The sequence below is a fragment of the Aplidium turbinatum genome, chromosome 2 (genome assembly GCF_918807975.1).
Source record: "Aplidium turbinatum chromosome 2, kaAplTurb1.1, whole genome shotgun sequence".
Lineage (NCBI taxonomy): Eukaryota > Metazoa > Chordata > Ascidiacea > Aplousobranchia > Polyclinidae > Aplidium > Aplidium turbinatum.
In genome coordinates, this window is record NC_137473.1 from 45,091,498 (window position 1) to 45,235,676 (window position 144,179).

General features: G+C 36.0%; 8 protein-coding genes across 9 annotated transcripts in view; 1 reads left to right on the forward strand and 7 right to left on the reverse strand.

Annotated features, from left to right (window-relative positions):
* Window positions 1-4,824: 4,824 nt before the first annotated feature.
* Window positions 4,825-73,614, reverse strand: LOC145764761 (uncharacterized). Of its 2 annotated transcripts, XR_014288520.1 has the most exons (13): window positions 73,479-73,614; window positions 73,180-73,208; window positions 70,534-70,654; window positions 68,338-68,501; window positions 66,797-66,894; window positions 65,915-66,089; window positions 63,989-64,178; window positions 62,981-63,101; window positions 59,454-59,547; window positions 58,794-58,964; window positions 57,907-57,997; window positions 54,923-57,436; window positions 4,825-4,834 (listed from the first exon to the last, which is right to left on the reverse strand). XR_014288520.1 is itself a non-coding variant. In XM_082576427.1 (12 exons), the coding sequence occupies exons 1-12, from the start codon at window positions 73,522-73,524 to the stop codon at window positions 57,348-57,350; spliced, it is 1,389 nt and encodes a 462-aa protein (XP_082432553.1). In that variant the 5' UTR covers window positions 73,525-73,614; the 3' UTR covers window positions 53,062-57,347. The 2 variants fall into 2 exon arrangements, 1 of the variants encoding a protein (XP_082432553.1); XM_082576427.1 differs by lacking the exon at window positions 4,825-4,834 and having other exon boundaries at window positions 53,062-57,436.
* LOC145765543 (uncharacterized) lies at window positions 22,320-24,005 on the forward strand. Its single transcript, XM_082577380.1, has 5 exons — window positions 22,320-22,436; window positions 22,552-22,838; window positions 23,005-23,159; window positions 23,356-23,519; window positions 23,694-24,005. Exons 1-5 carry the CDS (start codon window positions 22,386-22,388, stop codon window positions 23,835-23,837), a joined length of 801 nt encoding a protein of 266 aa, XP_082433506.1. The 5' UTR covers window positions 22,320-22,385; the 3' UTR covers window positions 23,838-24,005.
* LOC145765424 (uncharacterized) lies at window positions 26,910-28,645 on the reverse strand. The gene is made up of 5 exons (XM_082577246.1): window positions 28,538-28,645; window positions 28,138-28,424; window positions 27,821-27,975; window positions 27,482-27,645; window positions 26,910-27,235 (listed from the first exon to the last, which is right to left on the reverse strand). The coding sequence occupies exons 1-5, from the start codon at window positions 28,586-28,588 to the stop codon at window positions 27,092-27,094; spliced, it is 801 nt and encodes a 266-aa protein (XP_082433372.1). The 5' UTR covers window positions 28,589-28,645; the 3' UTR covers window positions 26,910-27,091.
* Window positions 73,615-90,453: 16,839 nt separating the features above from the next.
* LOC145764478 (mitochondrial protein C2orf69 homolog) lies at window positions 90,454-92,128 on the reverse strand. Its single transcript, XM_082576093.1, has one exon. The coding sequence runs from the start codon at window positions 92,122-92,124 to the stop codon at window positions 91,135-91,137; it is 990 nt and encodes a 329-aa protein (XP_082432219.1). The 5' UTR covers window positions 92,125-92,128; the 3' UTR covers window positions 90,454-91,134.
* Window positions 92,129-92,884: 756 nt separating this feature from the next.
* On the reverse strand, window positions 92,885-94,544 carry LOC145764476 (GPI alpha-1,2-mannosyltransferase 3-like). The gene has a single exon (XM_082576091.1). It carries the CDS (start codon window positions 94,486-94,488, stop codon window positions 92,887-92,889), a length of 1,602 nt encoding a protein of 533 aa, XP_082432217.1. The 5' UTR covers window positions 94,489-94,544; the 3' UTR covers window positions 92,885-92,886.
* A 24-nt stretch (window positions 94,545-94,568) lies between these two features.
* Window positions 94,569-98,639, reverse strand: LOC145764477 (glycerophosphodiester phosphodiesterase domain-containing protein 5-like). Its single transcript, XM_082576092.1, has one exon. The coding sequence runs from the start codon at window positions 98,507-98,509 to the stop codon at window positions 97,061-97,063; it is 1,449 nt and encodes a 482-aa protein (XP_082432218.1). The 5' UTR covers window positions 98,510-98,639; the 3' UTR covers window positions 94,569-97,060.
* An 8,861-nt stretch (window positions 98,640-107,500) lies between these two features.
* On the reverse strand, window positions 107,501-133,740 carry LOC145764754 (uromodulin-like). The gene is made up of 9 exons (XM_082576418.1): window positions 133,613-133,740; window positions 125,197-125,252; window positions 124,120-124,307; window positions 121,726-121,907; window positions 121,089-121,219; window positions 119,728-119,842; window positions 110,597-110,768; window positions 109,529-109,730; window positions 107,501-108,588 (listed from the first exon to the last, which is right to left on the reverse strand). The coding sequence occupies exons 2-9, from the start codon at window positions 125,249-125,251 to the stop codon at window positions 108,419-108,421; spliced, it is 1,215 nt and encodes a 404-aa protein (XP_082432544.1). The 5' UTR covers window position 125,252; window positions 133,613-133,740; the 3' UTR covers window positions 107,501-108,418.
* Window positions 133,741-143,274: 9,534 nt separating this feature from the next.
* Window positions 143,275-144,179, reverse strand: part of LOC145764510 (E3 ubiquitin-protein ligase ubr3-like) — a 24,545-nt gene continuing 23,640 nt past the window's right edge. The window contains exon 35 of the mRNA XM_082576127.1: window positions 143,275-144,179. This exon is cut by the window's right edge and continues 651 nt beyond it. The gene's annotated coding sequence lies outside the window, so the exon portion shown is untranslated.

Consider the following 144,179-nt stretch of genomic DNA (forward strand, 5'->3'; position numbering starts at 1 on the left):
CCCAAACATTTAAACAAAAGACCCAAAATTAAGAACAATAAGACATATATAATATATAGCACAATACCAGCACTTTACATAATACACAATGGAATAACACAGGGCAACATAAAAAAAAACTGTGTAGAGAAATAAGCGGATGATACGTTTCAGGAGTGATTATTGAAGAAATTCTTTAATAAACATGAGTACTAGATCATATTAAGCATAAAAAGGATAAGTTCATGAAATTTGACCTGAACTGACAAAAGTCATTTCCCTAAGAATGATGAGCTTTTTGTGGTTTGAAAAAGAATCAGCCAAAATACTTCTATTTGTTTTTATGATTTCTAGTTTTACTGTGTAGGCTACGTTAAATCTGATTTAGTTAAACTTTTCTGAGATAAGTTTAACGTTCAGGAAAGACAAGGAAGTCCCATCCCAGAGAGCTACTTTATCTGGTCCAGATCTGGTAAAGATCTGGTCAGATCCGTACCCAATCTGGTGAAGATCTGGACCAGATAATGTGGCTGTCTGGGATGCATCAGAAAAATTGCAGTCTATAAGATAAGAAACTGTGATTTAAATTAACCTATATAAAGAAACGAGCAAGTTCATTGCACTTTTGTAGTTTTTTTTTATGTGGAGTACACTGCAGCAAAAGATTCTGTAGAAGAAATTTAATAGTATTTTTACTAGGCTTAACAGGATAAAGAAATAGGGCTCAAGGCAAGCAAAAGAGATCAACGTAATTATCCGCCTATTGGTCTGCGTAATTGTAAGCTTACTCAGTACTCACCAATTAAATCTTCAAGTACTTTTAATTATGGTCTCTGGGAACGCAACCTCAATTTGAAAGACAATAGACCTTAAAAGTTTGATTTACAATTTTGTCATCAGAGTACTGAAAAAGCAAGATGGTCAAATTGCAATCCTTTTTCAACAGTGCGGTGGATAACTTTTGTTGCACTGCAGACCGGTTTGCAGTTGATGATATGTCGTGGACGGGTCATTGAAGTGCGCAGATTAATAACGCAAAAAAAATACAAGAACCCGACGTTAAACTGATGTTAATTTAATGATTGTGTTCAAAATATTCATAGATCATTATTTTTTGCTCTTTGTGATAACCAATCTTGCATTTAAATGTAAGTTCTATAAACAGCGAAATGTTTAAAAGAAACTTGGTTTCTGTGCGTTCCCCTACATGAGATCCAGAACATAGAGGTGCCACAGCTACAATATAGTTGCATATTATAAAGCTATTAAAATTTTAACTATACGGTTTGCAAAACCACTACAAGACAAAAATTAATTGAGAAAACGGTTTAAGGATTTGTCCAAGATGCGAGGTGAACATATTATACGCTTCTTCGGTTTTCTCAGTTTAACTCTTATCAGAATCTGTCATTTTACGAACTTTGGAAATCTTGACATTTGTGAGATCGATGTTTGTCACGTGTAAATAATATTTTTCCTATCAAAGCAGCAAAGCGAATAATTTGTACTTCACAGCCAACAGTTAAAATAACTATTTGTACAGTGATGGTACGTATGTTTCGTTTCGTAGATTATAACAATTTACATGTCAGTGTACGCATACTATGTATATGCATATAGTTCTTAAAGGTTCTACTTGGCTTTTTCTCAAAATCTTACATAAAATAAACAGAAATTGCTTTATAATAGGAATAATTTTGATAAATGGTTTTTAAAGAACGCTTTCTAACAAACCAAAGCGATAAATTTGGGAAACAACTCAAGGCTCATCACTATCCAAGAATAGTTTAGCTGCTTACGAAATGCTATCGATTAATATAAACTTTTTTGTTAAGCAAAGCTTTCTCCTCAGTTTAACGGAGTTGAGAGTGAGATGCCAGTTATAGTCCTTCCATCAAAATCCCATTAACATTTTACAAGAAATTTCAAGTACTTTAATTTTAGCTCAACTATACTCTGCAAAAACTTTGTCTATTGACAACAGAATGCAATAGGTTTAACCTTTGTTGAAGAGGTTTTCTGTTCTTGCATCTTTGAGCTCCAAATTTTATTGTTAAGATGTTTATGTTGTTAAATGCAGCATTACAAAATAAACAAAAAAATTCCATAAACATTAATTAGGGTGTAGTGACTCGCTCTTCTTGCCACTTACGTCAAACACAAATGATTAGCCTCTAATACACCAGAACCAAATGACGATAACTGCTTAATGACAGCCCGAAATCGTGAGGGCATCAGTTGTAAGCAATCATAGAGTGTTTAAACGTTTCATGGTGTAGCTGACACAAAGAAGCGTCGCTCACAATTGGTTTTGATTCGGTTTGATAAAAGGTTAAGATGCAATGCATTATAGATTTGCAAAGGTTCTTTGTTTAATGGTTACAAATTAAGATTGCAATTTCAAGATATTGTATAAACAATGGACGTTCGACAGATGCAAAATGAGTTATTTTTTCAAGTTTTACTAAAAAGAGCAACTTTAAGAAAGAACAACTCTATTTGTAGTAGCTCAGAGAAGAAAAAATGAAACTTAAGTTACAGCCAAGGTGGCATGGTAAAGCCGATGTGGCCATAGCCAAGGTTGAAGTTACGACAAAGGCAGATATGTTAACCACATTATCGGTTAGATATGACCTATAATGTTTCATAGTTAAAATTCCAGATAATTTGCCTACAAAATAAACTTTATTGGCGTTATTGCAGATGGGCTCACAAAGAAACTGCTGCAACAATTACCGCAAAAACAATCGGTTTAGAAAATAAATTTTTCTAAACCCTTATATGCAAGCTAACACACGGTGGTTGAGGGTTTCGATAAAGTAGACGGAAAGGGAAGGAAGTCTATCTTTATACCAAATAGTATCCCACCAAAGACACAGCTGCGTTTTCTTGAGCGTTATTGAACCGGTACCCCTTGGATCGTCCTGCCAGGGCTTTCACATATTTTTTTTCTAGTTTTGCTGTCTGGTTTATTTTACTGTATGTTTATTGTTGTTATACAGTAAAAACATTTCCAATAACCAAACATGTTTTTAACTACTACCAAAAACATAACCATTTAAACAAAGACTGGAATACTGAAAAACAGGTAGGGTATTGCAATACCACTCAACGCTATTAGTAGTTGCAATGCTAATGTCGAAGTCCAGAATAACCAACAGAAAAATTGAAACGCCTGTAAAACGTCTTTAATCTATTCGTCTTTAATCAATTATTTAGTTAGGCTTGTTACTGCATTAACTTGGACGAATTTCTCAAAGCCTTGATCTAAAACAAAAGATATCGTTTGGATGTAAGTTTTGCATCTACTGTTTAAAAAAAAATCGCAAACAAACAATCCTGAGAAACTAGATGGAAGTGCAGTTCTCTGCTAACTAAACGCATGATTGTCGACTACGACAAACAAAGGGCAGACAAAAGAGGCGTGCGATTAGTGCCAATTGTGAATTAAAGTTTGCGCCAGACTTATTGTCAATAAAATTACTTGATTCACAATTCAAGCATTGAAACTAAAGTTAATTCATTCTACCTGTAGGAATTTTAAGGAAAGACAGATCATTTTAACAGTAAAACTCATGTGAAAACTGTTGCGCTGCAAACGCTGGTACATTGTTTTCTTTTGCAGCTATAAATGTTAGAGACATAAAAAATTTGAAGTCAGTTTCTACAGTGCATACTGGCAAACGTTAATGCGAATCAAACTTTAAATGTTTTTTAAAAATTGGATCGTGAAGTGGATAAAAAGCATTAGCCATCACCTGCATCCTTACATTTACTAAAAAAGTAAAAGCATCGGCTTATCTACAACTGCTAGTTTATTTCTCTTCGTTTATACGTTTTTCGGTTTTTAAATTTTATCCAAGGCAGATTTGTATTTTACTTTGTAGCCCATAAATTAAATTAGACAACAAATCGAGGTGCCAAGGCTGTAGGAGTATGCAAAACTGCTAAAACTTCAGTAAAGGCTTTTGCAGTTTGATAACAACGAAGACATAGTTAGTCGATCAATGAACATTACAAGGAATGTGTTCTCAATTGTGGGAAATTTTTGAAGTGTTAGCATACTTCAAAACAGCAGATTAGTCGAAAATTTCAAGTCAGTTGATTTGGAAATACCTTACTGACTTACTGTATATATTGTTATTTGTAAATTTAAAAAATGGGTTTATCTTATCGAAAATACTCTGCAGTTATTGATTTCTTATTATATAAGTTTTTCCACTATGTTAGGTATATATTAGTAATTAACATCAATATTAAACATATAAACATGAAAAGTATGATTTTGTGTTTCGTTTTACAGAAAATACTCTACTGAGCGTACATTAATTCAGTAATTAATATTTAAGCTATTTTGTAAATATTGATGGGACGTCTGCTATTTGAAGCTTGCAAAAAAAGACCATGAGTTTCAATAAACTTGACCCAATGCCAGCGCATCCATATCGGGTAAGTTGTCAATACAAAAAATAAATTACTTAGTGATAAGACAAAATTGAATACACAAACGAACTTTAAAATAAAGAATAAATGGCCATGAATGAGCTAGCTTATATGCAGAACATTAAAGATTAATGATGATTGTTATTTTTGAAATTCTTTTAATCTTATGCAATATTTCCAACATCATCTTTCTTTGAACAAGGTCTTTTTTTGAGCAAGATTATTTTTCATCACTGTAAATAAATTTTTGATGTTATTGTAGGAGCGATCCCGCCGACCTCAGTCCATGATCGTACTTCCAAGCAACGGACAACGACAGACGAGCGATGACACGCCGGTTCAAGAAGCTCTAGGATTGTTTCCGGGACAACTTATCAACGGCAGCGCCACCATTTCTCATCAGGGCTTCCAACTGCTGCTTCGGGAAATGGAAACATATGATTCGAGAATAAACAAAAGAAAAAGCGGATTTTTCGGCAGTTCCACTTTTAGCCTATCTTCTAAAAGCCGAACTGCGGAAGGACCTAAAGAAGAAGACTCAGGAAAAACAGACACCGGCATGACAATGAAAAAGAAAAGAAAGTTAGAATTTCCATTCCACTCCAGGAGAAGTAGCAAAGTGAGTTCTTTAAAACTTTTGATAAATTTAAAGTTTTATAACATCACCAAGAACATTTCAAAGTTTTACAACATCACCAAGAACAATTCAAGAAAAAACCAATATACACACGACAACAATTATTTCACTGATTTAAAATCATTCTATCAGTTTTCAATGCTTCAAGAGAATTTTGAGTTCATAAAACTGTTGTCTATGTGTTTTAGGCAGTGGTGTTAATATACGAATCTTTCAACAGCATTTGAAAAACTCCACGTAAACAAATACACATTTTTTTGTTAAATTTTGGTTTTACTGTAGAATAAGGAATTATGGAATTACAAACACGAATAAGGAATTACAAACACCGCTCACCTCTACCCAGGATGTAATAAATTGGGTGGGCGTAGTTACTGAAGTAGGCTAAAGACGGCCGAGATAAAGGAACTGGCCACCCTACTCTCGTTAGAGCCTGGCTTAGTATAATGAGAACCTTATCTTCTCATCTCTCGATGCTTGGATTCAAGTATGGGACTCCGACTTACCTTTAAGGAATTACGTATTTTTTTATTTAATTAGTTTGCGCTTAACTGAACAAGTAGTATTTGCACTATGATTTTACAAATTCTACTTTTTCAGCTTATTGAAACCTAAATGGATTTGCAAATAAACAAAATGTACAGAAAACCTGTATTTGCTTAGGGTGCGGACATCAAAGCTACTGTGGAAGGTCAATTTAAGTAAACAGTTTGGTTTATTTCTCAAACGTACTTTTCAAATATTTTAAGTCATTTGCAAAATCTGAAACTTATACAGTTAAATTGTATGAACACTAAGACAATGCATCACCACTTATCTCTGCAACACTCACCAAAGTGTGTCTTTTATCGCAGAGTTCATCAGATTTTTATCGAACAAAAGAAAATGATGACAAAGTCGCAGATCAAAAAAGGAACAGCTTACAAATTTCAGTGGAAGCCATGCACATGGCAAAGCAGATGCCAAGGACAAAAATGGAATTGCAGGATTGGCCATGTAACCATTCGTACCCGTCTTCTAATGTAAGACAATCGCAATCACAATCCTGCGCAGATTTCTGTCAGAACAAATTTGAACCAGAACTTTCAGCACATACGAAAAGTTATCTTACTAGAAATTTTCAAACTGATCATTCCAATTCTAACAAGAAAATGAAACCTACTTCAATTCAACAAAATGAACAAGAAATGCTGGAGCCCATTTCAGAAACAAAGCAAGAAGTTGTTTCATTGAGAAGAAAGCCAAAATCGCCCTACAAAGTTGGATGGAGAAAATCCGCTCGATTTTCTTTAGTTGAAAACAACAACACTGTTCATGAAATGGAAAAATCTATATCCGATCGTAGATTAAGTTCAGAAACTGCGTCTTTATCTTCTTCATCAAATTCTTCATCCAATGAAGAAGAAAACAATTACGATGCTCCAATGAAACAGAAGCATGTAAAATTGCGAAACAAGAGTTCTATAAGGTAGGCATACCTGTGATGGAAAAATAGCTTTTCAACTCTTGGTGTTCAAGTCAAAGTTTAAAGTTCTATTTGAAAATATGTTTTTTTCTTTTCCAATAATTCTTATTCCGTAAAACATAAGCAGAAAAGTGTTGTAATAGCTATTTCTCTGATATTTTGCGCATCATTTTTATGCTAAGTAGATCGTATAAGCATGGCACCAGTTACTTTATTCTTAGTTATATTTATCTAAATACACTTGAAACAGTGAGCTTATTTGTAATCTGCAGGTTGCTGCAGCAGATGCGGTTTATTAACCAATCAGAAGGCAAGATTTAAATCAGCTGATTGCAGCCATTATTAAAAAAATTGTGATATTTTAGTTTTTTACTCAAAACGTTTTTCAATTTTCAGATCGTTGTTGAAATCTTGGGTTAATACAAAGTCGCAAGAAAAGCAAAAAGTCACCAACTGTGACCCAAGGTTAGCAAAGCGTTGTGACAAAGTGTTGTATGATAAACTGTTGATTAAAATTATCATCATTTACTACTATTACTTCAAACAAAGACGAATTTGAAAGCTTGTCAGCGCCATTTAATTATAGGCTTTCGTTCGTTGCTAAATAATTTTGTTTTACAGAAACGAAGAGCCAGCCATCCACTTAAGATTATCTTTGAAAGAGACACTTAGCTGTGAAGGTAAAGGAAGTTTACATTATAGGAATTTAAGAATTTATTCAAGTTAATTGTTCTGAAATTTGAAAATAATCTATAAAATATCAGATTGACTTTTATTATGGTTGAAAATGTTTGCGTTTCATCGTGATTACATTATTATCATGTTGAGATAAAAATTTATTTTAGAGAAAGTTATTTTTATCTTTCCAAGGAATACAACTTATGTATAATAATGTTATAACTGTATTGATTTCTATAACAAGGTAGTTTTGGTAGGAAATTCGACTAAAAATAAAAATTCACAGCTTTGTGTTCATAATTAACTTAACTTAGATATTCACAAAAGACTTTTGGTTCTGGTTACTTGACCGCCAAGGAGATTTTTTAATCGTTTTAATGACACTTTTAGATTGTGTCTTATTTCAACTTCACATGAAATCGTTTTTCATGGACTCGGGTAACTTATATTTAGGTGAAGCCAGAAAAAGATTTGCGGAATTTTTGAAGAAAGAATTTAGTTACGAAAATCTGGAATTTTGGATTGAAGTTGAAAAATATAAAGACCTGAAAGATTTCAAAAGCGCAGCTAGAAATATTTTCAACAATTTTATATCAAACTTTGCTCCTCGAGAGGTGAGAAACAATTTATTTTATGTGAGTTTTTGATCAATTTCTATAAAAAAAAGTACCATTTTTTAGCTAGATCGGACGGATTAACAATTAATTATTCTCAAACAATTCATTAGGAACGGTAGAATGCCCAAATAAACTTGGTATATTTTGTTTAATTTTTAACTCAAGCATCAGGCATCCCTGGTATAGCAAGGTTGCCTTACGCTTGTATCAAGAATCAAATGACTAGAGATTATTACACTTTACCCAATATTTTTAGTTGACTGGTAACCCAAGTGGACATTGTCAAATAATAACAATTCGTTATTTGACGTTTTGGCACACTTGACGTACAACTGGAAATTGATAAGTAAATAATTTGGTCATCGCAATAACTTGTGGGCCTTACACCGAAAAGACCCAAATTGCATTCCCACATTCATCGTTCGATTTTTCAAGAACGAGGTGTAAGATCTGTTCGAAATATAAATTTACGATTCTTTCTGCATTCTGAGAATCTTGAGCGTTTCGGTTTACTTTGAATGCACAACGAAACGAAATGGTTTGAAGTCCGAAGCGAAAGTCTTCATTGAGAAAATATTTCGAAACGTAACGAAACGAAAACAAGATAAAAAATTTAACGCCAAAGAAATTTTTAATTTTTCTCGAAAATATTTTGTTTCGAACCGTCCAAATATAATAGACCATGAGCACCCTGTGGTCTTTGCATGTACAGTAGAACTCGCGTAACCTATAGTGAGACCTGAAGGAACCTTCGAAAAGTGTTATTGTAGAAAAATGTCATTGTAATCGAATTCTACTGTACCAAATAATTGGTCAAAATTAATGATTTCTTTTGGGCGCAAATTATATTCAATTGGTTGAAAATTAACATTGTTTAAAATTTTAAACTGATCATTGGAAAAAAAGGCAATATACTTAATCTTGAATTGAGTCAACATGACGAATTACCATCCAAAGAGAAACTTAAAATTAACATTGCCATCTTAACCGCTAAATCCAATTGACTAAATAACTAATATACAAGAAATACATCATTCTCCTATCATGATGGACAGCAAGCAATCAATCAAAACGAAGTGGTTTCGCAAGTTTACACCTTATTAAAACAAAGAGGAGAAACGCAAGGTTGCAACCTCTTAATCATTTCCTGCCAAGAAGCTCTTAATAGTTTTGTCTGATGCTTTTGTCATCGACAAGCATATCAAAAATAGGTTGTACATAGAAATTCATCATTATAGTTTCGGGAGAGTGTTTGCTTTCTTGTACCAAAGACAGGCAAGACACAACAATACAACAGGGTTGAGCATTATAACAGTATATTTTATATAGGCTATTTACAAATAGTTTTAAACTTTTAATAGTCAAACGTTTTCGGCTTAACTTAAACCCTCGTCAGGAATCTGAATATATTTATAAAATGCAATAAATTTCAACTTCTTGAAGGTAACTAGCTAACTGACTATAAGCATCAAAAAACACGCAGCTATTAAAAGCAATAGTGTGGAAAACAGACCAGAACAATGAGCAATCTTGTGCAAAATCGTCATCTTCAATACATACTTTCAAATCAATATGGTGTTTTTATAATAGGTTAACGACTTGGGTCAACAAGAAAAAATTATGGTTGTTTCATTGTAACTGTTGGTATCCACTTGCTAACTGTCTTCATTAACGTTTTCAGATAAATATTGAAGCTCGGGTTAGAAAAGAAATTGCCTCCAAGGTCGAGGATCCCCATCCCTCTATCTTCGATGAAGCTCAAAAACATATATTTACCCTCATGGAAAACGACTCTTTCAGACGATTTTTAGATTGTCATAGCAAAACGAAACCTTAATTAAGCTTGATTCAAGTATTTGTTTACTGTATTTCGTTGACATGGGTATTCGAGACTCGGCAAGCAACCATAGCAGGTTGTAGGTTACAAGACAGTAGGAAATTTACACTTTTGGCCAACAGCAATCTGTTTACTATAATTGAATACCACACTCTAACAAAAACAATTTGACAACGTTTTTTACTGCTGTTTGGTTTTGTCGGCGTCCTCCATTTTAATAACTTTTTGGTACAAATCCAAAAAGAGGTTGATTTAAATAACCTGAAATATGAAACAATTTCTGTAAGTGGTATTGTGGCTGAAACAAAAGCAAAAATTCATTTTCAAACGTTTTCGTTTCACCAAATGTGCTGTGAAGCCATTTTAATCTACATTCTTTCGCAAGTGATTGGATTGATTAACTACCGAAATATTGTAACTTAATCTTTGAAATGTGTATCTTAAATTTTGATAAGTTTGACCCTTCACCAATGCACCCTGATCTTTTCGCAAGCCTTTAACCAGCAACGTACGGTGGATTACACCTGTTGATGGCTAAAAGTTTTGGTTTGTGGAGGAGTTGTCACCAACAAACTATGTGTGCTTGCCATGCCCGCAAATGAAGTGTTTACATGACTTGCGCAAATAAAATGTTTTCACAACGCCGCATGTGTTTGTTTATCATCATGTTGTAAGGCGTACTATTGCTTGGATTAATTTTTAATAAAGATCATCAGTCAGACATTTCTTCCCAGTGACGTTGACAGGGGTCCAGGGACACTTACGAACCAGGATTCAGGGTGATTTTATGGGCTCGTAACCTCTCTAAGGAGCCCGAAAACTTGAAGAGACCACATTTCTTTTAATGTATTGCGTTTTTCATAGACGTGTGTCGATTTGGGGCCCTGGGATGTTATTGGTAAACTGCTTAAATTATCTCCTCAACGGCTTCTCCTCTTTGTTAACTCCACAACGTACGTCTAGTGTCGTTGACGACTATATCACATTCATGTTAGGCCAGCCCCTTCTCAGAAAATGAGACGATTAGGCTACTATTTTAAAAATGTTATTGGACAACTTGCATGTTCTACTTTTAGGGAATAAAAATGGGTTGGCCTACTGATTGGTTGAGTATCTGCAGTTGTCGTTTACAATTGCATGACATTAAATGCTGAAATTTGAACAAATCAAATGAAATAAGTTAATTTGTTAGGTGTAAATATTATCTATGACAAAGTAGGTTACCATAAATGTATAGGTTTGATCATAAATTTTTAACATAAAAATGAAACTGCTTAAAAATTAAAAATGATTTTTTTCAATCAACTCCTCTGCAGATTTTATCTCAAGCATTGCTTGTCTTTTCCATGTCACGACTATTTATTGTTGTGTTGCAAACCATGTCTCAGACAAATAGAAAAACAATGCGGTCATTTCTAAACTGAGCAATAAGGATAATAAATTCAAAGTCCAAACAACAAGCTCATTCTTCGTCACTTGTTAGGGTCGGGTGCATGCTTGGTAGGATTGGAGTCATGAATTTTTGGTACATTTTAATTGAAAACTTTGTTTATCAATTCTCTATCTCTTGTGATGAGGCAATTAGCAAACAACAATTTTTAGATGAACCACATAGTAATCTCTTGTTATTTTTACAATGAATATTTGTTAACCTTTGTTGCTATACGTAGAGTGACATTTATAATGCTTTTATTCTTATTACTACTTACTTCTGGGCGCTTTGTCGTATTTTTAAAATTTACTAAATTTGATTTTAGTTTGTAATTTATTTCGAAAGTTCCACTTTTGACATGGTCGTGAGAAAAGGGGTAACCAAAAGTGCAATGTTAACAAGAGTTTCACAGGCAAGTGAATTGCAATATACGTTGTACCATGTAGACTACAGCACAACAGCAAGTCGAAAAGCAACCGCAAGAACTTTGATTAGCGGTTCCATCAAAACGTATCATTTTAATTGTCTTTACTAGTTCAAAACTAGCCACCTCACAAGCCAAACACCCCAAACTTTCCAAACTATCAGCTACGCCGGCAGTGCTGTGTTAGATGATTTATAGTCAGAAAAATATAAAGCATTTCTGAAAAGGAGCTTACCTGGCTGATACGCATCATTTACAGTAGTCTCCGCTTATTAAGCTCACGGTCAATAGGCCCACCCGCTTATTAAACCCAGTTTTGTTGGTCCGGAATTATTACTGAATGAATAGGAGTGGCAAAGAATCGTCCCCCGTTTAATCGGCCCACCAGCTTGATAAGCTCAGAATCGTCCTGACCAAAGGTGGGCTTAATAAGCAGAGGCCACTGTAATAGCTTTTTCACCACAAGTCACAGTCACACCTCGCAGGTCTAGGCCGTCAAAGGTCTCAGTTAATTTTGATTATTAAGCGAAGCTTTGTACAATGAGACAGAAAATTTATGGTCCGGTGAAAGCGTTTTGATTCTTGAACATCAAGTTTTGAATATTAAAGAAAGCAAAAAGTAGTCTACATGATGAAATGTGTCAAATCCGTATTTAACAATCACGTTTTTCAAGAGGCTTATGTTCGATTGCCCTTGGCAATATTAATTGTTCATACTTCAATAAAAAAATATCAGTATCATGTTGTGATGCATTTGGTTAGTGTTACTTACTGGTATCATAGAATCCGGATACCGTCATGATTAAAAATTATTCTTAAAACATTCCGGAATGAAATCGTGAGGGATTTTCTAGCACACAGTTAATTTCAAATACTGTGATTGCTCTTAGGTGGTCATTTGTTTCAGAACATACCAACTTTGTCATTGGAAGGGCTTCATTAATATATTTTGATAACAGAAAATCGCTTTTACGTTCTGTGAAGCCACAGATCCCTTGATATATTTTGTTATATTTGTTTATTTAGGCTTCCACAGTAAGGTGAATTTGTTTTCTCGTTAGATAAAATAGCCTACTTTTCAAAGAAATCTTTGTTAAATGTTATGAATACCCCACTACCCATTTAAAATAAAGCTTATTTCTAAAAATTTAAATTAAGTGGTTACAAACCGTTTTTCATAAAAACCTGCTTTGGCATTTCAGCATGCCATGCACAAAGACACTTTTGAAATACATTTTGCGTTTACACGAATTCTCGACCTCAGTGGATTTGTGACATTTGTGTGCGTGATATACTTGGTCAAAAATTGCATTTATACTTATTCCAAAGGCGCTGTCTAAGAATAGCTCATAACCATCTAGATCTAGACTGTAATTTAAGTTGTCTCCCAATTAACATTTTTCTTGTTTAGTTTGAGGCTAAGACAAATTGGTTTGCATTTTATGACAAATACTTCTGGTTCTGTCGTTAGTCGTCACTAAGCCTCCGCTTTCCTCTTGCTTTAAGCCCACTTGTTTTCGTACAAAAGAAAATCTGTTTTTTATCTTGGTTTTGCCTTTAAACTTTCTTTTTTTGGTGTGGAGAAATGCAGCTGCCTTGTTATTTGTTCAGAGCAATGACAATTAACTTTTGAAAACAAAAAACTATGTAATAAAAAATAAGACTTTTCATATTTATGCTACAGTCAGTCTGGCTTAAAATGAAAAGTTTTAAATTTTTGTTCTTTCAAAAAATAATTTGTCATGACTGCTATTGTTCAACAATTTAAATGATGAACACTATATACATGAGAAGAAACGCCTAAGTTTTAGAATTACGACCATTGAAAGTAGTTGTTTCATCTTAAGTGTTTGTCAAATAACCAATGGTGCATTTTAACATTATATCTAAATAAAGCTAGCCTGTTACCATAAGACAGATAGCTTACTCGATAACTTCAATGCTAGTACACTTAGCATATCCGTACAATCTATGAGTGCCAATCATGTCAATGCTATAGATTCTTTGTTAAATCATTAAGACGTTTTTTACTAACCCTTGGACATTTTTTCGTAATCTTTGGATCAACATTCAGACAACTTCGCCAAGAATCTTTGTCATTTATCTCAAGACCATATCTGTTTATCCAATAAGATTAAGTTAATATGCATGCAGCTTTCAAGAGAAATATTGAAAAGGAAAACTAATACTAAGTTTGCTAATGAATGAAATAACATGCGATTCTATCATAAACACAGAACAGTATATGCAAATTGTTCGTGTAAGGCTGTGATAACGAGAAGGGTTTGGGGGTTTGTTGAACATGGTTTTTAAACATATAATATCCTTCAAGAAGAACGAAACAAATTTGATACACTGAAAAAATAATGGAATTGGTCCTGCTTATGAAACTGGCGTTTATTGCCATAATCAAACTTTAACCAAACTTTGACAAAAGTTACAGATAAGAGATTTCTGTCTACGGAATAACTGAGGCAATCGCATATGATTTAACCTCATGCAAATTTTCCAAGAATCCAAACTATTTCTTCGAATCAACCAAAAATGTACTTAAACAGTATCAGTTAATGTGGCTCATTTCCTGAAACAATTAATATCGTATTAAAATTCTGGCAGAAGCGGAAAACATATCTAATTTTCTTTCATCTCAAATCGCGTTATATTGCACATAATTAAAGTAAACAGGTCTCTGTAATATCAACAAGACAATATTCAATTTTGTCACCTGCGCGTTAGGTTTAGTAATCCAGGGATGACTTCTTCGAAAAACATTCACGATGTACAAGATAGTTTATTTAAGAAGAGGAACCCTAAACAAATTCTGACATAGCGTGCGAGCCTTCGAGTTGAAAGCAGACTCAAAGAGAGATCTTCATAGATAAACAAAGTTGGCTTATCACTCGTTTTCGCCAAAGATGCCCAACATTCCATTGTGTATCACTGTTTATACTTTTATCATCTTTATTTTTCTTCATTATGCATTGTGACGTCAAAATTAATGGTTTCATCCAAACAAAGCTCTTCGATTTGTGGAGATACTACAAGATAAAAAAGCCAAACATGAGCTTTCAATATATAAGATAACAATGATTAAATCTTTTTAATCACATGTTCTTTACTAATGCTCTGCATGTAGTCGCTTCCCAGACTGTAAATCAACCGTTTTTTACATTGATTCAACGCCTGCAAACGTTTAATTTGCTGTCTGGGTTGATGTCGCATCTAAAAAAAAGCAATACATATGAATACATTTTGACCACACCAAAAATTATTGAAAGGAACTTTAACATTTATTTATGTACGCGTTGGCCACTGCTTCTGGCTGCATCTTATGTATTCTATTTCTTTGTGCAGTGGTGTACCAATTTTTGCTTTTGCCTGATTTCAGCTTGCGTTGGTTAGTTGTGAAACTACGTTTTTATTTTCAGCTTTTTACTTGTATAAGCAAACTTTCTTCACATGTGTATTATATTGTTATTATGTGTGTTTTAGTATTTTGCAAGGTGTTTTAGAAAAATGATGCCTATTGAAAAAGATTAAAACAAAAACTCAAATTGCATACAACCGCATTGTGTGCAAACAGTGTTTCAAATTACAACGCAAGTGTTGCAGTTTATTGGCTTGCAGGGTGTCGTGTCCTTTGACATTAATGTAGCCTACCAGGTGAAAAATTGTTTGTGATGTCACTAAACTTGATTCGTGTTTTTGTTTCTTGGAGTAGATTAGAGATCTCCAAATATCTTACTGTCATGGTTGACTGTTTTTTTGGGAGAATCTTTATCCTCAGACTGACAAAGCTTCTTTCAGAGCTTAATTATCGGCTGCATAGCCGAGTGGTGAGAGCTCTGGAACGGCAATCGAAGGGCGCCGGTTCGACACCGCTCCAGAGCATGCGGCTGTGTCTTTGGCAGGACACTTAAAGGCATGCCTGAAGGTGAATACGAAGATTGGCTTCCTTGCCTTTCCGTTCACTTAGTCTAAATCTTCAACCACAGGGTGTAAGCTTGGATATGACAAACAAAAGAGCTTAGTTTTAACAATTAACCGAATACTGTACGGTAGCTGTGAAAACGGATGTTCACTAGCAGTAACTTTGTCTAAATTAAAATGGTTGATTGTTGGCAAAGTTGTAGAACTTCAGCAAATTTGTAATCTAAAACAGAATGTATGTGAAAAATGCTGCTTCATTAGTCAATTAATGCGCCCCGTTGTTGCAGATACATAGGTTATCATGAAACAAGATACGCCATGTTAGTTCAAAGCAGCTTTATAATGCTACACGCACCTACAATTTTTGTATTTTTTAAAACCGATGTTTTATAAGTTATAACCACGAAACTGTATATTTATTTGATGTAGCCTATAAGTTAAATATCAAAACACTTTAGCTGAAAACAAGAACGTTTGTTTAAAAAGAAGAACATTTTATCTTTGAGATCCATCACTTTACCTGCTTGGTTTTGCGCATGATGTTTTGGTAAATTTTGATGTATATTTTCGTCCAATCACTTTCAATTGCATTTTATTTTATTTACTGGACAGTTTGGCGAGTTGAAAGAATCAGTACGTAGTTTGGTGACCTCTCCAAATATCAAGCCATTTTTTAGACCTCTAAGTCTTGTATTACGATCGTAGATCTTCTATCACAGATGGCTATCATAGCAATATGTACGTATGAGGAAAACATTTTTTAGCTTGGAACTTGATATTGAGCACTTAGTCAGAGAAAAGCAAGTTTTATCACTTCGCTGACGTTTTCAGCATTGTAATCATGACAGTGTGTGCAGCCTGATAACTGACTTTTCACATAAAATTGCTGCTAAGAAGGTATGTTATGATGGTATTAGTCTAAATGACATCAAACTGAGACATGAGAAAGCAATGTTGGATGAAAGTACTCTGACTTGGTTATTCACTGCTTGACATGAAATTTGAAAATTTCGTCGTATTCCAAAAAAGAAAATCCTGCTGTTTGAGAATATATGTAAAAGACAAATTTCCTTGATCTGAAGCAAATCCATTGTGTAGTTCGTGTGAAAAATTAATTGACGAAGAAATTTTAATACTTTAGCGTTTAGAAGAAGAGACAAATAAAAAATCGCAAAAGTCTTCTTTCATTGTGGAATTGGTTTTACGTCCGGTAACAGTTTCTTTAGTCTCGTTATATATTTAAATGCTTTGTTGCTATAGTGCTGTTTGTGCTCCAAAGTAAACCTCATGCAAGTGTGCGTCAAGACGAATAAGTTCTTTTTTGTTGGTAATTTCCGTGGTTCTACTCGGTGGCTTCTTCACTTTCGTGCAAACTTGTTGCCTTGAAGGTATGATAGGTAAGTGAGGCTTAGCCTATAATTGGTCGCCAACCATGCAACTACATGACAAGTCAAATCTGCCTCACACGCTACCCTCAAGTTTGTGCAAACTCAAATAGGGAAGCAAATAAACATATCGCATTGTTTTAAATATTTCTAACGGACAGTGAATTTGGTTTTGGTAAAAGGATTAGTTGGAAAGTGATGACAAAATAATTATTATTTTACCTCAAGGCAAAAGATTTTCGATCAACAGAAACGAACGTAATGGCTAAAAATCAAGCTATTCCTTGACCTGAGTTCTGTATTGAATATCACAAGGACTTTTTGAGGGTATCATTGATGTTCGACTCATTCAAAGACACTTCTTACTAACTGTTGATTAATAATAACAAGGCAAATAAATTAAATCAAACAATACAACAGAACAGCACAAAACACGATTTATAAGTTATTTGCTACGTGCTAAAAGTAACTTAGTTAAAAATTTCGAAATTATCTTGTCATTTTTTTCAAAGAAAATGCCTAAATACAAAAACCAATGAAAAAACAAAACAAAAAAGTTTTAAAATCAAGTAATTTTCACTTTGTGTGGAGCTAGAGGTTCGTAATATTCTTTATTTTCACTTGTATTTTATTCATATCAACAGTTTGTGTCCTTTGTGAAGCCATCTTTGTATCATGGGCCAATCCAACAGACGTTTGCAGATTTACAGCAACCTTTTTTTAGTCTCTTATCATAGTTTACTGTCAACAAAATCACGACAGAGCAGCAGGACGAAATATTCAATTCTTTTTGTAATTTCGTTAAGAAAGCAATAATTGTAAATGTAAGCATTAACCGGTTTAACTTTTCTTATATTCACCAGCTATCTTAAATGTTTCTGCAAGCTACAGTATTGATTAGGTGTACCCACCGTGACACTGCAAATCCAAAGATAGAAAAAAATTGTAGCTGAAGAAAAGTTTTAAAGTCAGAACCATCGCGTGTGATGGTTTTGCGTATGACGACAATGTTTAGATAAGAAGACCCTTGGGTGTATAGACAAGGCTTTGCGTAAATTTTTCCTGACAGGATTAAGAATCTGTAGCGTGCGAAGACATGACGGTGTCTAACTGGAAAGGTTACATACCAAAACAGGATTTATATAATTTTGCTTTTAAGAAAAATAGTCGCAAAGTAGCTGTTGGAGTAAACTTCATCAAGATCTCAAACATGAAGTCACCACAAAAACATCAATTAGAAACGTCACATCACAAAAAGTAGGCTCTGGTTGTTTTAGAAATCGAGAAAATTAGAAATTATTTTGATACTATCCAGTTAAGTTAGAAGGTTAGCGATAAACAAGTTTGAAAAATTCTGGCTGGTCAGTTTTTAAGCGACCAAACTGACCAGGCAATGAAACTGAGGAAAAAATCAATTTTTTTGTTCCACATTTTGTGATGCAGGTGTAAAATTATAACATCACTTCCACGACTACCATCATCACTATCTCCACCATCGTCAGGTTCGTCTTCTGTTAGAGACAATAAAGCGCTAAACTTGTCATTTCTGAGAGTTTTTCGAATGGAATTTTGTGATGAAGTCATGTCCAATTTTTTAATTTTGTTAGAGCCAAGTCCCACGCCATGCAGTCTGGAAAAGTATGATCTTCAGAAATATCGTTATTGTTGTTAATGGAATTGGAAACAATTGAAAGTATGTGCTTCAACGTTTAATGTGAATATTACTGTAATATAAATGAATTTGAGATAATAACACAGTTTTGTGTTAATTAAAGCATTAAATGAAATATGATTCGTACCTATTATACTTTTTACCACCTACAATGCAGACCTCATACCTCCAGCAATCTATGGCCACACGTTCACAACTATTTTTGTTAAAATTGTCGAAATAATTTAATGTGTTTCTTTGAAGCCACATCTGAGATTACTTCATTTCCTAAGCAGTCATTATCTTTTGCAGCTATTAATTTTTGTTTTCAGAAACGATGAAATAAACTTCCTTTATAAGGAAAAGAAAGACGTGTTTCTTACCATTGGCTGGTGGCATTGGTAGTTACATCTTTTGACTGGCTTGTCAATCCAGTTTGATAAGCTTTGGTAGTAGCATTATAGGCTATACCACTGGGTGTCCGACGTTTTTTTCGTAAACAGTTTTTCGTAAAACAATTGTTCGTAAGCAATTGTTCGTAAAATCAATTCTTCGTAAAGCAATTCTTCGGGCATGCAATTGACCGTAATACTAATTGTTCGTAAACAAATGTTCATAAAAGTTAGGCTACAGCTTTAAAAAAACAAAAAAAAACAGTCACAACTGTTTACGAACAATCAATTAGGGTAGCCTAAATGCTAGAGATGTGCTAATTGTGCTTAAAGACGTGCTGTACCTGTTGAGTGTAGACGAGCAGACAGAGTGTAGAGTCCCTGATTCAGAATGGCATTACAGTTTGTGAGCAGCGAAAAAGGAAAGCCAAAACTTTTGTATAGTGGCCAGCTTTATTACAAAGATTATAGTGCACTTAACGCACAAGGGCAAGAAACTACTTATTCTTATTGGAAATGTGAGCATTTTAATAAGAAATGTCCTGCACGAGTAACAACTGCTATGGCAGCCATTGTACAATCCAGGGGTGAGCACAATCATACTGGAGATGCTGGTCATGTCGAAGCAGCAAAGGTTATGGAAAATATTCGTTGTGCAGCAAAAGACAGTCGTGATGCCTCAAGTTATCTCGTCTCAGCAAAAACTATTGGACTCAGTCAAGCCACGGCAGCAAAACTGCCAAGTGTGCAGAGCATGAAAAGGGCAGTCACCCAAGTGCGATTGAAGGAAAATGCAGGCCCGGCAATCCCACATTCTCTCCGTGACATTGTGCTTCTAGTAGAGTACAAGCAAACGTTTGCTGGTGTAACATTCTTGGCCTATGATTCTGGGCCTGGAGATAATCGTATGATCCTTTTTGCCACTGAAAGAAATCTGCAGCTCCTTGCCCGTTCAAAGCACTGGTATGCTGACGGCACCTTCAAGACAGTGCCTTCACTGTTTGAACAGCTTTACACAATACACGGACTAAAGGAAAACACTTCAGTGCCTCTGATGTATGCCCTGCTGGGGGACAAAAGGAGAGGGACATACATTCATCTGCTGCAAAAGATCAAGGAGTTGTTACCTGCTGTTGCTGTTCCAGAGACAATCATGACTGATTTTGAGATGGACATGGTTAATGCAGTAAGCAGAGAGTACCCACTTTCAACTCACCGTGGCTGTTTCTTCCATTTGTGCCAGTGCATTTGGAGAAAGACGCAACCAAGTGGCCTGAAGGAGCAGTACGAGACAAGTGTAGAGTTTGCTCTGAGGCTGCGCATGTTGTCGTTTCTGGCCTTTGTGCCTATTGATGAAGTCAGCCGGGCCTTGGACATTCTCGTTGATGGGAATGTATTACCAGATGTTGCTCAGCCAGTAATTGACTACTTTGAAGACACTTGGGTTGGGCGCCCAGATCGTCGTCAAGGGCGCCATCCTCCAATGTTTGCAATTCAAAGGTGGAACTGCTATGATATGGCGTCCTCAGTGGCCTTCCCAAAACTAATAATAGCATTGAAGGATGGCACAGAGGGTTCATGTTCCAGGTATCTGCAAATCATCCAGATATCTGGAAGTTCATATCTGCAATCAAGCGAGAGCAAAACCTAAATGAGGTTCGCATTGAACAGTATGTCAGTGGCCAGGCAGGACCCCCTCCAAAGAAGAAGTACAAGGACAGTGCAGAAAGACTAACTAGAGTCGTCCGAACTTGGCGTCAAGACTTTCAAGATGATGAAATTTGTGATTACTTGCGTGGAATCGCACACAATACTTCATACTAAACTTGGCTCGTGGACAATTTGTATGAAGTTACTCAAAGTAGTATTGGTAGTGTAAGCAAAGAATTGCTAAACACAGACAATTGTTGTATTCCAATAAATAACAAAAAATGCACTTTTTCATTGTGCTTATTTCTTTGTGTCGTCGTAACTTGGTTATTCAGGAAAATTTGCATTACGCACCTTCATCGGAAATTGCAAGACAAACCTTGCTGTTGCGAAAAATTGTTCACAAACAATTCACTTATCACCTGCTTACGAACAATTCACCTATACGAAGAATTGATGTATACGAAGAATTGCTTTACGAAGAATTGCTTTACGAAGAATTGATTTTACGAACAATTGTTTACGAACAACTGCTTTACGAACAACTGTTTACGAACAATTCACCTGTAACCATACCACTGTACGACTAAAAACAGTTAGGCCAATTCGAAATGAAACATCAAAGGCTTTATTGAATCAAACCTAAAACATTTTCTACAACGTAATTTATTACGATTTGAATGTTGTGCTTTGTTTGCTACAAACATATAATTTTACTCCTGCTCATGAACTTTTTCAAATTTACAAAGTTCCTTTGCTTTACTGTATTTCGTGGAGTTGTTTTCATCAGCAGGAGCAAATGAGTTGTTGTTGACTTGTATTGTCTTTTGTTGCTTCTTCTCTGTTATTTGATTTGCTAAAATGTGATAAAAAATGAACTTCTTAAATCAAAATGCATTTAACAATATCCAGTTTTTTCTACAAGTTAGTAATAATATTTCGGTAACTTACTTATAACAATGCTTTTCTCTTTCTATTTAGGCTAATTATTATTATAATGTGAGAGAAGCAAATTTGCTGTAGCCTATCTGCGGTATAAAAATGGTCTACAACAAAGTAATTGGAATTGCGAAGAAGCAGTTCGGACATTTTCTGTTTGGCTTATCGTTTACTTAAAACTTAAAAAGGTTACCTATAATTTTGACTTTTATATTTTTTGAGATCTTATTCTATCCAATAATTTCTTGTCGATTATCTTACTATTATTATCTATCACTTTTGACACTATGGTATTAAACTTGCAATCTGTGCAAGTTATATTGTTGAACCAATACTTTTTTCGTAGAACAGCACAGCCTTACGACACAACCGAACGCTACGTTCCAGTGCAACCTACTTTCACAACATGCCAAAGGAACAAAATGTGTCCACCAGACGACGACAAACATTCACTTTGGCAGCTGAACACAAAAGTGTCACTGCACACTCGCGACAATTATGTGGCATCAAAAACATTCTAATTCCTTTCTACTGTAAAACGTGAAAGATTTTTATGCCAAAAAAGGGGTTGGGTGAAGTTAATAACCAGGGTTTATCGGTGTTCAACCTGAAATTTGTCACCTATCCAATCATTCACGATACCGTAGCGTGCGATCGAATAGTTTAACTTTTATCTGAAAAAAAAGAGAGCAGAAAAAATATTCAAATATGAAAGATTGGCTACCAATATAAATGCCACGAATTGGTAAGAAGTTATCACTTCACTGAGCGGTAGCTTAAAGTAAGCAGCTTACTGAAGGTACAAGCTTAAAATCAGCTAACTTGTGTACGAAACATTCTAACCGTGATTTTTATTTTTCAGTACAAACACGTGTAACTTAATACATTATATTATATAACTTTCTGACTTCAACTGAATCAGCATCATGATCGGATACGAACAAAACTGGATTAATTGCAATGGATTATACCAAACGGTAAGTTTTGCCATTTGCTAATGAATAGCAACTTCATCAAATTTGAATCAAAGTGTTGTAGATATGTAGGCGATGGTTGAATATCAAGTTAATTATTTTTATCTTTATTTTACAGCAAAAACTTCGACAATGCTCATTGAGCGCAATTCAAGCCAACAAACTTGCAATAGAAGACATCAAAGTTGCTTGTGATGAAACTCAACAAATGAAAGATGCCACGTCTGGATACAACATGGCGTTGTCAAGTCAAAGTCTTGAAACGTTGCTTGCTGATATGAAATGTGCTGCTGAACACATAAAAGCACAAAAGAACAAAGAGTTTCCTTCATCTCAAGAATCAGTTAAAGAAACACCGAAGTCTAAGAACTCCAAACCAAAGTCATCAAAGCGAGCACAACTTTTGTAAGTTTATAATAACTGTAATTTTTATTATATGATAATTTTAAATAAAAGCTAGATTTAAGCAAAAATATTAAAACCAAGTAAATAATATATTTCATCAATACAAAAAATAAAAATAGAATTACAGTACTGTATAAGATGTTGAGAATTTTTTTTTAATTTTCAGTTTCAACTTCATTGCCTGGTTGAAAAAATCTGCAAAGAAATACAAATTGTTGAAAGCACGACGAGGATCCATTGAAGTGTCGTTTGTGGATGCACAGTCTCTCACTGTTGAAGAACCTCGATGTGAAAGTTTGAAAGAAGTCCTGAACAACGAAGGTAAACAAACAGTTTTAAAGTCAATCTTTTCTAATGCTATGTGTCATTTATATATTTTTTGTCATTTCACCGACCTACCATGATGATCCATTGAAATTATTTGTTGAAAAAAGAATTACACTTTATTTTATGTAATTGCCATGATAAATTTTTGTAACTTTGCATAAAATCTAACTAGCATTTTATTTTATTTCAGAATGCACACAGTCTTTTCGAAAATTCTTATCCAAAGAACTGAGTGAAGAAAACTTGGACTTTTACCTTGCTGTGGAAGATTACAAAAAGCAGACCGTTGAAGAACAAGAAAGCAACGCTGAGAAATTATTCGACAAGTTCATTGCTTCCTGTTCCCCGAACGAGGTGGGTAGATTTTATGCTTAAATTAGATTCGTTTCTGTTTGTTTGCACAAGCTTTGTAGCTTATTGCTCTCAACAAAACTTGTAGGTTTTTCAATCGAGCTAGTATTTCATAAATATTTACAAAAAAATAAAATATTTTAAGAAAATTTTGACTTATTTTCATTTTCATTTCAGATCAATGTTGATTTTCAAGTTCGAAAACAAACAAAAGAAAATCTTCAATCTCCTGACGACACCACCTTCGACTTAGCTCAACGACAAATATACCGCTTGATGGAAACCGACTCTTTCCGAAGATTTTCCGAACAATTCCAATGAACAAATATTTGTTCCACATAAAGTTTTTAACGACAGAAGATATTTTTCCTTCGGAGGAAGTTGACTTCACATAATTCCAATTACAATTTTGCCAACGCACGTGCAAATGCTTGATATCTATGCAAATATTTACTTGTTATTTTATCGTATTTGTCATTAATAAACTGTGACTGCTAAGCAACGCTGTAATTTGTAGACAGTCAGACAAAACTAAATGATTTTGCTGATGATTACTGTGAATCATCTAACTTAAATCAATAAGAAATTTCTCCTACTTCGCGTGGAAAACAGAGTTATTCAAAACAAATACACTTAGCATAATAATGTTTTTCAATGCGATACGAAATTTCCCTTCGATAAGACATTCTAAGCCAGGTCTTAGTTTCATTTCAAAATCGAAGCGATCCAGTTAAACTGTGAGCTACAAACACTAAGAACTTAGAAAGCTTCGTAAAAATGAAAGTGTGTTAGATTAAGTCATGTTTTTTAAACATGTAAGGGATTTTCATCATACTGTTTAGCAAGATTTCAAAACTGAGTACTTTAACAACGCAAATAATAATCGTTCTTAACTGAGTTTGACGAATTCCAAATCTTTTTTTAAGACAACCTCTGTAATTTGAAAACTTCTTGAGATTGTAACATGTTTCTGACATCATTTGGATGAGCATACAACAAGCACATGAATTAAATGTTAAACGAATGCATTTAGAAATAAAATATTTTTTTAAATAACATAAACAAATAAACTTTTGACATACAAACGAAGTGACCTATCCACTAGATTATTTATTATAAGAAATGACAAAAAGTCATCACTTCATCAGCCTATATGTGAAATTAATCGATTAATCTACTAGTAAACAGAGAAAAGTAATGAACCACTTTAAATGTCAGCATGTTTTTTTTTTTTAATTGAGAGTAATAAACTAGCTCTTTTTATCTTTACAGTTTTTTGTGGATAAATCACATAAAATTAAGGATTCTTTATGCGGTATGCTCGGTGTCTCCTCGCAATGGAGATATTTAAGTCAAGTCAGTCTTGCCAAAACGCTTGTTTAAACTGTACTGCTTTTCTTGCCTTGCGAGAACATCCAATAATTAATAACATTTAGTTTATCCACTCAGCAAAGTCGTACTAAAGCTGAGTCAGGAAGAGCGTTGAAAAATAGTCTAAATATTGCTATTCAGATAAGCAATTTTTGAATCTTTTTAAGAATTGAGCATGGCACAAAAACAAAAAGAAACACACAGTTTAGAACACATGCTATCAACAGTAGCTTAAATAAATGCAAGCTATTCAAGTCTATGGTAGGCTATATCTTTCCATTCCTATGAAAAGGCAATAATTGAAAGGCAATAGCCTCTAGTATATGAAAAAAAAAACATGTTTTACTGGTTGAGTTTTGTTTATACCCTTTAAGCTGACAATAACAAATTATTTTTCATACGCATTTGAAAAGTATCTTGTTCAACCTTTGTCTATCTCTAAGACTCAGTTGATGCAAATAATGTTGGCCTACGTGACATTCGAGTTCGGCAAATATTCGTTTGATATTCTATAATTTATAGAATGACATTTAAAATTATCTAAAGTTATCGAAGCCCAGACTTTTGTTTAAGATACGATGTGACAGGTTGCTCCGCTGATGTCTTTCAAGTAGACATGGCAATCAACCCTTGATGTATTTCTGTGATGATTGCGTCAGTCTGCAGCCTACTTTTTCGATTGGAAGCATAATCTTAGTTTATTCAAAATTGCCAAAACTGCAATAGATATTTATGCCCAACTATCAAAATTACTCATCTTTACGTCGGTTTTTACGTCTATAGGTTTTGAATCCATGTAAAAAGTATCAATTACACTAGTTGGTTGGATAGTAAACTGTTTACGAGCAGAAAAGTCTCCTGAACTGACATTTTGCTAAAGGTCGATGGTATCAAACTGACATGAATGAATACTTGCGTCACAAAGACAATACAGGTTGGAGAAAATGGTATCGCAAATAGCAATGCTTGGGAAAATTAACCCACAAATAGAGCAAACTCTACAGTTGATTTTACTTTGAAAACCGTTTTGGGGTAATTAAATCAGATTTTCTCTATCGCATCAAGTTTTCTTGCAATTTTGGAATTTATTTTTCCGTAAGCTTTTTCATTCAAATGATGTCATCAAGTTTATTTGACTTAACCTTTGCAACATTCAAATCACCAGTAGGCTACAATTTGAAAGACGAAATGGACAATGTAAAATTTGAGGTCCGAACAATAAAATAGTGTGGTGGGTCTAAGGAGCTTGCCTTCCCAGAAACCTTTGACAAATTTGACCTTGTTTTTGGGGCATTTTTTTCTGCATTTTGAAGCCCTTATAATGACTTTTGAGTAAAACTCGCAATTTGTATTTGACCAAATTTATTAAAACTGGTCCTGTAGAAATTTAAGAAAGGCTATAAGCCTAGTAGTGTAAGTTTTGGTTCAAAATTGCAATTAGGTTTTCAATATATTTTTTTTCACAACTATAGACGGATTGAGCGAGCGAGAACAGCGAACCAGAAAATTATGCAAAAAAGACAAAAAAAATTTTTTTTTTTGGATTTTGGAGGCGGAGGTATGTAACAAACTGCCCCCTAGATCCGCCACTGCTGACACCATAACTTGCCTTGGCAGACTTGATAACTTAAAAAAAATGACTTCTAGACTTGCTCTTCTTTTAATCACGAACTATCTGCTTCAGACGAACGACGAAATAGATATTGAAAGAATAACTTTGGTGAATTTTAAGGTTTCGGGGTTTTTAAAATGGCTTAAAAATACTTATAAGTTTTCATTTCGACATAACGTTTTTGTGTTGGTTTCAAATGTTTAATTTCATCTTGGTTAAACTTCAAAAAAAAATTTATTTTTCAAAACTACTATGATAAAGCAAAGTTTTATTTCGATCTGGAAAGTTTTTTTTTTTTTAAGAAATCTAAACCTTAATAGGAGTGTATATTTATCAAACTAAACTGGTTCTGCTACGAATGTTTAGAGAAAATTTTCTTGAATTCTTTTTTCTTGCTGAAAACCACAGTGTCGCTTGGAAGTCACAGTTTATTAATGACAAATACAGTACAATAACAAGTAAACGTTTGCATAGATGACGAAGCATTTGCACGTGCGTTGGCAAAATTGTGTTTGGAATTATGTGAAGTCAAGTTCTTCAAAAGGAAAGATTCCTTCTGTCGTTGAAAACTTTATCCGGAACAAATATTTGTTTATCGGAATTGTTCGGAAAATCTTCGGAAAGAGTCGGTTTCCATCAAGCGGTATATTTGTCGTTGAGCTAAGTCGAAGGTGGTGTCGTCAGGAGATTGAAGATTTTCTTTTGTTTGTTTTCGAACTTGACAATCAACATTGATCTGAAAACGAAAATTAGACTTGTTAAAAAATTTGTAGAAGTGGTTCAGTTTTTATTTCTATCAGCATTTGTTTAAATTGTGTTTTATTAATGTAAATAAAACTAAACCGTAAGCAAATCTTATTGTTGAACTTCCAACATTTTTTAAAGAAAGTTAAAACGATTATTTTTTTATATATAACTTAATATTGTATGCATATCTAAAGCAAATGAACTAAATAATAATTAAAAAATCTTGTTTACATACCTCGTTTGGAGAACAAGATGCAATGAATTCTTCAAATAATTTTATAGCGTTGCTTTTTTGTTCTTCGACGGTCTGTTTTTTGTATTCTTCCACGGCAATGTAAAAGTCCAAGTTTTCTTCACTCAGTTCTTTGGATAAGAATTTTCTGAAGGCTTGTGTGCATTCTGAAATAAAATAAAACAATTATTATAATGAAATGCTACATATTTGTTTCATCAAATTTGTTAAAAAAACAATTTTTTTTGCACAATAATTATAAAAATTAAAGTTTAATGTTATTGAAACAGTGACAATGATACATAACGTTACAAAAGATTGAGTTTAAAACTGTTTATTTACCTTTGTTGTTCAGGACTTCTTTCAAACTTTCACATCGAGGTTCTTCTACAGCGAGAGACTGTGCATCCACAAACGAAACTTCAATGGATCCTCGTCGTGCTTTCAACAATTTGTATTTCTTTGCAGCTTTTTTCAACCAGGCAATGAAGTTGAACCTGAAAATTAAAAAAAAATTCTCAATATCTTATACATTAATTCGATTGTTATTTTTTGTATTGATGAAATTTGTTAATTGTTTTGTTTTATTATTTTTGCACAAACTTGAACCTTATAGGTAATTTATTATAAAATAAAAATTACAAATATTATAAACTTACAAAAGTTGTGCTCGCTTTGATGACGTTGGTTTGGAGTTCTTAGACTTCGGTGTTTCTTTAACTGATTCTTGAGATGAAGGAAACTCTTTGTTCTTTTGAGCTTGAATATGTTCAGCAGCGCATTTCATATCAGCAAGCAATGCTTCAAGGCTTTGACTTGACAACGCCATGTTGTATCCAGAAGTGGCATCTTTCATTTGTTGAGTTTCATCACAAGCAACTTTGATGTCTTCTATTGCAAGTTTGTTGGCTTGAATTGCGCTCAATGAGCATTGTCGAAGTTTTTGCTGTAAAATAAAGATAAATAATTAACTTGATATTCAACCATCGCCTACATATCTACAACACTTTGGTTCAAATTTGATGAAGTTGCTATTCATTAGCAAATGGCAAAACTTACCGTTTGGTATAATCCATTGCGATTAATCCAGTTTTGTTCGTATCCAATCATGGTTGTTGGTTTGGAAGATTAATCAAAAACGTGACAACAAATCTTACTTATTGATATCTGAAAATAAAAAACAAGGTTAGGTAAAGGTACTTGTTCAATATTTAATCTTGATTGAAATTTTTATAGCTTGAAGAGCTATTCTGAGACGTTTACAGCGGCTTGCGCTTTGACTAACTGAACCACTGCTCAAAACGCTCGTTTATATAGTCGCAATTTGTCCAAAGTCTGGTAAATCTTTCTCTAACAAGATCTAATCATATGCCATCGCACGCAATATGAGCTGATGCGTTAGAATGGCGATGAAGTTCTGAAGTTCTGAAAGTTGCAAGTCTTGCGATAGTAGGCTATACTTTAAAGTTGTACATTGTTTGACACACCGTACAGCCATATTCGGCATCTAACCTTTGAGGGAAATGTAATTGAAGGAAAGGTTATGCAATGCTGACGATTTTTGTTAGATTTTTTTTTGTTTGTCCTCATAAATTTACATTGAAAAGACATGATGAAATATAATGTATTTGTTTTATTTATTCACAATCTTTTGTAAACGAGCTCGTATTTCAAGTAATGAGAAACAGTTTCAAATTGAATATTTTTTGCAAAGCTAACCAATAAAGACAAATAGACCTATTTTCAATAGCTAGGGCTATTACGTGCACACAGAAAAATGACAATACAGTTTGTAAATATTTGAAATTGTTTTCGTAAATTAAAAGATGTTTAAGTATTGAAAATTCCCCTTAAAAATTTTATGTTCAAACTGTATCCGCACCGCACAAATTGCATTTTAATTAATGTCAATCGAAAGATGGAGGGGAAGTTTTATCGCAAAAAGGCAGTTAATACACAACAAGGAACATTATCTTTTCCGTTGGAAGGATACCTGTTTTTATACAGTTTTTAATTTTGAAAAAAACATGATAACGTGAACAGACACTTTCTTCAAAAGTAGCTTGATCATGTCATCAGAACATGGTTTTTGCTTGCAAAATATGTGCTGTGTTGCTTTTAACATGAAGGCACAGTGTCATAAACTATGTAGGAAACAGGAAGATTTTAGAGCATTATGCTTGCATGGAAAAGATATCTGTTGCGATAAGCGTCGTAAACGAGTTCCTTGATATAAAAAAACAGGTCATTTTAAATAAAAATAACTGCAGTATAATCTTTTAAACTTTTTGTGTGGCGATGCGATGCATTTGATGAAAAAATTACTAGTTTGCAGTTTGCAACTAACTCACAAATCTTACAAGAATGTTGCATTATTCATTGCTAACAAAACCAAAAAATGAGGAAAAGAAATTGATTATTTAGTAAACTTTTCAAAAAGTATGATGCTTACCAAATAACGTAAAATTTGTAGTTGCATTTCAATATTGATGATGTAAACAGTAGCGTTTGGAAGCGCTTACTGAGTAATGAGTATCGTTTCCTTCAGGCTTCAATCCAGCCTAGTCGAGTCTCCAGAGTGGATTTTCCATTTCCACAATGGTTGTCTTATGCCTTTTCTTATTGAAATCCTAACACTCTCGTATGTTCACTTATGCACCTATTTGTCTTCTTCTCGGTCTTTCTTACTTTTCTTTTCCAAATATTAGTTGTTGAATGAGCATGCTCACATAATCTTTTGCAGGCTTCTCCAGCTCATCTTACTCTTCCCCGTTTTTTATCTTACCTTTCTAGATCATTTCGATAAAAAAAAACGCATTTTAATTTCAGCTTTATGTTTGCTCATGTTTTTGGGTTAAAGTGGTTATGTCAGTATTGTTGCGCAAAAGAGAAAAAAAAATCTCAGTATTACTGAACATTGCATGTTTGACTATTGTGGTATGAATGTTGCAAACAACACTGAGATGTCACGTTTTTCAACTCCACTTTCACCTTAACATTTGTAGACAAAGTAATTCTTCTTCTTCTTCTTCTTCTTCTTTTTTTTTTTCTTATATCCATTACTTCCAGTTTTTCCAGTCATTTTACTTAAAGTTAATGTGGATATTTTCAGCAAGAACTCATCTTTTATACATTTCAGATTTCATCAGCATTTTCTTTTTTTCAAGCTATCTTCTTTAACCTTATCCACTCCTGGTACGATAGCCATTGTCAATTTGTTACAGTCTCCATTCATGACGCTGCGATGAAGAGGATACCAGAACTTAAATTTAATTTTTCTCCGTCATCATAAGTTTGCTTGGTATTAGATATTACGTAACCATCATGGCTTTTGGGGCTCATGTTGCCGACCTCCTCGTGGTGAGTCCTAGTAATTCAAATTTATGAAGCGAATTGCAACAATCAGAGACCGCAGCTCACAGGGTACCCGGGGTGGTAAAAGGGTAAACCCTCGGCCCCGGTGTCCAACGAGAGAAAGAACACACAATCCATTGGCTGCTGCGCCTGAATGTAACAACGTGATCTGCAGCGGCCTCAAACGCAAGAAGAAGATCATGACTTGCGCCGACAACCCTCATCGTTTACTTGTGCTCGAGACCGAGATCTCGTCTCTTTGTCAATGCTAACTATCATGATAACATTTCCTAACTGAACCTACAGTAAGCTTGTATGGTGATTTATTGACAAATGCTTATGTTTTGTGTTTTTGACTTTGGTATTGGTATTCAAAGCCAGCTAGTTTCGAAAGCTATTTTTGATTTTTAACAGTAGAAACACGTTTACCTAAAGACCAGGGCTACTCAACTGGCGGACCGCGGTCCGAATCTGGACTTTCTGGGTGTTGATGGTGGACCTTGAGCTTTTGGAAGAATAACCTCACTGCCATGTTTCAGGGATTTTTTAAACAGTTTTCTACAAGGAGGAAGCAATTTTTACTGTGATTATCCTAGTTGCTGGGGGGCTTCGACTCCCAGATTCTCCAACACTTTCTCAGAAATCCCATTCGAGTTACATTTTACCTAAAAAAGTGGTTTGGTACAGATGGTTTAACTTTCGTGGTTGCGTGTGAAATAACTTATTTACCGGACCGCTAAAAATATCCAACTTGTCAAACTGGACCTTTGTTAAGTTTAGCTGAGTAACCCTGACCTAAACAAATTATTTAAAAAATTTTTACTGAGAAAACGGTTTTCAAGAAAATGGTTTGGGCTATTTGTCATAAAGCTTTCATTTAAAACATCAAATAAGGAACGGTGTAAATATATGTTCCATATCAATCTTCGAATTACTGTTAATCGTATTGTATCATCAATTGGAGTATGGCCAAGTATCCATGGTTTTCCGTATAGTATCTGACGTTGTAACTTCGCTTTTACCTGTAGTGCAAATATTTATTTTTGCAAGTTAGCATATCTTTTATAAACATCTTTAAACTATCCAAAAACAATAATCTAAGTAGGTTAGTTAAAAACACACACATCTTTTGTTTTTGAAACCTAGAAAAAGTGCAAGGGGGAATAAATAGGGAACTTTGCACAAGAAAATGGCAACAAACTAAGAGCAATGTTTTCGAATTCCTCGAAAAGAATGTTAGTTTGTTGTAACTCAAAATATCTTTGTCAACATCAGAAGGATGTTTAGATCAAGTGCTTCATCGGCACCTCTACCACTAGGCTTCTCTTCGCACGCCACATTTCCCTAATCTCTGAAAAGCAAAGTTTACGCAAAGAGTTATCTAAGCACCTAAGGGTCTTCTTATCTCAACATTGTCGTCACATTAGAACTATCACACGCGATGGCACGAAGCTGCAACGCTCTTTGTGGAGATAATCAATTTAAATATCTTGAAATTGATTAAAGGATTTATGGAAGGTTTGTGCATTCTGAAATTTCATCGAAAACTATTTTTATTTGTGTCTTTGATTAAATATCGATCTGGGATTATAATTTAAAAGCTCACTGCGGGCCTTCAAGTCAATAGGCTATCACTTAGCAATTTTAGATCTAGCCTGCAGTTATATAAAACAGTCGTGCCTGTTGTGAAGAGGTTAAAGGTTGAAGGCATCGACATCTCTTTGACGAAACGATCTTTCGACTCATCTTTCACAACCAACAATGACAGAAATTTCATGCTTTATCTAACGATGTGGCCGAGAACACGATATAACCGATCAATTGTTTTACATTTTAAATACATGCTTGTCATGTTGTGATATTGTTTTCTTGCAAAATTGCTTTGTTTTACTTACATAACTTGTTTTTAGGCAGAAAAGATGATTTTCTCATGAAATTGTTCTAAAAAAAACATCAACATCAGTGATGATTCTGACTCAGTAGTAATTTTCGTCTTGTAGCGATGAAAGCCCTTATTAAAATCCTAAACCAACATATTTCCAATCTTCTTGCGTGACTTGAAGTGTTTTTATTAAGTTTTACTATGGTTAGATTTTTGTTCGTTTGAAAATGTTTCGTGAGAAGCGATGTTGGTTAGTCATCTAGTTGAGAAAGCTTATGTTTGTAAATAAGCAAATTATTTCTATCCTTGAAAAAAAGTGTGTACCAATTTTTTTGTAGTATTTTTCCACAGGCGCTAAAACTTGCTCAAAAGCAAACAGCGGTGAATGCGATATATCGACTTGACGATTGCGTTAGTTATCACATGTCTGTGTGTTCTGTGGCTTTCACAGTAAAAATGTTTTAAATTTACCTTTGTATATTATTATCATGGAACGTTACATACAAAATCTCGTTTCTTGTCTATTATTATCTACATGATGAAACGGAATAAGAGACTGACTTTAAGGGACCTTATGGCAACCTAAGGATAGGTGGCCTTAGGGACCTCTAAAACGTAATGGGATTTAAATTTTTTATTGTTCATGTAAATTTATATAATTAAAAAATTTGAAACAAAAACAGGTTTCACCCAAGTGTTCTTTAACACCGACGTCACAAAACAAGATAAAACATCGCAAGGAATAAGGATTATAAGAACAAAAACAATTCTTTAAGTCACCATGGAATGTTTGGCATCTTTGAAAATGTGTGTGATGAATCAACTTGTTTATCTTTGCAGATCTTTCTTCAAGTCGACTTTCAACTCAGCAACTCGCACGCCATATCCCAGGGTTTGTTTATAGTTCCCTCCTTAAATAAACTGTCTTCACCAATTTCAATGTTGTTTAAAGAAATGCGTTGATAACTACGTAACAGATGACATGCGAGTTGTCAAATCTAGATAGCCTACTACTGCGTTGTTGACGTTATAATTATTATCTGTTTCTTCACCTATTGTACGCAACAAATCATAATTAACATATAAAAGGAAATCTATCCATTATTGCCATTCAGCCTGTGTTGATATTTTTTCATTAATAACAGTATAAAAATTATCAAGTTGCAATGTTTTTCTTTTTATAAAGACTCAATTATTTCGTTTTCGAGATGGGTTACTTGCACCTTCACCTTGGTCATCTATGCATGTTAGACCGTATCGTTTCTTGATTGGTGGGCCCACTACAGATAGGCAGTCGGCTACAAATAAATAGCAACATATAAGCTAGTACTGCTAACATATAACTTAGTCTATATTGCAAATCCGAGAGAAATATTTTCATAAAAATATATTTAACAAGAAGGAAGCACGATTTTTTTCCTAAAACCACACAAAATTACTTTTTACCTGAATTTTGCTTTTACTTTCCTCAAGGCAAAACCTTATGTAACTAGCCGCAAGAACCTTATATCAATTGTGGGTTCATCAGTTGTAAGCTGACGTGATGGAGCAAACAATGTAAAGTTTTTAATCTTTGTTAGTTCATTAAGTCAAAACACCGGCCAAATAAAGCGGCTTAAAAAAAGAAAGGAAAATCGGTTTGCTTCATAAGTTCATAACTCTTTTTGCGGTATTTCTACCCACTGCAATAAGCGAAGAAAGGGCAATGTATACATGCATTCAGTGACAAACACAAATGGGCCATTGGGCCATGTCTCAAGTCTTCCTTAACTTTTTAGCAATGAAACCCTTAAACAAAAAGCTTGATATATTTGTAAATAGAAGCAGTTCAACATAATCATCAACGCCTTGGTCTGTAAGCCAATATCTTTAAGCCTTCCTTGCGTATGACAAAGTATTCCTTTGGTATGACGATACGCTTGAGCTAGTACGCAAAGAAGCTCATGCAAAATATGCGGCTGCACAGCCATCCCTATCAAGTCAACAGAACTGAAGCACTGCGAATTCCAGACACTAACCGCAGCCAGATATGAGATATCCAATACGTTGAGCTTCGCCGATCTGTGCTGATGCGATTTCAGGCCCCTGATAGCTCACACCGCGCCCTTGACTGACAAAGCCTTTGATAGGTTATTCCTAGTAGTTTTGTAAACTTGTAAAAGCTTTTGACGCAGGGCCAGTTACCGAGATTAACAGAGTGAAGTTTCCGATTGTTGAATATTGTGGATGAACAGTTGAACACCCAGTGCGACAAAAACACGGCAAGCTCTATACAGTAGTAATGGTGGGAGACCCTCTCCTCAACAAAATCCTGCTTGCGTTATCAATGTTTGCTTTATAAATATCAACCAACAATGCGTTCATAACCTTAAGTTAATCATATTGCTCCTTTTCTTTGACTGCTCGATATTTTAGGTTCTATTCATCAAACTTTTTTAGAAAAAGGATGTCACTTTGACTGAAAGACAATAAAAAAGATCTCAAAGAGAGGAAACAAAAAACTTCTCAGAGGAGTTTTGCAGACATTGACATTGCGTATAGGTTTTTGTACTGCAAGTGCAAAGTATAACATAGTGAATTTTCAGGGGTAAGAAACGATTGCTACAAATCATCATTGCTATTTTATTTTTTGTGTTTTTATTAATTTTTTTTCTATTTCTATCATACGCTTCCCTAAACCGTTTCGTAATGTGACAAAAGGATGTGAGAAAGGATGTGGGAACATCATTTTTCTTTGATTACTTATTAATTTGTGTTGATGTTAACGATGGATTCTTCTTCTTTAAATAGAATATTGTCAGATAACGTTTGTGGAGTAAACACTAACTACACTCTTTACCTGGTATAGCAGGTCTATAAATGTCACCCATCCTAGATGAGATTTGGTGTAGGCATGACAATATACAACCATACGGTGTTCATCCGCCGTTACTTGCCATTGACATGACGGATTAAATTAAGCCTGAAGGTATTCTTAAGAAAAGCGTGCAACGAGCAAAAAATAATTGTATCGTCTACCTTTCGTAAATGCAACGTGCAGCTGGTAATTTCAAAAACTCCATTGCAGCAATCAAGATTTTTAAACGCTTGCATTTTCTCAAGGATTTGTTAATTGGGTAAAAATTTAAGTTTTTCACTTTTGTCAACAATTTGGCATACACAAACTTGTTATCACAAAACTGGACACAGCGATATATGTGCTTCCTGTCTGGTAGAACGGAAGCACATTTATACAAGGTCGTAAAAATGTAGTTAACACATGCCAGTTACTATTTCTACAAAGTTAACAACAAATTTTGAAACGCTTAAAGTTATTTCAAAGCTTACAGCCGTAAGTTGTTTGGAAATTTAATTTGCTTATGAACTCATTTTATGTTCTTTCCACATATTGCTGCGTGTACTGCGTGGAATTTCCTCCAGCAAAAAAACAACAACAAAAGGCTACAAATCAGGAGTTAAGAACCATTGCTATAACTGGTAAAACAGCTTGTTGATGACCAGTAAGAATGGCGTCATATTAATTGTATTTTGCCAAAATAAGCCAAAAGAACTGTTTACTTTTCAGGGGTGGATTTGGTGTCAGGGACGGGTGAAGAAACTAAAACTACTTTAAAATAAAATTGAGAAACATACCTGCATACTTACAAAGGATGTAACTGGATATATTTGAAAGTGTAATAATGGAAAAGCTAATAATAGACTTGTGAGCAGAAATCTTTCAAAATACCTGCAAAACAAGTTCAGGAATTGTGGTGGAATAACTCACTCGCTGTTATTGCCAAAGTAACAGTAATCAAATGGGCTGACGACATGAATAGTATTTGGCTTGGTGGTAATAATCAGATTTTAAAAAACATGGCTATTAAACTGAAAACACATCAATTCACTACTTTTGCAGATTGCTGCAAGTTTAGCTTTCTTAAGATTTATGTACTTGTATCCAGTCTGCGGTGGTGGCTTGAAATCGTGGTTTGTAAGATGTCGGGCTTATTTTGCTGACATCATCTTTAAAATTTTATTAGCATATTATCATCAACAAATAATGAGGCTTAAAAAAATGCTTCAGACAAACGTTTTTAAAAAATGTCTTATTTGTAACAAATTAAAAAGAAGTTTAAACTTTTTAAAAGCTTTAGCAAATCACAGAAGTGTGAACTTAACATATGATATTTGATTACATGTTCTAAAAATCTAATAAAAAAATATAGAGCTCAAAGTGTAGAAACTAAACTCATGACTTCTACATGATCATAATCATGATAAGTTTCTACACTTTGGGCTCTTTAATGATTTTTGATTAGATTTTTAAAGGGTGTAATCAATATCAGATTAATCATGATAAGATTAACCAAGCGTTCCAACCATTTTGCTCCTATCTTTTAAAAATGTTTTAAAGAAATGTTTCGTAAGCCGTTTCCCTTTACACCTAGAAAACCTTTGGCAAAACTTATGCTTGCCACTAATCGGGTTCATCTTTCTATGCACGCGTTGTCGTACAGGCAAATTTTAAAAATTTCATGGAAACCAAAGATCACTAACGATGAAGTATTATCCAAATTCAATTCAAGCAAAATTTTCTTACAAATAGTCAAAAGACGAAAATTGAAGTATTTCGGACACACAATAAGGCAAAACTCGTTATAAAGATCATTAATAGAAAGGAAGATAAACAGTAAAAGAAACAAAGGCAGACCAAGAATGATTTGGACATCAAACATCACTAAATGGACAAAATTAGGTTATGAAAATGCAGTACGAACAGAGCTCATGGTCGAAGACAATGGCGCATTGTATCCAACCCTCCATACGAGGAAGGAACATAATGATGATGAGGATAATAAAAGTAATTTGCGTTCTTCTGGTGACTATTTACTAGGTTACCTCCTGATGTTAAAGATCATAACTAGCTTTTGTATTTCCGACGTTTCGTCAGTCAGCACGACTGACTTTATCAAGGTGGCTAAAACAGGTTAACACAACCTGTTCAGCAACGATGGCACAACACAAAAACATACTGATAAAATGAATTCAGACCATAAAATTACTTGGACCAACGCTACCATTCTTAAAACTGAAAAGGATTATACAAAAAGATTGTTTACAGAAAAGTGGTACATAAACCAGAAAGCACAACATGCTCTTAACCAGAAAGATGGTCAGAATTTCCCCTCTGTGTACAAAAAATTACTTTAACTTTAGCTTCACCTTTTCCATTCTCAGTGCGTCTTCTCTAGCATTGTTTTTGCCAATTCCCTTGGTTTCTGTCTTGTCGGATGTCTTTTCAATGTTTCTTGACGGTGGCCCAATAGATAGATAAATTTACGCTGTTGGAAAGTAGCCTACTGGTTTTAGGCATTCACTGCATTCAGTTTAACCTCTAGGTATCTTGTTGCGTGTTTTAATTCTGATTCTTGCTGCTTACTTTATTCATTTTATCAGTATGTTTTTGTGTTGTGCCATCGTTGCTGAACAGGTTGTGTTAACCTGTTTTAGCCACCTTGATAAAGTCAGTCGTGCTGACTGACGAAACGTCGGAAATACAAAAGCTAGTTATCATCTTTAACATCAGGAGGTAACCTAGTAAATAGTCACCAGAAGAACGCAAATTACTTTTATTATCAAATGCCTGGTGAACAGTCTCTCTCTGTTTTTACTACCGATGATGAGGATGTTGTCGTTGATTAGTCCAGAATTGGTTTAGAGAACTTCCACTTTTTGTCACCTATTAGACAGTGGTGATGACTTGGATGAATGTCAAAGCAAGTATCAACAATTATATTGAGTAATTTTGCCATCTGGCATGACGACTCCAAAATCAGCAGTAAACGAGCAACCAACGATTTAATCCATAATATTGATACAAAAAGACATTGGCTGAGATTGAGGATGCTGTTATCCCAGAACTTCTGATAAATGTTGCCAGATTTTAAAACTCCTTTTAACTAACCCTCATACGGTCGAAGACCATGGATAGAGCTTTTTCTTGTTTAGCCGTGACCTACGAAAAATCGAGCTCGATTGCAAATTAGCCTATTTCGCATTACAAAACCTGAAAACTAAGCGTAGACCACGCCAATCATTATGATATTTACAACCTTTTGTTAGTTTTTGAATAGTTGTCTATTTGTGTATTGTCTGTTTTGCTCTGTTTGTGAAACATCTTTAGTGTCACATTTGAACAAATAGATACAAGCAGATCGAATATTTTTTTGTGTAATATGTTCTACTTTGGTGGTCCGATTCATAGGAAGCTAGCCTTCTCAGTAACGACCAGCAGACCCAGTCCTTCGTGTTTGCTCATTATAATGCACAATTTAAATTTTCCGTTATCTTTTTGTACCATAAAAAAGTGTCAACAAACAATTTTCTTACTTTTAATTACGAAAGTTTAATGTGATTAATTTATTTAAATTTTAAGGGTTACAAAATCAATCGTGATCACACTTGACTTTATTAAACTTTAATTTCCATGGAAGTGTCTTCCAAGCGAAAATAAACAAACACCTTGCACTGAAAATCGTGATTAACGTTTGGACTCGGCTTGTGTTGTTATCAACTCCAAAGTGCAAGAATTTATTTTCAAAATATGAATGTGCTGAAATGTTCGGTTTTCAATTTTAATATGTGCATAAATAAACCAAAGCACCAAAGTCGAAATTGACGAATTTTGGTGTCCCACATCCGGATAAGGTTCTTATAGATTCCTTTGCAACACCACGTGTCGTTGTAAAGGTGTCAGAACACCATGTAAAGTTGTGTAGCCTACATTTTTAAATCTCTTTAAGTCACCACCCTTGATGTTACTTTGCTGTGCAACAGAGCAATTGTGCCAAAAAAAGCTGGCAATAGGCAGAGAATTTTTAATGAACTTTTCATCTAGTGTTTATAAAAATCGGCTTAAATTTACTTACAACACAAAACAATACAAAGTCCTTCAAACAAGAGCTAAAATTTCTTCATCGTGGCATGATCTTGTAGCACAGACTCAGTACTTGCTGGAGGCAAAAGTCCAAAGTTAATCCTGTATACAAATGACTTCATTTTTATTAATTCTTAAAAAATGCTTAAAACATGCGCCGACTTGTAGTCATGATTTGAAAAACAGTTTTCATACAAAAAATATCTGAAAAGGAAACCTACCTCATTTAACACAAAACCTTTCACTCTTATTGTTACTTGAAAAATATTTTCCAATTTTTTTAAGCATTTGTACGAGCTGCATGTTTGAACGCTGAGGTGTTGTTTAATACATGAGCAATATTGTGATGTTACATCAATTAATTATTGATACAGGCTCGGTCTTTGAGATTGTCACTGCAACGATTTCGTGTTTAGATGAATTGTTTTTGCCTGTTTACTGTTTCATCTATATCCGATGCATGTCTCTGAATGGAATATTTAGCCTACTACCCTGCCACTGCAGAGAGATGGATGATTACCGCTTTTCTATATTTCTTTTTTTCTACGAGAATAGCATCAAGCCGAAAACAACAAAAACTTCTTGCTTCTCCGAGTGTATCGCCGAAGCTTTGATTAACACATTGAACGCACAAAGTTATCTTATTCTTGAGATGTGACGATGCTATATACCTACACCAAACCCACACAACCTTCGATGATCCTTGATAATGGAACCCAATTTATTTGCTAAGCGAATTCCAGCGAATTTTGTGGCAGCAAAAGTCGGTTAAATGGTAAAGAAGAACGTCAAACTAAATTCTCCTACTAATTAATGTGCAAACATGAAGCAAAGATCAAACTACTTGAATCTTTATTCCTTGTTTTAGGCTTTTAGGAGAACATATCTTGCAAAGGTGCGTTTCCTTCAATTACGTCAAAGCATTTAGGATTATACAGCCACATTTCCTGCTGCCTTTGAGAATTCACAATATAGCCTACTGTACCTTCTAAAAATTTCGTGTAAAGTGGTTAATGGCTGACATAATGAAATATGGTCAAGTAAAAAAGCTTTTCAAGAACACCTAAATTTAATATTGAAAATGACGAATTGTAAAAGCATTTGAAAAATGTCTATCCAAATAAGAGAAATAGAGTTTCAGTATAACTTTGAAAGAATTATTTTGCTAATGGCATCTTGTTTGAAATGAATATGCAATGATATTGAACTTTTAAGTTTATTGAAAATAGTAAAGTGCTTAACTGCTGACGATCGCAATCAAGACCTAAAATTCGTAGTTTATAATTTTATTTTTAAATTTTACTAAATATTGCAAAATTGATGAGTAAAATTTTGTAAAATGTTTTATGATATGAAACAAAATTTTTAACAAGTTCGCTTCTTATTCGAAAAAAAAAGACCTAGTATTGAAACCAATGATTTAAACTTTGAATTTTTGACCAAACACACCACAGTAGGCTACGTTTATATTACGTGGCTGAATGTAGTGCAATTGTGGGTTAACAACGTTAGATCACTAAAGTCTTAGAAACGTTACCACAAGGATTGTTCAGACACCAGTTCCGCTCAATGCTTCTATAACTTGTGAAGTAATCACACGCTGTTCGAGATACCATTACCCCCCAGTTCAAGAAAAAAAAGTTCTGTAGCTTATTAAATGGAGGTAAAAACTCTGGCAAATAATTATTGGTTTAACGTGGGCTTGAAAAAAAAACATCAAAAAAGATTGCAGCTTCTTTGAGTTTCAAAATTGTAACAAAATGGTCTTGTAATATGATCACCACGCGTTCAATCCTAATGGATCACTGTCACTGGTACAAGCTACTGTGATCGCCATTGAGTTAGCTAACTTTGCGTACCATTATGGCTTTTTGTTAGCTAAGTTAGTTCTTGATTGTAGCTTGTTCAACTGTTTTCTTGATCTCTTGGTATTAATTTTTAGTAAAGCGTAGAAGCCGCTTGCGTACATTTATAAATAGATTGGTACAGAGTTCCTTTTCACTTAAACTTCTGGAGCCGAGAGCCTATCCTTTTACCACAGATTCTTATTTTGAAGATAAGATATGCTTTGGTGATTTGCAGTGGAGAAGGTATAGTCTGGAACCAGTCTCAATCGACCAAAAGACAGGGTAGAGTCTTTGAGACGAAGGTAATACTGTAAGTTGAACACCTTTAAAATAGGCTAAAGAAAGTTTGCAATGGTGTGGTATCCAAACATCTAGGCTAGTCATTGGGCTTCGGTCTCCATATTTTAGGGGCTAGAGCAAAACATTTTTTCTAAATCTCACTCTAATGACATAGCAATAATCATAATTAGATAATTTCGCTAAGTTAAATTTAAATGTCAACTTAGAAATGATAAGCAATATCCGTAATTGATCTGTAGCAATATAAGTTCATTTTCACTCTTGCAGTGGATTGCATCGAGGTGGTTAATTAACATCAAATTGATTAATTATTTTCACAACAAAGTTTATGTTGTAAAAAAGCTATGGGAGAAGTGCATAAAAAAGATAAGAATCGACTGCAACCAACAAGACAACACATAACACTTTTACAGAAATTGGCCAATTAATCATCGTCCGCATGGGTTATGTGTCATACAGGACAAAAAGAGTTTTTTCAGCTTTTCCTCTTTCTGTAGTAGGCGTGAAATGGAAATGCATTAATCGATTCCAAAACTAGTTTAAAATTAGAATTACACAATTTTTGCAGAAATGCAATTCAACGAGAATTCAAGTTAGAATTTTATGCAGTCAACTTGAGTTCCATGGCTTCAATGTTTTCTTCTTAAAAAATGCTGAAGATTGCAATGTCAAGCTTGAAACATTATGCTCTGTAATGTAGACTTCTGATGGCCAATACGCCGCAAAACGCTTACCAATGCTGATTTGTTTCTCCATAAGAGTTTTAGAAAACTCAAAAAATTAAATTAGATTTTAATTATCGGAATTTTGCTCTTAATTCTTAAGTTATCAGTAAATTTCTCGAGTTACAACTATAATTATCCAATCTAACTTGGACATGATCGTACAACGGGAAACCAGAGCCAACAGATAGTTTCTTGGTTTAGCCTAATATGCTTTGGAAATGCCCATGCACATACACCATAGTAGCTATTTTATTTTTTATATTCTAGCCATCATCTGCAGATAGGCTAATACTGTATGGTATAAATTTTATCTTGGAATTTTTCACAAGTTTTATTTGGCAGTAATGTAAACCACGTAATTTTGTAGTATATAGGGATTAGAAAGTAGAAAATTTATGATTTCCAGCATAAGAGTTTTTAATTGTAACATAAGTAAATTTACTTGATAAAATGTGATACTCATGACTGTGTAAGGTTTAAATACATTTCTTATCAGAAACACACTCAAAACGTAACACTAATTTAAGATACATGAAAATTTATTCTCTAATTTCAGTTGTGCATTGAAAAATTTCGTGAATCATTCTGTCCTCGAAATAAATCATTTCTATTTTTACTGAACTCTAAAACTATAATCGTGTCTTAACACCTGGCTATTCACTTAGAGCGTATGAACGTATCTTATTCATGCGAATAAATTCCAAATAAGGGCCTTGCCGCTAGCAATGTGGTGTTTGTTTCTTTCAAAATATCTTAATGAACCATATATGGGCATTTTAACCGGAGAAAAACAAAATATAAAAGGTTACATTGGACTTGGAATGTTAAAACAAACTTAAAAGATGCTGCAGGATTTCGGTCACAATATGACTTGGGCTGCAAGCGTCCGTAAAAAGCAATTAGATTCTTTGAATGCGGATTCTGCGGTATAATGCGTAGCTGCTGTGTTGCGCTGGGGAAGAATTGAACACGCTGTTTCCAGTTACAGTCTTGCAAGGAACAGAAATGAATGTATCTAACAAAATGATTGCTACAATGATTGCCACACTCATTTGTTAAAGCAAACTCTGTCTAGAAACTAACAGCAATAATTAATCTACATTTTACATGCTGTAAATTCAAGCTTGGAAACAAATTTGCCTGTTTATGTGCCTCAACTATCATGCCATGCTTAGTTAATCTCAAAATGGAAAGTTTTCTAATTACAACTCTTGCTGTCCTTTCCAGCTAAAATTTCCCCGAAGATTATCACAGTATCACAAATGAGTCATATTGTGTAGCCTACCATTTCACCAAGCACAGTGTCCTGTGTCAGCAGAATGACAAAGTGGGTCATTGTGAAAAGGTATCATGGAGATATCACTTTATCAAGTTAATCGCATAATAATGAAAGCATCGAACAACTTCTGCGATTTTCTATATTTGCTTATGGAATGCCTTAGTTTGCATTCTTTTGCGATTTTTCTTTGTATTGTTTTCTATTTTTACTTTGTCATCTGCTTACAAACCGCCGAACAAGCTGACAAAGAATAGAAATATCTATAAGTAATCACAATCAATTTTGTCTCCTTATAGACACATTTAAGTTGGGTGACTGCTTCTTGGCATTGTGCTAAGAAGTTTTTAAAGTTTCTAGAAAAATATTCACCTTGAGATGACATTTTTATCGCTTTTTGGTTTTAATGCTTTAGCATATTGGTTTTCGTCGATATACCATCGCATTGAAGCTCAGCTAGCAGTTTTTGCCGCTTTTATATCGTTTCAACGTTAATAAACGTAAAACGGCAGCTTTCGTTGGCTGGGATTATCATCTTTAACATCAAGCGTCCAGGTTTTAAAATAAAAACTAAAAAACTCTGTTACACAGGAATAGTTTGCAATAATTTAAGTAAATAAATCTGAGCTTGCTGCCAGTGTTATAAGTTCTCGAGTGCATATTTGCAATCGGACACAAAAGAATCTGATTGGTCAGCGTAGGGGCGTCGACTGTGTAATAAACAGCAATGCCAATAATTGAGCTCACAGCAGCCTTACGATTTATTTCACAAAATTAAGAAAGTTGGTGTGAATTTCAAGGTAATGGCATTTTTGTTGTACATGTAAAATTGTAAAATAAGCGCAAATTTTGTTTATAATAATCATTCGCTATCTCCGCTTGCAGCAGATTGCGCATCAAAATGGGTTACTTGACAGGGTTCCATGTGATTTTATGAGCCGTACTGCTTCCATGCTGGCTCAAGGCAGATTGGAAGAGGGTGATATGTCACCAGATTATACCCTTAATTTTGCTTATACCCTATTCATCTTATCAATAAGTTATCAAAGGCTAGAAATCGCTTTTATAATTTCTACTACATTTAGCATGATGCGTGGGAATTGAAGATTTAGATTCAATACCAAGAAGGCAAAAAGAGCAATCCTTGTTTTCAGTGTTGTACGCGTCATTGAAATAATTTGACGGCGTCAGCGTCAGCGCGAATTGCCTAAAAACTTTACGGCGAAAAGGACTGCGTAAGCTTTTAAAGAAATTGACGGCGTCAGCGTCAGCGCTAATTTCTAGCGCTATTTTTTGCCAGCGTTTCATAAATCGTAAATATTTCAACCAAGTTCAGGCTAACAATAGCTATAAATGAAGAGCAGGTATTATGTTTTGAGACTGTATTGTAATTAGCTGCTCAGCCTATTAGTTATTTCCTTGCAGAAAAACAAGCATTTCAAAACGTTTGTCTGACAATCTGCTGCGTTTGGGACGCATATTCAGGGGCGCCGGAGCGATTTTTGACTGGATGGGCAGGAGTATGAAAAAAGGGCACTTTTGTTGCTGAAAGGCCAATTTTTTTTGTAAGTTTTAAGATAAGATATAGCGATAATGCTCATCTATCAGCTCATTATCGAGTATAATGATACAAGTGTCCGCTATACAAAGAACAATGGCACGGAAGGGCATCATGCTATTTTATAATGATGTAATATAACTTACTGTGATGAAGAATTTTGTGTCGTGAATATTATTTTGAGGCAAAAATAGAACATTATAGTTAGGCTAAAAGCGAATAGCATAAATTGTTATATTGCAAAGTGTGCAGGAGCTTACATGACCTTAAAAGGGCACCATTGCCCCCTCTTCCCTCCCCATCCACAGAAATTTGAGGGCAGGGGGCATCCGCTCCCCCTGCTCCCCCCCGCTTCCGGCGCCCCTGCGCATATTGTCCTTTCCAAGTGAAAACATGCGTTCCACAGCAGCGCTGGTTGGTATTGGTGTGTTGTATTTCAAAAACAAGTTGAAAACGTTTAGTCTGAAAGGTAGGCCTATCACTGTTTCAAGCGTGCTGTAATAGTTTAGCATGTATAAATCTTTTAACGAGGTCCACTGCACCAACATCGCTTTTTTCAGGAGCATAGAGCTCTTGAAATAAAGTATATTCAACGTCCGCGATGCCATTCATGAATTTTTCGCTTTCTGTCTCTGATCCCTCGTTCTCAATACATGGGTGATCACCATTTGGCGAACTTCTTCCGCATGTATTCCATAGAGCCATTCCAACCAACGCAAAAGCCGGTAATTCGGATGAGTCGCGCTGGCCAGAAAACATTGTGAAACTCTTATTATGAAACGAGATTTTCCATGAAAACAAAAAATGACGCTTAGCGCTTGAAATCGGCAAAATACTTGACGGCGCTATCACTTCCGTCAACTGAAAAATAAATTGACGGCGCTAGCCTCAGCGTCAACAAAAAGTTGACGCCGTCAAATGACGCCGTCAAATTGACGGCGTCAACGTACAACACTGCTTGTTTTCACCTTTAAGCATGTTATTAAATGAATAAGGGGACAGCTGATTCTAAAGTGGCCCAAGTCAAAGCAGTGATTTTGAGATAATCGAGTTTGGATATTCGTGCTGTGGTGGACGTTGTCGCTGAAGGTTTGCAATCTTTATTAATCCTCATTAGGGCATACAACCTTTATTAAAATAAGGATTGCAAACCTTCAGTGGCAATGTTTGTCGTGGCATGGGTCTTTGAACTTGATGATCTCAAATCCACTTTTTTAACTTGGGCCACTTTAGAATCAGCTATCCCATGCTCTCAATCGGTATAGAACCCGCTATTCTTTCAAGCGAAGGCAAGTTCAGGCAGGAGCGAATCCAGCATATAGCCTTAAGGAGGGGCGGGGGAGGGCGATTTTAACAAAACACCAGGATGTGTAAGTCTAAATTAATTTAAATTAATTTAAACTTACAAATACACCGTAAAATAAGTTACTTTTCTGTATTTTCGGAGGGGCAATCGCCCCAATTGCGCCCCCAATCTGAATCCGCCATTGTGTTCAGGCGCACCTTCTACCTGACTACGTTGCCAATTCCAGTTACGTTGACACATATCCCAAATGTAATTTTAAAAATGAAACACGTTTCTGAACGGGAAAATATATGTGTTGAAAAGAACAATTCTCGTCAGAACGTGGTGTTGTGCTATGTTAGTCAAATATTTTAATAAGTTTGAGTTTAAAACAATTTTTTTTTCTTCCTCAGTGAAAAAGATGAAGATGATATGTGAAAATAACCTAAAATTGCTATTTTTATAGCAAAATTAATATTTATGCAATAATTAAAGTAAAGAGATAAGATTGTTGCGCAAATGCTAGCAATGAGAACTGGAGGAATAAATGCAAATTAGTGTCCTATTCAATTGGTCTTTATCGGCGCATTTTTTCAGTTTTACAAAATCCGGGTATTTTTTCTTTATGTTGCAAGTACGTATTTATGAGTAACCTTAAGCTAACAAGTTAAAATGTGCAGTGGCAAGAAAAATGTCTTTTTTGTTTCACAACAAATGTGCAAAACAAGTTTAATTAATGGTTTAAAAATAAACGTGAAACTTTTATGACTAAAACTTGTTGTTTTGAAATTATTGCACAGCAGTGATTCAGCGTGTCTGCTGTCTACTCTCAACCATGTTTTGTACGAATATTCCATATTTTCAATACCAGCCCACATGCTTGTTGCTATGCCAAAGTTTCGACTGTAATAAAACCAAATAAACTCATAAAAATAAAAAAAATGACGTAACTGTCTTGGATGCCACAACGTTGGAAATCTCCGATCAACAACTGCTGCAGCCAATCGAAAGCTGTTGTCAGAATGACATATTTACGTCTTAACAAAAAACAAGTACAAAAATTACTAACTTAGTATTGTGCGAAAACTAAATTGTTATCGAGTGAAGGCTTGTTTTCCATCATATACCTCCTACACTGGTAAATAAATTAGTCGATGTCGGTCAAGCGGACCACATGCCGGACAAAAACATTACGCTTTATTAGCCAGCAAATCACGTATTGTTATATGGTAGGACAACACAACGTCTATACACACAGCGTCTGTAGACGTTGAATTAATGTAAAAAAGGGAAAAAAGTCTCGCTGACTGAAGCTTGCTTACGCTTGCTTACGCTTGCTTGAACTGGTTGCCGAGGTGAGCTGTTGGAAAATAGATTTTTTTTTTGTGAAGAAATACAACAACATCACAACCAAGCGATACAGTATAAGCAGCATTTTTTAAGCAAGAGGTCTTATTCAAAGCCTGGTCAACAATAACGTCAGCCTCTATGGAATTTGTTATTCTAATTTGGTTCAAAACTTCTGCTCAAACACAGAGTTTTTTTCACCACAGGTCCATCTCGGAGAGAACTCAGGGCAGCATCAAGAGGTGCATAATTTTAGGGTCCTCCATGCCAAAAATCATGGCCTTACCTTGTGGAAAAAAACGAAGGAAAAAGCAAATGCTTTTGTAAATAGGCCTATACATTCAAACGGAAACTCTAAAAAGAATATACTGTAGTGTAGATATTAATAGTGGGCTACTTAGGATGCATATTGTTTGTTTATCCCAACAAAATCCGGTTAAATACGAACGTGCAACTCAAAAGTTTTTTCTGCATTAATGGCGGTCGTTATAATGTTTAAACCGCATTGTGTCACCACCAAAGCATACATTGAAAGCTTCAATTCAACACTTAGGAGATTCAAATAACTGAATTTGTACAGCCAACATGTTTCTCTGTTTAAAGCTGAGAAACGACTATTTACAAGGCCTACAGTAAATTTTAATGCTCGAGTAGTTCTCCTTTCCAAACCGAAACTGTTAAGCCTGCCTGAATCCAATTACAAATCAATAATGGAGTGCAAAACAATGACGTCACTCCGACTAAGCTCTTTGTGATTTAGCAAGCCTCACTGCGGACACCTGACATGTTTGATTGACAAATGTTCAAAACGTTTATTTTAGTAAGGCGTCATCTAATCTGTTTTAGAGTGCTAGTGCACTGTAATCAATTTGGTTTAATTACATCTTTAATCCAGCGGTTCTACAGCAGCATTAGGCTACAATAGCTTAATAACAGAAGTGTGACTCCGATGCAACATTGACAAACAAAAGTCCAAGTCGTTGTTAAAGTGGTAAAAACGTTCTTCGTTCAAGTTTCGAAGATAGCCAACGGTAGCCCTAATGTAATGCTCAAAATTAGCCTGACTAGGCTAAACTTTTTTGTATGGCTAATTTACAATATTGACAAATTTCTTCATTAAACAATACCAGAAGTACAGTATTTATAGTTTGTTTTCCGCTTTATAAACTGTTAGTTTATTATCTTTGTTTCTACGTAGGCTAAGCTTTTGATGATCTTGGTAAAATTTCTTTAAGAGAACGGACAAAACGTTCTTTCTTCTTAGTGAACCGCATTGCACTTTTTAGTTTTGTTCTTACTTTTTACAAACACTTTCTTTGAATTGTTTTTTACATTCTGTATCTCCACGCAAAAATGAAAAGTAAAAGCACTTTCTATGAAATGTTTCGGCCACATTTAACGTTCATCGATATGTTTTTGCATAATGGCATACACAAACTGAAAAAATATTGTTTGAAGCAAATCATGAGGATTTAGATTTAAGATAACTAATGATTCATTGCTTCCACCTAACTGCAGCAACATTTCCCTCTCGATCGCTTTGCTGATGATTCAACTGACTAAAATCCTGCGATAGCGAGAGTGAGAATTACAGAGGAAGTTTACTGTGGAGAAAGGTTTTGCTGAATGTTACTACGAACAATAGTCAATGTTGATTTGAAACTTGAGAAAATTACAATTGTAAACTTGAACTCAAGATTAAGTTAAAATCAATAATAATTAATCAGAATAAAAGAATTTAATTAAACTTTTGTGTATTCGTGCTCAGCCACAAATAAAAACTTATTAAGTTTCACCCGCTGGATTGCAGTTGTTGAATTGAGACTAATCTTCTGAAAATTATTGATTACAAAGATGCAGCTTGCCTACTCCAATGGCGTGGCACCCAAAAAACCCGAAACCCAAAAAGCCCTAACCATTAGGCAACGGTGGTGTGGTGAAGCATTCAGTTAAATTTCTTTGTATCAAAAATTTTCGATCAGAATATCACGTGTCGAGTCACATGACTGAAATCAGCTGAATCGCGAATGAACATGTCACGCATGATTGCGTACCTTTTCGACTGGTCACTAGTGGGTAATGTTAAAGTGCCTACCACCCGAATCACCAGAAACTTGCTGTCCACTCGAGCCAAACTACAACAAAACTCCATGACGAAACTGTGCCAGTTAAATGCTGAACGGTAATGACTAGGGCAACCAATTTTTTGACCTAAAAACTTGAAATTTTGACTTTATAAGTTACAAATTTTGACCTAATTTTGACCAATAGCTTTCTGCGTTTGCAACCCAAGTGCGAAATACAAAGCATATTAGAAATCAAACCGTTAGGTAAGGATATCTTCTTTTCTAATGAAATATGAGAAAAATGTGGAAGACTCAAGGACACCACATCTAACCAACAGCGAACAGGTATAATGAAAGTCACTCGAAAAACTGCAAAAGATAAATATGGAGAGTTTTTAAATGTCCCGAAATTACTGAGAGGGTTCTGCACTGTTATACTTCAACATCAAGTAATGTTTCACATTATCGCCTTTGAAGTTCCTGTCTCTGGCCAAATTTTTTCCTAAAATAGAGAAAAACAGAACTTGCTTGGGAGTTCCTCAGCAGGCTATAAAAATGTGGTGAAATATCATCTCGTCCCATTTTCACAATGCACTTGATGTCATTCCTTGAGATTCTTGCTTCAATATATTTTCCAATTCGGCAGCCATCAACACCAAAGTTAAGGGACCTCATTTTCTGGTAAGCTTATTGAATGGTGTATCGGCTGTCTTCCATCTTCTGAATTGAATCGAGCAGTGCGCTGTACTGCTCCTCTATTTTTACAAGGTGAGTAGCTAAATTGGGAGCTTTTACAGCATCTGGAGCACGCCGCAGCAAGACACCACCATCATGGAAGCCTTCCACAATATTTCTTACTTCCGGTAGACTTCTTGAATAATAGAAAGCAGCTTTCAACCAAGGGCCCATCTAGTTACATTTGGCTGTGGAGGTTGGCCAATGGAAGTAAAACTAGCTCTTCTTGACCTGTTTTTAATGGTCACTGCTTTAACCCTGGCAACCAACTCATCAACAGCAGGGTAGTTGGCTAATATTCAATCGTCAGTAGTGGGCGAAACAAGATTATTACCTCAGAAATTGCAACAAATCGATTATTACGTCAGAATAGCAACAGAAACTGCAACAAAAAATCAGTATCTGTGTAGCTTTAATAAAATATCAATAGAGAGAAGAAAAACTACATTAAAAGAAAATTTTGACCTAACCATGAATTTTGACTTTTTTTTTACTTAATAACTTTGAAACCTCTCTTCGTTTCAGCCTGAAATTTAGTTTGTGGACGTTTTATAAACTTTGAACAAGGCAGAAAAATTTTGACTTTTGGTTGCCCTAGTAATGACAATGAAATAGCCAAGTTACTAGAAGTAATGGCTGAATATACTGATATGATTTAGAAAAATATGTTATGCAGCCTACGTAAAGATCTCCTGATTGCAAGCCGTATCAAAACGACGGAAATACATTTCCTTTATCACTTTAAAATCCCAACAAACTAAAGTGTTTCATTATGGCTATCTCCAAATATTAAACCTGTTTTATCCATGTCATTTGAACTTGTTGATAATTCGGTACAATCTTTTAATAGGAGTTTAACGAGCAAGATAAAGGTGTACTTCCGACTTGGCGAGAAAAAACGTTTGTAGAGCAATGATATGCCAGACGGAGTAAAGGTGTTTAAGATACAAGAAAGATAAAAAATCGAATGTGCAAGCCACTGAGAAATCCATGCTATTATCAGACGAGCATTGCTGCAGAAAAGATTTGAAATGTAAGACAGTAGACGAATAATTATTAGGCTATTAGGCCTACAAACAAGGTTGCAATAGTAGGCCTAATACAAATAAGACACATGACCATAGGCTACTGTTTGTCCACAAAAATTCTATTTTCATATCTTATTTTATAGGTTTTCAGACTTTAAGGCAATCTTTCACTCCAACAGCGATTTGATTGATTGAATCTTTATCCTCGGACTGGAAAAGCTTCTTGCAGAGCTTAATCCTGGCAGTTTGGCATACTTGTAGAGGCTTTGAATCACTGACGCAGGCCCGGTCATCGAGATTGACAGAGTGAAGTTTCCGATTGTTGAAGTCTTGTTGCCGGGGAATTATTCCATTCATTAGATGCCGCTGAATGGAGAGCAGTCCTTAACGTGCGTTGCTCAAGCGCACACCTCGAGAGTCGAACCAGCGCCGCTTGATCTTGAAGCTTCTTCGTTCCAGAAGTGACGAGCTAACCAATTGAGCTATCGGGGCGGGGCGGTAACTAATTGAGCTATTTAGGGGGGTCCTTGGTCACATGCCTCCAAAAACAACAAAAAATCGAGTAAAAATATGCAATTTTTCTTCATTTCTACAAAATCTTATCGTTCGCTTTGCTCGTTCAACCACATTTTATTAACTTGACCACTGACGTATGGCCGTGTTTTTTCGAAATCATCAAAGTACAAATTTCGTCGCGTGTCACTTAAAAACTCAAAAAATGTAACATTCGTTTCAAAAAAACGCTACGACCTAACCAAGTTCTATTGACAATTAACCTTTTCCTTAAGGGGATTAAAATACACACCTTTCCCTTAAATGGGAAAACTAATGTTGAATTTTTTAAGGGTTAGCTACGTTGCTACAACTAACTTAAGATTTGAAACACTTGTAGCTAGCTCTCTAGCGCACGATAGTGCTAAAATTAATAACTATATTTTTCTACACACACAACTTATCCTACTATCTAGTCTTGTTTTTGTTTTTTTAAATATTTAACAGCGAAAAATTCAAATTGACAAAAAAATTGCTTACTTTCTGTGTGGCAAGGCAAGACGTAGGCTTAAGTCAGTTTTTGTTGATAGGCGTAATAATTTTGAAATTCCAGCAATATTTTCTTCATTTCACTAATCTTTTTCGAGATGGAGCTAAATAAAAGCTAAAATTTGTATTAAAGTGTTTGAACACCTGTACAAATTGTGCAGTACACCTTTAACACACGTGGATGTGTACAATACACTGGCTAAAAAGCACTGTCCCAGTCAAACGTATCCTACAATACCAAGATTCCTTTTCGCTGGTGCTTTGATACCAAGACAGAATATTCCTTCCACTAACTAGTCATATCAAAGACAAAACCGGTTGTAGTTTTCGTGAATATATTGAGAGGAAGTAGAGATAATAATCACCAAATCAGAACTAACGAGGGGTAGAAACCTAACCAGGAAATCAACTCTTTTTAACATTGATTCAACATCTTCAAACGTTGAATCAATGCAAAAAAGAAGTGAGTAATTGGCTGGAAAAGACAAAAACACGGCAATATTGCAAACAAGCTCCCCAGACAGCAAAATCCGTCATTTCTACATAGATTCTACGTCTGCAGACGCTAAATCAATGTAAAAATGATGGATTTTGCTGTGGGGGGTCGCAAGGACAGGTAAAGTATGGAGGGCAATACTGCGACAAAAACTAAAAGCAAATATTAAATATCAGCTTAAGAATGCTGCAATGGCACAGAACGCAACCTGAAAGACAAGTAAGCAAAAAAATCTATTTAAAAGCATTCAAGTACAATAAGAAAAAAATATTTTGACGATGAAGTTGATTGAGTTTCTAAGATTTTAGTTTCCTGCTCTCCTGACAGGTATATTGGCCCAGGCATTAAATAATGAATCTTTTACATTGAAGAAACAACCGAGAACGCAAAAATTCTAGCAACAAGTCCAAACTGTAATGCTGATAGATTGAATCACAATTCGCTGTGTTAAAAATTTAGGACCAAAAGATCGAACAATCGTTTAAAACTAATTCCCGCCTTAATATGTCGTGAACCTCGATTGTTACATCATTAATCCACCTAACGACTGATCATGAAAGCAGAGACTGGCTGTTCTCTCATAGCCTTCCAGTGTAGTCCGGGAACATCGTAAACCTGGCGTGGTATAAGGATAGACTCTCGGCCACAGAAGCTCAGGCGAAGAACAAACTTAGTTGCACACGGCAAATGATTGTAATGCAAACAACTTGTGTAGTGTTACGGATAGATGTGTTAATGTGTTGTGTCCTCGTTCAGTCTGTGTTCAAAACTAGAACGAATTTGAAATTCTAAGAATACTGCGCCGCAAAAGCTGGGTTACAACAAGTGTAATCTATGACTGACGATGGAAGTCAGAAAACTACTAGTTTTTCTTCAGTTTGTTAACGTATTTGAGACGTAAATTGACGGAACAAATTTTGTAATATGACGACAAACGTCAGTAGCTAAATTGGATCACTTCACACAAGGTGACTCTTTCAGGCGACGTTGAATCGTCGAGAAAGTTCGATAACAAAGCTTTCATGTCAAAGCACAAAGAAAGGTACCATCCAAACGTTGCATTTTGCGATGTTGAACTATTCTTCTAGATACGTGAAAATCACATATCATTTGCTAAAATTAGTGCGTATGACGAACCGTAAGTTATCAAAATAAATGCATATTAAATGAGTGTAGAAAAATAACATTATAACCATGTCGATATGATATATCATGACGTAAACTTAAGAAACATTATATGCTTGAAAGCTCTACGACTAGAGTTCATACTTATTGCAGAAACGTTATGACTTATAGGCTCCATTGTGACTGGGTTGATAAACGTGGACAAGCTTGTTGAGCCTGTCAAGCAATTTAACAAACCAACTTGCTAGCGACCTCATGCGGTCGTTAGCAGTGCGAACTGGCAATATTTAAAGTTATTGCCAGAAACAATAAAATCTCATTCAGCAATTGAGCAAGCGATGTGGAGGCCTGGGTCCTTTGTTTTGTATATCGGGGAGAGGTTTTTATTAAAGAGTTGTAAAATCTACGTTTCCAGTTGGGGTAGAAGTGTTTTTCTGCAACATTTCGTTGGAGCTTCCACCGTTTTAGTTTTGGCAAAGACTGTAATGTTGTCTTCGAAAAAACCCAAACTAACAAAGTGTATGAGATATTAGTCAAAATGATGATGATGATGGCGTATGAGCGATCTTTCCAGGCTAGATTGGAGGGCAGAAAATCTTCAGCCACTCAGCAGTCTCGTCATCCAGGACCCTCAGACTATGCGCACCGTGTGGAGGCCGATGGGTTAGGCAGTGGTGGACGACATGGTCTGCGGTCTGTTCCGTGGCACCACACTCGCATTCTGATGAAGGCACCACACTCGCATTAGTCAAAATAAATGAAGCAAACAGATCGGTAAACATAAAGAAAGGGTAACGCAGAAACTTGCTGCTTTAAGATTTTGGACTAACATAAGCAAAAAATAATGTTGAAACACTGAGCATAAAGCCATACATGACAAACATCGGCGTTAAAATGAAGCGTTTAAAGATTTTCCATGGCCACCTAGAAATACGGCCTGGTTTGTTACACTCTACAAGACTTTTCCAGATTTTGTCAACTTTTGGTAACTGCCTGAATGAAATTTTCAAAAATCGTATTTAACATTTTTTTCAATCCCCTCCCCAGATGATACACCCCCAGACAGAAAAATCAGTCATTATTGATGGATTTTGTTGTCTGGACAATGAGTTTCCACATTACAAGGATTGGGAAACCAAACACACTTTGACCCAGAAAATCTCACTCCAAGTAAGCCACTTGCCTACAGTTTGATTAAACATTTTCTAACTTACTTTTCTCATTTTTTACTGCTTCTCCAAGGCAAAATAAACAAACGTTTAAATGATTGCGAGTCAGCACAGCGTGAAAAAAGATCAGTTTAAGAAAATTTTAGTCAGACAACAGCGATCGTAAAAATCTGCAAAATGTGACAAATCAGGCCTCCCTTCCAGGTAGCCATGGATTACCTTATATATGGCACTTTCGTTAAGAGTATACGACTAGTGTGAAATTGAAACTAAAGAGCTAGTGGTCTGATAGTGACACTTATCCATTTTTATGTTGATGCAATGTCAAGTAAACATTAATTAATGTAACAAAAGCGAAATTTATCCATTACGAAAAAGCTTTCCAATCAAAAAGCAAAGAGATGCACAACCCAACACAGAAGGAAAAAGTGGGATTAGTTGTCACAAAAAAACATTGAGAGCTTGAAACAGATAAAAATGTAATTTCCGTGGCCTTGGGTGAAAAATCTTATGCAACTGTTACAATAATTTGTTTGTTTTATTCGTACCCATACAGCAAAATCCGTCATTATATGCTTGAAGTCTGCCAATGCAAAAATGACGGATTTGCTGTCTGGGTTACTACAAAATACCTCTGGGTAGAAAAGCAAATGTTACAAAAATTATAACTATCTTTTCCGTTTCTAAACTAACACCTTTTCAGAAATTCAAACTCACTTTCTCAAAAAAATAGTAGTGTCATAGTATGAAAAGTAAAAAACATTGCTAAATTCTTTTGTAGGGATCAGAACCAGTTTGTTTTATGTTTTTCTGATGTAACTGAGCTCTAAAATGGAAATAAAAAACAAACAAACAAACAGTTGCTACTTATTTCGTTGAAAAAATATTTGGTGACGTAAAATTAACAGAAACAAGTTTCAGCTTTCACGACACTTTGAAATTTCAATACGACCTTCATGTTTCCAATTTTTGATTTTATCTTCATAGCCCGGATAAATTATTTAGTTAAATATTTCCAATGGAAAGATAAGTTTTTTTTCAATAAACCAACGCCTTGATACGTTGATTGAACGCTAAAAGGGGGCAATATGAAAGCTTGAGCTAAAATAAATTGAAAATGTAACGGCAACTTTTAATATATGACGCTTTGGGTTGTTATTTCCACACGTTATTTTTGTGTGGCAACACCTTAAAACACCGTAAATTTTTAAAAGAACTTAAAAAGACTTCAAGGAGTTCTGCGAAATCATATTGCAATTACATTACATTGCATCAAAAAATATATAAAAGAACAACAAAAAACATAACATTCTTCGCCAATCTCATCATCGGAGCGGAAAAAGCAATATTTCTATCAGGCAGTAACTAGTATTTAGGTGTATTCTGTGGCAGTCACATATCGTTCGACCTAATTCAAAATTTTATGCTAAAAATCAAGCCAGGATGAAGACAAGCTTTTGCCTCGCAGGTTAAGTCTGAATTTTTAGGATCATCACAGGGCACTGAAAAACTACCCAGGAAGCAAACTCTATCATTTTTACATTGATTCAACGTCTACAGAAGTTGAATCAATGTAAAAATGATGGATTTTGCAAACTGGGTATAAACTAAGCACTGAAAAAATGTCAATATGTGAGGAAATAATAACGCATTCTGTTGTTTGTTGTCAGAAATAAATTATTAAACCTGTCCAGACAGACATCGATGGCAGCGGTGCTAGCCAATCTCAAAGCTCACACAGCTTGAAGAAGTACTTTTTTCTTCCTTTGCCAGCCGAATGCCAGCTACACTGACAACAGATGCCCCTGCAAAATATGTTTAAAAAAATCAAGACACTTTTCACGCCGTCATGAAAACTGCATCGCCCACTCCCAGTTTAAAATCTTATTATGACGAAGTGGACTAGTGGCTAGCACGGGTGCATTCCAATCAGTAGGCATTGATTCAATCCCGAAGAAGATCCCAACAAATGACTTCTAAGTTGATATGCTAGTTGGTTTTTGTTTAGACATCCACCCGGGACATAAAATGGCGGGGGCCCGCGCAGTGTGACCCGCGGGCCGCAGGTTGGATATCCCTAGTTTAGACATTCACCCGGAAAATAAAATAACGGCAGCTCCAAAAAGCAACAGAAGTCGAGAGGATATATAAAACATCTCCAGGTACCTTTCACGAAATGTTTTGCATTAAAAACTTCAACTGCAAAATGATGTGTAAAAACAACTAAAAACATAGTTTTACAAATTCTATGCAATTTCAAATTGAAAGGACTTACGGTCGGGCAGGCTGTGCACTTCAGAAGGGTAACAGTGAAACATGGGATGCCGCATAGCTTCGTTAGCTCGCATCCTTTCATCCGGTTCAAACTGGAATTATGACGTTGGTATTAGTGACACGATAGTAACTGTTATTACTCTAGAACACAGTTGAGTAACCTTACGCTACGACAAAGTTTCAAGAGTTGTAATACAATTAAAAAAATTTCACATCACACCTAAAAAGTTCAATAACAATCTGCTATGATATCCATCAATGAAATCTTCATAATTAAAGAGAAGCTTGCAATAGAAAATGTGAAATGAAGTTGAGAGAAAGCCAGCCAATCCAAAATATGGCTGGTATCTAACAAACGCGAGAAAAAAGAAAAAAAAAACTAATTAGAGAAAAGTTTCCAAGAAATTGGTTGGAAATTCTACTAACACAAGCTCTGCCTGCTGTCACTTGAAATGAACAGAACGATAAGCAATGCAAAATTATTAAAGTTTGGGTTTTCTAAGAAGTTTTTGTATACCTTCGGCTTACAAAAGCGAGACCAATTGTAGTATGTCAGCTTACTCGGCTGATGACGTAACAATATAGATCGTTCGCACAGACAAGTGACAGCAGGACTACTATCCATTTTCTGATCACTTCTAACATCGTAACAATGTTTCAAATTCGTGGGAAGTTTTTACTGAAAACGAGTCAAGTTCTTTCGTGTAAGCTACGTAGAATAATTGATGGATTGAAGTAATCAGCAAAAAAACACAGCAGTTGTGTGTGGTACATGTTGAGTTGGAATGCACTTTATCTGACATTACAGTCTAGGTGGCATGTGAATCGCAAGTTCCATTAGTGGACGTCTTTGGCACGTGCTAATCGATAATTGAAAATCAATCTCACCTTTAACAGGTCTATGGCGAATTCGAGACCAAACTGAATCTTGTCGATTCTCGGAGCCACTTCTGTGAATGGGGTCGGGGGGTGCACAGTCTTGAAACAGTGAGAAAATTCAGAAAAACAAGGCAAATGGGGCAGCCTTTCCCATGTGGAGGAGTGGGGTGTGCCAAGGACCTAAAGATAATGAACTCAAGCGTCAAGTAGCTGGTAATGTAATAAGTTTAAATGAACCTAAATCTGTGCCGTTTCTCTACGAGCTATTTTTGGGTCGATAAAAATCGTATAACTAAATGTCAAGGTTCGGTTCGGCTAAGCCTTCACGTTGAACCAATGCAAAATGAGCGTAAAAAAAAATCGATAAAAACATCCAACTCGAAATCTTCGTATCGGTGTTGCTGGAAAAAATTTCCTTTTTCAGACAAGAGCGAATGTTTAAAACAATCAAAATCGATATAAAGATTTAGTTGAATTATTCAAATTAAACATTTCCGAAGAAAGTTATTTGAAACTACATTCCAATTTCAAAAAAGCTACAACTCGACTGAGGTTAGAATTTAAGCATTTTACCTTGATCCATTGACTAAAGGTAGAATTGAAAAAGCATGGTTAGGAAAACAAAGCAAGATTAAAATACACAATTTATCAAACGTTAAAATCTTTTACTTGAAAAATTTTGTTGAGTTGATCAGAGGCATTTGATTGGCCAGGGAATATGGGCAGTCCCGTCAGCATTTCAAGAAATATGCAGCCTACTCCCCTGAAAAATTAAAAAGTGGATCATTAAAAAACGGTTTTACAAACCTATTTAAAGTTAAGATAAATTTGAAGGAAACACCACTTGATTTTAAGTTGAAAATCTCTTCATATCTGTACGCATGACCGAACAAAAATTTTCGCCTTTGTTGCATCGTAGGTTCAGGAACTACACAAGTACACAACTACTGAGCCTAGATCACACAGACTGGCTGCAGTTGATCATAGAAATTTCTATCATCTCATAGATAGAACAGTAGTGATAGCAACTAGCAGTAAAATTTGTAAGGTAAGGGAGTTGTGATCGAAACGAGTGAAACTACGGTTGCGTGACTGTAAAAGAAATCAAGATAACAAAAACGTAGACCAAAAGTTAGACCCATGATCAAATTGAACTCAAAATCAAGTTTTTACGCTTCGACTTAGCCTACTCACAATTTCCCCAACATTTTAAACAGTTTCGTCTTTAGACTACTTTCATGCAAAAGTTATGCAATAAACTGAGAACCAACTTGACTTTAAGCAGAAAAAATGCCAATTTTCCAACAGTGTTCATCTGGTAATACAAAAAGGATAATGATGAAATAACGCCAAATAAAACTTATTTCTTGAACAAAAAGAGAGTTTCAGTTGATTTCCAAAGAAAGGTACTGATCTGAGCATTCACCACTATGGTTAACATCAAATTCTTACACACAGAAAAATCCGTCATTTTTGCATTGATTCAACGTCTGCAGATTCAACGTCTGCAGATTCAACGTCTGCAGACAATGTCAAAATGGTGGATTTTATTGCCTGGGTGTGTGATTTGACAATCTTTTTTGCAAACATCTATTCCACAAAGTGATTACTGATTATACACAAAAAACATTTCAGCAACGAAAAGAAATTTAAGATGCAGTTAGTTCACCGGAAAAGATGGCACATACGCAGTAACATGAGTTGTGTCACGTTGATGATGAGAATAGCTGCTTAAAGTAGACTCGATTAATTAGAAGCGGAAAAGCTGCTTTGAATAACTTGCAAAATTTACAACATGACAGACTGTAACAAGGCTACCTCCGTGAAGGTGGTGTTGACAACAGCTCCAGTACAAATAAACTCGATCACATAATGTCCCCATAAAACATGAGTCAAAAACATGGCGACTAGTTTTTAATAAAATGAGTATCGATTTTATCATAGGCTACTGTCGTTAGTTTTTCCTTAGACAAATTGTAACCGTTTCTGAAACAAGACTTCTCTGAAAAGATAGTTATTAGTTACAAAGAACCATATTTTGGCTGGGTTTATTTTGTAAGATAAAATAGAATGTGCGTTTTTATATTGCGCTGAATCCACTGCACAAATGTGTTACTCTCAGCACATTACATAGCCATCAATATAGGGGCGCAGCCGAGGACATATACACCGAATCCATTCTTTTGGTAAATGCCAAGCATGAATTTAAATATAATGTCATTTTAATAGGTTTTGATGAGTCAATGACCCGATAGTATCGAAATTTAACCAAATAACTTGATTTAGTGAGATGTTCTTTTGTGGATAACTCATTATTTTACTCTCCAGAGATAGCGTAGTGATTTCTCTTAAGTCATGAGAATACTATAAGGCCACTCCATAATGATAATGAGGCCACTCGATTTATACGCAGTTCCTACCCCCAGGGATTTTAATATCAAGACATTAGAGCCAAAATATAGATATCGACTGTACAAATGTACAAACCCTTTATTAGTTCAGAATAAAGACAAGTAGGTTGTAGAACAAATGTCAGGACAATTAGCAGACTCCCGTGCATTAACATGAAATAACAAACGCGAATTTTACCCAACTCTGAAAACACTCGAAGGCAGACAGTGAATAAAAAAGTATTTCTAAAGGAATGAAAAAAACGTTCAAATCGGGTTAATACGTGCGCCCGCCTTGTGCACGATAAGCGTGCAGAAAATGAAAGACGCACACGTCAGTCAAGGTGATTGATTGATTGGAGAAATCCTTATCCTCAATGCAAACCAAAAAAATTTTTTGTGGAGCTTAATCCTGGCAGCTTTAAGTAGAGATTTTAAACTGTTGACGCAGGCCCTGGCACCAAGAATGACAAAAATAAATTTTCACTTCAGTCAAAAAAAAGCTTTATAACCTTTTTCCATAAGATATGTTAAACAACAAAGCCTTGAAAAATAAGAAACACTTTAAGAAGATTTATTTAATTTATACAATTTAAATCGTCAATCATGTGTAAACTGTTACTCAAGTATGAGGTGATTCGTAAATGCTCTTTCGAGTTTACCAAATCTGAGCTATTAACAGGCAAATATCTGAACGGGTTCAATAAATGAAAAAAAAAACTGATGTGCTAGATAAGCAAGGAAAAAGTCAAGGATTTTTTTGGAACTTTTTCAAAAATCATAGACAACATACAAACAACTTTTTTCATGTCTCCAGTTTTAAAATCGATTTTTCACATTGTATATATAAAACCACAAATTAACGAAGGAGTAAGATCAAATCGGCAGTCATCCAAGTAAAGACAACGTTACAACTACTTCTACAAGAAAAATAAATAAAGCGACAAAAAGAATATCGAAAACCGAGTATGATGCCCAATAACACAAACTAAACCAAATCTAAAATGAAGCAATAGTGTTGCATTAATGATTCTAAGAAAGAAAATATTTAGCATCTGGAGCATTTACACAACAGCACCGCAGCATGACTGACATGCACAACAGCACAATGTTAACTGTTGAATCAACAACCTGCAGATACCTGACCTCAAACATGAAGGAACAAGTCAATTGCAACACAACGTTTTACTATGAATTAACGTAAATAGGCAGTAAGGCGTGTCACGAGGTTTAACCGCTGTTTTTATATGACGTAATTTTCATATTATCTTAACATACGGCGCTATTTACGCATGGTACAAACCTTGGGCTTAGCTTGGGAGACTGGATGATCTTACGCAGCAAATGTTAAAATCTACTTTTTTTACAATAATCAAATATTGCGAAGCGTTGCTAAATGGACCAAGCTCTAATTTTACGAAACTTCTCTGTGAAACTGACACAAGAAACGAGACAAAGAACACCATTAAAACCATTCCGTTTGACTGCGTGTTGCCATAGCAAACAAACAAAACAGATTGTTTTATTTATTTGCGTCTGGTCCAAAAACTCAAGTTGGTTTCCATTGACTGCGGAATGAAAATAAATAAAAAAGGAAGAAATTATATATTTTATATTCAAACTTAGTAGTTAACAAGATTACTTGACGCTTATCTTGGAATACACGAACTAGTTCATCAAATATCGTCTTCATAAGATCAACAAACAAGCAAGATAATCAAGAATCTTGGCCCTCTCGCACAGAAACACAGCGCTTTGTTAATTCTATTAATTTCTTTCAGTATTCAATTTTGTTATCAAACCTACCACATGTCCAAAGATGTGTTGTAATTTCTAGAGCCTAAAAGAACATCGGGTGGTCTGTACCAAAGCGTGACGACTTCGTGAGAATAAGTGTTGGTTGGTATTGACTTGGCTCGGGCTAAACCTGAAAAATCAAGTTGAAACCGGTTCACTTTCAAATGTACAGATTATACCATATTAATAAGCAATGAATCTCCCTTCCTCTCGCCATCGTCATACTTAATGTGTAAATATCGAGATAACGAGATTACATTTGAAGTAATGAATGGATTGCGTATTACGTCACAAAACGCATAGTAATGCGTCATCATCATCGAGTTTTGTTTTGTAACGTACATGTTTTGTTTTGCAGGCAGCTCTACACTCTGTAGGCCTCACTCCAGATGACTCGCTAACTGCACGCAAAGCAGACAGCATATAAGACCTCTAGTTTTCACGGTCACAAAAGTAGGATCCCAATAAATTCGTGACAAGGTTGAAGCTAATAAGGAACGCTTAAATTGCGAAAACGGGGATATAAAAACTGACACAAAAGATTGAAGTTTAATGCAAATCTGAGGGTAGAAAACCTAAATTATAGACACAACGTAAAGAAGTAAGTTTTACATTCCACCATGAAGAATTCGATTGTACGAACAAGGAAAAACCTGGTGCCAACAAGGAGCCAAAGGACAGGCCCGTCGATAGTAAGTTGTAAACCCCTATCCCAGATAATATTCTTCATTTGACAAATTCCTTCCATGCAACTATTGACACGCAACAAAGAACGGCTATGTCAAAACTGAAAAACCTAGAATTGCACGACTCTGCACGACAATACAACACTAGCTCACAAAAAGAGTTACTGTAAGTATATCGTTTTATGAAAAATAGCTTGCTAAAAGCAATGTCATTTTACACAATGTTGCAACAACGTCGGATTTTGCTGGTCAATAGCAAAACTCACCATCACTGAGTATATACCGCTGGAAATACTGTACGAACAAAAAATAAAAAAAATATCAATTTTACCAAAATCAGCTAACTTCAACTCTCCGACTTGACTGAGTAGCAAGTTTTGTGGCTTGATGTCTCGGTGCAAGATTCTCCGTTGATGGCAGTAGTCGAGCCCCCTCAGGAGTTGAAAGGAAAATAAAATGGCATTTTGTGGGTTAATACCCATGGAACCATACCACTCCATATACGCGCTTAAATCTGTCACCTAAAAAAGAATGTAAAAAAATGCAATTGCAGTAGTATTGCACAATGGCAACCATTTTACATCTTTTCACGTTCGTAAAATAAGACAACATGGAAAGAACACGAAACCATGCATAAGTGAATATGACTGCTTCTGACATTTCAGTTCCTTTGAAAGATAATATACGCACATCAAATTTCGTTTCTTTAGCACGAGATAAACGTCTTCGATATGGCCCAACCAACCTTTCCTTTTTATTACCTAAACCAAACCAAAACTGCCAAGATCGACGTATGGAGAGAATTTTGGGCTCATAAAAAATGAAAATAGAAGTCATTACAGGCGATCGATGAGCATTGAAAGTTCAAGCTAAAGTTCAAATCCGATGAGAATAATGCCGATTTCAATTTATAATCTTGAAAGGCCATGTCCTTCAACTATACTGATAACTGAGCATTACTTGTAAATACAATTATGAAAAAATCCTGACATATAAAATGCAATTTTTTGGCAATAAATCCTGATAAAAAAATGATAACTAGCTATCCACCAGTCAACATTATCTCGTTTTTTTTTAACTTGGAACTAAAATCAGCTTCAAATTATAAAACTACCTAAGGACACGTTCAAGTATTCTTGGTGTTTCTCTCATTCTATAGATTTGACTGATCATGGCAAAATTAACTATATCCGCTCAACAAAACATTAGGAAATCACTTTTGTTCAAAACTTAGTTGTTCACAGGGTTTAATTTTAGTTGCAATGCGACAAAATATGAGCTAGTTTTAAGAAAATTATTTTGCATAAATGTATTTTATTCTGAAATAAATATCACGAACATCTATTAGAAATCCTGCACATTATTTCAACCATAGGCATTCACAGGTATAATATTGTCCGTATTTTATGCAATTTTTAGAGGTCATTGCTTTTGGAAGAATGTGTGTCTCTTACGTTTCGCTCTATTAACAAACTTTATAAAGGTGAAATAATAACAATCTTTATCTCTCAAAGGAATTCACGAAAGGTCAGCAACAAATGTGAAATTATAAGTCATGCCTGACCGTTTCCCAGCGAAAAAGGTTCACGCTGCTAGTCGTGACAAAGGATTATGATGTAAACCTAAATATCGTAAAATTACGGAATGCGAAGTCAGATTTGTTTAATTAAACATCCAAATACGCTACCCGTGTGCTGTTAGCTACGGTGTGTTATTTGGCAGCAGCAACGATCACTTTGAAGCAACTGTAATTGCCAAGAATGCATGCCTCAGGCAAAAAGCTATTCCAAAAATGCAGACGACAACCATCTTGCTGACACAAGTGCTGTGAGGCTGAGAATTTCAAAGAATACATGAATATTAAAAAAAAGAATTAATTGTTTGAAACTCTGAAATGATAAACTCTTTTCCGATGCAAATGACTTTGAGATAATGAAAGCAGCCACCAATTCCCGTGAATCGGCAATTCAGGCAAGACAGCAAATTACCGAAAAACGTCACTTTATTGACAAAAAAAAAAGCCAAAATTACGTCTATTCACCATTCAAATGCCTATTAAATGATGATATCACAAAAACGACAATTTGTATCGGTCACTTTTTCAATTATGCTAGATAAGTGAAAAGCACAGGCTATAATAATACCGACGTTTCGCGCACCACATTGATATGCTTCCTCGGTTCAATTGGAGATTTTCAACTGACAAGTGACACCGAAAAAAGAAATCGCTTAAGTCTTCTCAAATTCGAAAAATTACCATGTATTCAAAAACCAAGGTTAGCAGGGTGCTTGTGTGGATAATATCGTGCAAAGTGACTACGTTGGCATGCCGTAGTGTTTTCAACAATGAAGCTTCCCTTATGGCAGTGAAAGGCGTCCCTTCCTCGGCGTTCAAGGAGATTTCCTTCAATGCAACAAGCTGGCCAGTGTGTCTGCAAACAAGAAACGTTGTTTAGAGGAATGACGTAATCAAAATGACTTCTCACTAAGAAAATCCATTTGAAGGCCAGTTTGCATTTTACATGTCATCTGTAGACGTGGAATTAAGAGAGACTAGTTTTCTTACTGATTATTGTTTTGTTGCTTGAATAACCTGCGCGTTTGTGCAAGCTTAAAGTTTGCTGAAAGCGTGAGTGGACTTAAAAGTAATTAAAATTGGTGTTTTTGTGAAAAACTTGGCAAAATTCTGCAATCTTCATCGGGTTCATTTTCGTGGCTACAGGGCAAGAATGGAAGATTGACCAGGTGATAAATGTTGAAAATAAGCGTTGATATAATAGTTCTTGATGCAGAATCAACATTAAAATAAACGTGTTGATGGAACACTGCAATGATTAATTCATTATATTTTTATTGTAGCAATTGTTTGACTGCAAAACCTTTTTTGGAAACAATATTGTATTACTTTCGCAAAAAAACGTTTGCAGACGTTGAATCATCGTAAAAACAACTGATTTGCTGTCTGGTTAGTAACATACAAAAGAAAAGATAAAATGCTTTTGAATAAATTTCAGCTGTTGCCTGACGTGTTTAAACTATCGAGGGATATAACATTGCAAAAAAATCTGCACGAGAACTCGAGATATAGATTTGCTGAGAAAGCTTCTCAGAATTTAAATCAATTTTTCAAAAACCTCACTTGCTTTTGCCTTTATATACCATGGCGTAAGAACCTTCTCCCAACAATTCCAGTTTGGTGTATGTCTCCGTTTTACCGTAAGGCGATAGTTCGGCAGTCTGCGACAAGTTGACAGTTGTCATCATAAGCGTCAGTTTTGGATTTCAGATGCTGACTTACGTTATAGAGATGTGAAAAAACGTGTTATGAAATCCTACGTTGACAGCAAGAGCTCAGCTGAGAAATCTTGACCTTCCGTGTGCACTTCTTCGTGACGTCATCATGTCAATTACAATCCTTTTCACTAAATCAACACTGAAAGAGCGTAGCTCACGCTTCACTGTTGATACGCATTCGTCTCACGATTTTAACAGAGAACATACAAGGACACTATGTCCTGCAAAAATACACGTTTCACAAAGTTTGAAGTGGCAAGAAGATTAGTTCTGTAAGACTTGAGTTATCTTTGCCTTTCGAAAATGTAAAATAACTTGAAATCGATGCAAATTAGCTCACACTTCACTGAGAGATTAAAACAAACAAACAGTGCTCTTTACAAGTCAGTACAAAGCTGTATTAAAATAACATTCCGTGGGTTGTATATTGTGCAGCCTACTGCATCTATTCTAGATTATTGCTGAATAGGACTTGAATGTTAAGACCAGTGTATAAGGAATCTACTCATTGCAACCAGTGAAATGGACAGTTTCCACGCATGCATTGCGGGTCGACTGGATGCATAAATACTTAAAGCAAATTGCAATCCTATAATAATCTTGTACTCAGCTTTTCAATTTGTAAAATTAGGTAGCGGAAAAATTCCTCGCCTGAACGATGCGCAAAGATAAAGTCTATTTACTTTCAATTAAAGTACTCAACCGCAAATTTCAGGTAAGCAAATACAAGGAAATTACTGTAACTGAGCATGGACTTCTAAATAGTAGCATCTGGACTGGAAACTCAGTGGGCAACATGAGGCCAAACAGTTGGTACAACAGTTGGCCAACAGTGGGCCAACAGCCAAGTAACTAACCCTGTTGGCCCACTTTTGGCCCACTGTTGTACCAACTGTTTGGCCTCATGTTGCCCACTGAGTTTCCAGTCCAGATGCTACTATTTAGAAGTCCATGAACTGAGTTTCGAGCCAAATACGTGATACACCGGTGGCTCATGTAAACAAAGGTGCATTCTGTCGTCCATAGACCTATATAACGGTTCAAGCTTATACAAAGAAAGTGCGGACATAATTTTTTCATTATTAAAAACTAAGTTAAAAGGCTTGAATTTTGAATATTATTGCGAATCAAGTATGTGTCTTGATTCAAGTCAAGAAATCTTGAAGAAATCTGAATTCATATCATACACAAATTACGTAATATTAGTTAAATGATCGTAAATTTGTAGTCAAAACTTTGTTAAGAGATCAAAAGCATTAAGAAGGCTTTGTTGCCGATGAACAAATTATGTACATCGCACGTTATCCATGCAAAATCGACCTTGAAGCAAAACGTTAAAGTTCAATGAGAGTTGGATAACACTTTCACAATATCACTCTATCTCACCCAAACAGGGCTGGAATGCCTCCTGGCCACTCTATTTTTCGGTAGTTCCTTCTTCCAAATGTCGGCTGATGTTGTGGCAGATAGGATCCTCCTTCTCAGCATGGAATCATCACCATCTTCCTCAACCACCGAAGATAACTGCTTGTTTTTTATGCCATCTTTAGCTGAAAATACACGAAGTCATAAAGCAAAAGAATAATATAATACAACCGATAAAGCGTAAAACTTTGCATCACAATCCATAACTTGTCATTTCAATAAACGATGCAAATTGTAAGCCTTTTCTTGAAGTAAAGTGGCAAACAAAACAACTCAATTGATGAGTTCATGCATACGATGCACAAACGACCGGTAAAAGATTTATCATGAGAACTGCTGATTTTATGTACGCCTGTAAAAATTGTTTGAACAACTATAAATCATTAAAAACTGCAGACAATAAACAAACAACACTTTTGACATCATTACAACTTAATGTGTTAAGTTTGAAATCTGCAAAAACCGGTCTGCACCGTGTGGCTTTTGCAATTGATCGAAACAAGATAATGATTGTGTAACGAATTGCTGCTAAGAGTGTTCTTGAAAATGAGATAAACGTACTGAAGACAGTTGTCTGCATGACATTTTTTGTTCTCTGCGAGATCAGCGTTTTCGAACTAATTCTGGGGCCCTGATTCCAAAAATGCCATCCTTTTTGCCTATCACAGCAGGTTTTAAAGCTACAGTGAAAAAAACATATCATCCTTGAAATAGGTGTGTCACAGTCTAAATAACCTACTCCCCGACCACACAATTGTGTCGCACAAAAATGCTAGCTTGTGTGGATGGGTTTCCATAGACTGTTCGCAAAGAAAATGCCAAACGTAATCTGCTACGCAACCGTTGAAATCTAGATCGTAAATTTTCATAGTTTAATAGTGAAAGGGTTTTCAAATCGCATTAGATGCGCCTGCTAAAATTGGTGTGTAGATTGATCAAGATTTCAAAAAGGTGAGATGAATACTGAAACGTTACGCAGACAAGTGACTATGATTTTGTTGGCAGGTTAGACTGACAAGATTTCATTAAGTACTACAAGTATCAAAATGCCTGGAAAATGTGTTAGCTCACCATTCTGTCATATTTGTGGAGTGTTTAAGGCTGCAGGTGACAGATGCTGCATAACACTGAATATAAAGAAACTCTATCACGCTTATTATGGCACTAAACTAAACATTAAATTTTGAGTTTTATCGAGTCTAGATTAATGTATACTTTGCGACATTTTTAATTAATTCACCAAAAGTGATACATCACACCTGTTGCATTTATCTCAGAAACCTGATGTGATAGAAAGAAAAGGACCACGGATTCGGAATCAGCACCCAAAAATAGCTATATTGGCATGTTTAAGTGAGAAAAAAAATTTGAAGTTGAAAAATGCAGGCCAGTGTAATTGAGCACAACACATGCAGTAGTTTCATTGGAAACCAAAGTGTATTTGTATTGTATAAACAACACGAATGTCGTCCTACAGCCTAATGTCGTAATACAGCCTTTGTCATAACTAACCAACAGACTTCATATGGTATGTTTTAGGGAGCGCATCCGTAACAGCGATTTATGACCAACAACGAGCTTTTACATAGGAAGCAAATGTTTTGTGAAGTGCCTCGCATATACAGTACAACGTTGAAACGCATGTAAAAAGTGCAATAACCGTGGTATTGGCTCTTCCGCATCTTGACACGGTCATCTTAAAACAAAGAAATTATGCCACCGTCTTTCAGTCGCATTGGGGTGCTAATTTGAAAATGATGTCAGGGGAATTTCGCAATCTTTGTTTGCAGAAATTCGGTGCAAGCAAAATACTGTCATAACTGATAACTCCACATTTTCATTGCAGCATTTGTCTGATTTATCCCAGACAGCAAAATTGTCCGCAGACGTTGAATGTAAAAATAATAGATTTTGCTTTCTAGGAAGTTTGCTTAAAAATCCGACAGTGCGTTTATGATTAATTTTGGTTAACCAACTTGTTAGAAGCGGGTGCTGCTGGGTGGTGGAAACAAAAACGTCATAAAACTGATCACCTTGAACTATTAAATTGTCAGTACGCACAAAACAGAAATATGCAAGTAAGTTGCAAGCATATACAACAACATCAAGCTATTTAAGAACAAGATGACGTTTGTCAACGTGGACGTCAAACCTTACGTTTTAAATTTGTTTCACCTTCCATAGGAACATTTGGTAACGAAGAAGACTTTTGATCGGAAGCATAGAATTGATAATCCTCCCGTTCAGATGCCACTAACTCTACTGACGATTCGTCATGCTGTCAATACAGAGTTAATGTTATTGAACAAAAAATAAACGGATTAAAAATGAAACACTTGAAATTCCCTTCAATTGATTGCTAAAAATTGGAGCATGAAAACGTATATGCACACTCAGCCCTAACCAAAATAGCATTATTATATTGATATGTTTTCTTAAAAAATATCACCTCACCATGTCACGTTGTGTACATTTTGTAGACATTTATGAAAAAAAGTGCAGTGAACAACAGTACAATGGTAAATATTGAAAATAAAAGGAAATGATCTCATGAAAAAGTGGAGGCGATTGTTTTCTTCCCCAGCCTGCAAAGCAGACCTTTTGTACATTGAACCAACGTCTGCAGACGTTGAATTAATATAAAAAGTACTGATTGAATAATGATATTAGACTCAAAAGAACAGAATGAACAACGCATGTCATAAAAGAAAGGGTAGACTGGTGCACTGAAATGTCAATGTGTGGTACATTGCAACTAAAAACCCTATTGACACATAAAAGATACACCTTCCTAAAATACACTAAAAAAATATTGCATTTAGCAATGGGCAATTTGCAACCTAAGCAAGATGTTACCATTGCAAAAATGTATATATGCAGCAACTTTCTGTAATCTCCATGGTTTGAAATAATTTTTGTGGTTTTTTGTGTCTTTAAAGTAGATAAGTATATACTGTAACTTGGTTTTTGTGGGAAACATTCACTAACATTTCAATGCATTTAAGTTATTTTGGCAGCCGATTGTAGCATCGAATAGACAGCGATAGACACGTGTTTCGCCCATGAGGCTGGGCTCATCAGTATCGCACCGTATTCTTGCCACTTGAGTAATCGACCGCCGCTTTACCAGTCAGTTTAACTCTTATCTTTGTGGAAAGAAAGAGCCAACAAAACCAGCAGGTGCCTGGGGTGGGTTATGTGAAGAAAGGCGTTCTTCCCGGCTATCAGCACAAGGCTGATTACTCACTAGCACAGCGAGCAGCAGTAACGCTTCGCTAACCAGAACGGTGTAGCTTCCACGCTAGCCATAAAGACCTCCAATTAAACGTTTAAGTTATTTTGGCAGCCGATTGTAGCATCGAATAGACAGCGATAGACACGTGTTTCGCCCATGAGGCTGGGCTCATCAGTATCGCACCGTATTCTTGCCACTTGAGTAATCGACCGCCGCTTTACCAGTCAGTTTAACTCTTATCTTTGTGGAAAGAAAGAGCCAACAAAACCAGCAGGTGCCTGGGGTGGGTTATGTGAAGAAAGGCGTTCTTCCCGGCTATCAGCACAAGGCTGATTACTCACTAGCACAGCGAGCAGCAGTAACGCTTCGCTAACCAGAACGGTGTAGCTTCCACGCTAGCCATAAAGACCTCCAATTAAACGTTTAAGTTATTTTGGCAGCCGATTGTAGCATCGAATAGACAGCGATAGACACGTGTTTCGCCCATGAGGCTGGGCTCATCAGTATCGCACCGTATTCTTGCCACTTGAGTAATCGACCGCCGCTTTACCAGTCAGTTTAACTCTTATCTTTGTGGAAAGAAAGAGCCAACAAAACCAGCAGGTGCCTGGGGTGGGTTATGTGAAGAAAGGCGTTCTTCCCGGCTATCAGCACAAGGCTGATTACTCACTAGCACAGCGAGCAGCAGTAACGCTTCGCTAACCAGAACGGTGTAGCTTCCACGCTAGCCATAAAGACCTCCAATTAAACGTTTAAGTTATTTTGGCAGCCGATTGTAGCTGTCTATTCGATCTGTCTATTCTATCGCTGTCTATTCGATGCTACAATCGGCTGCCAAAATAACTTAAACGTTTAATTGGAGGTCTTTATGGCTAGCGTGGAAGCTACACCGTTCTGGTTAGCGAAGCGTTACTGCTGCTCGCTGTGCTAGTGAGTAATCAGCCTTGTGCTGATAGCCGGGAAGAACGCCTTTCTTCACATTTCAATGCATTTTTACACCTCACCAACCAAAGAGGGCAGTAGTAAACACAAAACAGTGAACACTGTTCAATGTTCATCCTTTATGTGTCTGCTCAGTGCTCATGTGACCACTTCATTGTCAAAATAGGTAGTCCCTATACAACACTTCAAATTGTCTTGGCTAGGAAAACAATATATATCATAATATCAAAAACACAATGCCAAATATAGAGATGGCGGTTTGTTTTGTAACTGAATACTTTATGTAAAAAGGCAGCAATCACACAACACTTTGGAGTAAGATCTGCAGCACACAAGCCAATCAGTCATATTGGACAAAAAACTCAAGATGCAGGGTACATCCAATACATTCGACAAACTAAACTGGAGACTGAGCATGTGCCTTGCCAGATCCCGTTCTACCCCGACTCCGGAAAATGAAATGTAAAACAGGAAGAAGAAACTAGGTTGCTAGTTTGGATATAACACTTTAGATCGCAACTCTAACCAAATGTCAGACGAAAAAGTTTTATTTTAAGACAACAAAAGACTCAATAACGTAAAGATTTACACACAATACTCAAACAATATTCACAATAGAAAATTACCTCTGCAATTCCAGACTCTCCATTAGATGCTGAAATATAATGCAGTAGTAAGTGGGTAATATAACACATAATAATTCCAATGCACCAAATAAGGATTTATGATTTAAATGAATACATTAGTTTACTAGTCAAGTAGGTGGTTTTACTTTAAAGTTATTGCCACAATCTGCAGAGTTTTGCTATAGCCTGTTTCTGTTAGTTTGTAAACAAAAAAAAGTTATATCCCTAGTGACGTTTATTCATTATCAACATAATTTGAATCTCGAAAGCGCCAGCAAAAATTCGAAAACTAAACTTACACAATCGATTAAACCTTTCCGATAATCTTCGTTTCAGCCTCTTCATATTTTTCGGTAGGGTGCTGCTAGTTGCAAAAAGCTACACAGTACTCAGTGCTTTTGACTTACAAGTTACCATTTTCAAAAACCATCTGATTTAAATCATTTTTATGTGGTGTGCACATCAAACTTACATCGCATCTACAAAAATTAAAAGATGCACTTGAATGCATTTGACAACCTGAAATGGCAACAAAAAGTGCTCTGTATGTGAAGTAGGGTGGCTCTTAAAATTGAGTTTTTGAATTTTGCATGGGACACCCTTTCAAATGGTGAGGTTGTCAGAAAAAATAACTCTTGCAAATTTTTTTTAAATTTGAAGTTGATTTAGAGGTGGCCCTCCCCCCCTAAAGTTCTGTGCCCTCTCTCGAAATACCAAATCTGCGTATCTCGAAAACCACTTGAGCTAGAGATACGGTTTTTGTGTTAAAAGATGCAGAAAACATGGTTTTCTATCTGCTTTCTGAACATTGAATGCATCTATCTTGAGTAGAAAAGCAGTTATTTAGAAAAAACGCATTTGACCAAATCTTGATTTTACAACCTTTTTTGTGACCACGAAACCGTCTACAAAATTTCGTTTTTTTTTCTTAATTTTTGCACCTTAGAGGGAACACTGGTAACGATATTCATTTCAAAATGTAATTCTGGTCAGTACTGCAAGAAGCGATATTATCGACAATATTTTACATATTGCCTTGCGTATCGTGACAGGATGTCTGCGACCTACACATTGTACACAATCGGACAATTTCCCTGTCCTTGCAGGCAACCAACCAGCTGAGTTTTGTCGCGAAGAAGCCATCCTGTCTCTTTCTCGGCATTACGAACCCCAACCACTTGCTCCACTCAAGTCTCTACAAGTCTGTGAGCGAGCAATCGAGCATCCTCGCCAACTGAAATCGAGACACCCATTTGTATGTGACGCACAACTCCTGATGAAAACCGCTGAAAACCAATCCATCAGCGCGGCTACCTGGGAGGACAACAAATAGAGCTCAGAGAGGAAGAAGAACTCCTCAAGGCTCTAAAGTTTTATCTCCGACACCAGCCCCCATCCAACCAGAATGCATAATTTGCCAAGGAAGGCCTGGGTGTGGCACAACCGCCTGCGTGCTGGGCTACTGGAGTCAGACTATTCCGCTCAAACATGCACAAATTGGGGATGGCTCCATCCGCAATCTGTGAGTGTGGCATAGAGGAACAAACCACAGACCACACCATCTGTAACTGCGCCAAATGGTGTGCGTGGTCTGCTTGAACTGGATGACGAATCAATGCAATTGCTACTCGACACCTGCTCAAGCATCTAAACCACATCGGCACTGCCCAAGGGTGGTAAAAGATAGAGCCCCTTGACCCCTGGAGTAACAAAGAAGGTTTAAACAAAGAAGAATCGACAATATTGTTCTTGTTGGAATTTGGATTCAACAGTTTCCTGTGTTCAGTAACAACTTGCAAAAGAAACTGAAGTTGGTACTCATCTTCAGTTGAGAGTTTGTTAAAATCCGGGATTAGACTGAGAGCAACTCCTCTCTCTGCTCTGTCATTGACTACTGAAAGTCCCTTCGCCATGTGTAAAGCTTGAATAAATGCACCATCTTCAGTCCAATGAGCAGGATCCTTTGAAAGTCTAATTATTGCTTCATCTTCTCCCAACAGCTGAAGCCATTTTGAATTAGAGGTGCAATACTGTTCTAGACCCTTATTGCTAAGAAACGCATCTACTTTGATGCTTCGTCTCCTTGGTGGACGTTCTGCTGTTTCATTTAACATGGTTGCCACCATTACCTTGTTACTTTCCACAGACAATCGAGAGTCAAACAAGGCTAGTTCAACCATTTCTTCAGACAGATACCATAAATGCAGACCAAGCTTTTGCATAAATCGCCTTCGCCTTCCAACAAGTGCAATGCATAGCACCTGAAGCTTGAAAGCAGATTCCACACTCAGGAGTTTCTTCAAGGAATATGACAAAAAACGGGCATTTTAGCTATTCATGAATGCATAAAAGTTTAGGAATACTTATTTCGTTTATTACTTTACCAGTTTTACAGGTTAGTTTATGAACTTTGTTTATTGAATAGCTTGGGCCACAATACTTGTTTAGCACTGTTTTGTGCTAGAATACCGAAAACAGGTTTTTTCTAAATAACTGCTTTTCTAATCAAGATAGACGCAATCACTGTTCAGAAAGCAGATAGGAAATCATGCTTTCTGCATCTTTTGACACAAAAACCGTATCTTTAGCTCAAACAGTTTTTGAGATATGCAGATTTGGTATTTGGGAGGAGGGCGCAAAACTTTAGGGGGGGAGGGCCACCTCTAAATCAATTTCAAAGTCAAAAATTTTTTTGCAGGAGTTATTTTTTCTGACAACCTCACCTTTTCAAAGGGTGTCCCACACAAAATTCAAATTTTTTTCATTTTTTGCCAAATAAGAGCCACCCTAATGTGAAGGTTATATGTATACAGTGCCAGAAACAATAGCACTGAATATTTATGGAATAAATTGTGAGACTCTGCACTCTGCATTAGAGTGGAGTGAAATTTTTTTTTTTAAATGAAAAAATCAGAAGAATCAAGTCCTGACAAATATGCCAAAAATACCAGAAAAAAAGAATTTGAGGGGGTTGCCACCATTTTCCTGTCGGCAAACAGCCACTAGGTGTCTCAGGTAATCCCAAAACATGAAAATCTTCATAACTTTTAAACCGTACATGCTAGGAAGATGGTTTTGGGTTTAAAAGAAACGAAATTGCCATGTTCCTATCTAACTTCTAAGAACTTTTTGTTGTATTTTCACAAATAATGAAGTTATTGAACAAAAACCGAAAATTTACCATACAGAGTCTGTATCACCAGTGAGCATCGTAAAAGCAAACAATGTAACAATTACTATACATCACTTGGGTATTACTCATATAATCAACTGGTGAATAAGACATCAAAAAATTCAAAAACCGTATAACTTTCATAGACATATAAGGTGTATTCAAAAAGGATCCCACCTTTTATCTTCTAACCAAAAGTAGTGCCACTTGCACCAAATTTTTTGAGGCATTGCTAAGTCACTATTACTTCATATGTGTGTATCATTTCAAGCCGATCGGCCATGTCATTTTCTCAGAGCTAAACATTAAATGCAGGTGTATAGCACCTAATTAGTGATTTTTTTCATGTCAAACTGCATTCGAATGAAAGCACTGAAGTGACTGAACAGAGGCATTGCATCAAGTTTTGTCAAAAGTTTGGTGATAGTCAAACTAAAATAAAATCATTCAAATATATAATTCAACAAGTCTTTGGAAATAAGGCCTTAAGCCAAGTTAGACAAATGAATGGATAAATCGCGCCATCCACAAGCTGAAATAAGGTGGTGATTGAGAAGGTTCGACAATTAGTACCTAAAAATGATCATTAAACAGTACGAGAAATTGTTGCAGGTGTGGAAATAAGCATAGATTAAGTTCATTCTATCTTAACCAAAAACTGCACCTGCTGAGAGTCTCAATGAAATTTGTTTCCAAGCTGCTGATGGGGCAACAAAAAAAACTCAAAAAAAAATTGTCCAGGACATGCTAAAAGGAGCAAACCTTGACCTAAAAGCTATGAAAACTCGGAATGGCCCGTTTCGGTGAGTCCGATTCGGTTAGTCCGATTCGGTGAGTCCGATCCCTTAACGGGGGATTTTTTCAATTTTTTTTTTAAATTATCGGGTACCATAGCCTAACTATCATTGCCGTTTTAGGGTTAGGGGTTTGGGTTAGGGGTTAGAAGTTAGTAACTCACCGAATCAGACTCACCGAATCGGACTCACCGAATCGGACTCACCGAATAGTAGCAGACCCATGAAAACTATCATCACTGACAATCACAAGTGGGTGTATGGTTACAACCCAGAAACCAAGTTTCAGTCCTCACAATGGAAGCATTATAGCCCATGACCAAAAGTCATATATCATTACTGTGCTGCTTTAACTAAGAGATTCGATACTGGCACGAAATGTACAATTGCAAAAATTAGTTGATATTAACTGTTCTTGCTCAAAGAAGCAACAATGAAGAAATTTGAGATCTGAAATATCTTGTCTGCAGGCTGAGAATAAAAAGCTCACATTTTTAACCACAATGTATTGTGGAAATAAATGGCACCCAAGACCACACAATGTGAAAAACAGTTGCTAAAAGTTTTTGACATATTTATTTTATCCTTGCAGCTGTTGTACATTACATGTTGGTGATCAAAATGTCCATTTAAAAGAAAAATGGGTGATGAAAATATACATTTAAAAGTGAAATGGCAAACAACAAGATCGCTCAACAATTGTTCAAAAACTCCACTTTGTTTTGGTGAGTCAAACCAGAATCACTTAACTGACAATATTAGAGTTGACTTGCCCTGCAATTTATGACGGAATGGCCCGATTCGGTGAGTTTCCTATTCGGTGAGAGCCTTTTTCGGTGAGAGCCCTATTCGGTGAGTTTTTTTTTTAAATTATTGTGCGCCGTAGCCTAATTATCATTGCCGTTATAGGGTTAGGGGATAGGGGTTAGGGTTTGGAGTTTTGGGGGGTTTTGGGTTTTTTGGGGGTTTTGGTTTTTTTTGGGGGTTTTGGTTTTTTTGGGGGTTTGGGTTTTTTTGGGGGTTTGGGGTTTTTTGGGGGTTTGGAGTTTTTTGGGGGTTGGGGTTTTGGGGTTAGGTGGTTTGGGGTTAGGGGTTTTAATTAGGCTACGGTACCCGATAATTTTCAAAAAAAATTCAAAAAAATCACCGAATAGGGCTCTCACCGAAAAAGGCTCTCACCGAATCAGACTCACCGAATAGTAGCAGACCCGATTTCCATAGCCTTAGAGGCTATGGTTGCTGTGTATGGTAACTATCACCTCTGTCTTAAGAAAAAACCTCTGTCTGCTCATGTTACTTCTTTTTTAGGTTTCCAAAGCTTTATGTGAATGTTTTCTGATGTGAATGTGCTTTTCGTCTAAAGGCTGCTCAAAGTGTAGGTGTAGCAATTTCTAATAAAGTGAATGTCATCTGAGACACCGAGACCTAACCCTGGCACGCCGTCAGCAAGAAGCGGTAGACTTGATAACATCGAAATAAGTTGAGAATTAAAATAAACTTCAACCAGCCTCATGTTTAAAAAGAATATATATTTCGCTACATAGCAATGAGCATCTTTAGTTCTTATTCAAATAGCATAAGAACTGAAAATTCACCAGATTCTATTTGAATAAGAACTGAAGATGCTCATTACTATGTAGCGAAAGAAATATATATTCTTTTTAAAATTAAACCTGAGGCTGGTTGAACGTTATTTTAATTCTCAACTTAATTTCTAATAACAAATTTTTTTTTGGCAAAAAATGTCTGCCTGCGGACTCAGGCGTTCACTCTTAAATGTCGCTTGCCGGGAGTTGTTGTGTGTGGAGAGACTACTTACCATTTTTGTGTTGAATACAGTATTGGTAAAAACAAGCGCGAGAGGATGCCAGGTCCAGGACACCATGAGATTGTGTAGGCCTACTTTAAGAACTTGTAAAGTTCCTAAAGGTGAGTCCTATTCTATACTTGAATCCAAGCTTTGGGGGACGAGAAGATAAGGTGCTCATTATACTAAGCCTTCGGCACTAACAAAAGTAGGGTGGCCAGTTCCTTTCTCTCAGCCGCCGTAAAGTTCCTAAGTGTGTACAAAAAAAGGTAAAGTTCCTAAGTGTGTACAAAAAAATAAGTTGCATGGCAGAAAACTTTCACTAAGGATGAAAGGAAAAGTATATCGGAGCTGTGTGCGGCCTGCAATGCTATATGGTAGCGCGGAATGGCCCGATTCGGTGAGTCCAATTCGGTGAGTCCGATTCGGTGAGTTCCCTATTCGGTGAGAGCCTTTTTCGGTGAGAGCCCTATTCGGTGAGTTTTTTTTTAAATTATTGCGCGCCGTAGCCTAATTATCATTGCCGTTATAGGGTTAAGGGATAGGGGTTGGGGTTTTGGGAGTTTTGGGGGTTTGGGTTAGGGGGTTTGGGTTTGGGGTTAGGGGTTTTAATTAGGCTACGGTACCCGATAATTTTCAAAAAAAAATTCAAAAAAATCACCGAATAGGGCTCTCACCGAAAAAGGCTCTCACCGAATCGGACTCACCGAATAGTAGCAGACCCAATTTATGAACATCGAGATCTCTCACTTTCGCATGTGGAGATGATGTTTACTAGACACCACACAGGTGTGAGGATCGACTATGCTTAATTGCTTATCCTGCATAACAGCATTTCCACAATTGCATATAATTATATGCACGAGAAAAATATTACTTGATAATTACCTACTGTGTACAAAAAGTCTTAGTACAGTTAATTGACCTAGGTTACTAACAATATGTCTTCATCATATTTATTGTATATAGTAATGTGAGGCTATGGTTCTCTGTTCAATCATCACTCAATCATAAAGTACATGCACTTAAGTCTATAGTTAGGGGTGGGCATTTTCAATTAGTCAAGTATTCAAACAACACTCATTATATCGAATCTAGAATGTATTATATATTGAATTCAGTTGCGATTTAAATTCTGATGATTTCTTGCATGAACTCCAGTAAGCCAAAAGACTGATTGAATGCAAGACTAAAGGTTCACTTACACCAGTGGTTTCCAAACTTTTTCTATTCGCGTACCATTTAGCAGTTTCATACAGTGCTCGCACCTCGCATACCACCTATGCTACAACCAGAAAATCTTAAAAATATACAGTACGGTAAAACGCAAGAAAGTTTAACAAACTTTATCACAGCGCTTCAAGACTAAAATATTTTAATATTAGACTAAATATAATTACAGTAAGCTGTTGAGCTGTCGGATTAGTAGAAGACCAATAAATAGGGTGCACTGCCACTGCTACTATCAGTAGTAACATTAAAAACTGAAAAGTTTCGGCTTTTCTGTTGAAGAACCTAGGTGAGAGGTTGTCAAACTGTGCGTCGCCATGCTCTTGGAGTCTTGGTGCGTAGTTTTATTTTTTCAAGTGCATCACACAATGATTCCGCTTGGTATCTAAACTCTATTGCATAATATAGCACTCACAGATATTGTTATACCCTGACAACGCTGACATTCTGACATATGGATGAGAACACATCTTTGCGAAACTGTAGTAAATGTTTATGGTTTAACAATCCCATAGTGCAATTCTAAATTCATTTCGTCGCGCGAAAAATAAAGGCTAGAGACACAAATAAATAAAAATGTCTAGAACTCCTGTCGCTGAGTGCGTCGCAAGTCCAAAATTTTTTTCAAAAATGTCACAAAAAAGTCTAAAAACCACTGACCTAGATGTTGCGTCATAAACACTTGAATCTCCAACAAATAAAATTAATTATGACACAATACTGCACAATGCACATTGAGCAATCTGAAAGTTTGTGCAAATTGTATCATTTTATTTTAACTACTGTTAACCGTGGACGTTCACGTGTCAACTTACAGTAAGTGAGTTTCTCGCGTACCATCTGAAAGACCTTCGCGTACCACAGTTTGGGAACCACTGAGTTACACCAATCAGTCTTACTCATCTGCAAAATTGAACCTTAGGTGACAAGAAAGCTTTTCACAAATTTTACCACTTGAGCAAAATATATACCTTAGCTGTCACAATCCCAGTGACAAGTGCTTCTTCAGAAAGAAGTTTTTCAAAACTAAATTTAATTAAGTCTTTTTGCGTAATGCTATGACAGACAAAAAGATTAATGATCTCAATTTATTTTTCTTTGTCAGAATGCAAAAAAAATGATATCGTGAAAAAGAAATACAGTAACAAAACCAACAAAAGGAAAAGGTGGCAAAACCATAATGGTTTAAGACGTGCATGAAAAGATCTAATGTTGCGGTATATGCATCGATATAATTATAGTTAAGCACGGCCACCAAACCTGATACTTTAAAACATTAAGAATCAGTCGCCTCCTCTTTCCTGAAACAACTGAAGCGCCAATTCTTAAATCAATGAGAACACGACTGAACCTAACAACATCACAAAAACAAACTAATACACATATTGTAATTAGGTAACAGACTATCAAAACAAGGACTATTTACCGATTTTATACAGAAATAAAGTGTCTGCAGAAAATTAGATGTCATTTACATCAAAAAGGAAAGGTCAATTGATCTTCATCAAAACAAATTTGTTGATATACGGTAATTGCAAATAACCACAATAACAAGAGAATCGAGTAACTGGCACTGGTTGTTTTCCTTTGCCCAAATACCACAGAAGCTCAATACTAACTTAAATGTCACGGTTCGCAATCTCTTTATTGTAGGGATGCAACCTATTCTGTCCCCTTGAACATTTGTCTCCTGATTTCATCTGTTGATAAGATCAAGAAAAAAATAGAACAAAGCCGATGTCGCTGATCGGAGTTTACGCAAACAATATAAAATTTTCGCCTTGAATTAATCATTGAATTTCTATGGGTCACCACAAAATAAGTTCAATAACTAACCAAGTAACCATAGACAAAAAATCAACAGCCTGCAGCCTCAAGCTAAACCAAAGAGCCACATTTAAGAACCACTCACAGACTGCAACAACATTCGTCACAGCACATGACTAGGGAACTGTGTTTCGAAAGCTCGTGTAATTCGATATTGCCACCACGAACCTGCAGCATCAGGCTAATACCGGTACAGATCGTTAGATCTACACTGTAAACTAATTCAATAACCCTAACTCGAAAGTGAGGTTCAGTTTATCAACTATTATTTCAAGATACTTAGCGTGGTCAACTGTTTCGGCAACTCCAATCAGCGACTTTGGCGCTTCTATATTCTTTCTCTCGGTCTTTTCAAAGGAAAAAAATTTGAAATGTTTGCGACAACTCCGACCAGCGACTTCGGCTCTGTTGTATTTTTTTCGATCTTTCCAGGAGACAGAGTAGGTTGCATACTTATTGTAGTCTGTTCCTACTGCACTGGCAGTGAACAAAAAAAGTTTCAAAGCTTTCTTTCAAACATTTTTCTAACAGTTATTGAAAGCAGCAACTTTTTCTATGTTCTTATCATGAACTGACACTTTCAATTTTTTCATATGATCACGATATGGTGTGTTATCTTGATTCACCATGATCGTTATTTAGAAACTGTTATTTGTGTCGCTTTACTTTCAATTATAACCGAACCAGTATTAGGAAATTACAATCCAAATGACTAATCTAAAGCAGAAAGTTGATCTTTAATGGTCAATTCAACTTTGACACTAACATCAATTTTAAAGCAATTTATATCGCATTCACTCATGACGTCATGAAAAACGTTGCCCTTTTTCACCCCCCCTGTAAAATGGATCTGGCTGCACCACTGACTAGGACAAGGGCTATCAGCAGCATTGACCTACCAGTAACCATCTGATGGTATATTAGTCAATACAGTAGAATAAGACGAAGTCGACAGAAGAACGAACTCAAAAGCATAGCTGTAAGTCCCAAAATGCTGAACTTCAAGTTGGATTGATGAAAACCGTTTTGGCATGCCAGCCACCACAAAGCCAAAGTTCTATAAATTGGCACAGATGAATGAAATGAATGAGTCGATACTGTACTTGCACAAAAAATAACCTCACTACAATAGAGTTGCCAAACAAAATTTGAACTTCAATTCAATTTGCAGAAGAAACTATGTTGTGGAAATGAAATACAGCAGCAAAACCAACTAAAGAAAAGTGTTGGCAAAACCTTGGATAATGATTTAAGACATGCATGAATAGATGTAATTCAACGGTTTATGCAACGAAGATATACTGTAGTTGGCAGACACGGCCACCAAACCCAATACTTTAAACAAGTAGATGAATTAAATAAAAGAGTCAGTCGTCTCCTCGGTCTTAAAACCTAAATAGTTTAAAAGATAAATATATGATTCAAAAAAAAAAAATGTTGTGCAAAGTGTTGAAAACAAATCGAACTCCAAATTCAATTCATATTGTCAAAATCTAGCTGTCAAACGCTTTACTTTTCTAAATGTAAACTTTAGTAATAAAGCTATAGCCTTAATATATGTTTTTTATTTTTTTGTACCGATAACATTTCCTTTTTTTATTTTCCCTTTATATCTTAAATTTTTCTGAAGGTGTTGCGACCGTGCCAAATTTTTTTCAACTCAATAACTTACTTCGGCCACAAGCACGTTTTAACATTCGCGTTTTGTCGCTTCTACCTTTTTTTCGACCTTTGCTATGTTGACGTGTATTGTTTTTGATATGATGGTCAGAAATAAAAACAACTGAACTGAACTGTAATCAAAAAGTGCCAGAGTTTTCAAAATTAGCAGAGCAGACCTTTTCCGCAGCTCTGTGCAATGAAGCGTGACGATGAAAACAATCACCCTGGCTGCTTCATCAGCAAAACTACCGAATTGCTATGTGTATGGCCTAGGTAGGCCTATCAATCAATCAATCAATGTTTTATTTGTCAGTAACAGGAACATAGGTACATGTTTGAAATATGCAATATACACAGTACAAAAGTTACACAAGTTCCCATACCGACAGGGAGACAACGAGACGACCATACGGTCTACTAGTCAATTGCCACCCTACGGAAATTACGATTTTGCCATTTAAAATAAGCTTACAAGAGAAAAATAATAATTGAAACGTTCCCGCGCTTCAACAACAGCATATACGCACAAAAAAAAACAAAAAAACATATTGATGATAACGTAGGCCAAAACACAAAATTCCATGAAGCAAGCAGAGAATAATAAAGTTTCCGAAGCAACTGACAAGTTGGTTTCCATAACATATCACTTACGATGCACTGTAGCTTTGTAAAATTAACGTTTTGATCTCTTTTTTGAAACAATGAAATGATAAGTTTTTTAGCCTGCTTGGAACCTCTGACCAGAGCATTGGTCCCAATACCTGCATGGACTTCTTGCCAAATTCTGTGTTTGATCTGTTTATAAAATAATTGTTGCCTGTTTGATATCTTGTGTTATGCTGATGAATAGATGAAGCATTTGTAAATAAATCACAATACGTAGACGGATACTCATTCATATGAACTTTGTACATATGTTTTTTTATTTCAATGTTATGTATGTCTTTTAGTTTCAAGATGTTCATTTTGAAAAATAAAAAATTAGTGTGAGCATAGTAATTTTGTTTCGTAATTATTCTTATAACCTTTTTTTGTAATTTTATTAATGGATCCAGTGCACTGTCACAGGCCTTTCCCCAGCTTGAAATACAATATTGCAAATGACAGTAAATCAAAGCGTGATACACATCTTTTAAAGTGTCTGTGTTGACATAATTTCTGAGTTTAAGCAACGCCCATGAACCTTTTGCTACTTTTCCGCAAATTTTATCTATGTGATATTTCCATGTTAATTTGTTATCTATGTAAACGCCAAGGTATTTTATTTGATCTTTTTGTTGAATGCTTGTGTTACCAATGTTAATGTTAAAATTTTTTATGTGTTTTTTATTTGTTATTAGCATGTATTCAGTTTTTGAGAAATTTAACGATAATCTATTAAGCTTCAACCAGTTGAAAACTTTTTGCAATTCGGCATTCACATTGTTCTGCAAATTTATTTCACATTTGTCGCTCATCGTAAGATTGGTGTCGTCAGCAAATAGTTTAACATTCATGTTTGTTGAATTTGGTAAGTCATTTATATACAGTAAGAAAAGAAGGGGTCCCAATGTCGATCCTTGGGGCACACCGCAGGTAACCTGTCTTGAGTTTGAAGAGATTCCATTGACGACCGTGTGCTGTAGACGATTGCTGATATAGCTTTTTAACAATTGTAATGGAAGGCCCCGAAAACCATATGTTTGCAGTTTCTGTATGAGAATAGTGTGATCAACTGTGTCGAAAGCTTTAGCTAAATCAAGAAATACAGAGCAAGTTGTATCTTTATTATCTAGGTTAGTTAAGATGTTATCACAAACGTTTGACACAGCTAACGAAGTGGAATATTGTGGTCTAAATCCATACTGATGTGGTGTGATCAGGTCTTTTTTTGTTAGATAATTGTACATTTGTTCATACAGGCATTTTTCGAATATTTTGGTGAAGGGGGACAATAGTGATATGGGCCTATAGTTGGAACAATTTTTCCTGGAGCCACTTTTGAAGATTGGGGTAACTTGAGCGACCTTTAGTACATCAGGATATACACCTTTATCGATACACTCATTGAATAAGTTGGTGAGGAAAGGGGCGATTATTGGTGAGGATAATTTGACAAATCTTATAGGTATTCCATCATGTCCTGTACTTTTAGAGACAGAAAGATTATTAAGATGTTTTAATACTTCTTCTTGATTGACAGGTTTTAGGAAAAAGGAGAATGGGACACTTTGCAATTTCAATAATGAGCCAGGAGACGGTAGAGGGATTTTAGATGCCATGGAAGGACCAATTTCTGTGAAATAATCATTAAAACAGTTACTTATTTGTGCAGGGTCAGATATTTTTTCATTGTCAGTGCTAATTATTTCTTCTGGTATGTGAGCTGTGTGCTTATGTTTGTACTTGATGATGTCATTTATGGTTTTCCATATTTTTCCAGTGTTGTGCTTGCTTTGCGTAATAAGAAAACTGTAATGCATTTTTTTTGCTTGCTCTTTGGTATGAGTAAGTACATTTCTGTACTTTTTGTATGTTGCTTGTGCAGAAGTGTTTGTTGGGTCTTTTATTTTTAAGTGATATAGTCTGTTTTTAGTTTTGATGGAGTTCAAAATTCCTTTTGTTAGCCATGGTTTGGTCTTGAGTTTTCTTTCTCTTCGAGACAACAATCGTAAAGGTGCATGCTTGTTTAAAGTTTCATTAAACGTGTCGATGAAATGATTGAATTTGTTATGAACTGAATCATTTCTTTCTGTGTATTGGTTGGTCAAGCTATTTTCCAGGTCATAAACGAATTCATCAGCAACAAAGTTTTTCATATTCCTTATTTTTTGTGTGTATTTTTCTTGTTTTGGTTTTACAGAGTTTATCACAACTACAATAGGAAAGTGGTCAGAAACATCGTGAATAAGAACATGGCATTGAATTTTATTTGATTGGTCGTTGCTGTATACATGATCGATTAAAGTTGAACTTGTGGAAGTTACACGGGTTGGGGATTGTACTAATTGATTGCAGCCTAAAGAGAGAAACGCATCACAGTAATTTTTTACAGCAGAATTTTTTGTCTTTGCTAACATATCAATATTAAAATCACCACAAATGTAATATTGTTTTTTGAAATTATTTAACGAATCAATGCACTCACAGAATTTGGTTTGAAACTCAATTAACTTATTTTTGGGATGCCTGTATACTACACCAACTGTGCACTGTCTATTGTTTGATAAAGTAATATCCACCCAGAGATCTTCACATTCCTGTAAGTTTAGACTTAAATTATTAATTTGATTATACTTTATTGAACTGCTTACGTATAGCCCGACACCACCTGCTTGTATTTTAGCATCAGTTTGTTTGTTATTAAAGTGGACAAAATTATAGCCTTGCAAGCTAACAAAATGCAATCGATTTTCATTCAGCCAGGTTTCTGACACAGCAATAAGGTCCGGTGCTTCTTGCATTTCGACAAGCAGTGATTCTAATTTTTCAAAGTTGCCAACTAGGCTTCTCATGTTTACATGTAAAATCGATAGCTGGTTCCTATTAATATTGTTAGTTAAAGAGAAAGAGTTTTTTGAATAAAAATTTTTACAATCTGCAGACATTGCCACAAACAAAGTATGACCAACAGATGAATACAAAACCAATAACGCAGGACACGAAAGATTACAAAATGACTTTACAACAAAACAGATTAAAAGCAAAATCACCAACACCTGCATTTATAACTTGTAGTCAGGATAATCAAAGAATTCACTTATGTGTGACGAAATAGGACGGTGACCAACAAGCACCGAAAAAGAACAAATAACAAGTCTGATTTAAGTGGTGTGAGAAACACTTTAGAAAATAAACAAAACACTATTATTGCGTTATGAAATATTTAATTTAGCAAGGATTTTGGAAATTGACTAAGTAATAATTTTAATTTGAAACTAAGAACTAAATTAAATTACGGTACTTTAGTTGATGAGAGGTAACTCAGGGCAAAATTCCGTCAAGCAGTGATATAGAATCAAATGAATTGTGTTAAAATGACCTGATTAAAATATGCAGCTTAAAAAGAGAATTAAGACTGGCGAGGATAATGAATATACTTACGTAGACGTAGCCTAAGTTAGTCGGTTTATGATAACGATCAATGTCGGAATACGAATTGTAATACGAGTTCGGAAGGTGAAGATTTCAAAAATATTATTATTACGTCACAAAGGATGAAACTTTGGGGAAAAATATTAGTCAGTCTTGACCTAGCTGAATCTGATTACTGTACTTCAAAATTGTGTAGAACTACAAATTAATAGAATAACAAACTAACTACTTAAGTTGTTTAGCTGTTAGAAGAATATTTGCTAAAACGTGGAATTGACGTTAAAAACAAAGAACTGACTGTTATATTTTATTCAAGCTACTTTTATTAGAAAAACAGGCCAAGTGAGATAACGATAAGCCACTTATTAATGGGCCTTCGTAACTGTGTTGGTGTGAAAGCAAATGCTGTTGGTTTACAAGTCGGACAGACTTGAAATTCGTTCCTGCGTCTTTATGATAATAAGTGAGAATTATTGTCTTATTTGCTACAATAAATAGGCTAAGCAGGTTTCCGTTTGTAACCTTTTTTTGCTTCTTTACTTGTGAAAGCAATGTAGCCTATCACTCATGGCCTACTTGCACTGGATATGAATCAACTGGATTAGGCAAATAAGAATTGTTAAACGGACATGGCCTAACTTTAAAAATGCCTAATAGAATAGCCTTATTTTAGTTAACTAGCCTAATAGTTAGCCAATTTTAGAATAGCGTAACTTTAACATTCATCGAGCTCTTTTTTTAGACAAATAAAATTTTAAATAAAGCTTTGGTAGATAATTTGCTTTGTTGTTCCACAATCCACAGTCATACAAAACAACCACAATGTTAAACGCGTTGAAGTTACTTTGTTTTGTAAGTCGTTTTTAAATATACGTGATACATCTTAAACAGGGGCGCCGGAAGCGGGGGGGGCAGGGGGGCGAATGCCCCCCCTGCCCTCAATTTTTCTGCAGATGGAGGGGCAGGGGGGGCAATGGTGCCCTTTTAAAGTCATGTAAGCTACTGCACATTTTGCAATATAACAATTTCTGCTATTCGCTTTTAGCCTAATTATAATCTTTCATTTTTGCTTCAAAATAATATTTACGTGACAAAATTTTGCAACACAGTAGGCTACAGACCTTTAAACTCGTTTTTTTTTCGGCAGCCATCGTGGCCTACCGGGAGATCCTTCTCGGGGGCCAAATCTGCGTGCTTTGAGGCCAAAATAAAAATAACGATATCACAAGTAAATAGAATTAAACTTGCAACAATGCTAAAATGATCACTTAGCGTTATTGAAGTCTTGGCCTGGGCGATGTTCTACAATAGAATCGTTGCACCATGCAATAACTGTTTTATCGGGATTGTAATCCAGTACTATTCAAACGAGTGTCTCCAATGTGGCTAATTTTAAAGAAGTTCGCCACTCCCCTAGAATTATGTTTAGCAACGAAAAACAACGTTCGACATGACTGTGTTGACGATGACGGCAAGGTAATAAGTATTTCAATGATGTGAAGGACATTACTAAAAGAAGCATACTTTTTGCAAAATATGATCAAAAAATGTTTTCCCCTCGGATGTCAACTAACTTAGTTCTCCTTTTTAACAACTGTTCAATGTCCGACAACATCGAATCGACATAAAAACAATATTGCCAGCCGATGTAAATTAGCACTTCGGATTAACACTTTGTTAAAATAAACGTTGGGAATTAAAAATAAGACTTACAACGCTGGCGATCGCAGATGAATATATTCCATCAATAACAAATATTCCCGCACAATGCAACAGCGGCGATTAGGCTATAACGCGCTGACCTAATTTTGCGTCACTTTTTGATACTAGGCCTACATGTTTTCGACAGTTAATCCACAATCATTCTATTGCGAAATTAAATAATTGGCTAGAAGAGACCGGCGGCCAAACTTGGCCGATTGAGGAGGTAGCACCGGCGGTCATTCAAGCACTACTTAGCGGCCATGGCCGCAGGCTGTTTTAAGGCTTGACTAGGTTACATCATTATAGCATAACATGGTGCCCTTCTTTGTATACCGCATTATCATTATTGCTATATTTTATCTTAAAACTTGAAAAAAAATTGGCCTTTTAGTAAACAAAAGTGCCCTTTTTTTGTAATCTTGCCCCCCAGTCACAAATCGTTCCGGCGCCCCTGATCTTAAATTTCGATGCCTTCGGCTTCAGCCTTGCCAGTCTAATGGTTAATCCTTAACTGCCTACGTGACAAGCATCCCATTAGCATTCTTGGGATTAACGCTTTGTGTTGCATAGGTTACTGATAGCCTTTGACAATCAACCTGAATTTTGTTTCTGCTTTTCTAGGTTACGCTTGACATTACAAAAATGCCAGAGGTATTTTAAGCCGTTGGAAACAAGATGTTAAAAAGATTTTGGCACGTGGCAGAAACTGTTTGGTAGAAACACCTTCAGTTATAAATAATTATTTCACTTGAGCCTGAACCCATCAAGCTCTGGTATGTATCAAAACAAATGCAGCCTATTTATTATTTAGGCTATGGCCCAAACAGCGCTACTTTCAGGCTTCACTTTCTAAACAAGCAGACGAAGAGGAATCATACAAGTGGGCTACTTCTCCCTGGAGCAGACAATTTACACCAAGTTGGGCATGTGTTCAGCTTAGTAGCCCCCATCAACTTGGCATAAACTAAAGTTTATGCGACTGTAAGATAAAATCACTTCGAAGATCATGGTATTAAAATGTATATTGCATAGTTTTATGAAAGATCCACATCAACGAAAATGACGAGATGTTCGATACATGTTTGCTCCATAGGCCTATATCACGGAATTTTATTAAGACGAGTGGTCAGTACGCTAAATAAGTTGCAGTTAATAGCCTACCGGTATGTCATATTGAAAGAGCACCATGCTAATCACGCCAGTTTAACTCAGTTTACAAAGTAACAAAATCATTGCCAACCATTATGAAAAGTAAGCAGCAGTGTATTATCGTGATATTTTGAAGAAAAAAATGTAGCTAGTCTCATCAGCTCCACTCAATGACTGCTAAGAATGTTCAATAAAGACTAACACTGCTTGAATACACCAATAGCCTACTACAAAGTTCTATTAAGCTATGCCTAAAGCCAGCTGTCAATTACTGTAGGCCTACAACTTAACCTACTGTCAAAAATAGCGCGGTCATTATCGTAGTAATCCGTTATGGAAGAGAGGAATGACCAAAACGCAGCTACGGAATACGAAATCAAGCATTTGGAAAAATTGTTCACTCTAAAATAAGTGGAATTTAACTGCACAATTAATATAAACACTGAACAAAAATTAAAGAAATTGAAAACTTGAAAAATATATTATCCTAAATTCAATTAAACGCTTCTCATTGCTAAATAAATTTGCAGCCGTTGCTAAAAGTCAATAAGGATGTTGAAGTGTGTGTCTATAGTTGCTTCTTTATCTTCAAAGTGAAACTTTTCTTCAACATCCAGCTTTGATTCTTGAAGAAGACGAACAAATTCTTTCTCTGCCTCCCCTTTCCAGGGCCGATGAAGATCGTGCACTTGGTAAGGCGTGACATGAATGCGGAATTTAATAGAACGGCATTGTGGGATAAGGGAAAGCGAGGTGATGATATCAGGATTCGTAACCCACACGTCTTCCTCCCCACTGTGTCCTCCATCTAACCACAACATGCATTTAATACGGCGCACAAAATCAATCGAGGGCTTTGCAAAATGTTCTTCATTTGGAGGAAGAACTTCTTGAGGGAGATTCTCCCCCAAGATTGACATTTCGTACAGAAACTGATTCAAGACAATGCAACCTTTACTGAATCCCATTAAAATGATGGGTGCAGTTTCTAATGAATCAACAGGTACCTTGACAAGTGCAGATGTAATCAAACCTTCGAGATGGTTTAGTCCGTCATAATTAATAGAGTGCGATGGCACACCCATCAAGGACTCGCTCTTCACAAAGTTCTTGTAAATGCATATGCTGCTGTAGGCTTTCTTGGCAGGACGTACTAACCAAACATGACCACGTGGAAACTTTCGAGATATAAAGTTAAGAGTCATTTCATAGTTCCACTCCACAAAATTAGAACAAGAATGGTGTTTCCTCATCTCGTCACTAAAGTCTTGAATGTCTCCTGGAAAAAATATCACGTGGCCTTCAAACTTTTCCCGCTCTTCAATCGCTTCGGCGGATGGATTGATTAGAGGTTTTGTACCTCCAACTTGAGGGGGTGTCGATGAAGTGTCTAAACGTTTAGGGGGGAGGTAGGCGATAGTATTTTTTCGATCAGCGATTCCGGTGACATCAGAAAAGATGGAAATCCTCGAAAACATGGCGGCGACGCTTGTCGTTAGAGCACTGGCTTTCTGGTTAACCAACATGACTACGTATTGCAATACATTTTACGATTAGGTTTCCTGACAAAAGTATAATGATAAAAATCACTAGCTTCCGGCTTAGAAAAAGCTGTATGGGAAAAAATGTTTCATTAGCCTACTACTTAATAGCTTAATCTTCCAAAAATCAAGACATGAGTCCTGACTGTCATAGTAGCTTCTGAGTACAAAAAAGAATCGAACTAAGTGTAATCAAATCCGCCACAATACAAGTTGCCAGTCGAGTGGACAATTACGACTTTCTGGTGCAAAGGCATAAACTTTTGAAAATAGTAGAAAAGCGCCACAGTAGCAATAATCCACAATTGCTTAATTTAGAATTCACACAAATGACTTGATGCAACAATCACCAACATTTAATAACATGATGATATATATTATTATATTATTTTCTAAAAATCGAAAACATGTTGGCCGTACACCTTGTTTTAAACCAAGCACTTTGCCTCTTAGCTTCAGAAAACTTAAAATTTAACAATACCGTACTGTAATATTGTGCAAAAGGTGCTACGCCTGCTCCTTCAAATCCTCTTAAACATTTGAAAGCACAATAACATGAAATGAACTGATAAATGATGAGAAACGAATCACTGCTACGTGATTAAAAATAACTTTAGCGAAAACAGGCTGGTGCAACTAAGACAAACGGTAACTTTCGCAATGCCAACAATCTTCCCTGATTCTTGTCCAATGGCACCACTTCATGCGACAAGTCTACCAGCAAGTTAGCCGCATGAATATCACAATTTACTTGCATAAAATGTGTAAATATTTACTTGTTCTGTCCTCGGGAAAGTGCGTGTGAAAGGAGGTGTAGCAACGGCGATAACAGGTCAACAAAGTAGCGGAAAGTTCGTTCAGCAAATCGTCAAATATTACAATGCGATCAGGTAGTCTCTTCCCGCAGTGACCTCCGAATTCCAGATTGTCTCTGACCCATTGACTTGGATTTACGTAAAATCGAGTCATTTCATCAATGTAATCGTCACGGTTCACAAGATTCGGTTCACAGGTTATAAACCTCATTGTGGCATTATAATGGAGATGGCTGTAGTAGGAAGTAGAGTGGCAAGGGGTTAGAAACAAAATGGACAGCGGTTCCGCCGACTGAACTATGTCGTAGGCAAGATGATCGATGATCTTCTGTGGAGCAGACTGATGGACGTTTCCGAAATAGACCATAGCTGGTATGTTGGTAACTGCGAGCCAAAAAACCGCCAGAAATCTTTTATTCCTACTGAGAGAACACAACGAAATAGCGCAGAAGACCATTAGCAAGGGAAGAAGTGACAGGATAAAGCGAAATTCTTTGTGACTTGGCAGGCTGTACACAATCGTTGTGATCAAAAGTATAATGCAGAACAGATTAGAAATAACTCGATAACAGCTTAATTTATTCACACGGCGTGTAGTGAAATGCAAAACGAGCCCATGCAAAATTAGCGGCAAATGGGAGGCAACGACCACAGGAACACCTTGTGTGATGTACCAATGCCACGGGTTCGCTCCATAAAAAGAACCTTGGTCATTTATCAGGTTAAACTCAAGGAAGTTGTAATGGACACTCAACCATCGCCCGTAACCAAAGCGATCGACCAACATTGAGGCGAGAAGTACAAAACAGGCGAGCATAAATGTTTTCATCAAACAAAACAAGGTAGAAATAAAATTACTTGTCTTTAGGAAATAGTAAAAATAACAAAGAAACAGAGGAATCCATACAGTTACACTGGTGGGGCGGATAGCCGTTGTAAACCCTGCTGTCAGGGTGAAAGCAACAAATGACTGATTGAAACGCGGTGAAAACAACGTTGTCCACGGGTACACATAAATCGCGTAGCATACCAACGCCGCTTCTAAGCTGTTGACCAGTGTTCTAGTGCAACAGTAAAACCAAAACCAAGACAAGCAAAGGCTCAATGTCGTCCAAACAGCGACGTTCTGGGAAAAGTGTCGTTTAATAAATTTGTAAAAATAAAACTCTGCAATCGCGCTGATCAAGCCCTCCAATAAGCGGGGTGACCAAACGAGCCAGAAACGATCATCAACGGCAAATAACTTCAATGCTAAAAACAGAACAGCAAAAATACACGGGTGAATGTATGACCTTACTCCTACAATCCACTCCCATGTCAGGTAGCCGTATCCATACACGAGATGATGGGCGATTTCTAGTGACTGCCAGTATTCATCTGGTACGAACCACGTGTGCACTAAAAATATATTGAGCGCTCGTAACGCGACAAGACTGATCAATACATTTTGATCCTTAATGGAAACATGCTTGATATTGTCTTGCCTTGATAACAGATCTTCATTTTTTACTTTCAAAAACTTGCGACGAATCATCTCATTGTGGTACACACAATCTTTAAGAAATTAAAAACTAAGCTTGTTAAAAAAATCACTAAGGTTAATCCTAAAACCACCTAAGCAATATAAAATATAACACAAAGTTAAAATATATATGTCATTCGTGCAGCACAACAAATAATGGCTTTCAATATACAGTGTAGGAAAGAAATGTGTACCATAAAAGCAAGTTATGCAGACAGCTTTGTTAGCCAACTTACTTTGTGCCAAAAGTATACAATACGGAGCAACAGCATAGAATTTAACGTTCCATCTAAAAACAATGTTAAACCATGTGTGGTTGCATAGTTTCATAGTTCATACGCTTTTGATACAATAACAAAACTCATTTATTGATGCCAAATACAAATTAACCGAATGTTTTCGGGAGCAAGTCTTTTAGGCGCTGACAGTTAGGCGCTGGTCTAATAGGCGCGCACACTGTGGCGTCTGGATATTTAGGTGCGGAGCACTGTGGCGCCCGGTCATTTAAGTGCTATTCCTAGTAAAGTCTGTAGATTGTATCAGCTTGGCAGCTTGCCAGAAAATTATATCATGGCTTTCGTGAGTGAAGCTGCTTAAACTGGCAATGCTTTTCACACAAAATGTTATATTAAACAGAAAAATATGTTGTTGTTTTATTGAATTATTATTGTTTTATTTGTTGTTAGTCCAAGTTTGCGTTGGTGAAAGCTTTATCAATAAATTATTCAAGCTTCCGAACATTATTGAGTTCATTTTTAGTTAACTCTTTCGCGACCACGAACGTATACACACGCCTTGGGATTTTTGCCATGATGACCAAGGAAGTATCCCTACGTCCAAGGTTAAAAAGTAGCCTATTTCAAGCAAAAAAAAATGTAAATGATGGCAGATCCATAGTCTTTGCCTGTCCTTTTTTGGCTAATTAAAAAAAAATATTTTGGCGGCGCAGTTATCAGATGAGGACTTCTTAAAGATGGGGACGCAGTGGATTTTTTTTCTTTCACTCATTGGAATTGGCAGTCAAAACTGACTAGGCAACCCCTTACTTTGGAATTTCTCGATCAAAAAGACTGTAGGCTAAATTACGTAAACTTTTTGCTTAAAATTATAATATAACGTTTTGTGTGAAAAAGCATTGCCGTGTAAGCAGCTCACTGAAGCCATGACCAACAACGCACACGCATTAACAAAACAACGTATTTTTCTGTTCAATATAACATTTTGTGAAAAAGCATTGCCGGTTTCGGAAAAAGCATTCAAAAAAATAACATTTTGTGTGAAAAAGCATTGCCGGTTTAAGCAACTTCACTCACTGAAGCCATGACCAAGCACACGCATTAACAAAACAATATATTTGATACAATCTACAGACTTCACTAGGAATAGCACTTAAATGACTGGACGCCACAGTGCTCCGCACCTAAATATCCAGACGCCACAGTGTGCGCGCCTATTAGACCAGCGTCTAACTGTCAGCGCCTAAAAGACGTGGACCCATGTTTTCAATATCACTCAACCCAAAGTTGCATGCAAGTTATAAAAACATGCTATGTTCTCTCATAAAATGTAAAAGAAAGTTAAATACGAAAATAATCATATTATGACAACTCAGAACTGATAATGAAATATCTCACACGAAAGCAAGTTGGCAATTACCGAACAGAAGATCAATTCAACTGACAGTGGATCTGAAAAACAGATATAATACCAAAATCCAAACTATTTTTAATCGAAGCATTTTCAGGCCAAAAATCATCACATATCACCATGTAGGCCTAGCTGACAGGGTCAAATATACGATTTAGTGAACAAACATCACTTTTTCTATGGAGGTTTGAAGAAAAACCTTAAAGAGCTTGTTAGTGCACGATTTTACATCCTTTGTTCCCTGTATTGCGAAGGTTCGACATCAGTAAATTTCGATCCGGCTTGATGGCAGCTGTCCAGGTAATCCTATTTTGAATATCACCGACAAAGAAAAATAATACCCATTCAACGCTAAAACACCTTTACACAAATTACAATTTTTGCAAAATAAATTAAAACTTCCAACATTTGTTAGTAATCTCGGTAAAAGATCCACGGTAAAGAGATGTTGAAAACTGTTCAATAATATCATGCCCTGTAGGTTGTGTCACAGTGTAAATGTCCAGTAATTCAGAATCTCTCTAGTGATGAGATCACTTGTCTGCTCTAGTCAACAGTTCCATCTCTACCAAGTTTAACCTGATGTTCATAGCATAATTCTAACTATTAACATAACTCATTTGACTGTGAGGTCCAGACTCTGAGATCGAGCACTGAAATCCCGTGAGATGCAGAAAAGCAAATCAAACCTAATTGATCACTGCCAATGATTGTCATCTGAGACATGGATTTGATAAGCATCAGATAACTAAACTTAAATCCTTAACCTTTGTTTCGCAGTAAGCTCTCACTGTATGTGGTACATATTACAAACAACAACAAAGTTTAACTTTATTTTATAGATTTTCAACAAATCAGCTGCATCTATCTGGAACAAATTGACTATTTCATTGCAAAAAAAAACTTCAACTTCCCACTGTGTTCAACAAAACAAAACTTATTTAGAAAAACGCTTTGTTCTTCTAAAATGTATTACCATTGCAACAATAGATGCAACAGCTGAAATAATGTACCAAGTTAGCCACATTGTCTTGTACTCCTGTTGTGTAAATGACCAAATTGGGCGATCCAACTTAATATGTGCAGTAGGGTCATCAGAAACAACAGCATATGCACACTGACACCAAGCCAGTGAGAAGGTCCATTCTGTTGCTGAAGTGTACACTATAGTGGAGATATTGTATAAACGACGATATCTATCAACATCAGCTCTTGTTATTTTGTTGTACTCCAGTATCACCGATCTGATATGCCGTGAAGTAACTTCTTCGGTGGCCACATGGCCCTTATGTACTTGAATGAACCCTGGTGCAGCTCTCTGCAGATATCGATAATATGACCCAGTCGTCCACAAAACATGTGACTGAACAATTCCACTGGCAAGAATTGATTCTGTGATTACTTGAATGTAATCTGTGAAATGAGGGTGATTAGCCACACGAGGGCGGTGTATGTTAACCAATAACTTTTTGTTATTTTTTTTTGCATGTACAGCTAGTTTGTACAGTGACATCACTTTCTGTTTTGCAACTTCTTTTCTCGTGGTTTCTTTCAACCCAGCAACGGTCATAAAAGGGTTCGTGTTTAAGAACCACTGTCCAGCATTAAGTTTTTGTATTTCTTGCCAGCTAAATGACTCCGCACTATTGAATGCTCTAGATGGGTAAATAGTTTTTACATCAGTTGTGCGTACTAATGTATCATCATGCATAAGGAATGGTATCCCATGCAGTGTCATGGAAACATCAGCTTCATAACCATCGGCATCAATAGCTTGATTAAATGACAAGAGTGTGTGTTCGGGTGCTACTTTAGGATTTCCTTTGCTTCCGAATATAAGAGGCTTCTTGCACTTCATAATTCCATCATTAACACAAGGAGATCTAACCAAAACTGGTAACAAGGACAGAGCAGAATACACCCACACAATAAACAAAACATATTTTGTCGAGCATCTTTCCTTTGAAACATGAAGTTTAACACACCCTACGACTGCTGTAAAGATAGATGCAGTAGAATGTAAATATGGCCAAGTGATCTGTAGAAATAATGCCACAGTGGCCAGTTCCTGTTTCCAAATGACAGCAATGGAAATGTAACCAATGGTTGAGACCAATCCAACTGATACAACAAATACTTTGCTAACGAGACTCAATCTTGATGTGGAATATGTGGGAATTTTGCAAAACTGAACGAAAAACAATGCAGCTTGACATGTAAATAGAAATGCAGTAAGGTATAAAATCAATCGAGTCCAATTGAACCAAAAGTGGAAAAACTGGTATATAGCTTTATTAAAAATCAAGTAATCATTTCCAACAGCAACCCAACAGAACAAATATGTGGTAAGCATCAACAAAACAGCAAGATGCATGTAAAACCACATGGCAGAGTATTTGAATGCATCCAAGTCTTCATCAAGCACCCCTTATCAAATTGTTTCCTAACTGCATAACCAACATGAAAATACACTATAAAGAAGCATTACTAAACATTCATTTTCTGTGATTCTACATCAAAAGTAGTACCGTACTTATCTGTTCTAATTTCTAAATAACAACATAAGTCAAAACTTCGTTATTTTTATCATGACTCCACCTAGTCAGGGGCGGCGCCAGCCAAAAATGAGTGGGGTGGACAAACATATTTCGAGGTAATATACTACCGTAAAGTATGGTCGCTAAGATTACCGATTGCGATGTGACTCACTGCAGCTCGGTTGCGAAATTTATTGAAAAATAAACAAAGAAAATTTAAAGGAGGCAAAAGCTGGTTTTCCATTGAGCGCACTCTAAATTATGAACAAAATAATAGAATGGGACCAAACGCTCCCATACATTTCATCTGCGGTCCATAGAATTGCCCACTACGATCTTGATGTTAGCAAGCTTGTCGTTATTTTATGTCATCGAGGTGCTGCAATGATAGGCGGCCTCATAAAAATTTTTTGGGTTGTCCCTTTAAACATAATTTTTAAAAACCTAGCTGTTACCCAATATTACCCATAGCAATAGGTTAAAAATCACTGCACTAAAGTTTTATTTTGCGCTCGCAGGTCAGTTTAAAAGCTTTCACCAATTTTTGAGGACCAGTGTTATCGGCAATGTCTCGCTCACTGCTGATCTGCAGCAGATGTTCAAGTCTTTGTGATGACATGGCAGGCCGCAGATAATAGTTTATTGTCTTAACTTTGCTGTGGATACGTTCACAAGATGCCACAGTCATGGGCAAAGTAGCAACAGTAGCAATAATTTGAAACAAATTGCTGTAGCCTACAAATGATTTAAGATCGTTTTGTCCACACAAATTCAAAAGTAAAGGCGAACACAACCACGCGGTCTTGGTACACTTTGGTGCTTTTCATAGTTTCCACTTGTGACAATTAGCTGACCTCAAAAAAAGAAGATCCTATTGCTGCCCAACCTGATTTTCGTCGAAATTATAAAATTTGACTAAATATTCAACTTTAGGCAAATTTGATGGAGACATGTGCGTGAAATAAAATGCAGTTACATTTGACATTAATTCACATGCTTGATCCGGGTAACGCTTTTTAAGTTCATTTAGCATTCTGTCAAAGGATGAAAAAAAATCTCTTCCTAACTTTTCTGTAATGGATTCAGATTCACTCCAAGGAAGACTGTTGTAACCTATCAATAATATCTTACTATCTCGGAAATGGCTTGGTGGGTAGCGGCATCGCTTAGCCGGCGTGGTGGTTTCACTGGTAATTTGATTTCTATCCGCAAACAGCGATGAGTTGAAAACCAATTTGTTAACATCTTCCTCTGAACGCAGTGAGTCAAATGCTCTTGTCAAGTCGTTGATAGCAATAACCCCAGTGGTGAGATCCATTTCTTCACTTTTTAAATAATCTGAAGCCTGTTCACTTAACGAAAAGCATTTATGAGGAATAAGACTAGCAGTAACAAATTCAGATTGCTTGATGCGGAACAACAAACCAGTAGCTACATCATTACCTTCGTTTGACATTTGTTGGAGCATTGACAGCAGTGCTGGATAGTGGCTACATTAATAACCCCATCCAGATAATCTGAACGTTCAGACCATCTAGTAGCCTATCAGATAACGAGTGCAATGCAATTTTTTCAGACGTGATTCCCTCCTTTTTCAAATGCTCTTCATACAAAAAGTCTCTCTTGATAGAACAGTCCATAAAGTGGTAGATGTTACCAATTGTTTTAAAAATTGTTTTGACTGTCGCTATACGTTTTTAACACTGCGCCCAAGCACAAGATTTAATCGGTGTGCAAAACAATGAAAATATACCGACAGTTTTTGGCACTCGCTGCAACTAGGTGTTGCTATACACCTTCATCCTTGCCTGAAATGTTGGTGGCCCCATCAAAACCTTTGCCTATTAGGTCTTATAAAGCTTGTGTCTCAGCTGTGATAAAAGCCATCACCTCAAAATGGTAAAATTAGACTACAATCAATCAATACAACAGAGCGATAACAATTGAAGATTCTTCATTTCTTCGTATGTCAATGCTGCAAAAGTAATTCATATGTAAGAAGTTGAAATTAATTTATGACGCAGTCACTAGACCCCCCTAACCCCCTGCATACACCCCCCAAGTTTTCTCATCGGATCTCAACGAATTACAAAATTGACCCTAAATAGGAGTGGGGTGGACATGTCCACCCCAGTCCACCCCGTGGCGCCGCTACTGCACCTAGTGATATCGATAAAAATGCTGTTAAATAAATTTCCTGTTTAATAGCAGAGTTCAATACGGATATACCATTGTCATGATTGGTCAGTACCAGCCAAATTTTACTGGGTTCACTGAGCTGTCAATCTTTTAACTGAGCCTGCCCTATGTCAGTGGTTGGCAGTTGGCACCCTACTTTTTTGTTTTTGCTGCAAAACTTGAACCACCGAACCGGAACGAATGTTTTTTTACACTTTCTTTGGGGCAGCTTTAGACATGGCGATAAAATTGTTGGATTGATGTTAAAAAATTCTCCTTATGTGCCAATGCTAACTGTGATTTAATAAAAACATATTCGGACACCGTACAAAATAAGCGCATGAATATTGACTCATAATTAACGTAAACAAACAAAACAAAGTAGCCTTAGCGGATTTAACATAAGGTATTACACACAAAACAAAATATATTTATTTATTTTTTCTTGCATCAGATATGACAACAGATATATGATATCAAATATGCATAAGATATAAAACAATAGCTCAAACGTTTTCGACACGTACGTCATCAGGAATTAAACCAGCAATAGGCTATACATAAAATGAAAACTTGTAAAATAAATTTGACTTTGCACTATAACTGTAGGCTATGTGTAGTTCTATTTTGTTTGTGTGTAATACATTATGTTAATACAATTTTGGTAAAGAGGTGACTTTCTTCAACCATAGACAGATAAAACCAACAACCACGCGGCATTTAACATAATACATTAATACATAATAATACATAATAGCCTACATATATATATTTTTTTTTTTTTCTTGCATCAGATATGACAACAGATATATGATATCAAATATGCATAAGATATAAAACAATAGCTCAAACGTTTTGGACACGTACGTCATCAGGAATTAAATCAGCAATAGGCTATTTTAATTACATGCATTAATTACAAACTGATGTTTTAATATCAGATCTGATGTTTTGAGCAAACTGTGTGATGTTTTGATGTTGAAATCTGATGTTTTGACGTACATTACATACATACATAGCCTTCAGTTAAATCGCCGGCAGTAACAACTTTTGCGCGATCAGCTGCTGATTGCTAGTCTATAGTGACGTAGCTGTACACAGTGTACAGTCGCACGCTTCGCTGCTCAAGCCAATTCCCGTTTTGAAAGCTCTGACAAAAGCACGCGCGGAATGCTGATCAGACCGCAATGGGGCAAAATTTTATTGAAAATTGTTTTATGGTAGCATGTTAAACACAAAGAACGTGGAAAATCGCCAAGTCAGGTTTTTCCTTTAGTAGGCTATCCCTTTAACTAAAAGACTCCAACTGTTGATGATTAATAAAGGAATATTTCCCTACAATTGATTTACCAAACAAACAACTTCATCTTCAGTTCAACTTTTGCAGTCAACACCGACTTTTACTCTGCTTTTTTTACATCAACATTTTCTAAAACACATTATCTTTTCTCATTTCTTTGTTCAAAATGGAATCCGTCTCGTGTTTATACAGAAACATTTTCTTGGCGTTCGTCACGACTTTGTAAAGGAATGATATAGTGCTAGCATTTTTCGTTTTCGAAAAACATGGGAGGTCCATTTTGCCTCAAGGGTCCGTTTTGCTCCGCCTTCCCCTATAGCAGTGATTCTCAGCCGCGGCTCTCAACTGTACATTTTGCGGCTCTCACTAACTTAGTGAAAAATTAATTAGTTGTACCAGAATTGCAACAAAGAAAGTAAAAGTAATCAAGAATTAGTGAATTGTCTCATCAAGGATCCCGTAGGATCCCTACGAAGTAGCCTACTGACGTTACCAGGTTACTACCGTCCTGTTGTGTAGCTGCCACTACTCCTGATAAGTTTCAGTTGGAGTTAGGCTACTAGACATGCAGTCCGATGTCGAGCTGAAACAAGCATTTCAAAGTGAAGGTCTACTCAACTTTTGGAGTCGATTTCCAGAGGAAAAATACCCCAACTTGATACGTAATGCCTTGGAGAATGCCTTTGTTGTGTAGCCTATTTGGTTCAACTTACGTATGTGAAGCACTTCTCAGCAAAATGGTTAGAATAAAAAATGAGTATCGAAACCGATTGACTAACAATCATCTCAAGCAGCTTCTGCATCCTCTACTATTACGCCCTGTTTTGACACACTTGTAAAAAGTCAAAATCAGTGTCAAATTTCACATCAAGCAAATTTGCATATTTTTTTGTGTTCTTGTGAGTTGTTGTTGCTTTCTTAAATTATGTTTTTTTAATTTTTCATGCGGCTCCTTGCAAAGCATAAGTTTGAAATTTGACGCGGCACAAAAAGAGGTTGAGAATCACTGCCCCATATAGACTATTTAGGCTATAGGTTGAGAATCCTATAGGCTATTGGGTTTTTAAAACCTTTATACGGTAGGCTAATCCTTTCTCAAGAAAACTGAATTGTTCTCTAAGGACAACAAAAAAATACTGAAATGTTCTTTTTCTTTGATTATATTTTCAACAGGATTCTATTTTTGTGCGACTTTTCGGCGATGGCGTGTCTTTGATCTTTGATTTCCAAAAAATTAGGCTACTGTACCAATCCAATGCGATAGCCTATGTTGATTTATTGATTCTCTGAGAAATTGGCGCACCTTCTTAAACTGTTGTTATAACATTCTTTGTAACAGATATTTTTGCGTTGGTCATTGAGCCTGTTATGGCGATCCACGGTGAGCGCGAGCAATCTTGCAAGTGCTACGGGGTGTTTAGCTGCTCACTTAACTAGTCAACTATTAAGTTAAGTAATTAACCTATTCCAACCGGAAGTATGAGGTGAAATGTGCCTCGGGTGGACCGACCTATATGCAATGTTGTAACGTGGGGTCACCGTGGACGAATATTCGAAAATTTTCTGAAAGACTAAGCTGTGTGATAATAGCCTACACAATAGACTAGTCAAAACAAATATGATTGAAATCCTATGGCGATAAAAAAAATGTTGATTTTAAACTTCACTTCAACTTTAAACCTTTTACCTTTAAACGTTAAGCCAACTGTAGGTCATTCTTACTTAAAACCCCCTTCCACACAACCAATGTCCCACTTAGCTAGGAGTGAAGCTCGATCGGCAGTAATTGACCTTTAAACACCACGTTGAAGCCCTCCATGCCAAGCCATCAGCACGCAACAACTTGCTGAGATGCTTAGCTGTAACATCTTGGTGTGCTAGTCAGTGGCGTAGCTAGGGAATGTGCCGCCCGGGGCGGATTCAGATTTTGCCGCCCCTTCAAGAAAAGGCATGTGAAAATGAAATGCGTTTTTTTATCAGATTATAATCAAAATCAAAAATCGTAGTCTGAAAGTGCCGCCCGCCCCCCTAACTACGCCACTGGTGCTAGTACCTCCACATGTGTGCTAGTACCAAGTGCTCTTACACGTCTTGTATACAGCACCTCCGAATATGCTTCCCCCGCTTGGTGCCACAGCGTACACACTATCAAGATTAACACTTCCCTTAACACCAACATGACAATCATCACTGGTTGCCTGCTTTCTACTCCTACTGAATTTCTGCCGATAGCTTACCTGCTATCAGGTATTGCCCCAGCAAGACTGCGTACGGAAAGTCACGTAGGCCTACATAAGCTGGTTTTACAAGCTATGTCAAGGGATGACCACCTAATAAACCAGATGGTCCCAAAATGCTGCAGCTATCTGCAGCTCCAACTTTCACTTCCGAAGTTTGGAATAGTGAATGGAAAGAAGTTGCGAGACTAGTTCAATTCAAGGTTCTTCCCAATACCAATGCTCCATCAGGAGCAGAACTAACTTGGAAAGAATGGGTGAAGGTCAATCGCTTGCGAACTGGGGTGGGCCGTTTCAATAGCAACATGTTCCAATGGTGTCTCGCGACTCATCATCTTCTGCATGTGGCTCAGATTTTCAGACTGATGCATACCACATTTTCTACCAATGTCCTGTAGCCTACAGCCTACCGATCCAAGGATAGACATGTGAACCTAACATCGCTCGATGAACACACAATCCATTGGCTAGTGCTCCTGGATACAACAACGTGACCTAAAGGCAAGAAGAAGAACTTTAAATTAAACCTTGTCGCTTTAACTTCTATAAAAATTTAGATTCCAAGTGAATGAATTAAGTTAACTATACACTAGGCTACAAAGTGTGAGTCTTAAGTAAAAAGAATAGGCTGAAGGAGCACAAAATACGCAATGCCACCAAAACAAGGTAAAAATCGCCGAAATATTCTCCAGATTCCTAGTCAGCCTTTGATTATTCATTATATGAAAAAAAACAGCTTTTATAGCTGAGTCCGTTTCTCGCATCTTTGCGGTTGGGTACATTTTCAATGATATTTTGTATGAGCAACTTTATAATCTCGTTAAACCTGATTTTTCCTCTTTGAGAAAAGTTAAGAAAACCGAAAAATATTCAAGGGCTGAATCTGACCAATAAATCTGTTTCCTCTCACCAGTGTAGATAGCCTACTGACGACCTGTTTTAGCCTGGTGCTCCGGGTTTGCTGTGGTCCTGTAGTTGTGGTTTGTTCCGAAAGTTCATGAGTCACGAATAAACTGCTACTACCACAAAATGTTATCCTGCTCTCTCAAAACAATATGTTTTGATGCTATACATACTGTTACAACGTTTTAATACCATGGAGATACAATTCATGTTGAATGACGTTTGCCTCCCAACAGTAGGTTACTTTTGTCCCCTTAAATTTTATGTATATTTACGTCACTGACCCCTTGTGAATCTGCTTTACATATTGTCACTTATTTGCGAATAAGATTCAAAATCATTTTTTCGTTTTAATTGTTTAGGATAGAGCAACAAACAACTTTAACATTTCGTGATTTGTTTTACAAAAACAGTAGAAAGTAGCCTCGTTTTACATTTCAATTTCTTCAAGGTGTCACCGACATTTATTTTCTGAATTTTCTCAAGGTGTTTCAATGCAACGAACAGAAATATGTTTAGCCGTCGAAAAGGACGAAACTCGCGCAAGTTGATACACAAAACAGTAACTTGCCCTGAGGCTCGTCAAGGTTTTCACGGCCGGACCGTCAGGAAAGTTGACATAAGTTTGTCGCCAATGTCATCAAGGAATTAAAACAAAATAACGTTGAATCAACATAGAAACTACATAAATTGCCTGTTCCACAAAAACTGATGATGTTTTTAGATATGATCGTGTAGGTGACATTCAGAAAGGGAAGTTTTATAAACAGACTTTTCTAACTCGTCACTAAGCTGGACTTTTGTTTAGGTTCTTGATTAATTCAGCAAAAAAGCTTAGTTGAAAGTCTGTATGCATAGCTACAGTAATAAACATTGACCAGATTTCTTTTTTCCTGGTTATGGTTTGAATCTAACCAGTCCCATTTTTTATTATATTATAGCCTATTTAACTCAAAACTATTGCAAACCAATGTCGACTTAGCCCTTCTACTAAAACAGTAGTTTGAACCCGAAGGTTGCGACCCCGTTGGAGTCGTTTTCTGTTTTTTAGGGGTCACAAATACTTTAAATATAAACATACAAACAATTGAATAAATAACATTCCAATGTATTACCCTGTCTTAGAATTATGTTTCTAATCTCTTGTCAACAAAACAATAATAAATTTGACATAAAAACCATATTTTTCCATTCAAACTTGTGTTGGTTGGATTATGGTCATTGCGAAGGTTGAAGCCGAAATTTCCAGGCGCAACTCAAAGTTTGGGAAAAAATAAAGACAATGAGAAGAATGTGTCCTATTGGTGACATACCAATGATACCATAAATGAGTCTCTTGAAGACGCCTAAGATATGAGGCTTGATGACAATGTGAAATCGAGTAACCTATAATTATTAACAACCATCGTCTCTTCATTGTTAGTTTGCTATGAATTTCATGAGAGATTTGCCATTTGTTTGAAATCGATATTTGGTCACTGATATAATTTGAGATCATGTTCAATGAAAATGTTAACGTAGCTCCCAAAATAACGCAACCACGGAGATGTCTTCATAAAGATGACTTTGTGTGCAAGAGTTGCAAGGGCAGCAATTTGACTTTTGATGCTACCCCTGTAAACCTGGTTGTGTGGGACTGGTTTTTCAGCCTTGCTGATACAAACAAGGCCAGAAATAAACTAATGGTAGCGCCAAATTGAAGGTGTGTGCTTTAATAACAATGCCATCGACAAACTTGTCACTAAGATAGGCCTGCACCAGCCGTCCCACAGACGATATCCTTACTTTAAAGGCGTGAATGATAACTTCCGGAAGGTCGGTGGTTGTTTGGTTACATTGTATACCTAAAATGGGTCGCGGTAGTAAGGTTGAAAACCACTGTACTAAGACTGAGCCTATCAACTAAGCCTGTTGTTGTGCACAATAGCATTGACAGTTAGTCCAAGGGGTAGAATTTTGGATCAAGCCTGAATTTGACGAAACCACGACGTATTCTTTTTGATATAGTTTATTTTTATTATAAGTGTCTAGAATTGGGGCCCGAAGATTTCATTGGTACTGGGCCCAAATTATCCTCTTAACGGCCCTGGTTGTTCATGACATAGCTACTGCATAACTCTTCAAAAATCGTTTGCAGCCTAACCAGGAAGAACAATTTTTTATAGTATTTGCGGATCCCTGTTCTAAGCCATTGTAATGAAATAATCTTTTCCACATCAAAATTACATAATTTTTTGTTTATTTACAATGTAATGTGCGCAATGTCGTGCGTCAATACATTATACAACACAGTACAGTATATTGCTAACGAAGGTAACGCTAGAAATTTAGTATTAAACCTTGTAGATCACAACCTGTCACATTACGCAAGTAATGACAGTCAACGCTAAAGCAATGCAATGGGTTACTTAAATACGTTTTTAACAGGTCATGCTTTCAGTAATATTTTCTATTTAAAATATCCCACAAATAAATGCTTTCGAAAAATGAAATAGATGAAAGTAAAAACTATATTATATTTAATTTTTGGAAAGCATTTTATTGTGGGCATACTTGTCTGTTAGGCTATGACAATGCATGTAGGCTACATTAAAAAATCTTCCGAAAAAAATCCATTGAACCGACACCAGGTGGGCTCAGTTGCTCAGGCTACTGGCAGTGCAAATTTCAAACATTAAACGTTGCCTTTAACCATTAAATGCCCACAACTATTTTGTTTGAGAATTATTTTGTTTTGAGAAATAATTCTCAAACAAAATTTTCGATGTGATCAAGTCAATCGCTTCTTGCTGACGGCGTGCCAGGGTTAGGTCTCGGTGTCTCAGAAGACATTCACTTTATCATGCCCACAACTATTAATCAAAAATCAATTATTCTGTTATCCATGCAAGTTCGAAGAAAGTCTTACTTTTTGAATATGTGAAATAGCCCATAGGCAAACGTTTTCCTCAACTACAAGTACCTCTTTGCGCTCTCATGTTTCGTAACTCACAACCATTCAGATATGTAGCCTACTTATTCAAATCGATTTTGAACAGAAGTGCGTGCAAACGTCAGCATAAAGTGAGATATTATTATTAATACCAGTGAACATTAATTTTTACAACACTTAACAATCTATGACATCAACCAGAGTTCACTCAGGCAAAAGCTTTGTTAGTGACCCCGGTCAAACTGAAGCCAGAACCGGATTGACTGCTACGTAAGCGCATGACAACCACCACCAAAGCTAAAATTGCGCAGATTAGAGCTAGACCTCCGAGAACTCCAATGACAGCTATAATGGAAGGTGTGAAGATTGACTTGGATTCTAGAAACAAAAAATCAAATGTTTAACCCAAATCTATGTTCAATAATAATTATAGCACAAAACCCAAAAAAATACTAAGATCGCTGCTAATTTAACAAAAAATACACCTGATCAGACCGAGTTCTTGAGTGAATAAATGTATGTGGAAACTTTACAGGAAACTTCAGACTACTTTGTCAAATAACCTGATCACACTTCTCAAGTTATTACTTTTGCAAGCTTATTTTGTCACCAAATTGTGATTACTACCGGTTGTAAAGTTGTAGATATGTAGCCTGGGTTATTAAATTGATCATATGAAAGTCCACGCACAATCATGAAATCCTCCCAATTAATTCACAATTTAACTTTCTTTTTTAAGTGTTTGTTTTTAATATAGTTGTGAATGTTGACCTTCGTGCTTAACACATATAATTAAGTCTACGTAGATGTAAGAATCTGTAATAAACAAGGCATTAACTTATTGCGGTGCCACATTGGTATGTTATGGAGAACTTCAGAACTACGCCGTCTAACGGATGAAATTACTCGTGTAGCGCCTACCACCTGCAATTCTTCAACACGTTAAAAATGTTGAAGGGCTACCGGTGGTGGGGCTAAAGAGTCATGCTTGATCGACGTCGGCAGTGCCACGTCATCGCAAGAGGATCTAGCACGTGCAGAAAGGTGTGTTGCTCTTATCCTTTTGTGGCATTTCAGAAAGCCTATTTTATCTTTGATTTCATGCGACATCATAAGCGAAAAATTACTGTCTCTATTTAAATAGCCTGAAACACACACTGGAAAGCTTTAAGTAGCTTTCGGTGCTAAAAAAAATCGGCAAGTATTTAATTGCAGTGCTCAACGCCATACAATTAAGTTTTTAAGCGCATATATGCAATTCTCTCCGATTATCCGTTTGTGCTGCATTTTAATTAACATAATGAAAGATTAAATGCACCTTGGGCGTCTTTCGTCTTCATCCCATTCGGCTGAACTTCCTGTTCAGTTTCTACGTAAGCTATCTTGGAATTATCATAAATCTCAGTCACCGTCACTTTCCTGATTGGTCCAATCGATATCACGTGAGGAGTATTGAACTGCTTCGGTCCCCAAACAGCGCCGTCACCAATAGATCGCTTCTTTCGACGAGCTGGACAAGTCTGTAATACAACATTTTTATTTATTTTTTCTCTACAATTAGGTTATAGTATACTACAGTAGGTATAGGTATATATTACATTAGGTTTATTTACGTAATGCAACTGATATCAAACTTAGGCTTGTTCATTTGGCCACTCCATGGGAGGGAAAAAAGAGCAAGATTACTTTGAAATTGATGGTCACAGCTTAAAATGCTATAGGACAGTTGTAAAAATTTCTTTAATAGATACACATTTCATTTGTTAACCGTGAAAGTATACCGATATCGCGCAAATGAAATCAAGAACACTAACAATCTCATACTGATGCGAGTTTCTGTTATTGCAAAAACAGCTTAAACATGTGCGGAAAAAAGGAATAAAAACACATGATAACCACTTTGTTTAAAGCAGATTTCAAGAATAAAATAAATATTTTAAGGAAAAAAGAATCGACTGTGGTGAAAAAGGTCTAGTGTATAGAATGGAGTCTAAGAACTCCGGAAAAGTAAAATCAACGAAACACAGGACAGCAAAAAACAATATTTACGTGTACAAAGCGCAACCTAAAGACAATTACTATGGTGATTCTGACCATAATGCTGAATAGCAGATAACAAATAAAGTTTAAGAATTTTTCAAATTTTGTAGTCGATTTCACATGTTGCTGAAGCGGAGGCACTTGTAAGATGAGTTATTTGCTTTAAAGTTCATGGAAACCAAACTTGGAATCACTTATACGCCGGACACGATTTAAAAATGTCCAACTGAAGAACCATGCTAATACACAAAATGTAACTTTTTGTTGTGTTATAGAACACGCAATAAGTAGCCTGCCTACGACAATAAACAGTGTTAAGGAAACTAATTTATAACGTTGTTCTTACCGGTCTACATGGTTGGTTAATGCAAAGTTGGAGGTCACAGTGAAGCCAGACATTGTCGAATTCTTTGCCTTCTCCAACAAACTTGAACACAGGACCATTCCACAAAGCTTGATGCTGGATTCCATTCTGCGCTATTCGAATCAAGCCATCCCCAGATTCAGCAACAGCGCAGCTGAAACAGAAATTTACTATGAAAGATGAGGCTTGATAAACCTTTTGTAGATAACCGTTGGAACGTACAAAGATGCACCACAACAAATTATAAGTTACCACTTCATAACCATAACCTTCATAATTCACAGTACATCAACTACGAATGACTGGAAACACAGCATACAACCTGATAATGCTACAATTTAATTTGCTCTTAATTACACGTAGGCCTACTCTACAGATGAGCAATAAGAAACAAAACGCTTATTTCACACCAACTTATGTTGGCTTACATTTGAAACAGCTTGAATTTCTACCCAAACATCACTACCTGTGATTGCATCGCTCTCTGCCAACAACCTTCCACGACACAAACTGAAGAAAAGCTCAAACTGCCACGTAATCAACCCACCGAGCAACTGCCACGCTGCTGCCTCGAGCAAGCAGATCGTTAATTAAATCACTCTTCGCTGGCAACGCACATATTTTACATATAGTTTGAAACTTTTTTAACTTTGAAAAAAATCACAAGGAAACAAGAATCTCTCTTTCGCAATCCTTCTTATTTAGACTTAATCACTGAGGTCTTAAACCAACAAAATAAAGAAAGAAGAAAACACACCAGAAGAGGGAAGATTCATTTATGCCTCCGAGCTATAACGGTTTTGAGCGCGTCAAAAAGGTGAGCTTTGTTTTCGAGTTAACTTCAATGTTTTTACCAAGTCGCGCTTCATGATTATTTCTGTCCTTACCTAAGGCGATTGAAAAATGAATAACATCTGCGAGCCTGACCATATTTAGAAATGCGCTGTAACTTTAGAACAGGTACATTGCCATTCCACAGCTCTCTCAATATTCAATTATAAAATTCATGCTAATCTGAACTTCCACAATCCATATGCAAATGTATTTTGATTGATACAGTAATTGACATATCCATCATTTTATGCGTAAAACGTGCACTTCAAACCCAAAGTAAAACAAACCTTACATAGCAAACAAAGATTAATTTTTACAAAGATTAAATGTTTGAGGATGTTGAAACGATTGTGAAATTGGCAACATTTGCAGACTCGGCGATTTCAACCGAAACTGGACCCGAGCGTTCTGACTTTCGTAATCGGAACAGGTTGTGCTTTAAAGGTTGTTCAAGTAGAAATCTATCACAGGCTTTCTGATTCGCATCCCCAAATTTTTGAGCCAATATTGGCTATTTAACTTTAGGAATATGTTGCGAATTCGCTCCAATTGCTCAGTGGATATAAAAATACTCTTTTCTGCAAAGGAAGAAGCGGCAATACAAAGCAACGCTTGCTCCACAGCCGAGTTGTGCAATTGACCAACGTATCTCAACAACTTTCTATTCAGTAGAAGACTACCTCAAAGAGGGAATAATTTACAACACTTCAACATGTGGAAACTTTACACTGCCAATCGTGGTGGTTGAGCCTAGGTCATTGGTGTAAGTAAAGTCTCAAGTACGTGAAACTGCAGGAAAGACGCACTTCTTGATTGAATGCATGGTTCGATTGATTGTTGAAATCTTTATCCTCGGATTGGGAAGCCTTCTGGAAGTTCAATTTTGATAGCTTTGCTTACCTGCAGAGGCTTTCAACTTCACAGAAGACTGATGACTCGTGAGAATCCCAAAAGTTCAAATTTTAGACTACATTTAAAAACTAAACGTTGTAGTGTACATCAAAAACATGGTGGTACACGACTACAACTCATTCACCTTGCCTTGATTTTGTAAGTGAGGACTCTCGTACAATCGGATAAAGCCGGTTTGGATACTCATTGCAATAACGACGAAACTATATCACTCAGTTTTAAAAATACGTAAATTAATCACAATAACTTAACTATCTTGATTAAATCGTCATTACGCGTGTCGCTGTCTTAACGCTTTGGGGCATAAGAATGGTTTCCCGCGGTCTAAGCTGTGCATAAAAACGTCATGGAAAGTTATAAGAATGTTTGTTCCGCAAAAAGGCATGGATGCTGTTTGAAAGTTCTCCAACATACAAGATGGCCTACCCTACACCATCACCGAGTGAGAGCTGCCAGTTTAGTCCAGACATAAGCTCGGTCATATAGTCTTTTGCCTTAAAACTTGTGTGTTATCGCCAAACGAAAGCGGAGTATGCTTATGCAGGCTAACCTAGCCTGTAAGCAGTTTTTATCTTTTATTTGAATATTCTTTATAAAAGCAACTATAAAAGAAACTAAAAACAATGTAAAAGTAGAGATTCCAACAGGCTGTCAGTACTAAACTGAACACATATTTGTAAAGTATTGGACTCTCTCTGCTAGCCATATCCATATAGCTTTCACGATAACCGCCACACTTCCAATCATACAGTGCAGGCTAAAGAGAAAGAAAAACAAGTAAACAAACAATTATTGTAAGTGGCAATCGATGTTAAAATTAGAGACATTGATTAGGTTTGTCGCAAAACGGTTTCCAAAGTCGTTTGTCAATACGCACTAAAAGTATTCCATACTTATATTTGATTTCAGAAATGTGGTTCTATAATGACCTCTGAGATACAATCCCTTCTTGCAAAGCAACTCGTCAGTGCAATCTCCTATAATGCTAATTCAAGGAGTACACTTTGTCTGCTAAAGTCTACATTAGGTTTATGCATATCATTTTTTAAAGCTCATTGATGCAGTTCTGATAACAAAGTGGCATTTCTTAGAAAATGTAATCCTTTTTTTAAATTTCCGTTTGGAAACTCTACTTAACGCGTCACCCAGTAAGCATTCTTTCGTACGCCTCAGGCACTTCTTTGCACTGTATAGAATTGAAAACGTACAATTTAAAATGTCAAGTCTGGTTTTTCCTGACTAATGTCTATTGCCTTTGCTTATATGTAACTCAGGCCAACCGGATTACTAATAATAATGTGATAGTTTTATTTATTGTCGCTCTGCAACTGCTATGGTCTACTAGCGACAAGGCTCATTTTCAATTTTTTATCAGAATTACGATGTCATCACATTATTATCCGACTGACCCTCACTGCGTTATGCAAGATAGAACACAATCGGTACCGTTTTTAAAGTTTTTGGTATGACCTGGCCTGGAATCGATCTTACACTTACCAGCACTAGAGTTGAAGGCGAAACCCCTCGGCCACTGAGCTGGTACCCGATTACTTACTTCTAATCATGGTGCTTTCAGAGTTTAACTGCTTCTACTTTTTACCTTGTACAGCAGTGATTCCCAACCGCGGCTCTTAGAGGCGCATGCGGCTCCAAGCTAGCCTTCTTGCGGCTCTCATTGACCCCTAAAAATCCCACAAAAAAAAAATCTTTATAATAATTAAGGCGATTATTTTTTGACTTGTCAAAATTATTTTCGAAGTCAAAATTGTTTACAAACTGCATAGTCGTTGTGTCGTAGAGGTTGCACTGTCAGTGAACTTTTCATTTTACATCTTACACCAGGGATACGTGTACCCTTTGGGGGTACGAAGCACCAAAGCAGGGGGTACGACATGCAATGTGACATTATAAATCAAATCCTATTGCAGTTAATGTGGCCACTGCTCCTGATAAGTTACAATTGGAGTTGCTAGACATGCAGTCAGATATCGAGCTCAAACAATTATTTCAATGTGAAGACCTACTTGAATTTTGGAATCGAGTTCCAGAGGGAAAGTATCCCAACTTGAAAACCAATGCCCAGAAAAACGCCTCTGTATTTGGATCAACTTACGTATGTGAAGCACTTCAGCAAATGATCAGAATCAAAAATAAATATCGCAATCGGTTGACCGATGACCACCTTAAGCAGCTACTGAACTGCATACTCTGCAATTGCGCCTCGCTTTGACAAACTTGTTAAAGCTCAAAGCCAATGCCAAGTTGGACATTAAATTGATTTGTGTTATTTTTCTTGTTAGTGTTGCTATTCGTTGGTACATGCTTTCATGCTTTAAAATTTTCGTTATCTTATAATTACTTGAGTGTTTTCATGCGGCTCCATACGCCTCTGAAGTTTGAAATCCGGCCCCGACACCAAAAAAGGTTGGAAACCACTGTTGTACAGTATGTCCCATAGTTAAGCAGACAAGAAACGTTTTTTACACAAACTGCTACTAAAAAATCACCCAACATTCATGATTCAATGTTTAGCAGGCTTACGTCAACATTATATGATTCAATGCCAAAACTAACATCTTTCTTCTCATCAACAAACAATTGACTAACAAAAACAGTCTATTTTTAAATAATGAGTTGCAGTCTCAGCATTTAGACCACTAGAGTGAAGATCGTTAAATATCAGCAAACATGTTTGTTTCACTGAATAACAAGGATGTTCAATCAGACAAGATCAACCAAAAGATCAAATCGTGTTATCTGCACTGCTCTTGCGTATTTCGCGAAATAAGGGTCACGGCAGTGAATCACAACCGGTATATCTATCCATAAATTTTGGTGTATTTACTAAGACTGTGTTTCTTGTTTATAAGTTACATTTTTTTGCAGGATAGGCGGCTTTTGCCATCCTGGAAGTAAATCGATCTTTCTTTTTATTAACATTCCGCTTGGAAGGTGAATTACTGTAGGAGTGTAGGCCTACTGACGTTTCTGTTTATTGTCGTTCGCCTGGTTGTTTGTCAGTTGCTGGAATAAGACACAAGGAAGTTTACAAGTCATCCAGCATTAGCACAGCTCTGATGGGATGGATCATGTCTGCAGCACTGCGTGGCATCAACTTACAACATCACCCTGTTCTACAACCTTAATGTTTATCTCACCACTGTTGGGTGAGGTATCCCCACCCAACTTCAATTGAACAAAAACAAGATTTGTTTGTTCACTCCAGCATGCACAGCAAAAATTACCTAGCCTACTCTATGCGAGAAGACCAACAGCTGATTGTCGCTTTTCACATAGAGGATGCATGATCTAGTAGTAAAAGGTGATTTTTTTCTCAGATTTAATTTGCTAGATATTGTTACTGAAGTTTATTCATCATAGCCTCCTGCTGATACAAAAAGGTAGCGTCTCAACCAACAGAAGCGTTGTCAAGCTAAGACCAGAACGAGAAAGAAAAAATAAATTTTAACCGAATTTAACAATTTGTTTTATGATCAATTCATGATCATAAATCTAATCGTGAATAGGCCGATAGAATTCAGAAAATCATATGTCAGTTCAGAGCTGTCAAACAAGGGTCACTGCTTTGCTTAAGCTTCAGGGTTATTTGTTTTGATTTAAAGCTGATGCTGTTACATCAAAACCTAAACTTTTTTATTCATTAATCATGCGATTGTGGTATAAGATGATCAGAAGAGGAGCAGTTGGTAAGTGACAATCCACTTTTCCAGTCAAGCTGAAGATGTTAAAACACAGATCTATGTTGTTAAAACAGAACTGAAGAAGCATTGTAATGGAGTTGAAAATCGAAAAACAAAATTTCGTTTTTGGAGTGTGTCCGGAAAAGATGAGAAGTCGATATTTTTGGTCCGACATCTCAGCATTGATACTAAATACGTGCATTTGCGATTTTTCCCCACACAACTATAGAATTAATGATACTAAACTTTTTGTTTTTTTTAAACATTTTGAGTGGTTTGCTGTTGCTCATTTTTTTTTATAGTATACGTGTTATGTTAATTGTCTTGATCTTGACATATGCATTCATTGGTCTTCTTGATTTCACTCAACATTCACTCAAAGTTTTTTCTTAAAATACTGTTCAAACAGAGTGCAAAACACAAATCCGGCAAAGACAGAGTGCAAAGAACAGTGCTGTCTAGTTGATCGATGATAAACAAGAAGGTCCAAGAGAGAAAAGTTTTTAGAAAAACAGAAGATATTTTTGGCCTGCAGCATTGTTGACGTGGCAAGTATTGATGACGCTGGTTATTCGACGACAAGATACCAGTTCAGGGGTGGTCAAGACTGGGTTTGTTTCTCGGTCAGATCACACCAAAGATCTGAAAAGTTGTTTGCTCTCTCACGTTTAGGTTAGTAGTGAGATTAAATCATACCATACTAAATCAAAAAGGAACGCAACTCTGAGCTTGGCCAAGGCAACGATAGAAAAGTTTAAAACTATTATTAAATGATCGTACTTACCCTGTCACATACTGAGACCAAAAATTCATATGATAGTATCATCAGGGAAGTAGCCACGGAGGGGGGCTTGGGAACGCAATCGTACCCCTTCCAAATTTTATCTAGCCTCCCAAAAATATGTTTTTAATACATTAACGTTTTAATGACATTGTATTATGTATTGAATGATGTTTCATAAATGTTCGACTGCATCTGCATCTATTATCTACATTTTTAAATAAACTTTTCATTTCAAACATTGAAAAATTGCAACATTTGTTTTTGCCCGCTTACATTTTTTTTCTAACTACGTCACTGAGTGACATGAACTATGACTTATTGTCAATGTGAAAAGAATTCGAACCAAAGTTTAAAGGTAAAATCTGTGTCAACACTGGTTCAAAGCAAAGAAGTGAAAAAAAAGAAAATTTTTTGCAGCTTTCAATGTTGTCGTCAAAACATCATGGCTTTTTCACAAATAGGTTGCAGTCTTTTTTCTTTGCCATTCTAGGGTTTACCAATGATTTTACGTCAACGGTTCAAAGTTTCCAAAAGCAGACCAAACTTCCACAAGTAAAGCCCAGGATTTAAGAAAGTTACAACAATTTAAGAAAGACAATTTAAGAAAGTCTGAGGAGAAATATTCTCTCAATCAAGCGTCAATCGGTATGATTTATTGACTTTTGAGTTAATGGTTGTACACTGTACACTACAGTATTACTTATAGGCTACATCGAAAAACATCTTAAATATAGTTCTATTTTGCGGCGTTGTAGCCTAAGGTCGTAATTACAACCAATAGGCTAGCCTAAGTAAGAACTTAAAGAAATGAAGTCAGGTTTTTCCCAAAATGATATGTAATTAAAATTTAAAGTAGGTTACTAAAGGCATTGCTAAAGTGGCAAGGTCATTATTGTGACAAGGCAGCCTTTCTCGGCAAGTTGAATGTAAAAAATGAGCCATCTTTTATGGTTCACACTTTGCAACAAAATACAACACTTGCATTAAACGTGTGGCTTATAAGTCAAATTTAGCGAAGTTTTCTTTCTGACATGTCTCTATAGTAGCGTCACCAATAGGCTAAGTAGTAAAAATAACACTTCGGCTATCATTCCCAATAGCCTCTATAACCCTTAAAAAAAAGTGCTGTTCGGCCATTTTCATGTGACTTGCGGACAAGTGGCACATCAGATCCATAGGTCAAACTTGACATCCTGTAGAAAATAAAGTTTCAAAATATTAGGCCTACGTGCCCCACTGGTGCTTTATGCGTTTCTTCTTGCTTACCATGGCACCAAATCGAACGCCGTTAAACTTGATTGTCAAGTATTTTGTCACGAGCATCAATTTAGAAACAAGAGACTGCTTCGCTATATTGTAGCCTTCACATACTTCATATAACCCACAGCATGTGTAAACCTAGACAGCTAAATCTGTCATTTTTACATTGTCTGCAGACGATGAATCAATGTAAAAATGACGTACTTTGTTGTCTGGAAATTTTTTCTTTGTGCACGTGTTACAGACGCTTGTTGGCCTTATGAAGAAATACTTTGTGCTTTCCACATAATCGGTAATCACATCTAAATTGCTTTTATGCTTGACTCAAAGAGCCATTTGCTGACGTTGCTGTAAGAAGATGCTTCTGTGATTATGCTTCTATTTTAGTTGGCACAAAATAAACAAGGTGATATTGCGTCAGAGTTTATAGAATTTTATGCCATCTATTGTAGTTGTAACAAACAAACTTCTTTCTGTCTTTAGGAAAAATCAGTTTCTCTAGAGTCTAGATTGTTTACAAAATAATAATAATCAAATTATAATAACTAAAAATTGTAATAATGAAAATAATCAAAGAATGATTACGACAAAAAATAAAATTGTTAGTGGCGTGAAAATCGTTGGTGAAAGCCGTAGACTGTGAAAGCACTGCATGTAACTAGAATACTAGATGGAAATATAGTGAAACAGTGACACCTGACGGTTGGTAATATACATGGTTAGACGCAAGGATCGCCATGGCCAACACAAAGAACGCGCGTCTGAAATGCTATAGGCTATTCAATGTTATGCACGGTAGTAGCAAATTTAGAATGGTGAAAGCTCGGAGCCATTTTCATAACCACTTTCAAGCACGTTGCACGTGGACAAAACATAGCCAAATAGCAGGCTACTGTGTTTGGCAAATGTTATTTTTCGCTGTGGTGGTCAGAAATTGTATATTACACACTGAACCGAACTGAACTGCATTTATTGCATAGGCTCACCCCAGATGTGTTTCAAATCAATCGACTTTCGAGTGTCAATCAAACGCTTTCATAACGCATCCGAGAATATGAGTTTCAAATGGAAACATACATGAAAATATCAACATCTTTCTGCTGCATGTTTATGTGACCTTTCTTCGATCTACCAAATTAAATCAGAATATAAATAGGCTACGCTCTTTTTCTGCGGCTGGGTTGATCATAAATGTAGGCTAATAGCCTACCGCTCATGCAAGAAATGCAACGCCGCCAGCGGGCATAGCGTACTAACCAACCGTACCAACGATAAGACTTTTGACTAAAAAAAATAGAGTCCGCGAGGTTTTCAATCTACAATCCAGTATTATTATGGAGTGCACATACATGATACACAGCATCAAATGTTTGCACACATTTACTATAAATTAGTCAGCAAATACAGACGGCTGAAGATTGGTTGTGAGAAGTTTAAATCAACTTTAAAAAAGACTGATTTTCTGATTGAGGAAGCTGCAAAAACTTTTTTTCTGGCAGCAGATGACTGGGAAACATGACGTACTGTGGTGGACTGATGCTTACAAAGCTACAATTTTCCACGAACACCTGCGGTTTATTTCGTATCAGATGTACCAAAAAATATCAAACCCATGTACTCACCCATCTTGAATAAGAGGATACTTAGGCATCGCATCTGGATTATTGCTAGTTGTACCCCAACACTCCTCCACGAGCAAAAAAATGTCAGAGCCTACATCACCAAGTAGTTGAACACCTGGAGAAAATGAAAGAAAACTAAGTGAGTTGTCAACTTGGTCTACTCGAGTATTCTTAGTTTATACAGTGTTATAAAATTTTGCATAGCTGCACAACAGCCAGAGTAGCTTTGCATCCAATTGCTTAGTGTAATAATAATAATAATCTTGTTTTCATTTGCGCCAATTGCGATAAAATACAGTAAAACACTGCAATCACAGATGCGATACAACAGACGACAGGAAGCAGCAAAGTCTTCGAGTCAGTTGCTCTTTTTATTTTGGCTTGCCATTAAGTGTCTTTGTCGCGACACAGCCGCGTGCTCTAGAGCAGTGTCGAGCCCACGTCCTTTCGAACGTTTCGCAGACGTCCTCACCACTCGGCTACTCAACCGACTTAACAAGGCTTCAAGGCTTTAACGTCAGACTAAAATAATTGACTCCGGCAATTGTGGTTTCGATCAAGGATTGTTTGATCGATGTTCGTGCAGCGAAATGCCGAGTCACGATGAGGGTCAAAATTTAACTGGAAACGAAATACAGACAAATAATTTTGCTATGAAACAAAACTGTCGAAATTACAAAACTAAACGAAATTTTTTCTAAATAGTGTTCTGCCAGACATTTCAAACCCCCAATGTTCTGAATAAGTTGAGAAGATTGGTTACTGATTAAAATGAGTTTAGAGATCAGAGTGCATGCTCTCGAATGTAAATCGGCCCCAATAGCTCAGTTAGTCAAGCGACAGACTTTTTTTGGTTTGGTTTAGTTTTGAATCTTTATCCTCGAACTGACAAAGCCTTGATAGGTTATTCCTGGTAGTTTCACATACTTGTTGAGACTTTTGACGCCGGGCCGGTTACCGAGATTGGCAGAGTGAAGTTTCCGATTGTTGAAATGTTGTTGCAGGGGAATTATTCCGTCCACTAGGTGCCGCTGAATGGAGAGCAGTTTTGAAACGCGTTGCTCAAGCGCACACCCCGAGAGTCGAACCAGCGCCAGGTGATTTTGAGTCGAACGCTTCACCACAGAGCTAACGGTGCGGACCAGCAAAGAAACATACATTAAATAGTTCAAAACCAACGTTTCAACAACAAAGGGGGAGGGAGGGTAACGTCACTCTGTTAATCTTTGTGACCGGCCATGCATTAGTGGTTCAAAGCCTCGCCAAGTATGCGAAACTGCCCGGATTAAGCTCTCGAAGAAGCTTTGTCAGCTCGAGGATTAACATTCCCGAAACCAATCAAGTCAATACCACTTACTTACCAACATACAAAGTGTCTTCAGGATTCATCAGCGGAGGGCTGTTGAACGGTCTTTGATAAGTAGCATCTTCAAATAAAGCCATGGCTGCTTGGAATTCCCCAGTTTCGAATGCATCTGGCATTTGAATAACACTACAAAAAAATACATGTTTGTGTACATTTGAAATACTGTATCTGTATCGTTTGCATTGTATGACGGTAACAACGAAACATGACAACAAAGCCGAGTATGCTAAGGCCTACTATTGATATTCCGGACAGAGCAATCAAAGGTTTTAGCACAAAATGACAATGTCCACAGCACAATGTACCGTATTGCATGATCCACCTAAGTTAGAACATTAGAAGATCGTCAAAAGTTTTCTTAATTAATCAGTCTAAAATGTTTCTCTAAACATACGCAATGGGCTGGGGTAACTTCATCTATCAAACTAAATGGAGATTTTAAATAGAAATCAGTTTCCTAAAGAATGTCTTTTGACAACAAACACATTCCGCATGTAGGAGCGCGAGAACAAACAAAACCGCTTAAAACATGATTTGAATCCAAGACAAGTGTTCAGCTTCAGCTCGTTTACAACCATTCAATCACCATTAATTACTTGCATCATTGTTATGTTATATAGTCGTAATCTTACATTATTGTTATGTTTGGAATAAACATTGTGCTGACATTGAGGTCGATTCTGTAAGTGCAAGATATGAGAGCGCTGAGGACGTTGCTGTTGTCCTGACTGCCTGTGACGACGCCATAAGGATATGTCAGGCCGGTATCAACAGTTGAGATAGAATTGGTGAAGACCACATGGGTTTCGTTTGCCTGAAACAAAAGAATAAAAGACTGATTAGCACGCTGGAAAGTGCTATGATAATTCTGTAGTTGTATGCGGTTTTCGACTAAGAGACGCTTTACTATGAGGAAAGGAAAAGGCCCAGGGACCTACTAAAACATGAACCAGCAGCGGAAGGCCTATAATAGTTTTAGTGTTTTAAATAATTCTATTGCTTTTTGCAAACATAAAGCGTTTCATGTGATATCCCATTCAACAAAAGTTGTTCTTTTCACATTACTTTAACGTCACAAATCTTCAAGCGATGAAAAATACATGTTAAGAGATTATAAGACATTTTTTGTCAGCTGAGGTTTTATAATGAAGCATGTTACAACACATACAACCAAATTTGAAAATACCATATACCGGTAACGTTAATAAAAAATAGACTTGTTTCATAGCGAAAACGTTCTTGAAGTGACAATGTAATTTCTATTCAAAGTTCAAACACTATATTTTTCCCGGTCAAGACTAATTTTAGTTCTATGATGGAAACTTTCTCTTTGCAAAGAAACATTTTTACACAGCTCGACTCCATTTATAAGTGAAGAAGATATTAATCATTTACTCGAAAAGACGTTCTAATTGATTAAACATCACTCTAAATTATTCACTTGCTTTACGACGAAGCATACATATTTTATGGCGCTTTCATCGGACCTTTTATAGATTTCAAAGATAAGTTATCATTTAATGCTTTTCTGTAATACAATGCAGTAAAGTTTGTCTCATAATTTGTATAAAATAAACAGAGTAAGAAGAAATATTATCCTTTAGTAAATATGGTATTCAATAAATATCAAGTTTTTAAAAATGTATTGAGATGCTCAAGCATCACCAAAACTATTGTAAATACCTAGTCAAAATTTACAAAGCAAATAGCCAACAAGTTTTGATGGAAGCAATAGGTTCTTTATTGGTGAGTGTTTGAATTGAGTGCCATTAGTGTGTTACATAAGAGTCCGTAAAGACAAGGGGTGTCCAAACTTTTCCCCAGGCGGGCCAGATTTCATATTGCAGAAGTGCCCGCGAGCCAACAGCCTCTAGCAATATTGTTTTGTGTAAAGAGAGATGCATATATACGTATACTAAAATTGTACGATTTAATGTCATTTTCATGCAATAAAGCAATATGCAGATTTAAATATTTCATGATAAACTATAGGCTGTATAATTAAGTTATTTGCTTTTCCGTCACAAATTAACACATCCAAAACTTTGTAAATAATAGCTGTGTTAATGTGAAGAATGAAATTGACGTCTTGATTTATACACCCAGGTTAGTGACAGACAGGCGTAAAATAACACTTAGGTGGGAGTGACTCAGTTTTGATCTGAAGCATTTCTTGTTCAAGTGCACATCCGAGAACGTCTGCTCACACACGTAGCCTGTGTCTGTGTTGAACAGAAAAAGCTCAATATTTTTTTGCAAACTTTTGCATTTTTGGAGTTTTTTATTCAGCTGCTGGAAAAAGGTGCAAGAAAAAAATGTTGCTGTCGGCTTGACGGAGAAGCTCATTTAATTGCAGTTGATCTGGAGCCTCATCAAGGTTCAAGATGAAAGAAGCGAATAGCAATATTCCTTTACAGTTGGGGCAAAATCTCGAAAGAGGTCGTTGAATTTGCTAGCGAGAGAATGAGTGAATGCTTGAGTATATAGTATAATACTCACCAGGCACTAATAGTTGATTTCGCAATTATGACGCAACAATGACAAAAGTTTTCTCGCCAGGCTTTGTGAGAAAACGCTGTTTTTATTTACACTATTTAAAAAAATACAAGTTGAATTTATTTGATTTCTGTGTGTTTGCGGGCCAATAATAACACATTGTGCAACAACAAGCGTGGGCCATACCAAAACGTATCGTGGGCCGGACTTTGGACATCCCTGGATAGACGATGGTTTTATCCCGTATACATTTGATCAAATTAAACTCTACTGGGACAAACTTATTGTTTGCATGTTTAAACCAAGGGATATTTGGAAGCTCAACATGCAAACACTCACCGCTTGGTGCGCCGAGTGACAGAAATAACTATGAATTGTTGGCCACAGCCATTGTGCTGCATGACACGCGCATGCGCAATCAATAATTTTGAAAAAGTCCATTCATTTTAATGTGAATATTAATGAGGTTCAACCTAAATTAAAATAAACAACTACAGTATGTAGAATACTATTATAGGAAAAGCAATTACCGTGTAATGAGTCCCGCAAGAAGTGATGGGAGATATTGTCCTGACATAAAAGTCTCCATCTTCTTCGTTGAAAACACATGATTTATCATTCATATGGATTTTCTCAATGCTATGATTGGCTGAATGGACCAATTCTTTTTGAATTCGTGCAACTAGTGCTGTCGGTTGGCATATCACTTGAACCATTTCTGTGAAATTAAGATCTTATTAAAATTTTGGATGCATTAGAGAAACTCATGTTTTTTAAATGCTGACAATAAACATTCAACAACATTAACAGCTTACAAATAGGGCAACTCAAAAGAATTTTATTTAAATTAAACAAACGTTTGCTAAAAAGAATTAAATTTTTGTACTGAAATGAGTCCAAATATTTCAAATATATTTGACAAATTGTTTCCTTTTAGATTGTCAACAAAGCGAAATTATTTACCAAAGAAAATAATTTTCCGTCGAAACAAGAAAAAATATTATGCTGTTAACTAATTTTGCTTCATCACTCAGTCCTACTTACAAATGTTCAAACCAAAAGTATTTTCAAGCGTAATTTTGTTTCAACAAATTGTTATTCAATAATATAAAGCTTTTCTGGTGCAAACTAAGCGAAACTATCATATTAATTAAGGTGTTTCACGTAATAATCTGCACTTATACCGGCGTTTCGTCAATTAGACAAGACTGATTTTTTTCTTATTCTGTTATGTTTTGCGACCAATTTTTTTTTCCAAAGAAAATTCGTTTCTAACATCTTTAAACACAATTAAGGTGAAGATTTTTATTCTAATTGGACAAGAAAGATTTAAAGACGCCATTAATAGAAAAAGACATACTTGAAAAGACAACAATAATATCTCAATTATAAGCGTTGCATTTTGTTGCTTTGCGGTTAATTTTAACCAATTCACACCAAGTTAACCGCATATTTTCGATAAAAACTTCATCAAATAAAAAATGCCTTGAAAGCGTTCTATTGTAGATTGCTACTATTGATAAAAAAATTTCATAAATGTCTTTTATATTGATACCATGGCAAATCCAGCTTATCACAACCTAATATCGAACAGTTTCTTTACTGACCTTGCCCAAGAGCTGTTGCAGCTAAAATACTCAGAATCACCAAAGCGATCTTCATACTGAAATATTAAAATTTAAATTCACAAACACGAACACATGCAAAATCTCATTTGTCGATTTTAGTTTATTAGAGTTTTATGACATTGTTAAAAGTAAATATCAATGACTGGAGTTTTTTTCACTCCAAGTAGAATATTGTCAGACTGTTTTGTTATTTTTGTCAAACGGTACAAAAAATGCCAAAATATTTGTTTCAAAGAAACTTTAAAGCAAAAACTATTTTTGTTAGTTACAAAGTAAAGATTCGACTTTGTAAAGCTAGCATTCACTGTTTGCATCAGCTGCCTCTGATCTAAAGGAGATCATTTTCAAACACATGCCAGGAATGACCTACTTCTGAGCCAATCGTTCAGGCTATGCATTGAAAGTTATATATTTAAAGATAAGAATAAGCACGATAAGAAATAATAAGAATAACCACTGACAGTTGTGGCTGCAATGCAAAGTGAACCCCTTAACAAATATTATAGAAACATTCATGTCCTGATGTAGCCTAAATATGCGACAGTAACAAAATTTACTGTAGTGGCAAAGTTAATTAACAAAATAATATAACAGCTGTAGGCTAGAAGTTAGTCTCGACTATGTAGACACAGGCTACGGATGTTTGGGATGTCCACTGTTGGCTGTTTGAAATAAGAATACTGGTACTAATTTAATCTGCAGAAGATAAGACTTTTCCAGTTACGAAGTTGTTGAACTCTTATAGAACAATCATTTTGTTTAAGACAAACAGAGTAATCATTGTTACAGCTTTTTTCAAATTTAGATTGAGAGGCATTGCTCTTCTGGTATTCGTTTAATATTTTCAAGTTTGGTGTGTAAATTTGAGTTAAAGCATATGTTTGCTGCTATAACAAACACTGTGCAGGAAGGTATGCTAATCTCACTCTAAGGAGATGCAAGGCTGACGCAGGGTGTGGTGGTCAGGCAACCAAAATGTAGAAAGTAATCATCTCCTGCTTTTCTTTAGAATCAAAAATACAATTTTTAAGCCATGCCTGTTTTTATTTGGCAGTTTTCACCTACGCTAATCTCATTAGTAGGCTACAACCCTAAAGTCTAGTCGCTATTTGTATATAGCCTATGGGCAGTTGATAGGAAGGTTTGGGCCAGGTACCAATGAGATCTTCACCCAAATTAAGAAAAATGCGTTGTATCCAAAGAATACGCGGTAATTTATTCAAGTTTCAAGACCCCTGAAAAGGTTACGGACACCGAGAATTATTTCCGAGCCGGGGTCCTAAAGTACTCTCCGGGACTCTCCTGTCAACGCTGGTGTATCGTGCTGCCAAAAAATTTACACTTAGGGATTAAAAAAGAATATTTTTACGTAGCGACTTGACACAGATCCACAATATCTACTATCCAGATATTTTTGGAATTTACTTAAAGGAGGATGTGGCCAGAGCAGATTATGCAGTTTTAGGCTATGTAGGTTATCAGCATATTGTCTATACTTGAAACGGGAAGGAACAAAGGAAGCCATCTTTATCGATACCCATATCTATCCACAATAACGTATTACCAACCGTTGGTCCAAGGGCATAAAAGCCAGGGTCTCGAAAGCATTAATTTTATGGAAAAAATACTAAAATTTAAACTCTAATAATCACTTTAGAAGTTTTGCGTTCCACAGGCTTGATATTTCTGTGACAACAAAGTCGAAAGTTTGTAACCTCTAGTTTGCGAGAATGTAGCCTACTATACAATGTTCAGTAGGCTACCTCGTCAAAATACAGCTGTTCTTTCATGTAAAATGCATTTGTAAATGTGATTGGCTTCAACAACCTTTTTTATAGAACAAAGTCTGTCACTTGTTGTCTTGTATCCCCAGCCTCAATTAATTTATAAAAAAAAATCAATAGTCTAAACCAGGATTTCCTAAAAGTTAGGTTGCGATCCCAAACGGGTTGCAAATCGTAATTTTAAGGCCACTAAACAAATTAAAAGTTAGCCTACCCTACAGTGAGTAGTTTACACACTGAAAACTGCCCACCAAGGGGTCGCGTAGAAAATTGTTTTCTGAAATGGGGTCTCACAGAAATAAAACAATTGAAAAGTCCTGGTCTAAAAAAAAGTGTGTAAGATCAACCAAAGTTTTTTGCGCGATTCAAAGTGAAAAGCTTTTGCCTTGTCACAATTAGAAAAACCCATTAACAGAAAGATCAGGGCAATGTATCGTCTTCGATTTAAACGTTTAAAGTGGTAATCTTTGTATCAACAAAATAAATCACGATGTTAAGCTGGCATAATTGATTTACGTGCAAACCAAAATAAACACATTTAATAATAATGGACTTTAAAGAGAAATGCAATTACAAAAATTCAACCTCAAATAAAGTTCAGGTCGGGTCAGGGTCGTCATACATAATATAGTCTGTTTATAAAAGACACTAGTTTGTTCTTGTTTTGGCCAGTTTAATCCTGTAAAAGCGATGACCTTTACAAAGGTCAAATTACGTTGTCCTGAATAAAAACAGGTGTCTATAAACTTTATTGCAGCACTAACTTCTCAAAAGAGGCAATGCATCAGTTAAGTATTGGTCTTGTTGGAAAATAGGTGTGAACTATAAAACTTTTCACATCAAAAACCAATAGAATAAAGTTACCAAAAATGGAAAAGAAGAAACACAAAACCATTGTTTAGACTTTTTTCTTGTCAAAGGAATAAACTTAGTTGGCATGTTCTGACCATGGCTAAATGAAACAACCTGTTAAAGTTTGTATGAGTAGGTACCTTGCCAATACTGATTTATAACTACATGTATAATAACACAAAAACATTGTTGACTGTAGATAACTCAACTTTGTTTTGCTGTTTAAAACTTGCAATTTCCAACCGTAAAATTGCTCTTACAAGTCGATTGTAAGGTTTTTCAGAACTTCATAAGCTTTTTTTTCATCTTTGTTTTCCTGCTTACAATGTTTCGTCATACAGGGTCGTTTTTAAAGTTATCTTTAATCTTTTGCAGCTACACTACTTACAGTTCTAAAAATTTGAACCCTAACGAACTGCTACAACAATATAAAATCGTATTTGATTTGTTTTGGCAAGTAGATTGTAAAAATGTCACAACATTTACGTGGGCATAGTTGATCGCGACTTTGAAACAGAGATGCTCTTATAACAATTCACCATAATTTATCCTGTAATTGTCTGATATTATCCTGCGCCACCCTTAGAATGGTTGAAATGTAAAACTAATCCATTTTTGCTGTATATGATTTTATCATGATTTCAGCCGTCATTTTTTTGTCGGATCTAAAGTTATGCCTGGTGGTTAAAAAAGGTCTTAGATTAAGTGGACGGTAAGACAAAGAGTCAACTTTCTCGCACATCTTCAAGCACGTATTTTAGCATCTTGTCAAGACGCAGCTGCGTGCACGCAGATGAAAGTAAATTATTATTTGATTATTTGAATCTAAAAGTGATCAAACGTTATTCTCAAAATGTCATGATTGTTTGATAATGATTTTAATCTGCAATATTTGAACGAAGTTTGTATTGTTTAGCTCTTCTATCTGTCTATCCAAAGCTTTGCCTTATCTTTGAACATTGCAAAAATCAATAATAAATCCAAAAGTATCAAGAAGGAATTTGCGCTTGACACGACAGTTTGACGCGTCGGTGTCTTCTTTTCTACTACTGTACATTTGCATTGCATAGAAAGTGCCTTCTGAGTAAGAAGCCTCCAAAACTTCATTGATAAATCGGAGCGTGCAAGGCGTGCAAGGACAAAGCCAGTCAAAAGAACAAAAATTGAAGTATTTCGGACACACAATAAGAGAAAACTCGTTACAAAGATCATTAATAGAAGGGAAGATAAACGGTAAAAGAAACAAAGTCAGACCAAGAATGATTGACAACAAACATCTCTAAATGGACAAAATCACAATATTAAAAGTGCAGTTTGACCAGCTCATGATCGAGAACAATGGCGCATTGTATCCAACCCTCAATACGAGGAAGGAATATAATGGTGCTGATGGTCAAGATGAATATGGGCATGACATGCCTTTTAGCTGGCGTTGAACCAAGTTGGTAGGTGTGCTCCCACAGTCTCAACAAGGACAAATTGCATTTGTGCCTTATGCAATTGCCTGTATTATGCCTCCACTACCCAAGCGGCCATGTTGTAAAGTTTTTTCAAGGGTTTCACAAAGGTTTCATTTGAAACGCTTGATGGAAGTTGTTTGCAAAAACTGGTAGATTACTTCATAAACATACGCAATGCAGGTTGCAACGTCACGTTTTCTTGTATTTTTGAAGCAAGAATAAAACAAAAATAGATAAACCAGACAACAGATTTATTCTATTTTATCAACATCTTAAAGTGCCTCTGACAGGTAAATAAATTCGATAAATTTACCTAAGATACAAAAATAATGACACTAACAAACTTTACTGACCAGTAAATCGTAAAAAATATCAACAGGTTACTAAGTTACACGCTTGCAAACTTTCGTTCACTTTCGGCGAATCTGGCAATCAGTCAATTACGAAAATAAAAACGGCAACACCGCTGTGACGTCACAGTAAGCGGGAAGGATACATTCTTTCTCTGTGGTGACTTGGTAAAGTATAGTACGGCTACTGCAAAACGTGAATGTGTGGGGCTCTGTTGGTCTGAACTCTAAAGCATGTGCAAATTAAGAGTTACCGAAATGAAAAAGTGAACTTATTATTACTATCAGGTTTCGATCAAATAGGTTGAGTTTATTTTTATCAAACAGCATCTCAGTTTAATTGAAATTGCAGTTTCATAGGGCTACAATTTTGATACTTTTTTATTTGTCCTAATCTGGCTATAGCCATTGCAGTGTAACAATAGTATCTCCCAAACAGTAGCCTACCTTTAATTTATGGTTGAGGCAATGCCTACAAATTGCTGTTTATGTGACAGTGTCAGTGACAAAGACCGTGCTGTGCTTTCTTTTCACGCTTTCCCACAAAACAAGGTGCTGAGAAGAAAATGGTCAAAGTTTTCTTCAAGTGTTCGAAAGTGGAATGGGCCATACAAAACTAGTCGCATTATGTTCTCTTCACTTCAATGAAGATGATTTTGTTAATACCACTCAAGTAAAAATGGGCTTGAGCGAACTTTATACATTTTGAAAAAATCTGCCATACCATCTATAAAAGTAAAGATGCAACCAGTTGCTGATGATGATTCCAGCACTTCTAAACAACAACGTTTACAAAAACGTACCCTTGCACAGGTGAAGTAGGCTTTTACATGTATAGACTCTGCTATGTACGTAACTGTATAACTAAAATTTTGTTAACACTGGCACTGACAACTTGCATTGCGCAAAGCTCACTGCTTGCAGTTTGATGCTCTCGGAAGCAACAGTCGGATTGTGCTGCCGTCATGCATTGTTTGGTGAATCCGAAACAATTTTCTAGATCCAGATGGCCGTTACACCGGATTTCAATGGCCAACTGAAGGCACATGATGAGAGAGAGAGAACTTTTATTTATTTTTAAATAGTGATGATGAATTAAATATGAATGATGATTCGTAAATTTCTTCATTTTTCACTTCAAGTATATTTTAGGTTTTGTAGGAACGTATCCAGTACAGTTTGATTAAACTGCAAAAAACAATAAATCTTTGAAAAAAGCAACCGTTTGTACCAACTCCGACCAAACTGTGATCCACCAATTACATCTAGAAAGCGTTTGTTTCATCCGTTGCTAACGACGTCCACTTAGGATGACGTAATACCACCAAAGTCGTCCCAGAGCAGTGAAATATGAGTTTCGCCTGTGGTGGCGCTGCGGAACAGTCGTTTGATATAAATTACGCCCTAACCAGTCGAGCTACGAGGTTAAGATTAAAAAGTTCGCTAAGTATAATTCTGCGCTAGGAAATGCTTTAAAAAGTTACTATACTTGGATCCAACCTGTCAGAGGCACTTTAAGACAGTTAAAAAGTTGGCCTGGATAATATACTTTACGTTTCAAATAATGCTTATCCTGTTTCTTAAAACTTACACGTTAATAAAAAATTTAAATTCCATTAAATTCCTTTAGTTGTGGTTTCAAACATTGGGTGCAGCCTAACTCATACATTAGTTGGTCAGTTTAAACAAGAATGCGACGGGTTCAAGCTTCCTATTAACTGTGAATAACACATATCTTTTGTTTTATAAACATAGGGACGAGTTTAATCCTCTACATGAGTCATAAAGTAATATTTAGTAATTTTAACATCAAAGCTTTTGGTAAGAATGTTGCAAATGATATTAAAAGCAGTTGCATAAAAATTAACTCATGTAATTATGTATGAAGAGCATGCGTTTACAAGAATTCGCCCTCGTTTTTGATATTGTTTCCGGATGAAGTAGTCTACTCAGGGTCGTGTGAGCACCATCTTGACCCCCCTCCCCCGAAATCCACTAGTGGGGCATTATGTCTAGTGATTGCTCTTAAAAATAAGACCAGAAAGCGTTCAGGGCGGAAAACTTTTTTAATGTGGAGAAAAAATTTACTTTTAACATTTTAGCAAAGAGTAAACAACTTTTAAGATTTTTAGAAAAAAATAGTTAGCAGGCTATGCCGACAAAATGCAGAAGGGGATCTAGAAAAAAAGTTGGGAAAGGACCAGAGTTTCAATAAAGTAAAATTTAAAACAAAAATGAACAATGGGATGCAAAACTTAATGTACAAATCAATGAAACGGACAGGGGGTGTGGGGAGCTTGCCCCCAGAAAATTTTGAAGATATAATCTTGTTTTGATCACTTTATAAGCATTTTCAAGAGCAATATTTTTTATCAAAATGCACACTTTGTATGTAACCAAATTCATCGAATTATATTTGGATTGGGGTAGAAATTTTGTTTAAAATTTAAGTTAGCCTACCATTTCAATTTTTTTTTATTCACAACTACAAAAGGATTTCAAAAATTTATTTCTTGAAAGTTTGTATAGCTTAGTGTGTTGTAGCTTTTCAGCAGGCTAGAACTTCGAAAATTTTACTTGAGGTGTCCCCAGCTTCACAGATAACATTTTCACTTCATAACCCATCTCGATTCAACTTGAAATTTGTCAATTTAAATATTATTAATTAACTACGCTATTTGAGTAACCAGTGTTTACTTCGAAATGTTGCATTGTTTTGTTAGTTTTTTAGACACAAAAAACTTTTACTTCTTAATCTCCAAGTATGCTTGCCCAGTATCGCCTAGAACAGGGGTGGGGAACCTTTTTAGCATTGCGGGCCACATAAAATGAGAAATAACACAGGTGGGCCACTAAAAATTTCGAAATTTTGTCCAATCTTTCTGGAGCATTCTGTCTTCATCACCAATCTTTCTTTTCTTTCCAGAAACCATTATACAACGTTAAATTTTGCTAATTTGAGAAGTAGCCCACTAACTTTGCAAAACACTTTTCACGAATGGCATAACTGGCCGATTAACAATAACTGGCCGATTAACAATAACTGGTCACATGGGACGGCCACATTGTGACGTAGCCTACACATTGTGACGTACACATTGTTGTTACAAATGGCCTTTTATGATGGATTACTAGTCACAGAAGGCCATTTGCAATATACCGAGAATGCAGAACCTACTCTTTTTTGAGCTGTTGTTTTAATATATTTTGGGTAAAGAAATTTTGACGCGGGCCACATGGAACAGTCACGCGGGCCGCATTCGGCCCGCGGGCCGCAGGTTCCCCACCCCTGGCCTAGAAGAACGAAATGTGGTTGAGCAAGCGAAGAGAGCAAAAATATTTAACAAAAATGGAAAAAAATTGTAAAATTACAAGCCAAAAAATGCGGCACGAACTAAATATGAGTAGCTCCTAGTTAGAGCTAGGCCCCCAGTCGGAGGTTTGAAAAGCAGTAAATACGGCTTTGCATGATTTAATTTGCTATTGACCATCGAGCTTCTGTAGCATTTTTTTTTATTTTTTAAACAGTCAAAAAACATCAAACAGACTAAAATGAGTGGGCCCCTAATAGCCAAAGGAATCCTTTGGCTGTAGCATGCAACATGTACCCACTTAATCGGACAATGTTTTTATGTGGTCATATGCTGTCCGATTAGTTGGGGTTGTATGTACGCATTGAACGTAATATATTTATAAATTAAGTTCATGTGGTATTCTATACAGCAAGAATCAAAACAATGAACTTGAAGTGCTTAAAACTACTACTGCTAGTACTACTACTAACTTATATTAAACTTGAACTACAAAATATTTTAACGTTTTTCAATAAAACACAATTTTTGGAAATTATTAGCATCACCTTATTTTCAACATAAAATTTACTTTACACCAGTTGGGTGTAAATAGCGTCAATTACATCCTCTAAAAAATTTACAATCTAATTACTTACGTTAAGTGGTGATATCTTCTTTCTGGATTTGACAAGTCGTAGAACAGGATTAAAGTTAATACAAAATTTAAAGAAAGGCAGCAACTTTTCTTTTGATATCGGGTTTTGCTACGCTTGTTTCAGCCCCTAACAAATTCAAGAAATTCAAACTCGGTTATGAACGAGTAAGTTTATAATCCTCAATACACAACCAGGTAGATTTCTAAACGCAGTGCTTTCTAAATCTACAGTGGTATTTACAAGCAGACAAAATGAGACATATTCTTGTTATATTCTCAAGCTCTACTGTAGTTGTAATTCAACACTGTTTGTCAATATTCCCAACAGTTGTATACCCTTTCTCTTCTGTGTACAGTAATTGTAAGATCAAAGATATTATCCTTGTTCCTGCCTTGTTCTTGTTTAAATGATTCGCTGCATAATCTTATTATTGTATGGTGATAAACTTTCATTTTTAAAGTTTACTGAAAAACTGTGCGAAAAATGTTTAAATTTATTGTTTTGTTGGCTTTGTTATAGCTTGAATAACGTTATGTAACTGAATTAATTTGTTTTCGAGCATCTTATACAAAAATTACATCTCTTCTAAAGTTATAGGCTTGTGCTTATGATGACACAACTTAAAACAGTACCTGTACCTAACTTACATCTAGTTCCCTCAAATAAGTGTTTATTTCGCATTTTTATTTCTAACAAAAATCGATCACTGTGGTGTGACATCATTTTACAAAGTGGTTGTTCAAAATTTTTAAATTATTAATGCTAATATGTTTAAAGTTAATTTTCTCTATTGAAAGTAGGCTATTCGAGATGGACATCAGCTAGCGGAGTGCCAAAACAAAATTATTTGAAATAGCGAATGTTTTGGCTAGAAACATTGCCCACGTTTATTAAATTGTGTAATCTAAATAAAATAAATTGCATTGAAACATCAACAAACAAAATATATCGGGTCACTATATGAAAACTATTTCCAGCTTTATTGGCCTTCCGGTGTACACTTAGGCTACATATCTTTGCGGTTAGCCCCTCAGTTAACTCACATTTCTAAAATAAGGATGGAGCATACCTGCTCGCGTTTATGAGTTTTATATCCAAGTTCAAAGTTTACACTACGATGTAAAACCATACTTTTCGATGACCGTTACTTAATTTTCATTAACTTACAAGACATTCTTTACCTCTCTCTGGTAAAATCGGGACAGGTTGATTTGATTGTTGACTTAGTTGTGTGAGAATTTGTTTACTTCGGAAAATTATTGTTGCTCATTTTTGAGGGAAAATTACAGAATTCCTTTATTCCTGTTAATCCTCTAGGCCTACTTACTTAAAACAAACTTGCCCTTATACTGTCGGCTAAAGTTTATTTAATTGTTATTTGAGCAAGCAAAGCGAAGAGTAAAACTTATTTTAAATTCTAAAACTTGCATTTCTTCCAATTTGCTTTTAGAGGCACCTGACAAAATGCCCCCTGGGTCTACTGCTGAATTCCCACTATCTTGACCCCTCCAGCAACAATCAAAACCCGGTAAGACTTTAATCAGGGGGAGAGTTGGCAACAACAATTAAGCGGTATGTCGCATATATAGAGATGACAAAATGCCTCAAGCCATTTTTATAACGATCCTAAACCAAAATCATTTAAACTGCTATTGCAAATTAATGCATCTCTGTTCTCTATAACTGGTTTAATGGGCCAAAGCTAATACGTACAAAAAAGCAGGTAACAAAGAATATTTAGTAACATAAGAATCTGAGATATAATTCCGAAAAATTTTCCCTTGCAGCCCAATTCGTTGCACGACATTTATTTAAGTACCACATTGCCTTTGCATAGTTTCAAGATTTAAGACAACAAAAACAACATCATAAGGTCTTTTCTGGTGAAAGGAATAGCAGAACGAAAAAATATTTTCTTTCTTTAACGTTTTTCATAATTCAAACAACGCCGAAATCAAATCGATACGCTGTAGCATCAAAAAGTAAGTTAGAAGCGTGGTCAGGTCTGTTTGGTATGACCTTGTCCACAAAAGGGCGTTTCAATGTTTTGCAAATGTTGCTTCTAGATTGAAATCTTTTAATCCGCAGCATAAAAATTGCGTTTTTTCAATCGCCCAGATTGTTTTGTTATTTTTATTTTGTACAATTGAAGCATTCCACATTGTGTAAAACTTTCATTCTAAATCTATACCGGTTATCTTCTAAAAATGTCCAGTTTGAAAGTTTAAAACGAGTTATCTATGGTTTTTCACGAAAAAAAAATCTATGGATTTTTCAATATGCAAAACTAAACAAACTAATCTTAACATTTTGAGTTATGAGAAGTTCATAGAACAGCTCATCTGTTTCCGACAGGTGGCATTGCTTTCATGCAACAGAGCTGTATAACAATCAATGGATAAAAAAAACAATTATAGTATCTGCTCTAATTCTATTCACCTGCGTGTAAACTTGGTATTGGTTGTAGAAGAGATTAGAACTGCGGTGTCACATAGCCTACTTTTACATCAGTTCAAAGTGTACGCATGTGAAATTAATAGCAAAATGATAAAATTATTCGGGTTGATTTTAGACATCATAACAAACATGTGTTTTATTCATTTGTTAAATACTGCATGAACATTGGCGCTACACCATATTAAGGGTTGTTCAAATACACCTTCCAGAAAGAGGTATGCGACCTGTTTTGTTGCCTCGTGTAAGGCGACAGAAGTTTTATTTGGCGTCATATGTTACTTGAACGGGGTCATATGTTACATACAGGTCAGCATTTTACTAACGGCACAAGTTTTCATTTACAGGAATACATAACATGGCGACCGAATGCTATGTAAGTTCAAATAAAAGTTGAAAGCTCTTTACGTATAGCTAGCTATATTTATTGTTTTTGTCCATTCAAATGTAAAGAAAAATTTTCTGAACAAATTCATTATCCTGTATACAAGGACCCTGATATAAAGTTCTGTATGCACCAGCAATACCCTTTCTGACACTTGTTTTCAATTAAAAAATAATTTGTTGTTGTTAAGCCTCTACTTGCTTGGTAAATTCAATATATTACTGAGTGATGCAACTCATTAAATGTAAAAGTCTGATTATTAGATTCTCCTTGTGTTCTTTTTCAACTAAGGATTTAATCCACACATTAGTGAAATATTTTTTGCCATAAAACTTCTTAATAATGATTTTCTTTCCATAGACTGAAAATAGTATCCCTGAAATGATTAGGTTTTATCAAAATTGCTTTTTTATGTCACTTGACTCCTTTCTTTCTAGAAACTCGTTCAAATAAGTAACCCGTAGGGGGGCGCCTGATTGAAAATTTAACAAATATATTAACCTCAAATAAAAAAAAGAGAATTAATCTTTACCTCTTTAGAAAAAAAACAAGTACAAAAATTAAAGAATAGTTGTTTCACTCAAACCATCTTATTTTGAAGACTTGTTCTATTTGCCCTTGCAACCATATACAAGGCTACAGATTGATGAGATTACGCCCCGAAGCGAATTGTTATGATTTTTGAAAGACAAGGTCACAAATTCTAGTTCATGACGTTTGCTTCGTGTTTGCGGTTTTTCGGTTAAAAGCTGGTTAACGTTACGTTGTAAACGGTAAATAAACTATTAAACAACGTTGGTCTATCGTAATACTCGATACAAGAAAGCTTGTGGTCCTTGCCAGTCAAAAATAGACTTGAAGTTTGAAAGTGATTTGTAAATTTATAGTTTATGATTTTATCCGATTGTGTAATTGCTACAGTGTTTGTCTTCATAATATAAAAAATGTACTTGACACATGATCCAAGGTTAAAAGCAATTTCTGTGGTTGCTTTTCCCGTAGGGCCGTAACCATATCCATGATTGGGCCTGATTCAATTCAATTTATTTTTCTTTATTGAAGCGCAAAAGAAATGATACTGCAGAAATAAAATACAGCGACAAAATCAACAAAGGGAAAAGGTGGTAAAACCGCAATAGTTTAAGACGTGTATGTACAAGATCTAATTTTACGACATTTGTATTGATGAATATAATTAGGCACGGCCACCAAACCTGATAGTTGAAACAAATAGCCCAAATAAGTTACTTGAAAGAATTAGTTATCTCCTCATTCCTAAAACAACTGAAGTGGCAAATGTTGAAGTAATATGGGAGCGACTGATCCTGACAAACATCACAAAAACAAAGTACAACATACACAATACGCATATATTGAATTTCTTCTTCTATCGAGTCTTCTAAAGTTCGTTGATACACCACACATTGACACATTCTTCCGCAAAGGAGTTATACACTGGCAGCTCCCACCTACTGTACTACACCGGGTGGCAAGCCGAGGGCAAACAAGAAGGTGTCCGCTGTTTGGGGCTCAGTGCCACGGATGCATGCAACTGGGCCCGTGTCGTAGCCCCAGTCCACCATTGCAGACTTAGTGCGTCCAACACTGGTTCGGAGTCGATTTAATGTTTTCCACTTTGCCCAAGGAGCGTTGAAGTTAAGAAACGGACATATAATGCAATACAAGGACAATTTACAGATTTCATACAGAAATACAGTTTTCGCAGCAATGACAGTGAGTAGCATACAGATAGCAGACTATAGATACTCAACATATCAGCTCGTTGCCAAGATGAAATAGCAAATAAATCATTTAAAAAAAAAGTTGTCTGCACATGCAGAAGCACAAGAAAACATGATAATATAGCAGAGTGTCGTTGATATCGCCAATGAAAGATGGAGTGTCGTTTGTAGTACCATTAATGGATGCAGTGCCTTTGATAGTGCTGATGAAGGATGTAGTCATGGTCAGAGCCATCGCCTCTGCAGCAGTGGTCCTAAGCTCAACAGCAGGTAAGTTAATATTTAAAAACCTAACACTCCAAACAGAAAAGTTGTAGTTGAAGCAGAATGTACTCTGGTATTTGGAATGTTGTTTTTTTTATTGTTTTTTTTTTTATCTGGATATTTTTATTTGATCTCACTGGTTACCTAGATAGAAAAAGGTAGTAGCCGTCAGACCACCGTTCTTCAAAAATTTCTGCAATAAGTCGATTGTAAAATCATTCTACACAGCTTGTTTACAGATACGCGCACGTGCATTGAAATGAAAAAGTTTGCAATTTTCCATATTTACTGCTTCTGCAACGTATTTTATGTGATGCACAACGCATTGATTAGGGCAATCTTGAAAACGGCAACGGAGTTTTCTAGCAAAGCAGAGAGTCTACCCTACATGTGCTAAATATTGTATATTTGCACTAAAATAAGTTGTTTAGTAAGCAGAGATTGATAAATAATTGGAATATCAAAGGGCGTGCCCATAAAATTTCAAAAGTTTCTTGTTTTTAAGTGTTTTGTCTGTTTATGTCGGATATTATCTAAAAATTTGCATAGGAGAACGGAATTCCCAATTGCTTAAAATCTAGTTTAGCTCCAGTTACCACGAGCCTACCAGTCTGCCAACTGCGTGGCCTAGCGAAGAGAGTTCTCGTTCCATCCTCATCGAGAGCACTCAGCTAAATCTTAGTAAAACACTATCGATTGCTTGCCGAAACTGGGGGCAGATAAAACTCAATGACTGTGTAGTCTTACGTTGTTTCTAACAGCTTGCTATGTGATATTTTTATTTAACACAATCTACCTTGTACTGTAGCCTATGTTGTAACTATAAGTGCAAAGCGATTGCTTTCTTATTAAATTTTTGTATTGGATACAGTAGCCTATCTTGTTGGATATGAGACCAAATTTTTATTTCGGTTTAGTAATGAATATTTTGGTAAGTGCATGATGCATAAAAAAAACAAAAAAACAATACCGACGGTTCTAATATGTTGGGTTTGCTTATTACACTCGGATATTGAGCAGCTGTAGAAGGCAGACCAAGAATGATTTGGACAACAAACATCACAAAATGGACAAAATTAACTTATGAATGTGCAGTACGCACAGCTCATGGTCGAGAACAATGGCGCATTGTATCCAACCCTCCAGACGAGGAAGGAACAAAATGATGAGATGCTTTATCTATTCGGTTATTCGGTATCTGGCTAGTCAAATTCAAAGGCGAAAACAGCAGACTTGCAGTGGGTTTAGAAAGGCAGTCTTTTGTTGCTTTCAAATCACCTTGCCAATCAAAACCATGATGTAAAACAGCTTACAACGTAACATAACCCAACTTAATTAGTAAGTAACTCACAAAGTATCTTAAGTTTTTGCTTTTCAAGTCAGAATATTTGCAGAAAATTGCTTTTATCAGCCAATTTATTTAAATCTTTAAGAACAAATTTTTAGGAGTTTTTCGGGAAGTAGTTCTATTGCAAAACAAGAAGCAAAAGGAAATAAATTTGGAAAATTTTTCATTAATTTTTTTCAAGTGGTGTTTGAAATATTGATGAGGCAATTCAGTTATGTTTGTAAAAGCAAGTCATTTGTAAAGGTGAATGAAGAGCGGTGTCGCAGCAACGAAAAACCATGTCTGTAAACTGTTTTTATTGTTTACCTTTGTTAAGTGATCAAAATTGGACATTAAAAATTACTTTTAATTTTTTTTTTGGGCTTGAACTTTTTGGAGACGTCTATTAACTTTGACAATCACTAGTCACCAATGCATAACTTAGGCCTGAAAACCACCATTCAATAAAACATCTTTGGCAGTAGGCCTAATTATGTTACAATGTAACGTAGCCGCATCATCAGCCTCTGCTCCTAACTTTTATTCACCTATTAGAATTAGTGAAGGTTGCAAAAAGATTTACAAATTCTCAATATTGAGTGGATAGCCTACTGTAGTGACAGCACTGACTGTTTTGATATCCCAGCGAGCAAATGACTTTATTCCTGAAATTAAGTCAATGTAAATACAGAATGATTCGCTGGCTTGGATGGAAAAAGGGAAACGTCGTCTGCCAAAGTAGGAAGTTTTCGCGGCAGCATAAAGTAAAATTTTACATTTGAGGCATCAATAAGATGGAATTTAATTTATACTTTCGTGAGTAGGCTACTTTTTAGCACAACCTGGAAACTAGATATCGAAGTTTAATTCAGATGGTTGTTAACCACAAATGAAAAACTGAGCTAATAACACCAAGAAGACTAAGGCTAAAGTGGCTTATTCTTCATGGTAAAAAACTTTTTTGTTTTAATTGAGATGATATCAGCTATCATTACTTTTATCCTTAAAAAACTTCGCTTGTAAGTATTGCATGAAATTAACTGAATTTAGTTTGAGATAATGACAGCTTGTTTACCGAGAATGATTAAAAGAATCGTTAGACTATAGGTCTACGTACAAGGGAGCTATGTTTGGATACTTGACATGTGTGCTAGTTCAAACTTACAGCACTCCGTTTCCTTGCGATGGTTTACGTGTTTTTAAATACATTTTATTTCAACCATTACAATACTTGCCCCCCTGAAGTTTTTTCCTGGCTACGTCACAGACAATATTAAAAGCGATACTGAAGCAAAAATGCATTGAAATTCTCAGCAACATTTGATAATATGCAAAATTGACGTTCAAACGCTTAAGATATCCTTCTTTTATCCCTGAAACAACTTTCAAATGGAATAACTGATTGAAAAAGTGAGAGAACTTAAGGAAATTTTGATCCTTTCATAGATCCGTCTTTGTCTCATATGCTACAAACGCCCCCGTTTCAACTTTGTATTCAAGATATTGCATTACCACGTAGTTTTACACGAAGAACTTAAAAGATTATGGTATAAGTCAGTGCAATTTTTTTTGCATAATTTTGAAAGCTCGGAAAGACATCCAAGTAAATGTTTAGAATAAAATTACGTATTCTCGGTATCCACGCATTGTGACATAAATGTATACAAGCTGGTTGTATGGGAAAGCCTTAAAAACACGTGTTAACTATTTTGTTATCACAACAAAACTGTAACTTATTTCTTTTATTTGAAATAGGAAACATTTGATCTGCAGTGATAAATGCATTAACAAACGGCTGTTTAAAACAAAATTCTTTGCAAAGAAAAAAAAAAAATTGGTTCTACACAGAATGTGTTGATATTGTTTTGACTCGGATTCTTTGCAAAGAATTTCAAATCAAGACAACACGTTGTCGAAACAACTTTTTGTTTTGAAAAGCTTTAGAAGTAGGGGTAGACTAAGCTTATTTTATATTTTGTTCATCCACTGTAACCTTTCTTTGTCGGCTATTAAGCGATCCCAGTAAAAATACGCCCAGAGTGATAAATGTGCTGCATTACAATACATTGCCTCAGGGATATCATTACAATAACTGCAATATCATTTTAAAGATTTTAATCAATAACCTTTTCCGTTTGCAAGCATTTCTTCAAAGATGTGCCAAATGGAATTGCTCTTATCGCTATCTTGATCTAACTAAAAAAAAAGTTTAATAAATTCTTGTTCTTTTACATGTGATAAATGCCTCGACACTTTGCAAAATGAAGTGATTTAAGAATCGGCTCACACTTATTTTTAACCAATTTGGTGGTTTTGGCTTGATTCTTTTTGTGATTACTGACATCAAAAGTGACACTAGAATGACTTTACAAGTACCGTACAGCAGTTTATTCAAGAGCAGTTTATTCAGAGAGCCCAGGCAAATCAACCGATTTTCACATTGATTCAACTAGACATGTCTGGAATCAACGTTTGCAGATGTTGAATCAATGTAAAAAACGACTGAATTGCTATCTGGGGGAAAACTGCAGATAGTCATTACGAAAAGAATTTTGAACTACCAAATTTTGACAAATCAGGTCTTTGTAAAATCCCTAACATAGCCTGACAAACTGTCATTCTCTAGCAGCATGTCCCGTAGGATGTAAATTACAACGGAAAATAACATAGAGGCTAAATGTAAACCAGCTACTCCTGTGAAGAATCCTGTACCAAAATGAATCTTTCTGCATTCCACGTAAAACAAAAAACTTCGATTTGTCGTGCTGGATCATGACAAGACATTGTTCCAAAATGGCGCCTCAAGAGGGTTCGCACCATTACATCAAGATTTATAGATCGTTGATAAACGTCATGTTTGGAAAAGTGAAAAGACTGACGTCACTTGATATCTCATCAGTCACCATGGCGACTGCATCGGCCGTCGTCAGTAGACTACTACGTTAACACTTATGATCATGATCCACCCAGGCCCGGATTTAGGAGGGGGGGGGCAGTTGCCCCGGGCCCCCCGACTTTTGAAGGGCCCCCCTATGTGGTTAAAATGTGATTTTGTGTTATTTTTTTCCTTTTGGCCTTTAAAGTTTCTGCAAAATGCTGTGCAGTACTGTACTGATGCTACTGTAGACGTAGCGATCGTTTTTCGTATGGGGCCCCCCCGATCTAAAAGTGCCCCGGGCCCTCCATCAGCTAAATCCGGCCCTGGATCCACCTAGCAAAAATGGTTCAGTTAGTATTATTTTAACATCAAAATGCATTGTAAGTTCTTTTTTGGGTAGACTGACCTACGCTTTTTATTGAAGAATTTTGTTCACCTGAACAGAATCTATTCGGAGCACTTCCTATGTTATTAAAATTAACTGAGGCATTTTTACTTCATCACCAAATAACTGAGCCAGTAAAATTATCACCACGAAACTAGGCAGTAATCAATACTTAGGCTACACGAAAGCTGATTTTTAGAACAAATTCTTTACAACAAGACTTCTGTCTGAGTATAACAGTTTATTTTAGTTGTTTGCAAACAAAAAAATGAAGTAATCTGGCTCATAGCATCAGAACTACTAAGTCAAGACAAAAAGGATGCAGCCTACTTACAATAACTGTAGCGTAAAATAATATAATTTAACATCTGAAATCGTAAAAATTACATCTGGGAGATTGAAACTAAAACATTTGAAGCTGACAAAACCGACGTTTAGTAAGGTAGGTTAGCACACCCACAGAACAGCAATCAATGGGAATTTTAGGTAGCCTTCAGTGTTTTCTTTTTTACAAAATTATGCGAAAACCAATCACAAAAATTGACAAAGGCATTGAAAATTTGAAATTTTCTCAAATTCCAATAAAAGCGCGATACAGATTAAAACTTTCGATCTGTTTCGACCACAACATGGTGTCAACCGCTAGGCACAACACCTTTGAATTACTGAAGCCAGAAAGATTCACCCATAAACAATGTCGCTACCGAATGAGCTCACATTTTTCAAACCAACTTCTGCTCAGTGAAGTAATTCCTACCTTTGTCAGGCCTACCACCACACAAGTTGAACAATAAACATCTGTCAGTACTTGCTGACAAGTTACAATGTAAAGGTAGAAACACAGACAAAATATGTTGCAGTATTTGCAATATTCATTTCAGTAATGTTCAAGAAATGTTTTTTCAAGTAACAAAACCAAAAAAAATTCAAAAAAAATGTGAGAAAAACAACCCAGAATCATCTGAACTTCCAATCATACATTTACTTTAGTATTTGTTGATTTTATTGAATTTCAGCGATTAAACAACGTTAAATAACGATTATGTTAGGAAACAAATCTACTCATTTGATGTAGCTTTCTTGTAAATCCAGTTTACTTTAACTCACATTTAAAAACTTAAACAAACCAAGC

Coding starts and splice junctions, on each gene's coding strand:
- LOC145765543 (XM_082577380.1), top strand. CDS start 22,386: ATGATCGGATACGAACAAAACTGGATTAATTGCAATGGATTATACCAA. Junction 22,437..22,551: donor GCAATGGATTATACCAAACG/GTAAGTTTTGCC, acceptor TTTATTTTACAG/CAAAAACTTCGACAATGCTC. Junction 23,160..23,355: donor AGAAGTCCTGAACAACGAAG/GTAAACAAACAG, acceptor ATTTTATTTCAG/AATGCACACAGTCTTTTCGA.
- LOC145765424 (XM_082577246.1), bottom strand. CDS start 28,588: ATGATTGGATACGAACAAAACTGGATTAATCGCAATGGATTATACCAA. Junction 28,425..28,537: donor GCAATGGATTATACCAAACG/GTAAGTTTTGCC, acceptor TTTATTTTACAG/CAAAAACTTCGACAATGCTC. Junction 27,646..27,820: donor AGAAGTCCTGAACAACAAAG/GTAAATAAACAG, acceptor ATTTTATTTCAG/AATGCACACAAGCCTTCAGA.
- LOC145764761 (XM_082576427.1), bottom strand. CDS start 73,524: ATGAAGAGGCTGAAACGAAGATTATCGGAAAGGTTTAATCGATTGT. Junction 73,209..73,478: donor GGAAAGGTTTAATCGATTGT/GTAAGTTTAGTT, acceptor ATTATATTTCAG/CATCTAATGGAGAGTCTGGA. Junction 66,090..66,796: donor GTATATAAAGGCAAAAGCAA/GTGAGGTTTTTG, acceptor TCTTGTTTGCAG/ACACACTGGCCAGCTTGTTG.
- LOC145764478 (XM_082576093.1), bottom strand. CDS start 92,124: ATGTTGGTTAACCAGAAAGCCAGTGCTCTAACGACAAGCGTCGCCGCC.
- LOC145764476 (XM_082576091.1), bottom strand. CDS start 94,488: ATGATTCGTCGCAAGTTTTTGAAAGTAAAAAATGAAGATCTGTTATCA.
- LOC145764477 (XM_082576092.1), bottom strand. CDS start 98,509: ATGTGGTTTTACATGCATCTTGCTGTTTTGTTGATGCTTACCACATAT.
- LOC145764754 (XM_082576418.1), bottom strand. CDS start 125,251: ATGAAGATCGCTTTGGTGATTCTGAGTATTTTAGCTGCAACAGCTCTT. Junction 110,769..119,727: donor TATCCTCTTATTCAAGATGG/GTGAGTACATGG, acceptor TTTCTGTTTCAG/CTGCGCTGTTGCTGAATCTG. Junction 109,731..110,596: donor TTAACCAACCATGTAGACCG/GTAAGAACAACG, acceptor GTTGTATTACAG/ACTTGTCCAGCTCGTCGAAA.